The 108,654-nt window shown below is 44.6% G+C and overlaps 2 protein-coding genes across 3 annotated transcripts; one reads left to right on the top strand and one right to left on the bottom strand.

Moving 5' to 3' along the window:
• Nucleotides 1-4,599: 4,599 nt before the first annotated feature.
• On the top strand, nucleotides 4,600-49,803 carry LOC120053955 (IQ motif and SEC7 domain-containing protein 3-like). 2 transcript variants are annotated; one of them, XM_039001285.1, is made up of 15 exons: nucleotides 4,600-5,473; nucleotides 16,108-16,173; nucleotides 19,222-19,351; nucleotides 20,051-20,401; nucleotides 20,515-21,266; nucleotides 22,500-22,661; nucleotides 24,952-25,074; nucleotides 35,376-35,542; nucleotides 38,178-38,317; nucleotides 40,098-40,229; nucleotides 43,137-43,236; nucleotides 45,867-46,025; nucleotides 46,176-46,271; nucleotides 46,352-46,395; nucleotides 47,171-49,803. In XM_039001285.1, exons 1-15 carry the CDS (start codon nucleotides 4,944-4,946, stop codon nucleotides 47,627-47,629), a joined length of 3,411 nt encoding a protein of 1,136 aa, XP_038857213.1. In that variant the 5' UTR covers nucleotides 4,600-4,943; the 3' UTR covers nucleotides 47,630-49,803. The 2 variants fall into 2 exon arrangements, with proteins under 2 accessions (XP_038857213.1, XP_038857215.1); XM_039001287.1 differs by having other exon boundaries at nucleotides 47,188-47,348.
• Nucleotides 49,804-50,362: 559 nt separating this feature from the next.
• Nucleotides 50,363-70,697, bottom strand: LOC120053237 (phosphatidylinositol phosphatase PTPRQ-like). The gene is made up of 37 exons (XM_039000382.1): nucleotides 70,490-70,697; nucleotides 69,906-70,067; nucleotides 69,637-69,816; nucleotides 67,033-67,140; nucleotides 66,644-66,925; nucleotides 66,328-66,436; nucleotides 65,974-66,247; nucleotides 65,527-65,723; nucleotides 65,208-65,362; nucleotides 64,895-65,040; nucleotides 64,572-64,740; nucleotides 63,665-63,803; nucleotides 62,782-63,170; nucleotides 62,418-62,693; nucleotides 62,142-62,293; nucleotides 61,868-62,009; nucleotides 61,467-61,748; nucleotides 61,095-61,312; nucleotides 60,796-60,958; nucleotides 59,689-59,807; nucleotides 59,420-59,606; nucleotides 59,057-59,298; nucleotides 58,816-58,885; nucleotides 58,490-58,648; nucleotides 58,044-58,362; nucleotides 57,857-57,930; nucleotides 56,116-56,215; nucleotides 54,601-54,729; nucleotides 53,867-53,893; nucleotides 53,556-53,637; nucleotides 53,376-53,466; nucleotides 53,189-53,265; nucleotides 52,903-53,037; nucleotides 52,678-52,803; nucleotides 51,416-51,697; nucleotides 51,128-51,251; nucleotides 50,363-51,037 (listed from the first exon to the last, which is right to left on the bottom strand). The coding sequence occupies exons 2-37, from the start codon at nucleotides 70,036-70,038 to the stop codon at nucleotides 51,000-51,002; spliced, it is 5,895 nt and encodes a 1,964-aa protein (XP_038856310.1). The 5' UTR covers nucleotides 70,039-70,067; nucleotides 70,490-70,697; the 3' UTR covers nucleotides 50,363-50,999.
• Nucleotides 70,698-108,654: the final 37,957 nt, after the last annotated feature.

Below are 108,654 nucleotides of genomic sequence, written 5' to 3'. Positions count from 1 at the left end.
CCACTCTGCATCTGCCACCACAACCTCAATTTTCTGGGACTTCCGATCCATCCCTGCAGTACAGTTGATAACCATTGCTATAAATGCTAAAAATCCAATCTTACTGAAACATATATCACTTGTTGGCCTATCTGATAGTTGCTTGTTTATTATTCTCCGCTAAAACACAACAACGACCCTCTGTGTCTCTCAGCATGAAACTACAGCCACAATAACGATAAGCCATAATAATAGAATTTGCGGGTCGCCTTCAAAATACATGTCACCTGTTGAAACTTATTCATTCGGATACAAAGAGGATTAATGCCGTATTTAGACTAGATAATGTTAAACAAGGTTGGAATATTCTGTAGGTTAGGCTTTACAGTCCAATATTAATATTCAATACCCACAATAGACTGAGTGGGGAGGTGATTTCCCACAGTCAAGTCCTGCAATAAGAGCTATGACGTTAATATTTGTGGGTGTCACTGAGTAGGCTGATACCACATAGGTAAGGCTGTACACCGCTTATACACTGTGGACAATTAAGAACACCTGCTCTTTCCATGACATAGACAATTCAGGTGAAAGCTATGATCTCTTGTAAACTCAGCAAAAAAAGAAACATCCTCTCACTGTCAACTGCATTTATCTTCAGTAAACTTAACATGTGTAAATATTTGTATGAACATAACAAGATTCAACAACTGAGACATAAACTGAACAAGTTCCACAGACATGTGACTAACAGAAACAGAATAATGTGTCCCTGAACAAAGGGGGGGTCAAAATCAAAAGTAAGAGTCAGTATCTGGTGTGGCCACCAGCTGCATTGAGTACTGCAGTGCGTCTCCTCCTCATGGACTGCACCAGACTTGCCAGTTCTTGCTGTGAGATGTTTCGACTCTGTCAATCACCACATTCTTATCGGCAGACTCAACAGCCTTGGTTTCTCAAATGACTGCCTCACCTGGTTCACCAACTACTTCTCAGATAGAGTTCAGTGTGTCAAATCGGAGGGCCTGTTGTCCGGACCTCTGGCAGTCTCTATGGGGGTGCCACAGGGTTCAATTCTCAGGCCGACTCTCTTCTCTGTATACATCAATGATGTCGCTCTTGCTGCTGGTGATTATCTGATCCACCTCTACACAGACGACACCATTCTGTATACTTCTGGCCCCTCTTTGGACACTGTGTTAACTACCTCCAGACGAGCTTCAATGCCATACAACTCTCCTTCCGTGGCCTCCAACTGCTCTTAAATGCAAGTAAAACTAAATGCATGCTCTTCAACCGATCGCTGCCCACACCTGCCCGCCCGTCCAACATCACTACTCTGGACGGTTCTGACTTAGAATATGTGGACAACTACAAATACCTAGGGGTCTGGCTAGACTGTAAACTCTCCTTCCAGACTCACATTAAGCATCTCCAATCCAAAATTAAATCTAGAATCAGCTTCCTATTTCGCAACAAAGCATCCTTCACTCATGCTGCCAAACATACCCTCGTAAAACTGACCATCCTACCGATCCTCGACTTCGGCGATGTCATCTACAAAATAGCCTCCAACACTCTACTAAACAAATTGGATGCAGTCTATCACAGTGCCATCTGTTTTGTCACCAAAGCACCATATACTACACACCACTGCGACCTGTACGCTCTCGTTGGCTGGCCCACGCTTCATATTTGTCGCCAAACCCACTGGCTCCAGGTTATCTACAAGTCTCTGCTAGGTAAAGCCCCGCCTTATCTCAGCTCACTGGTCACCATAGCAGCACCCACTCGTAACACGCGCTCCAGCAGGTATTTCTCACTGGTCACCCCCAAAGCCAATTACTCCTTGGGTCGCCTCTCCTTCCAGTTCTCTGCTGCTAATGACTGGAACGAACTGCAAAAATCACTGAAGCTTGAGACTGGGAGCCAGTAAGTTACTGTAGATTTACAGAACAAATATAAACAAAATATGGTATGTACTGTATTCTGTGGGGTACAGCATTCTCACTAATGGGTGTAACAAATATATTTAACAAATAAACAGTATATTGTCCCGCCCTGATCTGTTTCACCTGTTGTCATGGAAATTGCAAAATTATGTTATAATGCTTGTATTGCATTATAATGGTTGTTTTATTCGACAGAATAGAGTATTCTGTTAACTATTGTGTGTGTGTTCTACTGAGGATGGGCGTCTATGAGATAACACTGACAGAGGAGATTTACGATGTCTTTGGGTGATAAAACCTAAAGAGCATTCCAGAGAACATGAGTAAATGTTTCTGCTATATACCGTACCAGGGAGAGATGGTTCTAGTTTGGAGTCTTAACCTTGTGACACATTCTATGTATCTGTTGTTCGTCATGTAGGATGAAAGGGGTGTATCTTGGCTATAAAAGACCTTTGTACTTTTGTCTTGACACTCTCAACGGATCATTAGAAATGGTGAATCGTTGACAAGTCATTGCTATTGCAAAGCTCTTATTATTATAGATTTAGTTTAAGTATGACTCTGACTTGTGATAAGTTTGTCTCTCCTCATTTGATAGTAAAGAAATGAACCACCACACTCTCCTTGTGCTTGTCTCCACCCCCCTCCAGGTATCGCCCATCTTCCCCGTGTGCTTATACCTGTGTTTTCTGTCTGTCTGGGCCAGTTCATTTTGTTCGTTCAAACCTACCAGCATTTTCCTTGCTCCTGTCTTTGCTATAGTCCCTGTTTTCTAGTTTCCCAGTTTAGACCATTCCTGCCTGCCGTCCTGTACCTTTGCCTCTTCTCTGGATTACCGACCTCTGCCTGACCTGACCCTGAGCTCGCCTGCTGTTCTGGTGCTTTACATCCTCTCTGGATTATTGACCACTGCCTGCCTCTGGGTCTGCACCTGGGTCATACCTGGAACGTGATAGTATATAGTGGTTGAGTGTTTAGCCATGTCCTTTTGATTTGTTTTGTCCTGTAGTCACTGCCAGTTTAGTAGCCTTTGTTAATGCCTCTACAAATGCAATTGATATATAATACAAAATATTAATTGGTATGCTGTAATACATAATTACTTATTCACTGTTAGCAATTGCTGTAATTTTATTACAATACAATTTAGCAGAATGCCATTGAGTTCCTGTCACACCCTGACCGTAGATTGCTTTGTATGTTTCTATTTTTAGTTTGGTCAGGGTGTGATGTGGGTGGGTATTCTATGTCTGGGTATTCTATGTTGTAGGTCTAGGTTTTCTGTTTCTGTGTGTTTGGCCTGGTGTGGTCCCCAATCAGAGGCAGCTGTCTATCGTTGTCTCTGATTGGGAGCCATATTTAGGTAGCCTGTTTTCCCACTTTTGTTTGTGGGTGGTTGTTTCCTGGGTTTGTGTCACCATTCAGGACTGTTTCAGTTTTAGTTTTCATTCACTTTGTAATTTTTGTATTTTGTAGTGTTCAGTTTATTATTAAAATATGACGAACACTTACCACGCTGCATATTGGTCCGATCCTTCATACTCCTCAGACGAAGAGGATGAGAATTGTTACAGTTCCTATAAAGTGTTGCTCTTTACAGTACTGTACTGTAATATAGAATTACAGTAGCTAACTGTTCAAGCTTTGCTGTAAATTTACAGCAATTTGTTAGTGTACTACATTGTTGCCAGAAATGGGATGTGTGTGGGTTGATAGTGACTGGGCCACAGATAATTATTGCAGGGCAGATTGGCAAGGGAATAGGCACGTGGGTATGTGTGTGTTATATCACAGAGAAGTGCTCCTTTCATCTTTCATCTTGTCTCCTGCTGCACCATGGAAACTATCAGGGATACAGGATTTTCTTTCGCTCTCCCAACTCCCCATCACACACATACCTGAAATATTATTATCATGAGCAAACGGATAGGAGACAGGTCAAACACACACATACATGACTGTAATCAAGCAGCCGCATGGCAACAGCGCAGTCAGTAGGGGGTAACCATGGCAACAGTCAGTTCTTGGCTACCATAGCAACAACATAGCATTGGATTACAAACACCAGCTTGGTTTCATTCAGCCTTTATTTTACAACTTTGTCCAGATGACCTATTTGAACCATTAGGCCTTCCAATGATGACCTAGAGACAGACACAGCTGCAAACAACCACATACAGATCTTTCTCTCTCTCTCAATTCAATTCAAAGGGCTTTATTGGCATGGGAAACATATGTTTCCATTGCCAAAGTAAGTGAAATAGATAATAAACAAAAGTGAAATAAACAATCAAGAATGAATAGTAAACATTACACTTACAAGTTTCAAAGGAATAGACACATTTGAAATGTCATATTATGGCTATGTACAGTGTTATGATGTGCAAATAGTTAAGGGAAAATAAAGGGAAAAATAAATAAACATAAATATGGGTTCTCTCTCTGTGTGTATGTGTGGGTGGGGGGGGGGGGGGGGGGGGGGGGCGTGAGTGCTTGCGTGTGTGAAGGGCTATAGTCCACAGACAGAGCATGTGTTGCATAATTCTTAAATACAGTAAATAACTCATAGATACAGAGAGTGTGCGCGCGTGCGCATTCATGTGTGATGACGCCACACGCCCCCGCACAACTCGCTTTGCGTCGCATCTGGATCTGAAAACTGTCATCAGCAGCCGCAATCAGCAGCACAGCCGTATCGGTGGCCGCAAGGGAGAAGAGGAGAATCTAATCACGGGAAGACTGGAAGGTGTACCTCTACATCTGATCATCATATCTCTTTTTTTTCCTGTCTCTCTCTTGCTTTTTTCCTTTTGAATGGAATAGTCTCTTCTCTACACCCGATCATCTCTCACAGAAACAGAAGAGGTTTAAAAACAGAAGAGTAACGTTACAAAGAAGGGAGGGACTAATGGAGGAATAAAAATCAGAAGAGAGGAGAAATTTACCTCTCCCCTAGACTACACTCGATAATCTCAATATCGCTCTCCTTTGCGCTATCTCTCTCTGGTCATGGCTGTGCAGGGGACCAGCCTGCTAGAGAACCCGGTCCAGGCAATTCTGTACCTTAGAGAACTGACCACTATAGTTCAGAACCAGCAGAGCCTCATCCAGACACAGCGCCTGCGCATTGACGAACTGGACCGGCGCGTGGACGAGCTGCTCGGGGAGAACAGGAATCTGCGCGATGCAAGAGTACAACATCATTATCATCATCCCCCGGACTCCAACCGGAACCTTCATCACCGTCATCCTCAGCACCCACATCCAGACACACAACCTCATGACACCGGGTCTCTGCCTGCCCAGCATCCGCCTGAGATCCACCCGGACCAAGAAAAGTCGCCTCCTCAACCCGCTAATCCGGAGGACATGCAGTTGGTACCGGCCCAGCAGCAGTCACCGAGCCCTCCGCCAAGCGAGGCCGGCCCGGGCATGGGGGAGGACGGCAGGACCAGCCCGGGCTGCCGCGCACTGAATCCCCTAGCTCCCCCCACTCCTACCACTCTCTGCCGCTCGCTGGCTCTCGCCAATCAATCAGAGTGAGTCCATTTACTATCTTTTATCAACGCGAATGTGATAAAGTGTGTGTGCACTGTAAAAAACAAAACAAAAACGAGTTGTTTCAACTAATTACTATTAAGTAACTGGTTCCACAGACTTTTGTTTGGTTTACGTAAAACTTCAAATAAACACTGAGTCTCAAATAGCCACCTGTCCCTTTTAATAGCCAGGCAATAGTACACATTTAAGCAAAGAAACACCCTTTCAAATAAACGCGGGGTCTAAATGAATGGTTTAGGAGGTTACCATGAATGACCATGAATTGTTTTAGGTTTAATGTTTGACTTGTTACATTAAAAAAATTCAGTAATGACTAGAATAAATGATGGCAATCCGTTTTTATCGTCAGTAAGAAACTGCTAGCCATCTGCTAACAGCTGAAAACTGCTTCTTTTTCTTCTTCTTTTTCTTTACATTGTTATGGCAGACTACACCTGTTGGTATATTGCCGCCACCTACTATACAGGGTATTGAAACAAAAAATATTCAATATGGGGAAGAAGGGGGGCATACTGTAATACAAAAATAAACCAAACAACCATCCCACTCCTTCAGTCACATCTCTACGTAGGCTCAGGTGCCTGGGAGGACGGAGCATTCATCGACATAATTCCTTGTAATGCCTCTGCAGAAAAATTCCTTAGTCCAAAAAAACGCTCAGCAGCACTCACAATGATGCCTCTTTTCTTCGATTTCCTCTGTTTGCGCTGTGCAGTTGATAACCAAAGTAATAAACGTTACAACGTCCACCTTCTTAATATGCAACATGTCAGGATCCCTCTGTTGACAAGGAACATCATCTGGTGTCTCAACTCCTACTACCATTACTTCTTCAACTTCACTCCTTTCTTCCACGTTTCTCAACGTCTATGGATAGGAGACATTCTGGACAGCCCTTATTATTGTCACTTCCTTCTGCTGAGAACTGCTAACTAACTGGCAAGCACAAGAACAATCAGCAACTTGGTGAGTACAGACCCCCAGAAATCGGCCGATCGCCCTCTAGTGGCGATAGTAAAAACTGCCACAAATGCATATTTAAAGAGGAGAATAATTATTCTGTCAAGGAAAATGTCATTTTTATTTTTTTATTTTTACAGAGGCATACTGTACATGATAACACATTAGTGCCTGAAATGAAGAAATTGATTAAAATAGTGGAAGTAAATGCTGGAATTAAACAATTAAATATGCAAATGAGCAAAAGCTGTGTGCATTAAGAAAATAGATTCCTGGCTGAAATAGAAGCCTGTCTCTAATAGGCGCCTGTTGTGTTCAGTGATTTAATCAAATAAACGTCAGGGTATTAATTTAAGTTTTAAAATAAATGAGTTAGCCCAAATGTTGCTCCAATTTGAGAAAACGTAGGCAAAAATTCAGTTAACTTAAAATTATTTTTTTGCTAAACTTTGAGGACAGAGGGCGCTATTTTCACTTTGGGGGAAAATCGTGCCCAATTTAAACGGCCTCGTACTCTATTCTTGCTCGTACAATATGCATATTATTATTACTATTGGATAGAAAACACTCTCTAGTTTCTAAAACCGTTTGAATTATATCTATGAGTAAAACAGAACTCATTTTGCAGCAAACTTCCTGATAGGAAGTGGAAAATCTGAAATCGATGCTCTGTTCTAGGGCCTGCCTATAAATGTGCTTGATATTTATTAGTATACATGCACTTCATACGCTTTCCACTAGATGTCAACAGGCAGAGAGAGAAGAAATGGAGTGTATAACATCATCTGAGGTCGAATAAAAGCTCTTGGCATGACGTGACCCCAATTTCCTGTTTTCTGGAACGTGCGAGAAGTGACCTGGTATTGCCTTCTGTAAAGCTGTCGTTATAGACGACTAATATCTCCGGCTTTGATTTTATTTGATACATGTGACAATATCATCGTAAAGTATGTTTTTTCAATATAGTTTTATTAGATGATTGAAATTTTTTCGGGACGTTAGGCGTGTTGCTTTGTCTGCGTATGTTCAGGAAGGAGAGCTTCGCGCCACTTTGCTAGCTTTCCGTGCTAATTGACTGGAGAAGAGGACATTCTAAATCCAAACAACGATTGTTCTGGACAAAGGACCCGTTGTACAACATTCTGATGGAAGATCATCAAAAGTAGGACCCATTTTATGATGCTATTTCATATATCTGTCGAACATGTGTACTAGTAGTTAGCGCCCAGATTTTGGGCACGCTCTCGCTATAACATAAGCTGGATGTCGTAATGAAGTTATTTTTAGAATTCTAACACGGCGATTGCATTAAGAACTAGTGTATCTATCATTTCCTATACAACATGTATTTTTTAGTCATGTTTATGAATAGTTATTTGGTCAGAATAGGTGAATTTTAGAAAAATATCCGCACATTCTGGGAAAAAGATGCTACGTTAGCACAATGTATAACCACTGATTTCAGCTCTAAATATGCACATTTTCGAACAAAACATAAGTGTATGTATAACCTGATGTTATAGGACTGTCATCTGATGAAGCTTATCAAGGTTAGTCAAAAATTATATATATTTTGCTGGTTTGTTACGATCGCTAACTTTTGCTGCTGGTAAATGGCTTGTGTTTCTGGCTATTGTGGTAAGCTAATATAATGTTATATTGTGTTTTCGCTGTAAAACACTTAACAAATCTGAAATATTGGCTGGATTCACAAGATGCTTGTCTTTCATTTGCTGTACACCATGCATTTTTCAGAAATGTTTTATGATGAGTATTTAGGTATTCCACGTTGGTCTCTATAATTACTCTGGCTGCTTCGGTCCTATTGTTGACGGTAGCTGTGATGGTAGCTGCAATGTAAAACTGATTTATAGCTCAAATATGCACATTTTTCGAACAAAACATAGATTTATTGTGTAACATGTTATAAGACTGTCATCTGATGAAGTTGTTTCTTGGTTAGTTTGGTTGGTTTTCTGCAAGCTACCTGTGCTGTGAAAGAAATGTCTGTGCTTTTTTGTATTTGGTGGTGAGCTAACATAAATATACGTGTGTTTTCGCTGTAAAACATTTTAAAAATCGGACATGTTGACTGGATTCACAAGATGTTTATCTTTCATTTGCTGTATTGGACTTGTTAATGTGTGAAAGTTAAATATTTCTAAAAAATATTTTTTGAATTTCGCGCTCTGCCTTTTCAGTGGAATGTGGGAGGAGTTCCGCTAGCGGAACGCTGGGGCTAGACAGGTTAACTTAAAATTATTTTTTTGCTAAACTTTTCTCATATATTTATTCAACTAGAAATTATTATTTGGCCATCTTACCTAAAAAAAAAGCTGTGGAACTAGTTACAACAGGGGAGTTGTAACTAGTTGACTGACCCCTCTCATTGAAGCCACGGCAGTTGAAGGCCAACCGCAGTTCTGCAGGAATTTCCATGGCTTCAATGAGAGTGGGCAGTTTTTCTCCCCTGATTTGAACCTCTTGTTTCATGGCATTCCAAGCTTCCTGCTACTCCACCGTGTCTGTTTCAATTATCAGTTAATCTGACTATTCTCTCATCATTGATTTGATTTACTTATTTCAGCAATTGTAGGTTTTAATGTATAGTTGTCTAATGTTTGTGGTGCATATTTAATGTTACTCCTTAATCACTATGATAAATGCAATCGTTTTTCTTGAGTGTACTTTTAACAGAGTTGAGATATACTTTGAAGTGCAAAGTGTAGCAATGCAGGTGAAATCAGTCATTGACACAGACATGGTGGCTTAGCAGGAAGACTGGAATGCTGTGAACCAAGAGGTTGTGAGTTCAAGTCCCAGGTGAAGAAATGTTGAGTATATTTGTAAGTATGGTGTCCAGTAGAGGTCAGCGGTTGAAAGTAGCTTGGAATTGAAGAAAGCACTGGAACCATGGGGAAAATCTGTGGGATCTCACATTTTGGAACACATGGTTTGAAAAAGCATGTGATCAAACGAAGCTTCGGACATCATTGATGACGTACTTCTGATAAAGTGATACACGCATCGGCATACTGCTTCAGAGCTAGCTGCTTAGTGATTTGTGACATATGGAGCTCTGGTATCAAACGTAACATCACTATTAATTACTGTATAAATTAACATGCACAATGTAATCGTGTGTCAAATATGTACGTTGAAAACATTGTATGTTAAAAGCAGTTCCACAGCCTTTTTTAAGGTAAGTAATGATTTCCAAATAATGATTTCTAGTTGAATGAACATATGAGACAATTTGAGCAACCACGTCATTTTAAGTTGACTGAATTTTTGCCTACAGTATGTCAAATCAAATAATCAAATCACATTTTTGTGTCACATGCTTTGTAAACAACATGTGTAGACTTACAGTGAAATGCTTACTTCTGGGCCCTTCCCAACAATGCAGAGAGAGAAAAAAGACAAATAATAGAAAAATAATAACACAAGGAATAAATACATAATGATTAACGATAACTTGGCTATTAAGAGCCTTCAGAAACTATTCACACCCCTTCACTTTTTCCACATTTTGTTGTGTTACAAAGTGGGATTCAAATCGACTGAACCAGGTTTTCTTCTAGGATTTTTCCAGTGCTTAGATCTATTCTGTTAATTTTTATCATAAAAAAACTCCCTAGTCCTTGCCGAAGATAAGCATACCCATAACACGATATGAAAAGTGATATGTGTTGTTGGATTTTCCCCAAAAATAACGGTTTAGGACCTAAAGTTAATTTCTTTGCCAATTTTTTACAGTTTTACTTTAGTGCCTTGTGAACAGGATGCATGTTTTGGAATATTTTTTTATTCTGTACAAGCTTTTTTCTTTTCACTCTGTCATTAGCATTGTGGAGTAACTACAATGTTGTTGATCCATCCTCAGTTTTCTCCTACCACAGCCATTAAACCCCTTTTAAAGTCACCATTGGCCTCATGGTGAAATCCCTGAGCGGTTTCCTTCCTCTCCGTCAACTGAGTTAGGAAGGACGCCTGTATCTTTGTAGTGACTGGGTGAATTTATACACCATCCAAAGTGTAATTAATAACTTCAACATGCTCAAAGGGATATGCAATGTCTGCTTTTTAATTTTTTTACCCATCTACCAATAGTTGCCCTTCTTTGCGAGGCATTGGAAAACCTCCCTGGTCTTTTTAGTTGAATCTGTGTTTGAAATTAACTGCTCGACTGAGGGACCTTACAGATAATTGTATGTTTGGGGTACAGAGATGAGGTAGTCTTTCAAAAATCTATTATTGCACACAGAGTGAGGCCATGCAACATATTATGTGACTTTAAGGAAAACTTTACTTCTAAACTTATTTAAGCTTGCCATAACAAAGGGGTTGAATACTTATTGACTCAAGACATTTCAGCTTTACATTTTTTATTAATTTGTAAAAATGTCAAAAACATAATTCCACTGACATTATGGGGTATTGTGTGTAGGCCAGTGACATAACATCTCAATTAAAGCAATTTTAAATTCAGTCTGTAACACAACAAGATGTGGAAGAAGTCAAAGGGTGTGAATACTTTTATAGGCAATGTATTATCCAACCACTGGACACAGATGTCAATTCAACATCTATTCCACATTGGTTCAATGTAATTTTATTGAAATGACGTGGAAACAACGTTGATTCAACCAGTGTGTGCCTAGTCGGCATGCCCTTGTTCAGCCACCACTTCGAGAAACATAGGACATAACAGTTCTTCAAGTCCCGTTGATAGGATAGTCTCGAACGGAGCTCGTCCAGTTTGTTCTCTAGTTATTATACGTTCGCCAATAGAACGGAGGGTAGAGGCAGTTTATTTACTCGCCGTCGTAGTCTCATCAGGGAGATCGCTCTTTTTTCTCCTTTGCGCCGTCTCTTCCTCTTTCGAGTCACAGGGATTTGTGCCTGGTCCGGAATGAGCAGTACATCCACAGCTGCTGACTCGTTGAAGTAGAAATCTTCATCCAAATCGAGGTTTGTGATTGCTGTTCTGATGTCCAGAAGCTGTTTTTGGTCAAGCGTTTAGTTTTTTTTGGCAACACTTGGACCAAAAAGTTGAGTAAACTAAAAAAAGGCAGTGGAATCAGTTACTTAATAATAATTAGTTGAAAACACCAGATAATTTTTACAGTGCGTGTGTGTGTGCCAACATCGATTTCAACTCGAGTAGACCCATGGCGGACCAGGTTGTAAGATATAGGCCTGCCTGCTTTCCTGATGATGTTGTCTGGTACAATGGCAGGATAATCATGAGTGTGACGTGGAGAATTTAAAGTAGCGGATTATTTGCAGAGAGAGACCAAAACATAGGAGATTATATAACACACAGCTGTGTGTGTGTGTGTGTGTGTGTGTGTGTGTGTCTGTTTGGGTCTGTGTATGTGTTTGTTTGGAGGGATATTGCTGAAATGCATGCTACACCCTTGGCAAAGAAACACTGCTTTGAAACCTGGTTGAGGGGTGAGGTTTAAATATCAGACTGTAGTTGGATTGAATACAACTCTACTGTTGTAGCTGTGTAGGTTACTGTTACAACTGTTGTAGACCTACTGTAGTTGGTTTAGCTGCAGCTCAGCTCTACTGTTATAACTTTAGTGGCCCTGTCCATGGTTCTGAATTCATTTGAATTAAACCCTGTGTGTGTGTGTGCGTGCGCGCGCGCGCGTGTGTGTGTGTGTGTGTGTGTGTGTGTGTGTGTGTGTGTGTGATGTTCTGATTATGAGTGAAATCCCAGCAGGACTGCTGATTATGCTCTCTGGGATTCCTCTCCCACTGAGGACAAGAACAGAGTAGAAGAGATAAAGAGGGAAGAGAGGAGGGGAGATTGATGATGCTTAACTGTGAGGAAGAACCAGGGTTCCATGAGGCTGTTGGACCTGTAGACTGTTACTGATATTTAGACTTTGGAAGCATTGAGGAAATGGCAAACGGGATATACAGGAACTACAGTAGAAAATATCCAATTAGGTTAAGTCAAACATTTTTATTCTTGCAATGCATAAACCATAGAAAATAAAGGCTTTAAAATGTTTCCACTACATTCATTACTTCTGGAAGTTTTTTGCACAAAGGCTTTTTTGTGATTGTTCATTATCCAGCATCAACTTCTTTTTGTTCTATCAACATTTGCTATACCGTGAATATTCAAGAACAAGAATATTAGCTTTTAAGTCTTAATTTGAGGTTAGGGTTAAAATCGGGGGTAGTTTTAAAATACATTTAACAATCGTTTCCCCCCAATGATGACAACCATGTCTAGGGGTTAGTGTTCAGAGCTCTCTCTACCTCCCTCTCCTTCTCTCATTTTCTCTCCCTTCAACCGCTACATCTCTCCATATGATTGACAATACTCTCACATTACACAGTGCACAAACTACAAATGTGGGGGGATGACGTGGAATCGGCACACTATATAACATACAGTACACACTAAAATAGGGTGTGTGTGTGTGTGTGGGGGGGGAGGGGTCTGCTTATTTCTCCCCCCTCATCCTTCCAGCTGGTCCACATGTATCTGGCCCGCTTAGCCCTTAGAGCAAACTGTAATCAGCTACTCTCAGGACAGTGAGATAAATAGAGATGAGAGGGGGAAAGAGAGAGTAACTGTCCGCTCTGAACCCCCGCTCCTGGATCATTTATAACATGTTAGAGTGTCTAGGCTAGGGCTAGGGGAGAGAGAGACTGAGTGAGAGAGCAGAGAGAAGGAGAGAGAGAAGAGGGAGATGTGTAGTGTTAAAATATTAACCTGCTCTCTGTGTTAGAGATGTTACAGCATTTGTGTGTGTTGTACAGACAGAGAGGTGACCTTGCTACGGCCAACACAGACAGAAACAGAACTCCACTGTTACCGGAGATAAAGCTCTGGGTTGGTCCTATGAGCTTTTTGAACCAGCTGGGTTTGAATTCTTCCTGTAACGGAGTTCCTACCTTGACGTTGTTTTGACAATATTTGGCATGACAACAAACATGATTTGCCACTGGTCTTATAAAAGCTAGAATGACTATGTATGCGGATGATTCCACACTCTACATGTCAGCACCCAAAGCCAGCGAGCTCACTGAAATTCTAAATAAGGAGTTATAGTCGGTATCACAAATGGGTGAATAATAATAAACTGGTCTTAAATACATCAAACTAAAAACATTGTATTTGTTTCAAAACATTCTCTAAGACCTAAACCTCAACTGGAGTTGTGTATAAAGGGTGTGACCAATGAGGAAGTCGAGGAAGCTAAACTCCTAGGTATAACATTGGATGATAAATTATCTTGGTCAAGTCATATTGACAGAGTTGTTGTGAAGATGGGGAGGGGGTATGTCTGTTCTAAAAAGATGATCTGTGTTTTTGACACAAAAATCATCTGTACTATTTGTTCAGGCTCTGGTCTTGTCCCATCTTGATTACTGTAATATGGTCAAGTGCAGCAAAGAAAGACCTAGCAAAGCTGCAGCTGGCTCAAAACAGAGCAGCACACATTGTCCTTAACTGCACATACAGAACTAACATCAACAACATGCAGGCCAGTCTTTCCTGGTTGAGGGTTGACGAGAGATTAACTGCTTCTTTTCTAGTTTATATAAGAAGCATTACTGTAATGACAATTCCAGATTATCTGCGTAATGAAATAACATTCAGCTCAGACACCCATATATACCCCAGAAGATATGCCACCAGGTGTCACGACTTCCTCCGAAGTCGGCCCCTCTCCTTGTTCGAAGCAGTGTTCGGCGGTCGACGTCACCGACCTTCTAGCCATCACTGATCCATTTTTCATTTTCCATTGGTTTTGTCTTGTCATATATCACACCTGGTTCCAATCCCATCAATTACATGTTGTGTATTTAACCCTTTGTTTCCCTCTCATGTCCTTGTCGGTCATGTATTGGTGCTTTGTATGTTATGGTGTGCAAAGGGTTTTGTACCCACTTTCTTTATTTTATATATGTTGGTTTTCGGAGTTTGTGAGCATTTATTAAAATACTCCGTTTATACCAAGTTCGTTCTCCTGTGCCTGACTTCCCTGCCACCAGCACGCATCACATTACACCAGGGGTCTCTTCACAGTCCCCAAGTTCAAATCAAATTCACAGCAACAAACAGTATTATACAGAGCCATGATCTCATGGAACTCCCATCTCCAATTACTCAAGCAAACAGCAAAATTACCTTTAAAAAAAGATTAAACAACATCTCATGGAACAGCGGGGACTGTGAGGGGCCACACACACAAACAAACACACACACACAGACGCACTCTAACACGTCACGACAACGCCTCTTCCCCTTCAGATCCTCAAAAAGTTATACAGCTGCACCAGCGAGAGCATCTTGACTGGCTGCATCACCACTTAGTATGGCAATTGGTTGGCCTCTAATTGCAAGGTGCTGCAAAGGGTAGTGGGTACGGTCCAGTACATCACTGGGACCGAGCTCCCTGCCATCCAGGACCTCTATACCAGGCGGTTTCAGAGGATGGCCCAACAGACTCCAGCCACCCAAACCACAGACTGTTCTCTCTGATAACACACGGCAAGCGTTACCAATGCACCAAGTCTGGAACCAACAGGACCCTGAACCCTTCTACCCCCAAGTCATAAGAATTCTTAACAACACTTCTAAATAGCTAATCAAATGGCTACCCGGACTACCTGCATTTACCCTTTTTTGCACAAACTCTCTTGCACTGACTCTTTGCACACACACTGGACTTTACCCTAACATTCACACACACACACACACACACACACACACACACACACACACACACACACACACACACACACACACACACACACACACACACACACACACACACACACACTACATATGCACACACACCCTAAACCTAACCTTAACCCTTAACCTAACCATAACCCTTACCTTAACCCTTAGCCTAAACTTAACTCCAAATCCCTAACCCTAAGCCTAAAACTGTACCTAACCTTAACTCCTAACTCTAAACCTAATCGTAACCCCTAACCCTAACCTTAATTGTAACTCTAATTGTAACCCTAAACATAAAAAATATCATTAACTCTGCATTGTTGGAAAAGGACCCTTAAGTAAGCATTTCACTGTTGTTCTACACCTGTTGTCTACGAAGCATGTGACACTTTAAAACAAAACAAAATCAGATTATTTTTAGTTGTATTGTTTGTACTGTATATCGTATATTTTTTTATTGTGTGACTGTCCTGGTCTATCAGTGTTTTGTTACTTGTATCAGATGTTAATTTCTCTTTCACTGTGACAGAGGAGGAGGCGGAAAAAACTGTGTGTGTGTGTGTGTGTGTGTGTGTGTGTGTGTGTGTGTGTGTGTGTGTGTGTGTGTGTGTGTGTGTGTGTGTGTGTGTGTGTGAGAGGGAGCGAGAGAGATAAAGAGAGAGGGTAGCCATCTGAGTAACCAGCTGTACTTGTTAAATCTTACTAAAACAACAGATATGTCTGATGTCTGAATTATTTTGATGTAGTTAATAAGGTTTGTGTGTGTTGAGAGAGTTTGGTTCTGATTCAACTCTGCGCTAATACCATAAGAGTAAAATAACTCTTACCAACTCTTTGCCCCTTCTTGTCCCACCCACCTCTCCCCTTCTCACCACACTCCTATCTCCTCTGCCCCCTCTCCTCTCCTCTCCCTCTCTTCCTCTACAGGAGTCAGACAATACTACATCAGTTCTGCTGTCCTGCCCCAGAGGCTGCTCCCACTGGCTCCTCCAGGTAAGGTTGAAATCTGAACTCTGAAATCACTCCATCGCGATCTCTTTTTCTCTGCCTCTTCCTCTGTGACTTTCTCAGTTTTTTAGCTGTCTTCTTTTCTTATTCTGCCCACCTTTTTTTCTCTCTCTCTTTCTTACTTTTTTTCTTTCTTTCTCATTTCATCTTCCCTCTCTCCAGTCTACCCTGCAGTGCCATTACTGATTCTCTGAGGGGCTATCTAATGGCTCTGTGATTGTGCCCCTGTGGAACTCCCTTTAGTTTGTCTGTATGTGTTTGTGTGTGCTGCTCAAGCCATGTCCACACACTACACAAATGCCATCAGACTCCTTCTCTGTCTGTGTGTGGTTGCGTGGTAGTGAAAGTGCTGCCAGTGACTGATTCAACCTCTAGCCCTGAAGAGGTTGGAGGGAGCAGAGCAATGTTGTCATTACATTTTATGTCTATGAACTGGGAGTAGAGAAGTCAAGACCAAAACCGGGGGGGATACCGAGTTAAGACCGAGACTGCGAGTGGGGCGTGAGGTCCAAGACTGAGTCAAGGCCGAGACCAAAGAAATGCGAGTCCAATTCAAGACCGTGATTATACTTGTGTCAAATAGCCACCATAAGAGTTCAAAATGTTCTGTGTTCATGTTTCAGAAGAACATAATGGATTCTTTAAACATTTAGAATGGTGAAAAAATGCATGCTGAGGGCAAATAGAGAGCCACTCTACAAATGATCACGAACCCAAACAGGTCGATAATAGCTCAAAATACAAAATATGTTTCAACTTCCCCCGGTCTCCCCTTACTAATAGTGAGCGCCAAATTTTCAAACAATTTCCCCCACTCCCCTATAGCCAATTTCCCCCACTCCCCTATAGCCAATTTCTCCCACTCTTCCCTGCCAAGGAAATTCTGATGAGCATGACAAAGTTTGAGGGTATTTTTCAATTAAAGAAAATGACAGTAATGTTACCAGTAAAGTAGGAAGCACAGGTTTCAATAGGCGATAATAAATGAATGTGTCATGAAATGAGTGTGGATATTTGGCCTGGCGAAGTGGTTTTATGCAGGGAGATTGTTCAAGATTGATGTCGAAATTGGACGTTTATCCATGTCCTGAGGAGGTTGGGAAATGTCTTCAAAACCAGCCACTAAGGGTAACAGTGATCGCTATTACCATCAAGTAGACTTGGGTTTTGATAGGGTGTTGATGAGTGCCTAACCTTAATGTTTTAACCCTATCCCAAACCTTAACCCTTACCTTAACCATTCGGAATGAGTGCATAAACTTAACCCTTAACTTCAAAATTTGATGTTTCGATAAATGGAACGATACAGTGCAGGAGGAGGAACGATATAGAGAAGCAGGAGGAACGATATAGAGAAGCAGGAGGAACGATATAGAGAAGCAGGAGGAACGATATAGAGAAGCAGGAGGAACGATATAGAGAAGCAGGAGGAACGATACAGAGCAGCAGGAGGAACGATACAGAGCAGCAGGAGGAATAATGCAGAGCAGCAGGAGGAACATCAAATTTGACGTTTGGGGAATGTGTATTAACGTTTATTTATGCAGTGAGACTGTGAGAGCTTGTTGGCTTTATGCTCTGACTGAATGTGAGCTGATAGTTATGGTCTCGGCTAGTCTCAGGAAGAAATTACGAGTCCTCATTGTCCAAGACTGAGTCAATGCCGAGTAAAAATATACCCGACACCGAGACGAGACCGAGACACTAAATATGTGGTCTCAAGACCGGGCTCGAGACGGCCTACTACAATACTGTTGCATATTATCTATCTAAAATAAGATGGGGGTCATCCAAGACTGAGTCAAGGCCGAGTAAAAATATACCCGACACCGAGACAAGACCGAGACACTAAATATGTGGTCTCAAGACCGGGCTCGAGACGGCCTACTACAATACTGTTGCATATTATCTATCTAAAATAAGATGGGGGTCATCCAAGACTGAGTCAAGGCCGAGTAAAAATATACCCGACACCGAGACAAGACCGAGACACTAAATATGTGGTCTCAAGACCGGGCTCGAGACGGCCTACTACAATACTGTTGCATATTATCTATCTAAAATAAGATGGGGGTCATCGCTCCATCGTATTTTAGATAGAATTGTGCGTGTCTGTTTGTGTATGTGCAGGTGTGTTTGTGTGTCCTCTGGCTGTAGGTCTCTGTGCGGCTCTTGAGTGATGTGAGATGACAGATGTTAATTTCTCTTTCACTGTGACAGAGGAGGAGGCGGAAAAAACAGTGTGTGTGTGTGTGTGTGTGTGTGTGTGTGTGTGTGTGTGTGTGTGTGCGTGAAGCAGGAGTACTATTAAAGAGCCATTACTGTCCATATCTACTTGTCTGTTAAAGCCTTAAATACATTTGAATGTACTTTGATGTATTCTGATGCAGTGCTGAGGCATGGTGGTGTTTTTAATAGAGTCTTAATAAAATGCAGCCTCCAGCATGCGCCAAACTCACACACGCACACACACACACACAGTGTGTCAGGCTGTGTTAGCTGAATAGCAGAACAAGAGAGGAACATTATTGATGTAGTCATTATTTAAGCATGAGCAGTCTTTGCTTTTATACAGTAGCTGTGGTGTTAGAGCTGGCTTATATAACAACTGAAAGACTAAGAAAGATAAGTAAAGGACATACACACATACACACACATACATACATACGCTACTGTTCAAAAGTTTGGGGTCACTTAGAAATGTCCTTGTTTTTGAAAGAAAAGCAAAAAAAAAAGTCCATTAAAATAACATCAAATTGATCAGAAATACAGTGTAGACATTGTTCATGTTGTAAATGACTATTGTAGCTGGAAACGGCAGATTTTTTTAATGGAATATCTACATAGGCGTACAGAGGCCCATTATCAGCAACCATCACTCCTCAAATCAAATCAAATTGTATTTGTCACATACACATGGTTAGCAGATGTTAATGCGAGTGTAGCGAAATGCAGTGACCCCAAACTTTTGAACGGTAGTGTACATAAACACGTTTTCCCAGGGGTTGAAGGTGAGTGTTGTTGTTTCCATAGTGATCGGCAGCTGCTGAGTCTGGAGGGCGGGAATTCCTCCAGCGGACAGGAAGGAGAGGGGTCGGGGGGTGTGGCTCGGAGAGAAGGACCCAGCGACTACGAACTTGCCCTGGAGAACAAGACCAAACAGGTGTGTGTGCAGTGGGATACAGGCCGGCAGGCCGGCAGAAATGGAGCATGCTGCTGCCTGTGTGTGTTTCTTTCTCTCTCTCTCTCTCTCTCTCTCCCCTTTTCTGCATCTCCTTCCCACTCCCCCTCTCTCTGAGTCTCAGAGGAAATTAAAGGGGATTGCTTGCTGAATAGAGATGTAGGATCTTAATTTGTGCCAGTTTGCTACAGCTGGAAAATACTCCTGCAGCCACAGGAAATGTGAAGTATTATGTGGATTGTAATTATTGGGCATTTTTGTAGGGGTGGATACATTTTTCGTACGGGAAAATCAAGTCTGAAATGTTTAAGTGGAAATGGCAAACTTCAAAAGCCTTTTTAAACCTTTTAAATCTCCTGCATTGCAGGAATGTTGTCATGCAACAGGGTGATCAAATTAAGAAGAATGTCTTAATAAATTAGCTTTCTTTTTGACTTCTGTTTCCCTGAAACACAGTGATGTAGTGATTGGTGTCTGTGATGTAGAGGGATTGGAGTCTGTTGTACTGTTTTAGGAGAGGAGAGCTTGTCCTGCTATCCTTTTATTTTTGAGAAATATCCAGTTTAACAAATGGAGGCTTGTAGCATTGCTCTGTGACTACAATATCCCTCCCCCCCAAAACCTTACAAACAATATTTTTCTCTGTTCTCCTCTTTCCTCTCTCTCCCTCTCTGTTTGTAGATAGAGGAGTTGGAACAGAGGTACGCTGGTCACCTGGTGTCGCGGCGCGCTGCGTGTTGTATTCAGATGGCATTCCGTCAGTACCAGCTCAGTAAGAACTTCCAGAAGATCCGGAACTCTCTGTCAGAGAGCAAGTTGCCACGCCGCATCTCCCTGCGGCGGCCCAACCCCAGCCGGAACCAAAAACCCACCCAGCGACACAGCTTCCTGTTAGAGACCGGGAGACCCCCCCTGCGCCCCAAAACACCCCCACCACCCCCTTCACGCTCCACCTCCCTGCCCCCCTCCCCCGCCACAGTCCCGGGCCCCGGGCCCTCGCTTACACAGCTGGAGGACTGCTTCTCAGAGCAGGTGGGCTTTATATGTAACACTTTAGCCTAGCGTAGTCTAGCATCAGTAAGCCTAGCGTAGCATCATAAAACTTACAGGTGTTCCAATGACTCGTATTATGATTCTTATTCCAGGTACGCTCACTGGCCCATTCGATAGACGAGGCCCTGCGTGGGTGGAGCCTGTCGGAGGGGGTTGAAGGGGGGACAGGGGGGCTGCTGATGGACCCCAGGGCGTTTCGGATGGCTGCACAGAGTGCCTGTATGCCTCGCAGTGCCAGCTCCCTGCTCATGGCCTTCAGAGACGTCACGGTTCACATCGACACCAACAACTACACTGTCTCCACGACTACCACCTCCACAACCACTGCTACCCACGGCAACACAGGGGCAGGAGCGGGAGGGAGCAGGCAAGTCTCAGTGGACGGGGGAGAGAGGGCAGGAGGGGTGAGGACTCAATCAACAACCTCCCAGCTGAGGGGTGAGGAGGAGTTTCCTGCCCCCCCTCCCAGTGAGGAGTTGTTGGAGGGAGGAGGGTCGAGAAGGGGGTCAACTGTGACAGGGCAGGGGGGAGAGATGGGGGGGCAGAGTGTCTCAGAGAGACTCAGTTCCACCTCCACCTCTACCTCAGCCCAGTATAACCAGTATACCACTCAGTCCTCCTATTCCCAGTACCCCCAGTACTCCACATACCCCAAGGCTCATCACCCACAGTCCCAGCCAGGGTCCCAGTCAACCAGGGACCCCACCTCTGAGGCTCTCCAGGCCCTGGTCCTCTCTCTGCCTAGAGACCGCTGCCAGGACCCTACCTCCTGCCGATCCCCCACACTCTCCACTGACACGCATCGCAAACGACTCTATCGCATTGGACTCAACCTCTTCAACGTGTGAGTGCACACACACACACACACACACACACACACACACACACACACACACACACACACACACACACACACACACACACATATGCACGCAAATACAGACTTTATATACCTCATACCAGGGTTGTGCTCTATTCCGAATTTTGGAATTGACTTCCATTCAACTCATGATTTGAAATTTTAATTGAATTGGCCACAACCCACAGGATGTAGAATTTGAGTTTGAGTGACAGGAAGTAGAATTTAATTCAGTACAATTCAAAGAAATTCCTTTCAATTTTTAATTTAATCTGAAAGGTCAAACTTCCAGATACCAAAGAATATGTCATTCTCTGGAAACAATGTACTCTTGTTCATGTACTCTTTTAACCTTAGTGCTTAGAATAGCCAATTATATTTCAACCAACCATTTCATTTGTGTGGCTTGTTTTTTTAAGGGTGAACTTGATGGTCAAACTAGTGCATTCTGGGAAAATTAGTATTTCCCCCATATTAAACCAAATGTAAGGGATTAATGAAATATGATAACCTATAATATTTACATAGAGGTTTCCCATGGGCACACAATGGTTGACTCAACGTTGTTTCCATGTCATTTAAATGAAATTACGTTGAACCAACGTGGAGTAGACGTTGAATTGACGTCTGTGCCCAGTGGGTTTGTTTTCCTTGATCAATCCTTTTAAGAGTTAGTGCTGAAAATCAATTGCTTCAACAATATTTTATATGCATGTATATAACGACATGTTTGATGTTTTATGTACAAGATGTATATTTGTATAGATTATACCTAAAATAGAAGAGGCATTTGAATTGTATTTAATTTCACTGAATTCAATTCTATTTCCTTTAATTAAAATTAAAATTGCAATTCTGCATCCTGTTTACTACTTCAATTCAAATTTAAGAATTGAATTGGAATTTGAGGCATTCTCAATTCAATTCCCGGACACACACAGGGTCGAATTGTCCTTTAGCTACTCACAGAATTATTCACAGAACAGGTATCTGGTCTAGAGAGGGGTAGAGGGAAAAGGGAGAGAGAGAGAGAGAGAGAGAGAGAGAGAGAGGTGTTCTCTATATATAGTGGTACATACTGTTGGCCAGCAGCCTGTAGTTAATGTAAATTAGCTAAAGTGTATCGCTGAGAGAGTTGCCTGTTACTTTACGGTCCTATCCACATCCACCCACACACACATGCATACACCGATATTGTGCTGTCTATCTCTGCTGTAGGAACCCAGAGCGAGGCATCCACTTCCTGATCACGCGTGGTTTTGTCCCAGACACGCCCATGGGCGTGGCCCACTTCCTGCTACAGAGGAAGGGCCTGAGCCGACAGATGATTGGAGAGTTCCTTGGGAACAGTAAGCTGCTCTTCAACAGAGACGTCCTGGAGTGAGTCCACACACAAAATATAGCACACACACACGCACAGATAACCACACATACACACTTGAATGCATGCATACGGCATATACAATATGTTTTACACATACGTTAGGGTCCGGAATGATTGGATCCCTTGATAAAGATGAGCAAAAAAGACTGTATAAAATAAATAATACAAATACTGAGCTACTGTATATTGTATGCAGTGCTGGAAAAAGTACCCAATCGTCATACTTGAGTATAAGTAAAGATACCTTAATAGAAAATGAAAAAGTAAAAATTGAAAGTCACCCAGTAAAATTCTACTTGAGTAAAAGTCTAAAAGTATTTGATTTTAAATATACTTAAGTATCAAAAGTAAAAGTATGAATCATTTAAAATGCCTTACATTAAGCAAACCAGACAGCACCATTTTCTTGTTTTATTTATTTATTTATTTATTTATGGATAGCCAGGGGCACACTCCAACACTCAGACATAATTAACAAACAAAGCATGTGTGCTATGAGTCCGCCAGATCAGAGGCACAAGGGTTGACCTGGGACGTTCTCTTGATAAGTGGGTGAATTGGACCATTTTCCTGTCCTGTTAAGCATTCAAAATGTAAAGAGTACTTTTGGGTGTCAGGGAAAATGTATGGAGTAAAAAGTACATTATTTTATTTCGGAATGTAGTGAAGTAAAAGTAAAAGTTGTCAAAATTACAGATACCCCAAAAAACAACTTAAGTAGTACTTGAAGTAATTTTACTTAATTACTTTACACCACTGATTGTATGCTCCAAAAATATTGTATGCTCAATTTAATTTTCATTTTATACTAATAAAATTGCTCAGAGAAAGTGATTTTGTTTAACAAGTAATACACATTTTTTTTAAAATAAATATTGGATAATGACACTGAGCCTTTTTCTAAAATGTTTTATGAGATTGGAGAACACATTGTGAGGGATATTAGGTCATCCCTCCATACAGAATATTTCCAGATCCTTGACATCCTTCGTCTGCGCTTATGGACTGCCCTATTCAATTCAAACCAGAGGTTTTTAACGGGGTTCATGTCTTGAGTGTGATGTTGATTTTGTGGTCAATTAACAATTTCTTTGTGGATTTTGATGTGTGCTTGGGGTTATTGTCCTGCTGGAAGACCCAGGACTAGTGGAAGCAAATTTTCCCCATAACATCACAGATCCACCATCAGATTTTACAGTAGGGATAAGGTATTTTCTGCATATGCATTGCTCTTTCGAAGGCCAAACCCACTGCTGGTGTGCACGGCCAAAGACCTCTATTTTCATGTCATATGACCGAGCACTGGTTCCAATCCAAGTGACGTTCCGTTCAGCAAACCTCCAAACTTTGGTCAGTTGACATGAAGGTAGAGCTCTTAGGCATCGCTCAACAATGGTGGGTTTGGCTTTCAAAATAACATTGCATTTGCAGAAAATGTTGACCTCTAGCTTTCTGAGAGTTTTGTATTACTTGTTAAACAAAATCTCTTTCTCTGAGCAATTGTATTAGTACAGTATATGTAGTTTGAGCATACAATATAGCATAGTATTTGTATTATTTATTTTATACAGTCTTTTTGCTGATCTTTATCAAGGGATCCAATAATTCCAGACCCCACTGTATACACACACACACACACACACACACACACACACACACACACACACACACACACACACACACACACACACACACACACACACACACACACACACACACACACACACACACACACACACACACACACACACACACACACACACACATGGATGCATGCTCTCATACTGCAGAGAGAGCCAGGAGAGAGTGTGTTTTGCTTTGAGAAAAAATAGGTCACAGCACTCAGCACAATGTTTTTCTCTACATCTCTCGCCCTTCTCTCTCTTCTTTTCTCTCTACTCCCCCTCTATCTCTCTCTCTCTGTCTCACACAGCTTTCTTTGCCCTTATCCATTGGACGGAATATGTACTGTATATTTGCATTTGTTAAGTGTGTAAGCATATTTGTGTGTGTGTGTATATGTTTTCCAGGTCAGTGGTTCTGTAATGAAACTATGACTAAAAAAGGAAGAAAAAAACCACCAAGAGCAGTTATACACTCACCCTCGTACACACACACACACACACACACACACACACACACACACACACACACACACACACACACACACACACACACACACACACACACACACACACACACACACACACACACACACCAATGACGTCAACAGTGACATGAGCGAGACATACGCAACTAACCTCTCCTCCCCCTCTGTCTCTCTAGCTGTGTGGTGGATGAGATGGACTTCTCTGGGATGGAGCTGGATGAGGCTCTGAGGAAGTTCCAGTCTCACATCAGAGTCCAGGGAGAGGCCCAGAAGGTGGAGAGACTCATTGAAGCTTTCAGGTCAGACCCATCAACCAATCACATCACACCCTTAAACTGATCAGTCAATCAGGGTTACTCCAGGGTTAGGCACTCTAGTTCTTGAGTGCCATGAACAGCAGGTTCCAACGTAGCACCACATTTGACCTAACTACTAATAACCTCAGCAGCTGAGATAATCTATCAATATCAGAGGTTAGCTCAATTCCACCTACCGAGTGTTCTCCCAGGTCTAAAACAAGAAGTGTCCTACATCCTGGATTAGGGTCTTTGGTATTGGTATTTTATTAGGATCTCCATTCAGCAGCTACTCTTCCTGGGGTCCACACAAAACATGAAACATAATACAGAATGACATAATACAGAAAATCATTAGACAAGAACAGCTCAAGGATGACATAATACAGAACTGGGAGGGGGTAGTAGGGTAGACATGCTATTACAGGTCTGTTAGGTAACAGATGTTATGTCATCTGTCATAAGGGTGACATAAGAAGTCATTTTAACGGAGGTATTCCTTTACGGATAAACACATTAATTTCTCATGTGATCATGTGAGCGAGCACGTGATCTTGTGAGATCTCATTTAATGTGATTTAATGTGAAGTTAATGTGATAACATGTGACAACCATGTGAAGCAATATGTGACAACATGTGAAGCAGTGGTACCTGTTATTTTGGCATTAATACATGTCACATATCAGTTTGCAAACAAGGTAAAAAAATTAACAAAAATGATTAATAAAGCCACATTTTGTAAGGCAGCTCCAAACTGCAGGTGTTTCAGCCTAACTCAGTGCATTCTGTGGTTGTGGGGCAGCCAGCGGAAAATACGGAACGTTGGTAATGTTTTCTAGTTGCGCCATGATTGTTTCAATGTTCTGTCACTCGTGGGGAAACTACGCCTTGAAAAATCTAAGGGTAGAGCTCGAGAATTCGAACCCTTTGGGTGCTGCCATAGAGTTACATTAGAAGTGCCCATCCAAGAAGGCTCAAGGTCATTGGCCACAGATAAAATTGAGTCAAATCACATATCTACAGTAGCTTTGATAGCAAGCTAGCATTCATCAACATGTATGAAGTCGACAATCTACTGGCAAATCCTTTTCAATCCTTGTCATATGAAGATAAATAATGAAGAAAAATTATAGATAAAACGTATCGATGCTCATCGGCCATTGGACAAAAACATTACACAACAAGTTGGAAATCGCAAATTCAACAATGAGTGGTTTGGAAGGAATCAGTGGCTAACTGCAAGCATTGCAAAGCAATCACTAGCCTGCTATTCAGTGGAGTGGGTGTGTGGTCCCAAATCTGGGTTTAAGGGTGTCTTTTCCAAGCTTAAAAGGATTAACATTCAACATTGGCAATGCTGTCAATCCAGCATGACTTCTGCCGTGCTCAAAACAACTGGAAACTCAGAACTGGGAAATCTGCCTTCAGTGCGTTCAAGACAATTGGGAACTTGGAAAAAAACAAGCTCCGACTGGGAAAATATGTTTTGAATGGTCATCCAACTTGGAATTGCAAGTCGCCTCTTTCTAGAGCTCCAACCTGAAGATCACTGATGTCATCATGATTCAACCTTGTTTTTTTACGTGTTCCCAGTTGTCTTGAAAGCACCATAAATCCAGAGAATGACAGACTTTGACGATAAAGTTTGATGACAAAATTTTCCTACGAAGGACCGCCGCGCCACCTTCCTGTTCAAGTGGGCACAGCACAAAAAGGTGAGTCCAAAAATGTCTTGTATGCTGCTGCATAAATGATGTAATATGCCAGGGATATATGTATACTGTAGCTAAGAAAGTAATACTAGCTGTATGTTGTGTAGTAAGCTGTTAGCTGTTGGTGGTGCACATGTAGCCTATAGCCTGTTTTAGAGAAATGTCATCTTCAAATATTGTAAGAGCTTTCATTGTATGCTTATATGCCCCCTTTATTTATCCACGGTTCTGACTTGGGAGAATACTGTAAGACCGGCCCATGTTCTGTAATCTGTCGCTGTACATTTCAAAAGTGCTAAACAAATAGTTATATTGACCACGTCCGTCCTAGTTCACTCATTAAAGTCTCAATCTAAATAACAGATTGCCTCTCATCCGCTCGTCATCCCCTTATGACAGTTTGTACATCTCAATTGTCAGCAGAAACCACATTTGTTTAAGCAAGTAAGCCATATTAGCTCAGTTTTTTTATGCACACTTAGAATCTAGCCCTATCAGATCTGCACTAACAAACACCTGCATAGCGGTTGTTTCGGTGGTGGATGTCACGTTGGCATGAAGGATCAGGAGACAGACGCAGGAATGCGTAATAGTTTTTTTTATTACGGCGTGCCGTGTAAAGGCATGGGGACGAAGACCAAACAAACAAGTAACAAAACACAGGGTAGAAACCCAAAACAAAAGAGCGAGGAGTACATTGAATAAATAACACACGCGCACAATGATTAACCCACAGGACGAGACCCATAATCATCTGCGCAATCCACAAGGGCACGAAAGCCAAAACACACAGCACAGGTACTCACAGGCACCAACGGACATTGTAACAATAAACGACAGCCCAATGGAAACCAAAGGGCACACTTATACAAGTACTAATCAGTGGGAACAGGGGACAGGTGTGCGTAATGAATGTTCCGGAGGGATCCGTGACAGTGGAACTGCATTAGAGCTGTCAAATCCACAAGTATCTCCTGGAAGTATACCAGGACTTACATGTTTACTAGTTGTAACACCGGAATATGATATGTAATCTATACCTCAATTAGGCTGATAGAAATCCTCACTATTTTGTTTAATGATTTTACATTTGAGTGTCATTATTTCTATATAGAGTAGCCTACACTTTCTCGTTGTCACGCTCGTCGGAAGAATACCATGGTGCAGCGTGGTACGTGTTCTTGCTTCTTAAAAAAAAAAAAAAACACCAAACAAAACAACAAAAGAACAACGAACGTAACGTCTTGAAGGATACACAGAGCTAACAAAAACAACATCCCACCACCTAAGGTGGCAAAACAGGCTGCCTAAGTATGATTCCCAATCAGAGACAACGATAGACAGATGTCCCTTGATTGAGAACCATACCCGGCCAAAACATAGAAACACAAATCATAGAAATAAAGAACATAGAATGCCCACCCAAATCACACCCTGACCAAACCAAATAGAGACATAAAAAAGGCTCTCTAAGGTCAGGGCGTGACACTCGTTCTGAAATTCGAACGTGAGTAGGACTGGTGTGGCTTCGTGACAATGATTACACAGGCAGCTGCTCACCGATTTGACAGGTCTAACGCAGTTACAACTCCAAAACCGCCAAAAAAGGTGTCGCCAATCACGTGTTTATGCTTGATCTGATTGAATCTAGGTCTTAATGTCAAGTGTCCCAGAGAGCTGCTTCATTTTCGTTGGTGTTGTTAGATAGTCACACGTATATTGACTTGATTCCGGACAACTTTTAGCAAAGTGCAGAAATGCGTTCTAGCCAATAAATCTGGGGCAGATATCTGTCATGGCCACAGACCTGGTGGTGAAGCAGGAAATTCAGGTTGCTGGCATCCAAGAAGTTGTGAGGTCAAATCCTAGGCATGGTTGCATCCCAAGTATGCTAACCAATGTTGAAGTCAGTTCCAGTCAATTCAGAAAGGGAATAAAAACATTTTTAAGTATTGAAAATAATTGGAATTAGAATTTCTGTGTACTTCCCAAATACAGTTAGTTGTTGTACAGTATACCATGCATTCAGACCCCTTGACTTTTTCCACATTTTGTTTCATTACAGCCATATTCTAAAATTGATTCAATTGTTTCTTCCCCCTCATCAATCTACACACAATACCCCATAAGGACAAAGCAAAAACAGGGTTTTAGACATTTTTACAAATGTATATAAGAAAAAAACTGAAATATCACATTTACATAAGTATTCAGACCCTTTACTCAGTACTTTGTTGAAGCACCTTTGGCATCGATTATAGCCTCTTGAGTGTGACGCTACAATCTTGGCACACCTGTATTTGGGGAGTTTTACCATTCTTCTCTGCAGATCCTCAAGCTCAGGTTGAATGGGGAGCGTCACTGCACAGCTATTTTCAGGTCTCTCCAGAGATGTTTAATCAGGTTCAAGTCCTGGCTCTGGCTGGGTCACTCAAGGACATTCAGAGACTTTTCCCGAAGCCAATCCTGCGTTGTCTTGGCTGTGTGCTTAGGGTCATTGTCCTGTTGGAAGGTAAACCTTCACCCCAGTCTGAGGTCCTGAGCGCTTTGGCGCAGGTTTTCATCAAGGATCTATCTGTACTTTTGTCTGTTGATCTTTCCCTCGTTCCTGACGAGTCTCCCAGTTCCTGACGCTAAAAAACATCCCCACAGCCTGATGCTGCCACCACCATGCTTCATCGTAGGGATGGTGCCAAGTTTCCTCCAGATGTGACACTTGGCATACAGGCCAAAGAGTTCAATCTTGTTTTCATCAGACCAGAGAATCTTGTTTCTCATTGTCTGAGAGTCTTTAGGTTCCTTTTGGCAAACTCCAAGGGGGCTGTCATGTGCCTTTTACTGATAAGTGGCTTCAGTCTGGCCACTCTACCATAAAGGTCTGATTGGTGGAGTGCTGCAGAGATGGTTGTCCTTCTGGAAGGTTCTCCCATCTCCACAGAGGAACTCTGGAGCTCTGTCAGAGTGACCATCAGGTTCTTGGTCACCTCCCTGACCAAGGCCCTTCTCCCCCAATTGCTCAGTTTGGACGGGCGGCCAGCTCTAGGAAAAGTGTTGGTGGTTCCAAACTTCTTCCATTTAAGAATGATGGAGGCCACTGTATTCTTGGGAACCTTCAATGCTGTTTTCACTTTGTCATTATGGGGTATTGTGTGTAAATTGATGAGGATAAGTATTTAATCCATTTTAGAATAAGGCTGTAACGTAACAAAATGTAGAAAAAGGGAACTGTAAGTATAAATAAGAGGCGATACTATACTGCACTGCAAATTATTGGTGGTAAAATTATATATATAATAATATATAGTAAATGTATATAATTAACACTGACAATTAACACTGAAAATATTTGAATAAGTCTTTACACTAAGCAGTGTGTTAATTGAACACTTTTCCAGTGTCTATATGGGTCCACAGACTCCACACTTTCAGTGTTGATTTACCACTCTGTGTTAATTATTATTATTAATTATATATTTTTGTACATAAAAATGTGTCTATCATATGTTCATGTCCTAGGCCATTTGTGTAGAACCATATACACTGAGTTTACCAAACATTAGGAACACCTTCCTAATATTGAGTTGCACCCGCCCCCCTTTTGCCCTCAGAGCGGCTTAAGTTTGAGACCTTGATGTTCATCAAATGCAATTTCCATCTTAAATGATTAACCAAGATCTAAAATGACCGTTAAAGAATCATAGGCTATGACAATGATGTAAAGAGTAATGTAATGCAGGATGTAAAGCAATTCTGAAAAATGTCGGTTAAACACTTATTTGGCAGTCGAATAACTTGCATATATTCAAATACCTTCAAATATTATTTGTTTTTCTGAAACCTGTATTTGAATATCAGAGAAAATAGATGCCAATAGATGCCTTTAGTTGAATCTATATATTCGACTACCTCGAGTATTTGAAAAGTTGGTATTTTCAAATAAATTACAAAATACAACTATTTTCTCTAGCTGTGAGTAGAAGATCTGTTTAGGAAGCCTTGAGTCGCTCATCCTCTTGAGATGACCTGCCCATCGGAGTTGGTCTCATTACGATGGCTTCTATATTGGAGGAGTTGGTTCACCCCAGGTCACTGATGTTGGTTTGTCTGTCTTCCCAGCTGATGTTAAGTATTTTCCTGAGGCAGCGTTGGTGGAATCTTTCAAGGGGTTTGATGTGTTTTCAAAATGCGGTCCTGGGTAGCCATTTGATTAGCTGTTCAGGAGTCTTATGGCTTGGGGTTAGAAGCTGTTAAGAAGCCTTTTGGACCTAGACTTGGCGCTCCAGTATCGCTTGCCGTGCGGTAGCAGAGACAATAGTCTATGACTAGGGTGGCTGGAGTCTTTGACAATTTTTAAGGGCTTCCTCTGACACTGCCTGGTATAGAGGTCCTGGATGGCAGGAAGCTTGGCCACAGTGATGTACTGGGCCGTACGCACTACCCTCTAGTGCCTTGTGCTCAGAGGCCGAGCAGTTGCCATACCAGGCAGTGATGCAACCAGTCAGGATGCTCTTGATGGTGCAGCTGTAGAACTTTTTGAGGATCTGAGGACCCACGCCAAATATTTTCAGTCCCCTGAGGGGGAATAGGCTTTGTCGTGTCCTCTTCATGACTGTCTTGGTGTACTTGGACCATGTTAGTTTGTTGGTGATGTGGACACCAAGGAACTTGAAGCTCTCAACCTGCTCCACTACAGCCCCGTCGATGAGAATGGGGGTGTGCTCGGTCCTCCTTTTCCTGTAGTCCACAATCATCTCTTTTGTCTTCATCACGTTGAGGGAGAGGTTGTTATCCTGGCCCCACACGGCCAGGTCTCCGACCTCCTCCCTATAAGCTGTCTCATTGTTATTGGTGATCAGGCCTACCACTGTTGTGTCGTCTGCAAACTTAATGATGGTGTTGAAGTCGTGCTTGGCCATGCAGTCATGGGTGAACAGGGAGTGCAGGAGGGGGCTGAGCACGCACCCCCTAATGGCCCCCGTGTTGAGGATCAGCGTGGCAGATGTGTTGTTACCTACCCTTCCCACCTGGGGGCGGCCCGTCAGGAAGTCCAGGATCCAGTTGCAGTGGGAGGTGCTTAGTCCCAGCGTCCTTAGCTAAGTGATGAGCTTTGAGGGCTCTATGGTGCTGAGCTGTAGTCAATAAATAGCATTCTCACGTATGTGTTTCTTTTGTCCAGGTGGGAAAGGGCAGTGTGGACTGCAATAGAGATTGCATCATCTGTGGATCTGTTTGGGCGGTATGCAAATTGGAGTGGGTCTAGGGTTTCTGGGATAATGGTGTTGATGTGAGCCATGACCAGCCTTTCAAAGCACTTCATGGCTACAGACGTGAATGCTACGGGTCTGTAGTCATTTAGGCAGGTTAACTTAGTGTTCTTGGGCACAGGGACTATGGTGGTCTGCTTGAAACATGTTGGTATTACAGACTCAGTCAGGGACATTGTAAAGTCCTGACCAGAGTTCTTATGTGTTTTGCTTGTTTAGTGTTGGTCAGGACGTGAGCTGGGTGGGAATTCCATGTTGTGTGTCTAGTTCGTCTGTTTCTGTGTTCAGCCTAATATGGTTCTCAATCAGAGACAGCTGTCAATCGTTGTCCCTGATTGAGAATCATATATAGGTGGCTTGTTTTGTGTTGGGGATTGTGGGTGGTTGTTTCCTGTCTCTGTGTTTGTGTTCTGCACCAGATAGGACTGTGACGGTTAGTTTGTTTTGTCATTTTGTATAGTGTCTTGTTTTGTGTTAATTAAATAATGGAAAATTACCACGCTGCACATTGGTCCTCAGATCCTTCTCGCCTCTCCTTGTCTGAGGAGGAGGACGACTTAGACTGCCGTTACAGAACCACCCACCAAACTCGGACCAAGCAGCGTGAGTACGAGCAGCAGCGGCCCACTACACAGGAATCCTGGACATGGGAGGAAATTCTGGAGGGTAAAGGACACTGGGCTCACATTGGAGAATATCGCCGCTCTCGGGAAGAGATGGAGGCAGCTAAAGCCCAGGAGCGGTGGTATGAGGAGGCAGCACGGAAGCGTGGCTGGAAGCCCGCGAAGAAACCCCAAAAATTTCTTGGGAGGGGGCTAAAGGGTAGTGTGGCGAAGGTAGGTAGGAAACCTGCGCCCACTTCCCATGCTTACCGTGGAGAGCGGGAGTACGGGCAGACACCGTGTTATGCGGAAGAGCGCACGGTGTTTCCGGTACGTGTGCATAGCCCGGTGCGGGTTATTCCACCTCCCCGCACTGGCCGGGCTAGATTGAGCATTGAGCCAAGTGCCATGAAGCCGGCTCTACATATCTGGCCTCCAGTACGTCTCCTCGGGCCGGTGTACATGGCACCAACCTTACGCATGGTGTCCCCGGTTCGCCAACACAGCCCAGTGCGGGTTATTCCACCTCCCCGCACTGGACGGGCTACGGGGAGCATTCAACCAGGTAAGGTTGGGCAGGCTCGGTGCTCAAGGGAGCCAGTACGCCTGCACGGTCCGGTATATCCGGCGCCACCTTCCCGCCCCAGCCCATTTCCTCCAGTTCCAGCACCCCGCACTCACCTTATGGTGCGTGGCCCCAGCCCAGTACCACCAGTGCCTACACCACGCACCAGGCTTCCAGTGCGTCTCCAGAGGCCTGTTCCTCCTCCACGCACTCTCCCTATGGTGCGTGTCTCCAGCCCAGTACCTCCAGTTCCGGCACCACGCACCAAGCCTCCTGTGCGTCTCCAGAGCCCTGTACGCACTGTTCCTTCTCCCCGCACTCGCCCTGAGGTGCGTGCCCTCAGCCCGGTACCTCCAGTTCCGGCACCACGCACCAGGCCTACTGTGCGCCTCAGCAGGTCAGAGTCGGCCGTCTGCCCAACGCCGCCTGCACTGCTCGTCTGCCCAGCACCGTCTGTACTGCCTGCCTGCCCAACGCCGCCTGCACTGCTCGTCTGCCCAGCGCCATCTGAGCCATCCGTCTGCCCAGCGCCATCTGAGCCATCCGTCTGCCCAGCGCCATCTGAGCCATCCGTCTGCCCAGCGCCATCTGAGCCGTCCGTCTGCCCAGCGCCATCTGAGCCGTCCGTCTGCCCAGCGCCATCTGAGCCGTCCGTCTGCCACGAGCCTTCAGAGCCGTCCGCCAGTCAGGAGCTGCCAGAGCCGCCCGCCAGTCAGGAGCTGCCAGAGCCGCCAGCCAGTCAGGAGCTGCCAGAGCCGCCAGCCAGTCAGGAGCTGCCAGAGCCGCCAGCCAGTCAGGAGCTGCCAGAGCCGCCAGCCAGTCAGGAGCTGCCAGCCAGTCAGGAGCTGCCAGAGCCGCCCTCCAGTCATGAGCCGCCCTCCAGTCATGAGCCGCCCTCCAGTCATGAGCCGCCCTCCAGTCATGAGCCGCCCTCCAGTCATGAGCCGCCCTCCAGTCATGAGCCGCCCTACAGTCATGAGCTGCCACTCAGTCCGGAGCTGCCATTCAGTCCGGAGCTGCCATTCAGTCCGGAGCTGCCATTCAGTCCGGAGCTGCCATTCAGTCCGGAGCTGCCATTCAGTCCGGAGTTGCCCCTCTGTCTTGAGCTACCTCTCTGTCTTGAGCTACCTCTCTGTCTTGAGCTACCTCTCTGTCCTGAGCTACCTCTCTGTCCTGAGCTACCTCTCTGTCCTGAGCTACCTCTCTGTCCTGAGCTACCTCCTAAATCATGTGGGGGCCTTGGGGAGGATTCTTAGGCCGAGGTCGTGGGCGAGGGTCGCCACTCAAAGGACGCTAAGGAGGGGGACAAAGACAGTGGTGGAGTGGTGTCCTCGTCCTGCGCCGGAGCCGCCACCGCGGACAGATGCCCACCCAGGCCCTCCTCTTGAGTTTTAGGGGTGCGTTCGGAGTCCGCACCTCAGGAGGGGGGTACTGTAACGTCCTGACCAGAGTTCTTATGTGTTTTGCTTGTTTAGTGTTGGTCAGGACGTGAGCTGGGTGGGAATTCTATGTTGTGTGTCTAGTTCGTCTGTTTCTGTGTTCAGCCTAATATGGTTCTCAATCAGAGACAGCTGTCAATCGTTGTCCCTGATTGAGAATCATATATAGGTGGCTTGTTTTGTGTTGGGGATTGTGGGTGGTTGTTTCCTGTCTCTGTGTTTGTGTTCTGCACCAGATAGGACTGTGACGGTTAGTTTGTTTTGTCATTTTGTATAGTGTCTTGTTTTGTGTTAATTAAATAATGGAAAATTACCACGCTGCACATTGGTCATCAGATCCTTCTCGCCTCTCCTCGTCTGAGGAGGAGGACGACTTAGACTGCCATTACAGACATGTTGAAAATGTCAGTGAAGACGCTTGCCAGTTGGCCAGCATGCTTCCGTGTTGCTAGCCTCGAAGCGAGCATAGAAGTAATTTAGCTTGTCTGGTAGGCTCTTGTCACTGGGCAGCTCATGGCAGTGCTTTTATGCATCCACCAAATTATTATTGTTATTATTTCACTCTCTTTGTCTTTGTGTACCTTTCACTGTCTCTCTCTTTGACTCTCTTTGACTATCTCATTCTCTGTCTCTTTTTCAATATCTCCCTCTGCCCCCCTGTTAGAGATACTGTATGTGTAATAACAACTCTCTTTACATCTCTCTCTCTCCATCTCTCCAGTCAGAGGTATTGTATGTGTAATCCCGAGGTGGTGCAGCAGTTCCATAACCCAGACACCATTTTCATCCTGGCCTTTGCTGTGGTCCTCCTCAACACTGATATGTATTCCCCTAACATCAAACCTCAACGCAAGATGGGCCTTGACGACTTCATACGCAACCTACGAGGTGACTGGCTGTCTTTGTATATGTGTGTCTGTGTTTGTCTGTCTGTGTGTTGTTTGTGTGTGAAACACAAATCTATAAACGGTACCTAGCTTGTTAAACGGTATCTATCTTATTAAAAGGTACCTAGCTTATTAAACGGTACCTAGCTTATTAAACGGTACCTAGCTTATTAAAAGGTACCTAGCTTGTTAAACGGTACCTAGCTTGTTAAACGGTATCTAGCTTGTTAAACGGTATCTAGCTTATTAAACGGTACCTAGCTTATTAAACGGTATCTAGCTTGTTAAACAGTACCTAGCTTGTTAAACGGTATCTAGCTTATTAAACGGTACCTAGCTTATTAAACGGTACCTAGCTTGTTAAACGGTACCTAGCTTGTTAAACGGTACCTAGCTTGTTAAACGGTACCTAGATTGTTAAACGGTACCTAGCTTATTAAACGGTACCTAGCTTGTTAAACGGTACCTAGCTTGTTAAACGGTACCTAGCTTGTTAAACGGTACCTAGCTTGTTAAACGGTACCTAGCTTGTTAAACGGTACCTAGCTTGTTAAACGGTACCTAGCTTGTTAAACGGTACCTAGCTTGTTAAACGGTACCTAGCTTATTAAACGGTACCTAGCTTGTTAAACGGTACCTAGCTTGTTAAACGGTACCTAGCTTGTTAAACGGTACCTAGATTGTTAAACGGTACCTAGATTGTTAAACGGTACCTAGATTGTTAAACGGTACCTAGATTGTTAAACGGTACCTAGATTGTTAAACGGTACCTAGCTTGTTAAACGGTACCTAGCTTGTTAAACGGTACCTAGATTGTTAGGGGGGTTGCGTCTTTGTTTTTGCCTTTTTTGCTTTTCTTTTGAGCCTACTGATAGAAGAAAGAATAAAAATAATCTGAAGTCCACAGTGGTAATTTATGGACAGTGTGTGCCTGTGTGTGTTTGACTCAGTATAATAAACTGCAGAAGTCTTGCAACATTTATGACAGCGTTTCTGAGCCTGGTGTTAGAGACTAGAGACACTGGAGCGGTTATTTATAGAACAGGCGCACAGACAATGCTTTGTACACTGAGTATACCAAACATTAGGAACACCTTCCCAATATTGAGTTGCACACCCTTTCGCCCTCAGAACAGCCTCTGTGTCGGGGCATGGACTCTACAAGGTGTCAAAAGCGTTCCACAGGGATGCTGGCCCATATTGACTCCCACAGTTGTGTCAAGTTACACACGGGAAACACACGGGAAACACACGGGAAACACACGGGAAACACACGGGAAACACACGGAAACACACGGGAAACACACGGAAACACACGGGAAACTGGGGGCGTGAAAAAAATAGCAGTGTTGCAGTTCTTGACACAAACCGGTGCGCCTGGCACCTACTAACATACCCTGTTCAAAGGCACTTAAATATTTTGTCTAGCCCATTTACACTCTGAATGGCACACATACACAATCCATGTCTCAATTGTCTCAAGGTTTAAAAATCCTTATCTAACCTGTCTCCTCCCCTTAATCTACACTGATTGAAGTGGATTTAACAAGTGACATCAATAAGGGATCATAGCTCTCACTTGGATTCACCTGGTCAGTCTATGTCATGTTTTGTATATTTTAATACAACACAGGACCAATTTCATATGGAATGAGTGACAGCTGGTTGAAGGAGACAGATTGAATTGTGGGGGATCAGGGATGGTGAATCTAGAGAACACACCAAATCGGGGGGTGAGAGAGGATGGACTGGGGGCTGAACATCATTAACTCCTGTCCGCTCCCGAGTGGCGCAGCGGTCAAAGGCACTGCATCTCAGTGCTAGAGGCATCACTACAGACCCTGGTTTGATTCCAGGCTGTATCACAACTGGCTGTGACTGGGAGTCCCATAGGGCGGTGCACAATTGGCCCAGCGTCGTCCGGGTTTTGCCGGTGTACGCCGTCATTGTAAATAAGAATTTGTTCTTAACTGACTTGCCTAGTTAAATAAAATAAATAAATAAATAAAATGTTCTACTGGGGATGAGGCTTCTGTTGAATCTCTCTTGACTGAAACACAACACAAGATCTCCCTCTAGTGGTGAGATACAGCCACAGCAGGGTGATAGATTTGATTTTTATTTTGTCACAAGCACAGGGTCGCAGATGTAGTTGCAGTGTACAGTGAAATACTTAAGCTCAGTGCAGGTGTGAATGAAACAATAATATTAATAATAAAATAATAATAATATGGTAGGAATAGTGGTGGCTATTCAGTATGATAAATGTCCATTGGGCTGTGGGCAGGGTAGATGTCTGTTGAGGGGGGATGTCCAATGGGGAAGCAGAAAAGGGTGGGTGGGGGGGGCTGACTAGTGGTGGCTATTCAGCAGCCTCATGATCTGGGGGTAGAAGCCAGTCTGTTCGTTTTAGCCATGCTGCTCCTGTACTGCCCGCATCTGAGTGATGGAAATGGGGAGAACAGGCCGTGGCTCGAATGGCTGAGGTCCCTGATGATCCTAACATCAGCCACTCCTGCCCTGTCCTGCAACGAGCCTGAACCAGGAATGGAGTCAATTCAGTTTGCAATTCATTTTCTGAATTCCCTCTCTAGTTCCTTGTGTGTGACTGGTAGTGTGTGTCCATGTTCCCTCAGGAGTGGACGACGGAGCAGACATCCCCAGGGAGATGGTGACAGGGATCTATGAGAGGACCCAGCAGAGGGAGCTACGCTCCAACGAAGACCACGTCACCTACGTCAGCCGTGTGGAACAGTCCATACTGGGCATGAAGACTGTGAGTGTGTTGTGTGACTGAGAGAGAGATAGAAAGAGAGATTGGTGTATGTGTGTGTGTGTGTGTGAGATAGTGAGAGAGATAGAGAGAGTGGAGTCTGTGTGTGTGTTTACCCAATGGTTTACAGTTGAAGTCGGAAATTTACATACACCTTAGCCAAATACATTTAAACTCAGTTTTTCACAATTCCTGACATTTAATCCGAGTAAAAATTCCCTGTCTTAGGTCATTTAGTATCACCACTTTATTTTAAGAATGTGAAATGTCAGAATAATAGTAGAGAGAATTATTTATTTACATTTTTATTTCTTTCATCACATTCCCAGTGGGTCAGAAGTTTACATCCACTCAATTAGTATTTGTTAGCATTGCCTTTCAATTGTTTAACTTAGGTCAAACATTTCGGGTAGCCTTCCACAAGCTTCCTGCAATAAGTTGGGTGAATTTTGTCCCATTCCTCCTGACAGAGCTGGTGTAACTGAGTCAGGTTTGTAGGCATCCTTGCTCGCACACGCTTTTTCAGTTCTGCCCACAAATTTTCTATAGGATTGAGGTCAGGGCTTTGTGATGGCCACTCCAATACCTTGACTTTGTTGTCCTTAAGCCATTTTGCCACAACTTTGGATGTATGCTTGGGGTAATTGTCCATTTGGAAGACCCATTTGCGACCAAGCTTTATCTTCCAGACGGTTGTCTTGAGATGTTGCTTCAATATATCCACATAATTTTCCTGCCTCATGATGCCATCTATTTTGTGAAGTGCACCAATCTCTCCTGCAGCAAAGCACCCCCACAACATGATGCTGCCACACCCGTGCTTTACGGTTGGGATTGTGTTCCCCCTTGTGTGCCCCCTTTTTCCATAACGATGGTCATTATGGCCAAACATTTTCTATTTTTGTTTCATCAGACCACAGGACATTTCTCCAAAAAGTACAATCTTTGTCCCCATGTGCAGTTGCAAACCGTAGTCTGGCTTTTTATGGCGGTTTTGGAGCAGTTGCTTCTTCCTTGCTGAGCGGCCTTTCAGGTTATGTCGATACAGGACTCGTTTTACTGTGGATATAGATACTTTTGTACCTGTTTCCTCCAGCATCTTCACAAGGTCCTTTGCTGTTGTTCTGGGATTGATTTGCACTTTTCGCACCAAAGTACGTTCATCTCTAGGAGACAGAACGCGTCTCCTTCCTGAGCAGTATGACGGCTGCGTGGTCCCATGGTGTTTATACTTGCGTACTATTGTTTGTACAGGTGAATGTGGTACCTTCAGGTGTTTGGAAATTGCTCCCAAGGATGAACCAGACTTGTGGAGGTCTACAATTTTTTTTCTGAGGTCTTGGCTGATTTCTTTTGATTTTCCCATGATGTCAAGCAAAGAGGCACTGAGTTTGAAGGTAGGCCTTGAAATACATCCACAGGTACACCTCCAATTGACTCAAATTATGTCAATTAGCCTATCAGAAGCTTCTAAAGCCATGACAGAATTTTCTGGAATTTCCCAAGCTGTTTAAAGGCACAGTCAACTTAGTGTTTGTAAACTTCTGACCACTGGAATTGTGATACAGTGAATTATAAATGAAATAATCTGTCTGTAAACAATTGTTGGAAAAAATACTTGTGTCATGCACAAAGTAGATGTCCTAACCGACTTGACAAAACTATAGTTTGTTAACAAGACATTTGTGGAGTGGTTGAAAAAATGAGTTTTAATGACTCCAACCTAAGTGTATGTAAACTTCCGACTTCAACTGTATGTGTGTGTGTGTGTGTTTTTCTGTAGATCCTGTCTGTCCCCCACCGTAGGCTGGTCTGCTGCTGTCGTTTGTTCGAGGTGGCAGACTTCAACAAACCTCTGAAACAGAAACTGGCCAACACCCAAAGAGAGGTGTTCCTTTTCAACGACCTCATACTGGTGAGAACACACACGCGCACACACACGCGCACACATGGACACATGCACACACACACCCACACGTTAAAGCATGACTAGTGTTTATTTATGTGATAATGCCCGAGAAGCTGGTGTTTGGAGGATATATTGGCACTGGTGTTGTTAGGCCTGGCAAACCGTGCCAATATATCCTCCAAACACCGGCTTCTCGGGCATTATCACTTTTATACAACGGTACCAACAAAATCAAATAATGATTTTCATTAAAAACGTTATTCTGATGAATTTATTCATACTTTTCTTCCTTCCACAAGATATAGTCCCAAAACAAATCTAGGGTTGCTAAACAAGCCGGCTGGTCGTTCGTTCTATTGGTTCGGTTGCCAGAGATGCGACCCAGTTGTTCAGTCTTTTTGTTCTGTTTCTATGGACACGACCCAGTCTTTCGTTCTAAATCAGGGGTCACCAACCTTTTCTGAGTCAAGATCACTTTCTGAGTCAAAATGTATGCCGAGATCTACCGCTCTGATTTTTTTATTAACATGACTTAAAAAATGTAAGCCTATGCAACATTAACCAATTAAAACAGTTCTGTAGCAATGAGGTTGGTGCAGTAAGCTGTAGGCCGGTTACGAATCCCGCCGAGGATGGTGCCTCTTCCCGTTCGGGCGGCGCTCGGCGGTCGTCGTCTCCGGCCTACTAGCTGCCACCGATCCCCTTTTCTGTTTTCATTTAGGTTTGTCTAATTGGTTACACCTGTTTTGTGTTTAGGGTTAGTGTGTTATTTAAACCCAGTTGGCCCGCCGACTTTTGTGCGGGCTTGTTATTCTGTTTTTTGTGGTGGTGATTTATATAGTGGATTCTGTCCTAATTTATGTTGGACTGTATTTTTTGACGCGCCCTTTGTTGTGTGGCGTAGCCGTCTCATAGATTATTTCTGGTTGAAATAATAAATATCCACTTGCTCGGAACTACCCTGCTCTCTGCACCTGACTCCTTCATTTCACCATAGGAATTGTGACAAGGCCCAATACATTATCACCGCATACTGGCTTTGCTTGAATTTACCTGCCAATGCATTGTCATTCAGGACATTTTTTTAAATTATATTTCAAATCTTGAGGTAGGCTATATGATCACACCGGTAATAGATACATTGTTCTATTACTTGTGAAGCACAGCTGAGTGAACATACATTTAAATAATTTGCTTTTTATTTTACTGGGCTGATGGTGGCTGCATCTGATGGTCAGTCTCAGGGAGGGAGCAGCAGACTGAGGGTCCGTCTCTCAACATCCCTCCGCTCTCCCTTTCCTCCACTGACACTGACCAAAAAGGGACACTCTTCCAGCTGATGGCGAAACTCGAGTCGCACCGCATTATTTCTGCCTCATGCAGAAATTCATGTTGTTACTCCTATGAACAGAGAAATTTAAATATTCCTTGATATTAAAAATGACCCAAGCCGCTAATAATAACAACAACGCAAGCCTATAGATACACTTTCCTACTCATTCATTACTGCTGCACTGCTTGTTGTAGCGCTGAGTGGAAATAGGAAGAACGCGCATTTTATGGGTTATAAAAGTGTTGAATACAAAGTGTTGTAAGTGCTGAGTGAGAACTTAAACATGAACTCACTCATAAAAACAGCAGCTCTTTGCTGTATTCGTTGACAGTCTCTCTAGTCATGGTTTTAAACGTTTTGAAATCTCACAGTATCAATTTTGCCGTAGCTTTCTTTTACGCCTCCTACGTTACTGCAGAGTTGGTCATCTGAGCAATCTGATTGGCCAGCGGTACGCGTAGAGCACTTGATTTCCTCTCCAGGCCCACCGGGAAGGCAGAGTTTGTACCTTCAGACACATGAAATGGTAACAGTTTTCCTACCCGGCGCCCAGGGATGCACCTACCACCAACAGCGCGAGACTAATAAAACTAATTAGGAACACAAAGGCTTTTTCGTTGGGTTTATTACAGAAATGTTTGGCGATCGACTAGAAATGCCTTGGATATCGACTAGAAATGGCTTGGAGATCGACTCGTTGGTGACCACTGTTCTAAATGTTCCATTGCCATACTGGCTGGCAACGTTCTTATGGCTTGCTTGATAGTTAGCCAACTACGGCTAATTTACAGTCACGTCAAACAGTGCAGACAGAATAACAACAGTAGCTGCATTTGTTTAAGCTGTTTTCTAGTGATATTTATTTGGATACATCCATAATAATGAGCTAATGAGGCACGATTTCGCCTGGCATAGAAAATGTACTCTCTGTTAGGACACTAACGTTATTCAGAGGAGCTAACCAACAGCACAAGTAACACAATCACTTCAAACTGAAGCTGGATAGACTGCAAACTAGCTGCACTTCGTTTCGTTTGACCTTTTTCAATTGACATTTCTTTGTATATATCCATAAAAATGATGCCAGCTGATTCATGATTTCGACTGGCTGAAACCGCTTCCTGCCTCTCGTCCCGACTCCCGACCCCAACACGTTCATTTCCATGGGACAGTTGGAGATCGAATTTGAATATTGAAACAATGTTGCAAATGTCAGAGAGACAGATAGCAAGGTTTATACAAATGTTCGCTGTTGAAAACTAAATGTTAGTCTAAAAGAAATGTGAGATAAAGTCTAGATGCTTTTTAAAGTGGAGATCAAGTTCATTTAATTGTCTGGCTGGGCTGATGAGACAGTCATAGATTTAGCCGGTGAAAATTTGTGGAATAGACACCGGCTGGAATGCGCTTTTAACCAATCAGCATTCAGGATTAGAACCACTTGTTGTATACGTGTGTGTGTGTGTGTGTGTGTGTGTGTGTGTGTGTGTGTGTGTGTGTGTGTGTGTGTGTGTGTGTGTGTGTGTGTGTGTGTGCGCTCACTGTATGGCTTATGTCCATTCTGTTGTCTCCTCACACAGATCCTGAAGCTGTGTCCAAAGAAGAAGACTTCTGCTTCCTACACCTTCTGTAAAGCCATGGGTCTACTGGGCATGCAGTTTCACCTCTTCAGCAATGATTGTAACTACTATAACTACTACAACTTGCTACTACTACTATAACTACTCTACTACTACTACTCTACTATTGCTACTACTACTACAACTACTACTACACTACTACTACTACTAGTAGCTCCCGAATGGTGCAATGGTCTAAGGCACTGCATCTCAGTGCTAGAGGTGTCACTACAGACCCTGGTTCAATGCTGGGCTGGATCACAACCGGCCGTGATCGGGAGTCTGATAGGGCGGCGCACAATTGGCTCAGCGTTGTCCGGGTTAGGGGAGGGTTTGGCCGGGATAGGCCGTCATTGTAAAATAAGAATTTGTTCTTAACTGACTTGCCTAGTTAAATAAAGGTTAATAAAAAAAATACAAATATTACTATCACTACTACTACTCTATTATTATTATTACTACTACTAATCTACTACTCTACTACTTCTACTCTACTATTATTACTACTACTACTACTTTACTACTACTACTACTCTATGATTATTATTACTACTACTAATCTACTACTCTACTACTTCTACTCTACTATTATTACTACTACTACTACTACTTTACTACTACTACTACTACTACTATTACTACTATTACTACTACTACTACTACTACTACTACTACTACTTTACTACTACTACTACTACTACTATTACTACTAATACTTATACTCTACTATTATTACTACTACTACTACTACGACTACTACTACTACTACGTTACTACTATTACTACTACTACTACTGCTACTCTACTAGTATTATCACTACGGCTACTCTACTACTACCACTACTATGCTACTACGATTACTACTACTACTACTACTACTCTACTATTATTATCACTACTACTACTCTACTACTACTACCACTACTCTGCTACTACTATTACTATTACTACTACTACTACTACTACTCTACTACTTCTACTCTACTATTATTATCACTACGGCTACTCTACTACCACCACTACTTTGCTACTACCATTACTACTACTACTACTACTACTCTACTACTACTACCACTACTCTGCTACTACTATTACTATTACTACTACTACTACTACTACTACTCTACTACTTCTACTCTACTATTATTATTACTACTGCTACTAAGACTACTTTACCGCTATTACTACTACTACTGCTACTACTATTACTATTACTACTACTCTACTATTATTATCACTACTACTACTCTACTACTACCACTACTATGCTACTACGGTTACTACTACTACTACTCTACTATTATTATCACTACTACTACTCTACTACTACTACCACTACTCTGCTACTACTATTACTATTACTATTACTACTAGTACTACTACTACTCTACTACTTCTACTCTACTATTATTATCACTACGGCTACTCTACTACCACCACTACTTTGCTACTACCATTACTACTACTACTACTACTACTCTACTACTACTACCACTACTCTGCTACTACTATTACTATTACTACTACTACTACTACTACTACTCTACTACTTCTACTCTACTATTATTATTACTACTGCTACTAAGACTACTTTACCGCTATTACTACTACTGCTACTACTATTACTATTACTACTACTCTACTATTATTATCACTACTACTACTCTACTACTACCACTACTATGCTACTACGATTACTATTACTACTACTACTAATAATCTACTACTACTACTACTACTACTACACGACATCTACTACTACTACTGCTCTACTACCACTACTACTACACCACTACTACTACTACTAATACTACTACTCTACTGTTATTACTACCACTATTACTACTACTACTACTCTACTATTAGTATTATTACTACTACTACTACTACCACTACTCTGCTACTACTACTTCTGCTACTACTACTACTACTACTACTACTACTACTACTACTACTACTACTACTACTATTACTACTACTCTACTACACCTACACCTACTACTACTCTACTATTATTATTACTACTCTACTACTGATACTACTATTGCTACTACTACTACTATTATTACTGCTACTACTATTGCTACTACTACTATTACTACTCTACTACTGCTACTACTATTGCTACTACTACTACTCTGCTACTACTATTATTACTACTCTACTATTATTATTACTACTACTACTACTACTACTACTACTACTCTACTACTGCTATTACTATTATTACTACTACTAGTACTACTAATATACTACTACTAGTACTACTACTACTCTACTATTATTACTACTACTCTACTACTACTGCTACTATTGCTACTACTACTACTACTACTACTACTATACTACTACTACTACTACTTCTGCTACTGCCACTACTACTACTCTGCTACTCCTACTACTAATCCGCTACTACCACTACTACTAGTACTACTACCACTACTCTACTATTATTACTACTACTACTACTACTACTCTAAAAGTACTGCTACTACTACTAGTACTACTACTACTCTACTACTACTACTACTACTACTACTACTACTACTATACTATGCTATTACACTGTACTGCTCCATACATAGCTAACTATGAGCAGTGACATTGTCTGTCCAGTGTCCTACTATGCCCATGACATCGCCATTCTAGTTACATAGCTAACTGTTTTTGTGTGTGTGTGTGTGTGTCCAGACTATGCTCATGGCATCACCATGTTGAGTCCGTTCTCTTCAGAGAAGAAGCAGCTGGTGAGTTTCTGCTCCCCCAGCGGAGAGGAGCTCAGGAATTTCACAGAGGAGCTACGTGAGTCCATCACTGAGGTCAACGAGATGGAGCAGATACACATCCAATGTGAGCACACACGCATACGCACGCATGCACACCACACACACACACACACACACACGCATAAGCACGCACGCCACACGCACGCACGCACACCACACGCACACACAAGCAGGCTCTTTATGTAATTATATGGTCATATCTCGCTGTCTGTAGGGGAGCTGGAGCGAGAACAGGGGGTGCAGACTCACACCCCCCACACCAATGGAGGACAGATGGACACACTCAGTCGACACACAGGATCGCCCACTGGTAACAAACACAAAGTTAGCGACTAGCATCCACACATCATGCTGTGTCTCTGAGTGTCACTTGTGTGTTTCTCCCCTCAGCTCAGCAAGATCTGTATGACAAGACTGGCAACAACACTGTGGAGGTGAGTCACATACACACTCTGCCTCAGGTAAGTGTATGTGTGTTAGCAAAGATGCACACAGGCGAGGAGTAGGGAGACCCTCCTCAGCTCCCTCCAGCTCTGTGTGCCTCATAGCAACACAGCTGTTTAGCCATCAGCCTTCTGCTAACAGAGACCAGTAATTAGCTATTAGCCACCTGCCAATGCACGGTTATCTATTAGCTATTAGCCTCCTGCTAGTAGGGAGTTAGCTATTAGCCTCCTGCTAACACAACATCTGCCTGCCAGCCATCATAAGCTTTTCTAAGCCCTGCTGGCTTGCTAGAAAACCATCTCCATAGCAAGACTCAGAGTTAATGTACGTGTGTGTCTGTGTATGCATGCACATGTATGACTCAAGCCCAGTTCCTCCGCTCTAAATACCCTCTCTACAGACCTAGCAGCCCCAACCCCTAACTCTTAGTCAGTCCTTTAGCATTGCATATCTCTGTATTGGGGAGACACCATGCCCTCTGTGTCATCTCCCCCCACACACTCATCCCTCTCCACACACACACACTCCTCCTCCTCCACACACGCACGCAAACTCACACCCACCCACTGGAGCCCAAATGTTGACCTTGAAACGTCCTTCCACACAAACACAGGTGTGTCTCTGGGCTGGTGTGTGTGTTAGCATGCGCTCGCTCCCTGCATGCCTGCATGCTGCCAGTGTATCTAACCCACCAGAGGGCTGCTGTAGGCTGCATTCAGGCTGGTAACTCCTCATGCCATTCTCTGGCTGTTTCTAAACTAGGTGTCAATTCACAATAGGCTGCTGCAGACCTACCACATGACCCAGCCCAGCCCTGATAGGCTGCTCCAGACCTACCATGTGACCAGTCCTGACTCCACCCAACTGGCTCTGGCAGCACCAGCCATGCTAAGTGCCACCCACCCCGGAGAGTTCCGCCCAGACACCCTCATCCAATGCCAGCAGATCGTCAAGGTGATCGTCATGGACCAGAGCGGCCGTGGGAGAATGGAAGCTTTCCTCAACCAAGGAAGCCCCGCCTCCCACCACCGCCTCATCCAATCAGCGATGTCCACGCCAGTACGGGTCAGAGAGGGATCTGAGCCCCCTCTGCCTCCCCCTCCTCCCCCCTACAACCACCCCCACCAGTACTGCCCCCCCGACTCCCCCTGCCCTCTCTCACACACCCTGCCTCACCCCCTCCGCAGACGCAACTCTAGTGGCTCCCGCAGCCTCGTCTGACATATCAACCCCTCACCCCTGACCCTACCACACCGTATCATGCACCCTCTGACCTTTTGTTAAATAGCCATGTACTGTATTGGTGAAACACACACAACACAAACACTCATAGACAAAGATAGAGAAAAGGTGAGACGAGGAAGGGAGGAAGAGAAAGCGGGCGGGAAGGAAGTCGGCTGAGAGAAAGGGAATAAGCCGATAAAGCGAGTGGGAGATAATGGAGAGGATTCAAATCAATATAAAATCAAAGTAATCTAATGATTTCATGTGTATTTTTGAATAGGATGTCATTTTGACAACATTTCTAAACAGAGATTTTCTAATCGTACAGCTCTTGTGACACAGTGTCATCTGTACATATCTATATCTGTTCCTGACTTTAGAAAGAACGATTTAGGATGCCCCCTCTCACCCCCTGATCCCTGACTCTAACCCTGCCCTTATGTCACACAGCTGATGGAACACACAGATCTCCTCCATGTGTGGAGCTGTCTGGACATGGAGACAGGTCACCTCAATGACATCATCAACATCATCTAGGGTTTTAGCCCTCCTCTTTAGCACACTATGTTTTGGTGATGTGTGGTAAAATATGATAATGAGATGCTTATAATACTTTTGATCGTGAAGAAGTGAGTATGTCAGAGTAGCAGGGAGGGACGAAGTGAGTATGTCAGAGTAGCAGGGAGGGAAGAAGTGAGTATGTCAGAGTAGCAGGGAGGGAAGAAGTGAGTATGTCAGAGTAGCAGGGAGGGAAGAAGTGAGTATGTCAGAGTAGCAGGGAGGGAAGAAGTGAGTATGTCAGAGTAGCAGGGAGGGAAGAAGTGAGTATGTCAGAGTAGCAGGGAGGGAAGAAGTGAGTATGTCAGAGTAGCAGGGAGGGAAGAAGTGAGTATGTCAGAGTAGCAGGGAGGGAAGAAGTGAGTATGTCAGAGTAGCAGGGAGGGAAGAAGTGAGTATGTCAGAGTAGCAGGGAGGGAAGACTGTTTCTCCTAACTCCTGGCTTATAGATGATTACAATCTGTATTTCTATTCGTAATGTCTGACTTCTACCCTGATTATCATATCTGCGTGTGCATGTGTGTTGAGAGTATGAGGGTCTGCCAGTGTATGTGCGTGTGAAAGGGTGTGTCTGTGTGTGCTTCTTTGCATGTGTGTGCGAATACCATTGATCTATTCTCTGAGGTTTTGCTACACTGGTCCAAGCCTCACACTCAGGAATATACCAGTACTGACGACAAACTGTTCAACATTCTAACTTATTGTTTGATCAGTAATAACATGAACATTGTATGTTATTAACTGGTAATGTTCTAACGTTATATCTAATTTGTCCTGTTGAATATTCAATCTCACTTTCTGAATCCCTAAAGGGTTAACTATTACCCATTCTCACCTGTTCTCCACTGGACTGCATGTCACATAGGAATGTATATACACACACAGTACACACACATGCACACACAGAGTGTTAAACCACAAAATTACTTATTAAGTATGTTTATCAGAATATTGAATATGTTTCATTATTATTATTATAGAGTGTTGTTACATCTCTTCCTTCCCTTCCCCTCTCTCTGAGGGCTGTGACATGTGGTGACCCACTGAGGCTGATCTTCTTCGTGTTGCACCATATTATTAGAGTATATCGGAATACTGGATATGTGCACAGTATATAGGTGGTATATATATATATAAAATGTAAAAGGAATGGACGGACTGCCGATGTGTGTATTTGTACAGAGAGGTGGAAATCTATTTGTTTTTCAGATTATGGGGGCAACAGCACCCCACTGTTACCACGAGAGACACACACAGAGATGATGACACATTATCATAATTAGAGCTCTGTGTAAAGGGCTATACTGTAGCTATGATCACACTAGCGTTAGCATTAGCTAGATGGTTTAGTGGAAAACAAGCAGGAGTCATAGTAGACATTTTAGCATGTTCTAAAGCCCTAACATATCACCCTAACCCTGAGTCTGGCTCGCCTGTCCTGCATCCATCTTGGAGATGTCTTACACTGTTGAAGAGAGCACCTGTGCACCGTCACATTAAGTATTTACTAAGATATCATGTTTATAACAATTACAGTGTTTACTAATGGAATATTTCTAAAGGTTTCTGTTTGAAGAGAATTACATAATAAAGTAGTTTGTACTCTGCCTTGAGCCCTGGGTCCTGTCTGTCTGTTTGTGTGTGTGAAAGGTTTGCCTGCCGACATGACTTAGCACCTCTGAACAGTGTCGGCAGTCAATCTCTTTTGTGTTCACACAGCAAAGACTTTGGAAGTCCTCAGCCTTGTTAAAATACTCCAAACCAGAAGGTGGCAGTAGCGTTGTTTGGCAATGCATATCCATGCGTATTGGTTATGGTCACAATTCTATATTTGTAGAAGGCCCCCAGATTTAGCTTTTTTTTTGTTGGCTCCAAGTCAAGTCACTCCAAGTCCAAGTAATTTTTTTTGTTGGCTCCAAGTGCTTTCTGATTGGCTCCAAGTCAAGCTGTTGGCCACTGACAAGCATTGCATAGGTTTGTCGCTACCGGGTCGGCACGCGGCAGGTACCGCTTTTGTTCTAGCAAGAGAAGGAACGGCCTCCCACTGTGATAAGTACCTACAGTATCAGCAGTCTATTGGCAGTGAGATTCTCAGTGTATTTCTTGCTTCACTCTTTTTGGGGTGTCATTTTTATAAACTAAACAGCTCACTGAGACACACAGACAGAGTAGGTGAGTAGTGGAGTTGATTTTACTTCTGGTCCAAAACACAGATGTGGAACAAAATACATCAAATACACAAGAACACCCCACAAATACATTATACCTCAAACCCCCCAATTACAATGACAAACATAGCAACACGTGATATGAACGTAGTAACACAGCGAAGCAAACATATGAACACAGTGACAACACTATTTGGCTGAAAAACTTAATATACAAAAACATGATACAAGAATCCAATGAAATACACAGTGGAATGACTATTGCAAGATACCTGTAAACTTCCATGTGTGATATATATCCCTCTCTTTTCTGCCTGTGGACTTATACAAAAGATGCAGGACTCCACGAGGACTGTAATGGTGTGATGATTCAGGCCAGGTAAACAACTAAGTTTCTGTTGTGTTGTTTTGACCCTCCTGCCAGAAAAAAGGCAACTTGTGTTCCCAAAGAAGCTGGAGGAAACATTACTCTGTTTGGACTACACAATTCAATCTCTTTCTATCATCTCTCCCTCCTCTTTCTCTATCTCTGGTGGAGCAATCCATCTGACAAACAGTCAGTGTGTCCAGGATTTGGCCCCATGACCCAGGGATAGGTGTGTGTTCATCAGGTGTGAAGTTGACTGATAAGTTCTCAGCCTTTACATCGTAGTCTCCTCCCATTCCAGCTCAACATCACCTGCAAGAGCACAAAAAAGTAGATATGTGAAATGTGCGTTTATGACGTATGTGTATGCTAGTGTGTGTTCTTGTATATGTGTGTGCTCACCCTCCATAGCTTCCAGTGAGTCCATCTTCTCCAGAGCAGAGTAGTTGATGAACCAGATGGACTGGCTGTTTCCTTTACTGTTCAGCAGATCCAGAGTACTCTGGTGTAGGAACATATACTGGGCCTGGGGACATGCATGAACAGACTCTCTAAGATTCTGTCTGGCAGGTTTGAATGCACAAGGAAAACATGGTGAAACTAGATCATACTATGAAGTATCATATCCATATCACAGTAAGAATATTTCATTATATTATGATACATGTTGTATAAATCCATATTTCTCACCAGGTTCTGCACCATACACATCCTCTCACTGCGTAGTTCAGCCACCAGACCGTAGATGTCCACAAAATCGTGATCACTGACGTGTTGGATCAGGTGATCCAGCGTTATAAACACTCCTGTCCTGCCCACGCCAGCACTGCAGTGCACCACTATAGTGGTGTTCTCATGCCTGTTGGCTCTGATGGCTCTAACAAACTGTATGAGTGTGGTGCTGGAATCTGGTACGCCATGCTCTGGCCAAGAGGTGTAGTTGAAGTGGTGAACCACCATGTAGTCCCCATGCTAGGGGGAGAAAGGAAGAGACAGAGAGAGGGGGGGAAGAAGGAGTGACAGAGGGAGAGAGAGCGAGGGAGTTAGAGAAGGAGAGAGAGAATAATGATTTTATTGTCAAGAGGATAACTCTGAACTTGTTTACTCTGAGGTACTCAAATATACACTGATTGTACAAAACATTAGGAACACCTGCTCTTTCCATGACAGACTGACCGGGTGAATCCAGGTGAAAGCTATGTTCCCTTAATGATGTAACTTGTTAAATCCATTTCAGTGTAGTTGAAGGGGAGGAGACAATTGAAAGTAGGATTTTTAAGCCTTGAGACAATTGAGACATGGATTGTGTATGTGTGCTATTCAGAGGCTGTATCGGCAAGACAAAATATTGAAGTGCCTTTGAACGAAGTATGCCTTTGAACGAAGTATGGCAGCAGGTGCCAGGTGCACCGGTTTGATTGTGTCAAGAACTGCAGTGCTGCTAGATTTTTCACGCTCAATAGTTTCCTGAGTGTATCAACCAACAATGGTCCACAACCCAAAGAACATCCAGCGAACTTGACACAACTGTGGAGGGCATTGGAGTCAACATGGGCCAGCATCCCTCTGGAACACTTTTGACACCTTGTAGAGTCCATGTCCCGATGAGTATTCAGACCCCTTGACTTTTTCCAAATTTTGTTACGTTACAGCCTTATTCTAAAATGGATAAACTAGTTTTTTTCCCCCTCATCAATCCACACACAATACCCCATAATGACAAAGCCAAAACAGTTGACATTTTTGCTAATTTATTTAAAAAATATATCTTATTTAAATTCTAAAAATCTCTCTTTGCTTTGTCATTATTGGGTATTGTGTGTAGATTGATGAGGGAAATAAACAATTTATTCCATTTTAGAAGAAGGCTGTAACTTAACAAAAGGTGAAAAAAAGTCAAGGGTGTGTGGAATACTTTCCGAATGCACTGTATGTATGTGTGTGTGTGTTACCCGCTCCACTTTGAGAGCTCTGACGGTCCAGTCAGGATAAACGTCCTCTGTCAGCTTGGTGATGATGATGTCCCCAAACACTGTCACCGGCTTATTGTCCTCTGGCCAGTACTGGTGACACCGGATCTAAACACACCCACACACAGCACACACACACAAAATTGGTGACCGGATCTAAACAGACATACGACCCTGACACTACTAAAACCTTGGTCCAGTCCTTACCCTTCCTTTCTCATAGCACTGTGTGAGCATAGCGATGGTTCGTGTGCGAGTCTCCCAGATCATCCTCCAGAAGTCAGCCACAGTGCCGGGGAGAGGACCCTGGGTCGCTATGAACTCACTAGGACACAGGTAACCCTAAGGGGGAGAGGAAGAATATTATAGTCAGAACAGAGTAGGTCACAGGTCTCCAGTTTTGTAGTAAACACAAACGTTGGGGTGTTTAGAAATGTGAGCTCTGAAAGCATGAGTATTCTCTTTTCTCTCTGTGTGTGTGTGTGTGACTCACTGAGATGAAGCTAGCGTTGATGTAGTCAGATCCAGGCATGCCAGGTTCAGACAAGAGCTTCACACGGTTGTTGTTGTCTGTAGAGGAGAGAATGTGTTAGGCTGTGTGTGTGTGTTACGCTCACTGTGTGTGTGTGTGTGTGTGTGTGTGTGTGTGTGTGTGTGTGTGTGTGTGTGTGTGTACATACAGGGTTTGATGTTAGTGAAGCGGTTCTTGGATCTGTTCCAGGGAAGGTCAGCGTCTGAAGTAGCCAGATCCTGCAGCAGTTTGGGCAACTCCTGGAGAAGACAGGGTTAACGCTGTCAATCTACATACACACACACGCACACACAGGTTTTCACAGGGGTCAGAGGTTAGAGTTACATACTGCAAACTCTTCCTGGAACTTGGTGTTCTCGTTGGCACACAGGTCTTCTACATGCTGCAGGAAAGACTTCTTATTGACCGGCCTGAGAGACAGAGATAATCAGAATCACGTTTATTGTCCTACAAGAGGAAAATCTTGGCACAGCTCACACATGAATGCATAAACCATATATGAAAAAACAGATCAAACAAACAGGAGGTGGGGGTAAGATAAATCCTTCACAGGGCAGCAATCCAAATCCAACTATTATTGCCCAACAAACTCACATAATGTACACATAGAACAACATACACACTCATTAGGTGACTTACTTGAGAGACTTTCTGTAGCTGAGAAGTCTGAAACAGAGTTGACAGAACAATATGAGTCACACCAGTACACTGTGAGTACAGCAGACTTTACTTTCCATTACTGTAGTTACAGTTACAGACAGACTGGCACACTGAACAGCACTTCAGTAGACTAAAGCCATGAGAGACAACAATACACACTGCCAACTGTAGCAATGCAACACAGCAACACACACATGGAGTGCTATATAACAAGGGCTACACACACTGAGTGCTACACACTTGAAGGGCTACACACACTGCCCATTACAACTTACTGGATGACAAATATCTCCTTCCGTCTAAAGAAGAAGGAGGAATACCTGGAGAGAGAGTTTGAGAGAGGAGTTGGAGCAAAGCTTGATGATTAGTTGATCATTTGAGTCAGCTGGGGCAAAACCCAAAACGGGCACCCCTTGGGGTCCCAGGGACCGAGTTTGGAAAACCCTGGGTTAGAGTGAGAGTGGAGAGCACAGACAGCCTGTGTGTGGTGGTGTGTGTGTTTATGTGTGTACTGTAGTGTGCGTGTATGTGTGTGTGTGTGTGTGTGCGTGTGTTAGCAGCAGCCATGCACATTCTGTAGGCATGCAGGTAGAGTAGTAGAGGCAGAGTGAGCATAATGTTAGTGGGTAAACCTTTGTGAAGTTGTGTATGAATGAGAGAGAGGGAGTGTGTATGTGTGAGAAAAAGACACACACAGGCATACACACACTGACCGGTGTAGTTTCTCTTCCTTCAGCTCCAGGTCAGCCACAGCAATCAGTTGATCCAGTTTAAACTTGGTCTCTATAATCTCCGCCTCCCGGGGAGAGTAGGTTCCGCCCTCCTTCTGACGCTGACGGATCCTGTCATTGGATGAGGAACATGTCAATCACTCTGACACAACTGACTATGGCTGGCTGGGTTTAAACTACAAAACTTGAGGTTTTAGATTTCAATACTCTAAATAATACTTTTAAAATAAATTGGATTCTGAAGTATGTTAAGAACCAGAACAGTATTTGGAATGTCTTCCCTAAGTATTTATTTGACTCTGTTGGTGGTTTAGAATGTTTGCTTCAATGTAATTTTGATGTTGATAAAATCCCAGTAAAGTTGGCCAAATTCCATAAGCAGGCAATTTTAGCTGGGATGTTAGCGTATAAACACAATTTCCCCCCTCACAGATACTTTATATGGAACAACATATAAGATATATGATTTAAAAGTAAGTCTCTTTTTTTCCGTAACTGGTTTGAGAATAAAATTATTTTGGTTGGTCAGTTACTGAATGAGGATGGATATCTACTCTCATATGGGGAATTTCTTGATACATTTAAAATTCCAATAACCCCGAAAGAATATGCAATTGTTTTTGATGCGATTCCAAGGGGGGTTGTATCTCTTTTAAATTCCTCTGTGGTTGATGTAAGTAACATAGATTTACATGAAAATATATTCTTTGGCAAATTAACATCAAAGATAAATGTAGTAATAAACAGATTAGGAATATTGTTTGTGATACTACAATTCCCTCAGCAAGATTCCTTTGGTCAAATATCTATGGTGATATACAATGGGGGAAAGCATGGAAAATTGCTAACAAATATTGTATCAGTAACAAGGTAAAGGGAGTTTCATTTAAAATGTTACATAGAATTTATCCTGTGAAACATGTTTTGAAAAGATTCAAGCTGAATTTTGACTATAAATGTGATTTCTGTGGAATGGAGAAGGAGACCATTTTGCATTTGTTTTTTGCCTGTATTTATAGTCACATTTTTGCTATTGACATACAGAATTTTGTTACAAAAAAAATAGGATCGGTTGTACTTTAACGGTTTTGATATAATGATTTATTTCAGAAATTCTGACATATAAAGATGTAAAGATGTAGTATATTTAATTCAACTGCTAATAATACTAGGTAAATTTCATATTCACAAATGCAAATGTTCTAATTCAAAACCTAACTTTTTTCACTTTATAAATTAATTTAAACAATATGGCACTACTTTAACTAAAATGAAAAACAAAAAGGCATTTAAAACTTGTATTATTAATGAATATGATTTGTTTGTTTAGGATTCCTGGCAATGTAAATCATTTGTATGTATGCTTGTTTGCATGTGACTATTCCTCTTTTGTTTGTTGATATTTGTTAATAATAATTTTAAAAAGTTAAAAAAAGAAAAGATATATAGAAAAAGAAAAAACTACATAACTAGAGGCATCAGCTGTAACCAGTTTACCTGACAGAGGCGTAGATGATGAGGATGAGCAGCAGGGCCAGGAAGAAGGAGAGGAGAACTCCCAGAATGATCTGTTCATCTCTGGTCAACAACCCATCCACTGACAGACAGGAGGGGTTGAGGGGAAGAGAAAAAAAGAAGCCTTTCGTGAACTAACACTTGCACTTACATTGACGGGCTGCAATGGAGCTGGTCGAGAGCTTCAAGTTCTTCGGTGTCCAAATCACTATGGACTTAAAATGGTCCACTCAACCACGCACAGTCGTAAAGATGATGCCTGAAGAGCTTCTATTCCCAAGCCACAAGACATAGCTAACATAATGGCTACACGGACTATGTGAGTTGACCCTTGCATTTAGTTTTTATTTTTGCACTGTGTATATGCATACTCACAGGACTCTACACACTCACGCACACTGACACTCCAACACACGCATGTCATGCACACACATTTATACTAACTCTACAGCACACACACGTCCACACACTCACATACAATCATAATTTACTCTGATTGAGCTCCTGTTCCTCTTATAGTATATTAGCTCAAAAGTATCGTGGAGATCCTGCACCTAAATATAAACAGTACCGGCACCCAAAATGAGAACAGGTGTTGTACCGAAAATCTCCCCCATGCCAGAATTCTCCCCCTCTTCGCGTTCTTCATTGCTGCGACTTGTTTGCTAGTTGAGACTTCTGCTCTTCACTCCGTTGTCAGTTTAGCCTACATTTCACTGACATAGTAGAAGAAAGCATTTTTGTCTGCAGTTTTCGGTTTGGCTATTTGTTTCAAGTGTATTTGGCGGTCTAGCTTGCATGGCGCCCGGTGCCGCCCCCGGCAAGATGCAGCCCTGGGCGGCTGGCCATGTCGCCCGTAACTAAATCCGCTACTGATTTTGTATTAGTCTATAAATAAATCTCTTTGCCAAAATTCGTCATCTCTCCCATGTCTTATTCGACTAGTATGTTTCAAAGTGTAAGGATAATAATTCAGCCATAGTTGTTCTGAAATGTTTATTGCTTCCCAACATTTGACTCCCTCCTCTATGTTTAATATAACATACATACATTTATTATTAATTTCGGTTGCCTATCCTGACGAGACGTTTGTTCTATAGAAAGTATTTGACTCTGATGTGTGTCACAGAAAGTATTTGACTCTAGCCACAAAATTAAGGAAATTAGAAGGGGAGGTGGGATTCTGGCAGGGGGGAGATTTTCTGCACGACAGGAACCTATTTCAGTCAAAGTCAAGCACTGACTATACACATCTACCTCCATTAGTCCAGTATCTCTGCACATTGAAAATAATATGATATTGAAACTGACCCTGTATATAGTTTCACATTTTCTTGTGTTCTTCTTCTTCTTTTTTCTTGTGTGTTTTTGTTCTACCTTATGATACTTTTAGTATTGCATTACTATTGATTCCTGCATTGTTGGGTTTAGAGCAAGAAATACGTTTCATGTACTTGTGCATGTGACATTAACTTGAAACTTACTAGCTCTGAGTTTGCTGCTACTTTATTGAGGAAAAATGTACTTACTGTGACTGAGATATGTGGTTGTCTCACCTAGTAATCTTAAGATGAATGCACTAACAGTAAGTTGCTCTGGATAAGAGCCTCTACTAAATGACTAAAATGTAAAAAATTCAAATGAAGGAGTGAGAGTGGTGTTGTTTAATCCGTTTTAATCATCGGAGAGGAAAGATGTTTGTGGAGAGAAGAGGAGTGCTTACCTGCTGTTCTGATATGCTCAGAGTAGTCAGAGTCTGTGTACTGGCCCCGGATGTTGGTGGCTCGGAACTTAAACCTGCCACACAGACAAAGACATGCACTGTATTAAACTTTGTACGTATGTGTGTGTATGTGTTTATATCTATGTGCACGTGTATGTGTTTACATGTTTGTGTTGTGTATACTCACACGTAGACAGTGTTTGGTTTGAGGGGTCCGTTACAGAGTGTGTTACTGTACTCTTCAGTCAGACAGTTGTCCTTCTCTCCGATGACATAATGATCATCCTGGTGGTCTATGCGCTCCCCCCCTGAGTCTCTATGTTCCAGAACCCTGTCCCTCACAATGCTGTGTCTAATGCGTGAGAAAGTGAGTCTGCTGGTTTGTGTGTCCCTGCTCATACGGTCCCTCACGCAGAGTGGGTTGGGGAAGCCATTGTCTGTTAGGTAGGGGGCGGAACGAGAGAGAAATGCTGTCTTCCAGTTGGTCAGGTTCATGCTGTCCATCACTGAGACAGAGAGACAGACAGATGTCAGACTAGACCTATAGCAGTGGCTCCTACATATTTTAGTTCAAGATATATTTTCTGTGTGATAGATGTGTGTTTATGTGTGTGTGTGTGTGTGATGTCGTACCCCCAGATTCAGACATGATGACCTGGATGCTGCTGATTGGTCCGTTGTCATTGCTGTAGAAACAGGCTGGCATGCGAACAATAATGCTTCTGGAAGTTACCATGGCAACTCCTCCTCGGTCCAGCACCACCTGGGGTCTCTGGGTGGGCTTGGCAGGAGCTACCCACACACACACACACATTTCTGTATCATGAAGTGTTCGTAGTGCATACACATATATTCACAATATGACACCCCCTATGACTAAGTTTCTAAGGCTGTTGGGGTTATAAAGGGGTTATGTAGGGATTATGAATGGGTTATGTAGTGTTTATGTAGCACTGTACCTTTGATCCCTGTAGTGATCTGAACCTCTGAGCTGGGTGGGCTTAAACCTGCTCCGTTTACCGCTGCAATCTGTGTGTGAGAGAAGAGAGAGAGTTGGTCGGAGTGTTTCAAATGGTGAGAATAATTTTTCAGAAAGCACAATTGTTCTATGACACTGTGTGTGTTCCTCACCAGTATATTATAGTTGTGAACCATGTGTTTGTGTAGTTGTGCCTGTGTGTGTGTGTGTGAGATCCTCACCCGTATACTATAGTTGTAGCCTCCCTTCAGCCCGTCGATGACTGCGGTCAGGGTGCGGTTCTCGTTTTGGACCACGATGAGGCGGTTGATGGTCATCTCTAGCTGGCCCTGGCGGTAGACCAGCACCGTATAGGAACTGATATTCCCATTAGGCTCCTCCGGGGGGGCAAAGGTCACAAACACACGGGTCACTTCCTCTGGAATTACCTGGAGGGTCACGTTCTTAGGAGGATCCCTGGGCTCTAGAGGGAGCAGGGGAGAGGGATGGAGGGAGGATGAGGAGGAGGAGAGAGAGAGTGCTTAACTACCTTCTAGCAGTTGAATAAAGTAGCTACTGTATTACTGTATGTGTGGGTTCCTCACCTTCCTCCATTGTTCTGATGACAGTGGGCTCAGTGGCCTGTCCGTCCCGCCGTGCGTTCTCCAGTCGTCCAGTGAAGGCGGTCACGGTCACAGAGTAGCGAGTGAACGCAGTCAGGTTCGACACAACTACAGTCCTCAGCTCCTCTGGGCCGCGCACTACAGACTGGTTTAACCCCTCGCTATCCAGCTGAACAACAACACAACATACAGATGTAAGAAACTCCTTTTTTCTCATTATTCTTTGAGTGTGTGTGTGCATGTGTACTCACAGAGATTACGTCTATGAGGTAGGAAGTGGGGCCGGTAATCACATCTGGGAGTTGCCATTCGATACGGAGGCCGTTGGAGGACATGGTCATTGAGAGGTTGCTGGGAGGGGCATCAGGGTCTGAGGGGAGAGACAGGTATAAATATACACATACTGCCTGGGTGTGTAGGTATTTGTATTTCCAGTCACATCCAGAATTATTGCCACCCTTGATAAAGATGATAAAATAAGACTGTATGCTAATTAAAAAAAAATATATACAGTACCAGTCAAAGGTTTGAACACAACTACTCATTCAAGGGTTTTTCTTTATTTTCACTATTTTCTACATTGTAGAATAAATGTGGGCGGCAGGTAGCCTAGTGGTTAGAGCGTTGGGCCAGTAACCAAATGGTTGCAAGATTGAATCCCTGAGCTGACAAGGAAGAAATCTGTTGTTCTGCCCCTGAACAAGGCAGTTAACCCACTATTCCTAGGCCATCATTGTAAATAAGAATTTGTTCTTAACTGACTCCTGGGGGGGAAAGGTTTTGTTGTGGCCTCTTCACGACTGTCTTGGTATGTTTGGACCATGATAGTTTGTTGGTGATGTGGACACCAAGGAACTTGAAACTCTCGACCCGCTCCCCTACTGATTATGTTTTGCTTTTCGTGTATTGTTGTGTATAATAATGTGTGTTTTAATGTGTAGTTTAATGTGTTTATTGTATTTTGATGTGTATTGTGGTGCTATACAGGGCTCAACTGGTCTCAACATTGAATATTTTTTTGTATCGTCATTAGCACAATATTCATTATCCTAATTCTAGCTCCAAGACGCCGGCAATTAGAAAAAAACAACAATGTAGATTGTGCTGATTTATTGGCTAATTGAACCATGTCGCGCACTGTAGTCTAAAACAATTATGTCATATCTGAATTATGTAATCTTTATGCACATTCACCATTGTATTAGTACATTGTATTAGTATAAAATAATCGATTTTTCTCATTTTTTTGGAGCATACAATATAGCACAGTCTTTTTTGCTCATCTTTGTCAAGGGTTCCAATCCTTTTGGATGTGACTGTATGTGTGTGTGCGTGCGTGCGTGGGTGTGTGTACTTACTCCCAGCCAGTGTGTGTGTGTATCTCCAGGGTGTGTGTTCTCCTGGCCCAGCATTAGTAAGGGCTGTGATTCTGAAGCGGTAGAGGCGGTACTTGGCCAGAGACTGGAGAGTGATGCTTCTGTTGCCCTCACCACCATCAGAACCATTCACTGACACCAACACCTGACCAGGAAGATCATGAACATGAATATGATGTTGAGTTCAATGTTAGGAAATGTATTCTGCAGATATACATGTAGACAGATGTACGACACAGTGGCTCAACAACATTTACATTCAGATATCCAGGTAAAATTACCTCCTGATCCACACAGCCTGGAGCCAGGGAAGGGCTCGGCTCTGGGAGGTGTGTGGCTTCAGAAAGGGGTGTGTTGGACAGGCAGTCAGGTGACAGCAGCTGCACGGTGATGCGGTACTCAGTGAGCATGCCCAGAGCAGAGAGGGGAGCAGCCCATTGGAGCGTCACGCTGGTGGACGTGGTCTCTGACACACTCAGGAATCGAGGGACACCAGGAACTGCAGGAGGATATAAGAGTGGGTTGAGTTGGTACAGTTCATCTGGTCTCCTGGTGTAGTGTACATGTGTGTGTGTGTGTGTGTGTGTGTGTGTGTGTGTGTGTGTGTGTGTGTGTGTGTGTGTGTGTGTGTGTGTGTGTGTGTGTGTGTGTACCTGACTCGGGGTGTGTGTGGGCAGTACAGTTGACCTGGTCTCCTGGGCCGGCAGAGTTGACAGCCGTTACGGTGAGTGTGAATTCTGCGTCCGGCGCCAGCCCACTGACCGTATACTGGTTTGTGTCAGCCTGGTGTATGTATGACTGTGAGTCTGAGTGTCTGTCCACCTGGACCTGGTAGTACAGGATGAGTCCATTGGGGTTGGCTGGAGGCTCCCAGTGTAGAAACACAGAGTCCCAGCCCAGACCAGAGCAGGATAGGTTACCCACCACTTCAGACACTGGGGCCAGGAGACACAGGGTTTATGCAAAAGGATTAATAGCCAATTCCACACGCATATGGCACTTGATTTCTAGTTCCACAACCATACATACCCACACACACATACCACATACATACCGGACTCATTGGTTGTGAAGGACACAGGAGTGCTATACTGGTCTCCATGACCCACTCTGGTGTAGCTAAGTACACTGATCTCATAGGAGCTGTGAGGCCTGAACCCACTCAGCTGTCCTTCTGTCCACGGACCTGTAGAGTTCTGAGAGTCAGAGAGAGGGAGAGAGAGAAAAATTAGGAAATCTTATAGACAGAACATAGCAAAGTTGCAGCACTCCAGTTTAAAAATGTTAATGTTTCTTTGTGAGTGTTTGTGTTTGTATGTGTGCAGTACCTGATATCTGATTGTGTTTGTGTTAATCTCCCAGATCCTGAAGCCGTAGTTTGTGACCACACCATTGGGTTCCAGAGAGGGTTCCCAGGTCAGCCACACAGAGAAGGCTGTGTGGTTATACAGAGACAGGTTCCGGGGAGGAGACATCGGACCTGGTGGAACACAATGTTAGAGTACATTACTGGCCTTCGTCTGTATGAAGCAGCAGTTGGAGGGGTTATGGTAGGGTAGAGGCTAGAGGTTAGTAGGGGTTAAAGGTGAGAGGTTAAAGATGACCTGCTTCATCTGTGTGCAGCATCAGTAGTAGCGGGGGTCCGGAGCCCTTGCGGGTGGCTGCGGTGATGGAGAGGTTGTAGGCTGTGTAGGGCAGGAGCTGTGTGAGTGTGAGGGTGGTGTTGGGGGTGTGTGTGGTGTTGGAGCCGCCAGGGCCGAACATGGTGAGGGAATACTCTGTTATCTCTCCGTTGGCCTCCAGGGGGCGCTGCCACACCACAGACACAGAGGAGGACGACAGGTTCCTACTGGACACCAGCACTGGAGCTGAACTGGGAACTGGAGGGAGAGAGTGGGTTAATAGTATGTATGTGTATGCACATGTGTGCATTTGTGTGTGTGTGTGTGTGTGTGTCTGTAGACTCACTATCATCATCAGTCCTCACATGCAGCAGGCTGGTGTGGTTGTGGGCCGGGCCGGCGCTGGTTGCCGGGGTAACGGTGAAGACATAGGGATAGTACTTCCTGAGTTTGGTAAACAGGAAGACGTTATCGTTGGTTGTCTTGGTGATGGTATTGTTGACAGTGGGGGGTCCGGGGGGGTTGGTGTTAGGGTAAGAGGGGTTCAGAGGTTTAGGAGGTTGGGGGTGTCCTGCTTCCTGCAGGGTGAGCAAGTAGAAGGGGCGTCCGTTGGGTTCCATAGGGGGATCCCAGCTTACTATGATGGCTGTAGAACTGAAGATCTGAGCACTGAGATTGTGGACCGGATCACTGGGAACTGTGGGGAGAGAGGGGGAATTAGTATCACTGACTGAACTACATCATTCTTCAGACTCAGTCCCAGCACTAGAAGAACACTACAGGTTATTTATGCTGTATATACACATAATACTACATCTACACCCAAACCAGCAACATCAACCAATCAAACACTGGCGCCACCCCAGGGAGAGAAACACACCAACAAACATAAAACAGCACTTCGTCATCATCATCATCATTAACAACATCGTCATCATTAACATCATCATCACCCCATGAGTCATATGGAGAGAATAACCTCAGTGTGGAATAAAACAAGAAAACTTTGACCAGAGAAACTTCAAATCGAGAAACAAAAAAACAGAGACATTTTGAATAGCAGATACTCATCCTGGCCACACCCACTTCCGGTGTCCATCCTCTAAGTTCCGGTCACTGAGTCTGACCATATGGAGAGAGCAAACTGAGCATGTGCACCAGGGGAAACAGGGATGGAAAGAAGGAGAGACGCAGAGATGGAAGATATAAGGAGGGAGGGGAGACCTCAGTGAAGGCAGATTGAGAGGCTGGTGAAGTGGATGGATGGGTGGAGGAGAGAGGGCGGTGTGTGGGTGTCTGAGCCCAGGGCAGTGAGCCCTGCTGGGCTTGGCAGGGCAGGAGAGGCAGGGTGAGCTGGAGGTCCCGTGGCTGGAGCACAGAGGCAGAGACACACAGTCAGTATTAGAGACATCTTCAGACCGAAACAAGAGGCAGTCACTATTACACGTCAGATGAAGGCAGCAGTCTGTCTACACAATTTTTCCCAAAATCACATAAAAACAAAGAGATCATCGTCAAATAGGAACAATAATTACATTTCTTTTGAATAACACAAAAGCTACTATTTTTATCTACATAATTTATTTGACAGGAACATTGCTACTTCTTGTGATCATCCAGATACTGCCATTTGAAAATGATTCATCTGCATCTTAAGCTACAGACTAAACTACTAACACGAATACGATAATGACCTACTCACAAAACTACATGATGAAACATCTCTACTGGATGTATGTTGATAGCATTGTGACATTGTTGATAGCCAAAGTGTTTACAAAAGAACTGGATGCCTGTATCATTGCTCTGTTTGGAATATAAGACATGATCAGATATCCAACAGGTCAAAGAGTGAACTTCCACAGGGTTCAGTAAAAGGAGATACAAACTGGTTGTCTGAGGTACGGAGGCCTCGGAGGGACAAAAAGGGCCAGTTTGTCAGACTGACAGACTTACCTCCTTTTACCAGCCAGCTGAAAGTTACACTTCAATCGCAGAATTTTTACGTGATTTTATCAAGTTCAACAAGAGGTTGGAAAAAACAGTGCAGACTCTGTGTGTGTGTGTGTGTGTGTGTGTGTATGTGTGTGTGTGTGTGTGTGTGTGTGTGTGTGTGTGTGTGTGTGTGAAACTGACCGCCATCTGGGGTGAGTAGGTCTAAAGGATCAGTACGGACCCCTCCGTCCCCCTGCATGGTGCTTGAGGTCAGCCAGAGGCTGTAGTTCTGTCCTCCTCTCAGGCCAGACAGACAGTAGGACAGGTCCTCCCCCAGAGAGACAGGGTCCAGCTCTGACACTGGGATACGCTGATGGAGAGGAGAGAGAGAAACAATGCCTTTACAGTAGAAAATAACACACTTTTACACATGAGCATACAGTGTGTGTGTGTGTGTGTTACTCACCTGCTTTATAACAGTGTTATTGTCTGTGTAGTACACAGTGTAATGCTGTATAACTCACCTGCTCCGTGACAGTGGTATTGTCTGAGTAGTACAGAGTATAGTGAAGGAGGATTCCATTTGGCTGAGTGGGGGGTTGCCAGAGGACGGTCACTGAAGAAAATGTCAGGTTCACCAACGACAGATTCTGGGGTGGGTCAAATGGCACTGGAAGAGAATTGCAGGAGTGATTTGGTGCAAGTTGCATGTCACTTGTGTTTACTAAAAATAAACTGGAGGCATGTTCAGTTGGGACTACAAGATTTTCTCAAAGGTTTGTGTGTGTGAGTGTTTGTGCATGCGTGCTTGCCATACGTATATGTGTGTGTGTGTACCTGTGTCAATAATACTGAAGCTGATGTATATGAGGACTCCCCCGTCCCCCAGGCGTGTCCAGCTGGAGACAGAGGCGTTGAAGCGACTTTCTGAGTCAACGTTGACCACTACCGCTGTACCTGTTACATTCTGCCACACCTCAGATGACTCATTCCTACAAGCGAGAGAAGGAAGGAGGAAGAAGAAGAATGTTGGAGACCATGTTGGAGGCTGTAATTCATGCTTCAATCAGAATGCCTCATCCCTCAACATCTCCTTTTTCAACATCACATCAGCAGTTGGTTTCAAACTAACGATCAATATTGAAATAAAACTCACCAGACTTTGACTATGTAGTAGAGGATCTCAGAGTTGGCCTCTTTCGGCGGTTCCCATGACAATTCTACCTCGTAGTCTGACAACTTCCTGGCTAACAGGAACTGAGGGGGAGTGTCTGGGTCTGAAACACACTTCCTATTATTTAAGACCAACCAGGTTGCTAGGGGAAATGGACTGGAAGAAGGAGAGAACGTTAGCTAAACGCTCCTTGATCATTGGAAATAGCGTCTGCTTGCTGGCTCATCTGTAAGCAAAGCTGGTTGGTTAGAAGTGATGGTTTTGATGTTGTTAAATAACACTGTGGTAGCCCCTGACCTCTGTCAGAGGATCAGGAAGACTTGAGACAGAAAGGAAGTGAGAGGAGGTGATGATGAACCTTCTGTGGTCCACCATAGTCCACTACACGGCCACCTGAAACACAATGACCCTAACCATGGTCTCCCTCTACCTCCCCCCTCTTACCCCAGATCCCTCACTCCATTGGGGTGATGTATAGTGGTTTACTGCGGTGGTTCTGGGGTGTGTTTGTGTGTTAGAGAGGCTCTCACCATCCTCCAGTGTGGTGATGTTGAGTGGGTCACTGCTGTGGTTTCCAGGGCCCATTCGTGTGTGTCCCTTCACCACCAGAGTGTATTGCGCAAACTTCCTTAGGTGAGTGATCTGGACGTGGCTAATGGGTGTGGTCAGGTTGAGGAAGTGGGAAGAGTTTCGCAGCTCAAGGCTGTAAATCAAATCAAACTTAATTTAAAGTTTATTTTCATCATGAGAAAGTACACATCCAGAATCCATGCAGAAATGTACCTGTAGTGCGTGATAACTCCATTGGGCACTAGGGGGGGTTCCCAGGTCACATTCACCTCATTGGGACTGACGGACTCATAGGACAGGCCGTAGGGAGGACTTCCCGGTACTAGAGGGTACACACACACTTCAAAATGAGGCGTAAGTGTGTGCATGTGCCTAGTTTGTGTGTGTGTGAAATAAAAGGTCAAATAGGGGGGGTGCTTATATTTGTCCTGTTTCACTGCATGTAGAAGTGGGTAACCACTCGGAGAGTGGTGTGTGTGTTTGTATGTACTGTATGTGTGTGTGTGTGTGTGTGTGTGTGTAGACTCACCGTCCTCCCCAGACAGCATAGTGAGTGTGTCTGAGGTGTGGTTCCCGTGTCCGAGGCGTGTGTATGCTCTGACAGACACGTTATAGTAGGAGAACGGCATCAGCCCTGTCAAAGTCACTCTGGGGACAGAGCTGTTCAACACTGCCACATATGATTGGTTCTCGTACAGGACCTCATACTGTTGAATCACCCCATTGGCTCTCTCCGGGGGCGACCAAGAGAGGGTGGTGGTGGAAGGAGAGGTGTCTACCACTGTTAATCCTATGGGTGGGGAGTCAGGTTCTGAGAGGGAGAGAGAGAGGGATAACATTGGACTCTCTATCATGAAACCCACATAATGAGAGAGGTGGGGGTGGGGGTGTGTGTATGTATGTGTGTGTGCCAGGTACCATCCTCGGGTGTGACAGCGAAGATATCGTCTCGGTCAGACAGAGAGCCCTCTCCTACAGCAGTAGATGCAGCCACTCGCAGCTTATAACCTGTATACTTCCCCAGCCCTGAAACACACAGCAAGCAGCTTATAACCTGTATACTACCCCAGCCCTGAAACACACAGCAAGCAGCTTATAACCTGTATACTACCCCAGCCCTGAAACACACATCAAGCAGCTTATAACCTGTATACTACCCCAGCCCTGAAACACACAGCAAGCAGCTTATAACCTGTATACTACCCCAGCCCTGAAACACACATCAAGCAGCTTATAACCTGTACACTACCCCAGCCCTGAAACACACAGCAAGCAGCTTATAACCTGTATACTACCCCAGCCCTGAAACACACAGCAAGCAGCTTATAACCTGTATACTACCCCAGCCCTGAAACACACAGCAAGCAGCTTATAACCTGTATACTACCCCAGCCCTGAAACACACAGCAAGCAGCTTATAACCTGTATACTACCCCAGCCCTGAAACACACATCAAGCAGCTTATAACCTGTATACTACCCCAGCCCTGAAACACACAGCAAGCAGCTTATAACCTGTATACTTCCCCAGCCCTGAAACACACATCAAGCAGCTTATAACCTGTATACTACCCCAGCCCTGAAACACACATCAAGCAGCTTATAACCTGTATACTACCCCAGCCCTGAAACACACAGCAAGCAGCTTATAACCTGTATACTACCCCAGCCCTGAAACACACAGCAAGCAGCTTATAACCTGTATACTACCCCAGCCCTGAAACACACAGCAAGCAGCTTATAACCTGTATACTTCTCCAGCCCTGAAACACACAGCAAGCAGCTTATAACCTGTATACTTCCCCAGCCCTGAAACACACAGCAAGCAGCTTATAACCTGTATACTACCCCAGCCCTGAAACACACAGCAAGCAGCTTATAACCTGTATACTACCCCAGCCCTGAAACACACAGCAAGCAGCTTATAACCTGTATACTACCCCAGCCCTGAAACACACAGCAAGCAGCTTATAACCTGTATACTTCTCCAGCCCTGAAACACACAGCAAGCAGCTTATAACCTGTATACTACCCCAGCCCTGAAACACACAGCAAGCAGCTTATAACCTGTATACTACCCCAGCCCTGAAACACACAGCAAGCAGCTTATAACCTGTATACTACCCCAGCCCTGAAACACACAGCAAGCAGCTTATAACCTGTATACTACCCCAGCCCTGAAACACACAGCAAGCAGCGTATAACCTGTATACTACCCCAGCCCTGAAACACACATCAAGCAGCTTATAACCTGTATACTACCCCAGCCCTGAAACACACAGCAAGCAGCTTATAACCTGTATACTACCCCAGCCCTGAAACACACATCAAGCAGCGTATAACCTGTACACTACCCCAGCCCTGAAACACACAGCAAGCAGCTTATAACCTGTATACTACCCCAGCCCTGAAACACACAGCAAGCAGCTTATAACCTGTATACTTCCCCAGCCCTGAAACACACAGCAAGCAGCTTATAACCTGTATACTACCCCAGCCCTGAAACACACAGCAAGCAGCTTATAACCTGTATACTACCCCAGCCCTGAAACACACAGCAAGCAGCTTATAACCTGTATACTACCCCAGCCCTGAAACACACAGCAAGCAGCGTATAACCTGTATACTACCCCAGCCCTGAAACACACAGCAAGCAGCTTATAACCTGTATACTACCCCAGCCCTGAAACACACAGCAAGCAGCGTATAACCTGTATACTACCCCAGCCCTGAAACACACAGCAAGCAGCTTATAACCTGTACACTACCCCAGCCCTGAAACACACAGCAAGCAGCGTATAACCTGTACACTACCCCAGCCCTGAAACACACAGCAAGCAGCTTATAACCTGTACACTACCCCAGCCCTGAAACACACAGCAAGCAGCTTATAACCTGTATACTACCCCAGCCCTGAAACACACAGCAAGCAGCTTATAACCTGTATACTACCCCAGCCCTGAAACACACAGCAAGCAGCTTATAACCTGTATACTACCCCAGCCCTGAAACACACATCAAGCAGCGTATAACCTGTACACTACCCCAGCCCTGAAACACACAGCAAGCAGCTTATAACCTGTATACTACCCCAGCCCTGAAACACACAGCAAGCAGCTTATAACCTGTATACTACCCCAGCCCTGAAACACACAGCAAGCAGCTTATAACCTGTATACTACCCCAGCCCTGAAACACACAGCAAGCAGCTTATAACCTGTATACTACCCCAGCCCTGAAACACACAGCAAGCAGCTTATAACCTGTATACTACCCCAGCCCTGAAACACACAGCAAGCAGCTTATAACCTGTATACTACCCCAGCCCTGAAACACACAGCAAGCAGCTTATAACCTGTATACTACCCCAGCCCTGAAACACACAGCAAGCAGCTTATAACCTGTATACTACCCCAGCCCTGAAACACACAGCAAGCAGATTAACACCAATACATCTTCACAGGCTTGAACCAGGCCTGTACCATGTGTGTATATGTGTACATACAGCATGTGTGTGAGTTACCTGTGAGCAGTATGCTGGTGTTGTGTGTAACTCTCTGCAGGGCTTGGTTGCTGTGCAGGTTGAGTCCGTAAAGGGTGTAATGTGTGATTCGTCCGTTGGGGTAGAGGGGCGGAGTCCAGCTGACCAGGATGGAAGTGGAGCTAACATTCTGATAGGACACAGCCACCACTGAGCTAGGAACTATGACAACAACAACACACAACAATAAAGAACAAGAATAAACAACAATGACACTATTTAAATAAGGTATTTACAGTATCTATGTGTACCCTGCTCGCGGGTCTTCTCAGAGACGTGTGAGGCAGGACCCTCTCCAATAGTGGTAGCTGCGGTAACGGTGAAGGTGTATTCAGTGAAGGGACTAAGACCAGAGACTAGGTAAGACAGCTCCTCAGACTTCATGTCTATCACCTCCTCTCTCACATACAGTCCTGGAACACACACACAGTATAGAGGACAGACTGTAGTGCATGGTAACACACCTCACTCTACTCATCAACTTCTGTAGTCTTCAATCAAGTTTCTAGTTGTAATGTCACATGCACAAGTACAGTTCTTGCTCTAAACCCAACAATGCAGGAATCAATAGTAATGCAATACTAAAAGTATCATAAGGTAGAACAAAGAAAACACGAGAAATAAAAATAAGAGAACACAAGTAAATAAGCAAGCATACAAAAAGTTACAAAAAATGGCGCCGGAAGAAATGGCATCAGTTTTACGTGCGCCCAACCAATTGTGCTATTATGTGCGGTTTTTCGCGTTATTTGTAACTTATTTTGTACATAATGTTTCTGCAACTGTATTTTACGGCAAAAAAGAGCTTCTGGATATCAGGACAGCGATCACTCACCTCGGATTAGACGCAGATTGTTTCTACAACAAGGACATTCTCCAAACACCCGGCATCCCCGTTATTTGCAAGAGGAAGCGACACAGGTACAGAGGACAAAGAACCGGATGCCTCGTCAGGACCCGGAGTAGGCGAGTGGGAAAGCTGCCGTTACCGTCAATACTACTCGCCAACGTGCAATCATTGGACATTAAATTAGACGAGGTACGATCACGAATATCCTACCAACGGGACATCAAAAACTGTAATATCCTATGTTTCACGGAATTGTGGCTGAATGACGACGTGGATATTCAGCTAGCGGGATATATGCTGCACCGGCAAGATAGAACAGCACACTCCGGTAAGACGAGGGGGGGCGGTCTGTGCATATTTGTAAACAATAGCTGGTGCACGAAATCTAAGGAAGTCTCTAGATTTTTCTCGCCTGAAGTAGAGTATATTGTGATAAATTGCAGGCCACACTACTTGCCTAGAGAGTTTTCAGCTATACTTTTCGTGGCTGTTTATTTACCACCACAGACAGATGCTGGCACTAAGACCGCACTCAGTCAGCTGTATAAGGAAATAAGCAAACAGGAAACCACTCACCCAGAGGCGGCGCTCCAAGTGGCCGGAGACTTTAATGCAGGGAAACTTAAATCAGTTCTACCAAATTTCTATCAACGTGTTAAATGTGCAACCAGAGGGAAAAAAGCTCTCCCTCGCCCTCCATTTGGTAAATCCGACCACAACTCTATCCTCCTGATTCCTGCTTACAAGCAAAAATGAAAGCAGGAAGCACCAGTGACTCGGTCTATAAAAAAGTGGTCAGATGAAGCAGATGCTAAACTACAGGACTGTTTTGCTATCACAGACTGGAACATGTTCCGGGATTCTTCCGATGGCATTGAGGAGTACACCACATCAGTCACTGGCTTTATCAATAAGTGTATCGAGGACGTCGTCCCCACAGTGACTGTACGTACATACCCCAACCAGAAGCCATGGATTACAGGCAACATTCGGACTGAACTAAAGGGTAGAGCTGCCCCTTTCAAGGTGCGGGACTCTAACCCGGAAGCTTACAAGAAATCCTGCTATGCCCTGCGACAAACCATCAAACAGGCAAAGCGTCAATACAGGGCTAAGATTGAATCATACTACACCGGCTCCGACGCTCGTCTTATGTGGCAGGGCTTGCAAACTATTACAGACTACAAAGGGAAGCACAGCCGCGAGCTGCCCAGTGACACAGGCCTACCAGACGAACTAAATCACTTCTATGCTCGCTTCGAGGCAAGCAACACTGAGGCATGCATGAGAGCGTCTTCATTGACATTTTCAACATGTCCCTGATTGAGTCTGTAATACCAACATGTTTCAAGCAGACCACCATAGTCCCTCTGCCCAAGAACACAAAGGCAACCTGCCCAAATGACTACAGACCCGTAGCACTCACGTCCGTAGCCATAAAGTGCTTTGAAAGGTTTGTAATGGCTCACATCAACACCATTATCCCAGAAACCCTAGACCCACTCCAATTTGCATACCGCCCAAACAGATCCACAGATGATGCAATCTCTATTGCACTCCACACTGCCCTTTCCCACCTGGACAAAAGGAACACTTATGTGAGAATGCTATTCATTGACTACAGCTCAGCGTTTAACACCATAGTGCCCTCAAAGCTCATCACTAAGCTAAGGATCCTGGGACTAAACACCTCCCTCTGCAACTGGATCCTGGACTTCCTGACGGGCCGCCCCACGTAGTGAGGGTAGGTAGCAACACATCTGCCACGATGATTCTCAACACTGGAGCTCCCCAGTGGTGCGTGCTCAGTCCCCTCCTGTACTCCCTGTTCACCCACGACTGCATGGCCAGGCATGACTCCAACACCATCATTAAGTTTGCAGACGACACAACAGTGGTAGGCCTGATCACTGACAACGACGAGACAGCCTATAGGGAGGAGGTCAGAGACCTGGTCGGGTGGTGCCAGAATAACAACCTATCCCTCAGCGTAACCAATACTAAAGAGCTGATCGTGGACTACAGGAAAAGGAGGACCGAGCACGCCCCCATTCTCATCAACGGGGCTGTAGTGGAGCAGGTTGAGAGCTTCAAGTTCCTAGGTGTCCACATCAACAACAAACTAGAATGGTCCAAACACACCAAGACAGTCGTGAAGAGGGCACGACAAAGCCTATTCCACCTCAGGAAACTAAAAAAAAATTGGCATGGGTCCTGAGATCCTCAAAAGGTTCTACAGCTGCAACATCGAGAGCATCCTGACTGGTTGCATCACTGCCTGGTACGGCAATTGCTCGGCTTCTGACCGCAAGGCACTACAGAGGGTAATGCATACGGCCCAGTACATCACAGGGGCTAAGCTGCCTGCCATCCAGGACCTCTACACCAGGTGGTGTCAGAGGAAGGCCCTAAAAATTGTCAAAGACCCCAGCCACCCCAGTCATAGACTGTTCTCTCTACTACCGCATGGCAAGCGGTACTGGAGTGCCAAGTCTAGGACAAAAAGGTTTCTCAAAAGATTTTACCCCAAGCCATAAGACTCCTGAACAGGTAATCAAATGGCTACCCAGACTATTTGCATTGTGTGCCCCCCCCAACCCCTCTTTTAAGCTGTTGCTACTCTCTGTTTATCATATATGTATAGTCACTTTAACTATACATTCATGTACATACTACATCAATTGGGCCGACCAACCAGTGCTCCCGCACATTGGCTAACCGGGCTATCTGCATTGGGTTCCACCACCCGCCAACCCCTCTTTTACGCTACTGCTACTCTCTGTTCATCATATATGCATAGTCACTTTAACCATATCTACATGTACATACTACCTCAATCAGCCTGACTAACCGGTGTCTGTATGTAGCCTCGCTACTTTTATAGCCTCGCTACTGTATATAGTATTTTTACTGTTGTTTTATTTCTTTACTTACCTATTGTTCCCCTAATACCTTTTTTGCACTATTGGTTAGAGCCTGTAAGTAAGCATTTCACTGTAAGGTCTACACCTGTTGTATTCTGCGCACGTGACAAATAAACTTTGATTTGATTTTATTTATATACAGGGTTAGTCAGTTCCAGTACCATATTTACAATGTGCAGGGATACTGGAGTGATGGAGGTATATGTATAGTGTTAAAGCTGAAATATGTAACTTTTTGGGCGACCCAACCAAATTCACATAGTAAGAGTTATAGATCTGTCATTGGTATTGAAAGCAAGTCTAAGACGCGTTGGATCTGTTCTATGCACGATATTTCTATGCTTCCTGTTCTTAAGTTTCGCGTTTGCGTCTTACGTTCGGTTCTGTACACCAGCTTCAAACAACTGAAAATACTATATTTTTGGTTATTTAAAATTTATTTTACAGCGGTATAGATTGTACAATGATTCTCTACACTTTGAGTGCTTGTTTGGTCATGTAAACTGAAATTAGGAGAAATATTAGAATTTTTGCAACCAGGAAAGGGCAGAGCCATTTCTGCATATTGCACCTTTAAAAGGGTTTAGAGGTTAAAAGGTGAAATGGTTATAGGTTAGAGGGGAGTGTAGTACCTCCCGGGGTGCTGGAGGCTGCAGCCCTGGTGGAGGGGAGTGTCTGGAGGTGTCCAGTGACTGCAGGTACAGAGCGGGTGGAGAGGCGTGGCTGGCCAGAGGTGAGCTGGCCGGGCTGTGAGTGGGCAGTGAGCCAGGGCAGGGGTGTGGCCGGGGTTGAAGAGGTCAGGGAGAGGACAGAAGTCCCTGAAGTTACAGCATCAAAGGTCATAGGGGAGGAGTCTGGAAAGTCAGAGGTCTGGTCAGTCCCAGTCCCAGGGCCCATACTGGTCAGACTGGGGCTCTCAGTGACTGTGGGGACAGTGTAATTGTTGTGGTCAAGGTTAGGATTAAGGTCAGAGGGGGTTGAAGCGCTGTGTGTGCGGCTGGTTGTGGTCACGGTCATGCCGGTGACGACCGTGTGGTCGGGCAGGGTGACCGTGAATGCAAGCGGAGAGGTGGTCAGGCTGAGGTCAGCTGATCTCTTACGCCGCAGAGAGTCACCAGGGATACCTGGCACTAACGTTCCATCACCATGGATATCAGTCTCATTTAGGTTCTGAAGATAAGATGAAAACATCAGGCACACACATACAATTGTTTGTTTTACTATCCTTGTGGGGACCAAAACATTTGTTTCCATTCAAACCTACCCCTAAGCATTACCTTAACCCCTAACCCTAAACCTAACCCCTAGCTCCTAACCCTAACCCTAATTCTAACCCTAACCCTAATTGTAACCCTAACCCTAAACCAGGTATGGGCAACTTTGATGGGGGTGGTGGGGGCCACAAAAAATCTGAACCCATCATGAGGGGCCGCAGTTGCTCGGGGGTCAGGGATACCCCGACTGAGTTCCTAAATTAAAAATATATATATACAGTACCAGTCAAAAGTTTGGACACACCTTCTCACTCAAGGATTTTTCTTTATTTTTTACTATTTTTTTACATTGTAGAATAATAGTAAAGACATCAAAACTATGAATTAACACATATTGAATCATGTAGTAACCAAAAAAGTGTTAAACAAATCAAAATATATTTTATATTTCAGATTCTTCAAAGTAGCCACCATTTGCCTTGATGACAGCTTTGCACACTCTTGGCATTCTCTCAACCAGCTTCACCTGGAATACTTTTCTAACAGTGTTGAAGGAGTTCCAACATATGCTGAGCACTGATTTTCCTTCACTCTGCGGTCCAACTCATCCCAAACCATCTCACTTGGGTTGAGGTTGGGTGATTGTGGAGGCCAGGTCATCTGATGGAGCACTCCATCACTCTCCTTCTTGGTCAAATAGCTCTTACACAGTCTGGAGGTGTGTAAGATGGCGCAGACAGATAGGGCAGCTCTGCTTCTAGCTCCTAAGCAACTTTGTAGTATTTTATTTTTTTGTGTGTTATTTCTTACATTCTTAGCCCAGGAAATGTTTTGTGTTATTACATACAGCCGGAAATAACTTTTGGATATCAGAGCGGCGGTAAATCACCGGCATTACGACCGGGATTACGACTTTTCCGAATTGGATCCTTTGTTCGTACCTCCCAGGGCAATTGAACTGATTCCAGAGGCTTATCCAAAACATCGCCGGCGGAGCAGAGGTATTCGGAGTGGACTTCTAGTCCGACTCAGGAGGCACGGACAACATCCACCACTTCCGAGTATATTACTCGCTAATGTTCAGACTCTGGATAATAAAATAGACGAGCTTAGGTCGAGAATCTCCTTCCGGAAAGACATAAGGGATTGTAACATACTCTGTTTCACGGAAACATGGCTCTCTCGGGATATACTGTCTTTGTCCATACAGGTCTCTGTATATCGTGCAGACATTAATAAAGAACTCTTCGGAAAGAAGAAAGGCAGAGGTGTATGTTTCATGATTAACCACTGTCATGACGTTGGCCTAGGGGTAGGTTTATGACAGTCATAAATACCTCTTTCCCCCCTTTTCCCTCTCCCTACTATAACTGATGTGACATAAGAAAACCCCCTTTTTTTTTTTTAACAGTATTTTTATTGGAATTTCACAATTTTCACCCATATTAAAGAGATACAACAACAGAGACAAGGCAAAAAAAACAACAAAGAAAAACAGCACCCGCCTACACATACCTGCGCATACATATATATATACACATATACATATACATACACATACACACACATACGCACACCATCTTCCTCCCCCCGCTTCTCCCACCCTATCCCCATCATTGCGTCTCTCAATACACACATTTTAAACAAACTTACAAACAGAAATTAAACAAAAAAGCTCGGTTTAAACTAAGAAGTTAGGTTCCACACATGGAACATACAGTGTAATTCTGAATACATAGATCACCACCATTCTAAGAGAATCCTTGCAGCATAATAGCTGATACCTCAGGTTCTAGGTAATTTAGATAGGGTTCCCACACTTTGTAGAACTGATCTGTTTTAGAATGCAATGTACATGTCAGATATTCCAGAGGCACCCATTCAAAAAGTATCTTATGCCAATCTTTAATAGAAGGAACCTTATCACTAATCCACCGTAAAAGGATGTTTTTCCTTGCAGCAAAGGTAAGGATGTTGTAAAGCCTCCTCTTACTCACAGAAGTAACATGCCTACTAGGGAGACCTAACAGTAACGAAACTGGGTCCAATTCTAGATCAACCCCTAGGATCTTTTCAATTTCTTGCAGAACACCAGACCAGTATCGTTGTATTTTGGTACATGACCATAAACAATGTGTTAGGGTGCCTGTATCAGTTTTGCATTTAAGACACTGAGGAGAAGAGGAAGAGGGGCTAAAGGCATGTCTGCGATTTGGGGATATATGCAATCTGTGTATTATTCTTAATTGGATTGCTTTAGTACGATTACATATAGATATTGTTTTTGCATATCTCCAAATGTCCTCCCACATCTCTTCGTCAATAGTCACAGACAATTCTTTCTCCCACACTTGTTTCACCCTCTGTGTGTCGACAGCAGGAAAGGACCTTAAAGCATCATAAAACAGACTTACAGACATTTTCCTTTGTGGAAAAAAAAGCATTCTCTCAATGACAGACATATCAGGGTTACCAATTAAGGTGGTGCTCTTCACAATATAATGTCTTACTTGTAGGAAGCGGAAAAAGTCCTGCTTTGGGAGTCGATATTTGAAAACCCCTTGGTTAACATAGAGATTCTGGGAACATCAGAAGTGGGGGGAAATTAACTATATTCTGGTAATCCGACCAACTGAACATATGCGGTGGTACTTAAGGTATATTATGTCAGTTCGGTTGCCCTCTGACACATTCTCATCAATGATAGAATGACATAAACTCTACTGTGGAAAGTCTAAACGTCAGAGGTATCGGATTCACATGGAATTGTTGTTTAATTCAAATGTTTGAATATGAAATTATTTGTGAAGAGATTAAATGTAATTTTAGCTTCCAAATGAGAGATTTGGATTTTCATAAATTTGGGCTTCTGCTCAACTAGGGGCCCGCCCCTGTGAAGAGACATGGGTTATAAACTTTTCAGACACACCCCTCTCCCTCCACTATAAAAGCCATTGACAAAAATATAACTTCCTGTTCCGGGTACATTTAGGATGAAGATCCGATGTCAGAATGGTTCAGATAATAACTACAGAACTAAGCCAACATCAGCATGGACTTTGGTTGCAAATGGTATGAACTTTGAACTCGTATTCACTACAGAAGTGATACCTCCTAGCCGTTGAGTTAGCAACAGCTGCTACAAACGCAGGTTAGGAAGGACAGTCAGAGTATCCCGTCTACTACACATCGACGCTACTCCAACGTATCCAGTGACCACCGGAGACATTCTTGAAAGGACAGAGGACTCGGTTTGGCAAGACGGCCTTCCATCTACCACCAACCTACTGAAGCGCAGCTCAGAGTAAATATTTATTGCATTTTCCTTTTCAAATGGGCGGTAATTTAGAATGCATAAGATACTGTATTTACGATAGCACAGCTCGCCTATGTTCCAGTCTCCCGCTCTTTCACTAAAATCCCGCCCCTTCCCTTTGTGTAACAAGCTGTCATATCTATTCCGCCCGCTAAGGACGTTTTTCTTTATGACGGCACTTTGTAATCAAGTTATGATTTAATTGTGTATGTGTGTTTCTGTGTGATTAGTTAGGTATTTAGTAAATAAATAATTAAACCCAATTTTGTATTGCTGATTCAACTTGTTAGCCAGGATTCTTGCAGATAACCAAGGATTTACCACTTTCAGATGAGACTGAATAAAATGACGATTAATGTGACTGCTATGGATGTAAAATATTACTAAATCTTTAAGAGTTTATTCGGAAGATAACAGCTCTATAAATATTCTTTCGTGGTGTCCCTCTCTAGTTAATTACATTTACCTGATTAGTTCAATCAGGTAATATTAATTACGGAGAAATTATTTTATAGAATAGCATGTCATAGCAATTAATCTGGCATAGCCAAAGACACGACCCCACTCATGGTGTGATTGTGATAACATACAGAAACTCAAGTAATTTTGTTCACCCGACCTAGAATACCTCACAATGAAATGCAGACTGTATTACCTCCCAAGAGAATTCTCTTCGGTTATAGTCACAGCCGTGTATTTTCCCCCTCAAGCCGATACCACGACGGCCCTCAAAGAACTTCACTGGATTTATGCAAACTGGAAACCACATATCCTGAGGCTGCATTTATTGTAACTGGGGATTTTAACAAAGCAAATTTGAGGAAAACGCTACAGAAGTTCTATCAACACATTGACTGTACTACTCGCGCTGTTAAAACACTCAACTACAGCTACTCCAACTTCCAGGATGCCTACAAGGCCCTCCCCCGCCCTCCCTTTGGCAAATCTATATAGGCAGAAACTCAAACAGGAAGTACCCGTGCTATGGACTATTCAACGCTGGTCTGACCAATCGGAATCCACGCTTCAAGATTGTTTTGATCATGCAGACTGGGATATGTTCCGGGTAGCCTCTGAGAATAACATTGACGAATACACGGATATGGTGACTGAGTTTATCAAGAAGTGTATAGGAGATGTTGTACCCACTGTGACTATTAAAACCTACCATAACCAGAAACCGTGGCTCGATGGCAGCATTTGCGCAAAACTGAAAGCGTGAACCACCGCATTTAACCATGGCAAGGTGACTGGGAATATGGCCGAATACAAACAGTGTAGTTATTCCCTCCGTAAGGCAATCAAACAGGCAAAACGTCAGTATAGAGACAAAATGGAGACGCAATTCAATGGCTCAGACACGAGACGTATGTCGCAAGGTCTAAGGACAATCACCGACTAGAAAGTGAAAACCAGCCACGTCGCGGACACCGACGTCTTCCGGCCCAGATGGCATCCCTAGCCGAGTCCTCAGAGCATACACAGACCATCTGGCTGGAGTGTTTAGGACATATTCAGTCTGTCCCTATCCCAGTCTGCTGTTCCCACTTGCTTCAAGATGTCTACCATTGTTCCTGTACCCAAGAAAGCAAAGGTAACTGAACTAAATGACTATAGCACTTACTTCTGTCATCATGAAACACTTTGAGACGCTAGTTAAGGACCATATCACCCGTACCTTACCCGACTCCCTAGACCCACCTCAATTTGCTTACCGCCGCAATAGCTCCACAGACGATGCAATCGTCATTGCACTGTACACTGCCCTATCCCATCTGAACAAGAGGAATACCTATATAGAATGCTGTTAATTGACTATAGTTCAGCATTCAACACCATAGTACCCTCCAAGCTCATCATTAAGCTTGGAGCCCTGGGTCTGAACCTCGCCCTGTGCAACTGGGTCCTGGACTTGTTGACGGGCCGACCCCAAGGTGGTGAAGGTAGGAAACAACAACTCCACTTCGCTGATCCTCAACACAGGGGCCCCACAAGGCTGCGTGCTCAGCCCCCTCCTGTACTCCCTGTTCACCCACGACTGCGTGGCCAAACACTACTCCAACACCATCATTAAGTTTGCTGACGACACAACAGTGGTAGGCCTGATCATTGACAACGATGAGATGGCCTATAGGGAGGAGGTTAGAGATCTGGCAGTGTGGTGCCAGGACAACAATCTCTCCCTCAATGTGAGCAAGATAAAGGAGCTGATCGTGGACTACAGGAAAAGGCGGCCCGAACAGGCCCCATTAACATTGACGGGCTGTAGTGGAGCGGGTCGAGAGTTTCAAGTTCCTTGGTGTCCACATCACCAACAAACAATCATGGTCCAAACATACCAAGACAGTCGTGAAGAGGGCACGACAAAACCTCCTCCCCCTCAGGAGACTGAAAAGATTTGGCATGGGTCCCCAGATCCTCAAAAGGTTCTACAGCTGCACCATCGAGAGCATCCTGACCGGTTGCATCACTGCCTGGTATGGCAACTGCTTGGCATCTGACCGTAAGGCGCTACAGAGGGTAGTGCGAACGGCCCAGTACATCACTGGGCCAAACGTCCTGCCATCCAGGACCTATATAATAGGTGGTGTCAGAGGGAAGCCCATAAAATTGTCAGAGACTCCAGTCACCCAGGTTATAGACTGTTTTCTCTGCTACCGCACGGCAAGCAGTACCGGAGCGCCAAGTCTAAGACCAAAAGGCTGCTCAACAGCTTCTACCCCCAAGCCATTAGATTGCTGAACAATTCATAAAAATCGCCACCGGACAATTTACTTTGACTAACCCCGCCCCCCCTTTTGTACACTGCTGCTACTCACTGTTTGTTTGTTACCTATGCATAGTCACTTCGCCCCCACCTACATGTACAGATTACCTCAACTAGCATGTACCCCTGCACTGACTCGGTACCGGTGCCCCCTGTATATAGCCTCATTATTGTTTTTCTTATTGTGTTACTTTTTCTTATTAGCCTACTTGGTAAATATTTTCTTCTTCTTGAACTGCACTGTTGGTCAAGGGCTTGTAAATAAGCATTTCACGGTAAAGTCTACACTTGTTGTATTCGGCGCATGTGGCAAATAAAGTTTGATTTGATTTGACGCACACCTCCAACTCAATCAAGTTTTCAGATGACACAACAGAAGTAGGCCTGATTTACCAACAATTACGAGACAGCCTACAGAGAGGAGGTGAAGGCCCTGGGAGTGTGGTGCCAGGAAAATAACCTCTCACTCAATGTCGACAAAACAAAGGAATTGATCGTGGACTTCAGGAAACAGCAGAGGGAGCACGCCCCTATCCACATCGACGGGATCGCAGTGGAGCAGGTGGAAAGCTTCAAGTTCCTCGGCATACACATCACTGACGATCTGAAATGGTCCACCCTCTGCAGCAGAGGTAACTCCAGGTCTTCCTTTCCTGTGGCGGTATTCATGAGAGCCAGTTTCATCATAGCGCTTGATGGTTTTTGAGATTGCTCTTGAAGAAACTTTGAAAGTTCTTGACATTTTCTGTATTGACTGACCTTCATGTCTTAAAGTAATGATGGACTGTCATTTCTCTTTGCTTATTTTAGCTGTTCTTGCCATAATATGGACTTGGTCTTTTACCAAATAGGGCTATCTACTGTATACCACCCCTACCTTGTCACAACACAACTGATTGGCTCAAATGCATTAAAAAGGAAAGAAATTGAAGAAATGAACTCTTAACAAGGCACACCTGTTAATTGAAATGCATTCCAGGTGACTACCTCATGAAGCTGGTTGAGAGAATGCCAAGAGTGTGCAAAGCTGTCATCAAGGCAAAGGGTGGCTACTTTGAAGATTCTCAAACATAGATATATTTTGATTTGTTAACACTTTTTTGGTTACTACATGATTCCATGTGTTATTTCATAGTTTTGATGTCTTCACTACTATTCTACAATGTAGAAAATAGTAAAAATAAAGAAAAACCCTGGAATGAGTAGGTGTGTCCAAACCTTTGACTGGTACTATATATATATTTTTCTCCACTTGTCTGAATTTGACTTGTTTTGGTATCCTTGTGAGGACTTCTGTTCCTCACAAGGATAGTAAAACCAGATCCACAGAGTGATACCTGTGTTCCGATGAGAGTGATGTCCTGCAGCAGTGTGTTGTCAGACAGAACCAGGAGTCTGTACTGTGTGATCAGACCATTGGGCTGGGCAGGGCTTCTCCAACTCACACCCACCGACACAGAGTCTAGTGCTACTGCCTGCAGAGCCTGTACCGCACTGGGAGCTACACACACACACACACACACACACACACACACACACACACACACACACACACACACACACACACACACACACACACACACACAGAGAGAACCAGACAGTCTTAGAGACAATGTTAGAGAACCAGGCAGAATGTTTAGATGTTCAAGGTAGGAAAATACTCCTGCACTCACCTCATTGACCAATAGGGAAAGGAAAAGTACTGCACTGGTAGAGCACATCACTCAAGACACGTGTCTATTCTTACCCTCAGCATGTGTCAGTACAGCAGAAAAGGCCTCAGGCCCCAGCAGGCCAGCAGACTTGGCCCGGACCTCTACTCTGTAGTGTGTGTAGGGAGTCAGACCAGAGTACACAAACTTCAGGTCCCCTGTGCTGTTCTCATAGATAAACCCTGACACACACACACACACACAGTGTTAGGGTTAGATCTGCCACCTTCAGTGTTTTTACTTCAGCAAGTATTTTAAATGTACTATATATGTGTGTACCTGTAGGGCCGTAGAGATGGGTGACGTAGCTGAAGCGTCCGGTAACAATGGTTGGCGGATCCCAGGAGACAGAGACTGACTTAGACGTCACATTCCATACCGACAGGTTGTAGGGAGGGTCCTCTGGGGCTGCAGCACACAAATACATATTCACATGGTGAGAGAGAGAGATGAGGAATAGATAGAGAGACACGGAGGAATTGAGATGTAGACGGTTATAGAAAAAGATATGGAGAGATGGGCAGAGATATGTAGAGATAGAGAGGTGGAGTGTGTGTCTGTGTACCTGACTCAGGCATGCGGACCATGGTGGAGGCTACCTGTCCCTCTCCGTCGGAGGTGAAAGCGGACACTTCGAAGACGTATGCTGTGTAGGGACGCAGCTGGTCCACCCCTACGGATATTGGTACAGCCCATGTGGCGGCAGGTGGGATGGCTGACAGGGTGACAGGAGGAGAGGACGCTGTCACCTCTGATGGACTTGCGGTCCCACGAGACAGGATTTCTACTGCATCCTACACACACAGACACACACTATGTATTTAAGTACACAAAGACAGAGCTTAAATTTTTTAACTGCTAATAATATAATATTTTAAAAGCTGTCTAATGTTTACTGTTAATGTCTGATTGTTTTTGTCTTCGTTTTGTTGAATTCGCTTTGTTGGTTTTTGTCGATGTTGTTTTGTTTTTTCACTTGCTTTGGCACTGTAAACACATGTTTTTTTTCCATGCCAATGAATCCACTTTGAATTTAGTTGAATAGAGAGAGAGAGAGTGAAAGAAAGAGAGGGAGAGAAAAAAAACGGAGGCCTGTAGCATTGCTCTGTTTGGACTGCAATATATTTTCTGTAAGTTGAAAAACCAGTTGAAAAAGCTAATCTCACATCCGTCACAGAGGGCCAAAGTTAAAACTAGATAGTCTTCTGTTACCGATATGGTCAGAGTATCTCTAGACAGACAGAGAAAGAATGAGAAAGACAGAGACAGACATACGTACGTTGCAGTGTGGTAGCGCTACGGTCATGATTTCCTCAGCATCCAGCTCCAGCATGCGGACGGTCTGACCGGTACGAGCGTGTTTGGCTTTGACCGCAAACTTGTTGATCAGACCGTTGATGCGGAGCGGCAGGAACCACGTGACCACTACGAACGTGTGGTTCTGAGCAAATGCTGTCAGATTAGTCACCAGGCCGGGGGCTTGAGAAAGGGATAGACAAACTGATGTCATTGCCTGTGTGTATAAGTGTGTCTGTGTTTGTATGTTATTATTGGATACCTACGGGCCTCAGCAGTTTTGATGTACATAGACTTGCTATAGGGACCAATACCAGCAGAGTTTTCTGCTGCAACCTAGATTATATATATATATATATATATATATATATATATATATATATATATATATATATATATATAGAGAGAGAGAGAGAGAGAGAGAGAGAGAGAGAGAGAGAGAGAGAGATATTACTCATTATTACTAATTCAAGATTCAGTCATCAGATCTCCCCCATGTTAATCTCTACCAGCGGTCAGGAACGTTTACTGATGCAACAGCCACACAACACCAGGCAGGCAGGTACACACACACATAGCCATAGCATCCCACTGCTAGTTTATCTTTGAAGCTAAGCAGGGTTGGGCCTGGTCAATCCCTGGATGGTCCATGCTATCCGGGATCCTTTGGAAGTCCCTACCCCCCATTGAAGTAGAAAAGTAAAATGGTAAAGGTATGGGTTAATGTTAGGATTTAGGGTAGGGACATCCCAAGGATCCCAGATAGCACTAATCATCCCTGGAAGGGAGACACATATGATGCTGGCTGTGGTGTTGGGGAGGCCAGATGGGGTCAATATTAAAGGAAATATTAGTCTTAAAGGAAATATTCACCCATTTTTAATGTATATAATTTGTTTGCATCTCTGAGCGATTCCCGGGGTCATTTCATGCGCATCTGAAGTATTCCCTGTTCAATCAGGCATACATTTAGAGGGGCTTCCTGGTGGCGCCGCAGTCTAAGACACTGCATCTCAGTGCTAGAGGTGTCACTACAGACCCTTGTTCAATTCCAGGCTATATCACAACTCATGACTGGGAGTCCCAAAGGGCGGCGCACAATTGGCCCAGCGTCGTTAAGGTTTGGCCAGGGTAGGCCGTCATTGTAAAGAATAATTTATTCTTAACTGACTTGCCTAGTTAAAAATACAGCCAGTATGACAAGTTTTGCATCATATAATGGGTAACTACCGTGTACAGCAGGGGAGGGCAAACTTTTTGTCTCAAGGGCCACATCGGGATTTCAAAATTCAACGGAGGACCACACAGATAATTTGTGTACCATTTCTTTTGTCTAAATCAATTTCGCGGGCCAGAAAAAGGGCAGGTATTTGAAAATATATGAATCCATTATAATTTCTACATCCTCTCTATCTAATTTTAGACGTTCAAGAGTGGCCTGTTTTTTAAACCCAAAATAATAATTTCCCCCTTAAAAAAAATAAAAAATAAGGGGTTTTACTCAAACCTCCTGCACGGCGGATTGAATGGGCTCGCGGGCCATAGTTTGCCCAACCCTGCTGTAGAGAGTACCCTTTAGATGAGATGTTAAAGTGAAGTTCTGACTCTAATAAGACAATGAAATGGCTACATAGTATGAAAATAGAACAGAGAATATTAATAGAAGACAGAACAGAGAATATTAATAGAAGGCAGAACAGAGAATATTAATAGAAGACAGAACAGAGAATATTAATAGAAGGCAGAACAGAGAATATTAATAGAAGACAGAACAGAGAATATTAATAGAAGACAGAACAGAGAATATTAATAGAAGACAGAACAGACAATATTAATAGAAGACAGAACAGACAATATTAATAGAAGACAGAACAGAGAATATTAATAGAAGACAGAACAGAGAATATTAATAGAAGGCATGAGATATGTAATGTATTGCCATAAAGATTTAATTAAGCAATAAGGCCAGAGGAGGTGTGGTATATGGCCAATATACCACGGCTAATGGTTGTTCTTATGCACGATGCAACACGGAGTGGTATTTTGGCCATATATCACAAACCCCCGAGGTGCCTTATTGCTATTATAAACTGGTTGCCAACGTAATTAGAGCAGTAAAAATAAATGTTTTGTCATACCCGTGGTATACGGTCTGATATACCACGGCTGTCAGCCAATCAGCATTCAGCGCTCGAACCACCCAATTTATAATTATTTTTAGCTTGACTGTTTTGCATGTTATTTTGGCATTAATACATGTCACATATCAGTTTGCAAACAATGTAAGAAAATATATATATCATTGAGTTAATAAGGTGGCATACAAACATGGTCTCTTTTTTGTTTTCTTGAGTAAGGCAGTTTCAGCCTAGCTCAGTGCTTTCTGTGGTGGTGGGGCAAGCCAGCAGAAAATACGGAGCGTTGCACCGTGATTGGCTCAGTGTTTTGTCACTCATGGGGACACTACGTCACCGCCAAGTCTAAGGGTTAGACCTAAAAAAGTGTAGCCCTTTGGGTTCTGCCATCGAGTTACATTAGAAGTGCCCATCCATGAAGGCTCAAGGTCATTGTCCACAGATAAAGTGAAGTAAAATCACGTTATATCTACAGTAACTTATCTAGCAAGCTAGCAGTCATCATCATGAATCAAGTCAACAATCTACTGGCAAATGCTTTTCAATCCTTGTCATATGAAGAGAAATAATGAAGAGAAATTCAGTGGAGTGGTTGTGTTTTCCCAATTCTGGGTTTAAGGGTCTCTTTTCCAAGCTTAAAATGATAAACATTCAACATTGGCCATGCTGTCAATCCAGTATGATTTCTGCCACGCTCAAAACAACTGTTAACTCAGAACTGGGAAATCTGACTTCAGTGAGTTCAAGACAACTGGGAACTCAGGAAAAAACGAGCTCCGACTGGGAAAATACATTTGAACGGTTATTCAACTCGGGCCTCTTTCTAGAGTTACGACCTGAAGATCACAGACGTCATCATGATTTGACTTTGTTTTTTTTCAGAGTTCCCAGTTGTCTTGAAAGCGCCATAAATCCAGAGAATGCCAGACTTTGATGACAAAGTTCAATGACAAAATTTACCCACGAAGAACCGCCGCGCCACATTCCTGTTCAAGTGAGCACAGCTCAACAAGGTGACATACTGACCAGACCGCACGTGCGCATTTGTCCGCGTGCGTCATCGCATGTAAGTTGATTTTGTCTACCCACACCAGACGCGATCAGGATACGTAGGTTGAAATATCAAAACAAAAGCTGAACCAAGTATATTAATTTGGGGATAGGTTGAAAAGCATTAAACATTTATGGCAATTTAGCTAGCTAGCTTGCTGTTGCTAGCTCATTTGTCCTGGGACATAAACATTGGGTTGTTATTTTACCTGAAATGCACAAGGTCCTCTACTCCGACAATAATCCACAGATAAAATGGTCAACTGAGTTCGTTTCTAGTAATCTCTCCTCCTTCAGGCTTCTTCTTCTTTGGACTTTATATGGCGGTTGTTAACAAACTTTAAGGTGCATTACCACAACCAACTGGACTGGAGTGGGGACCTCAGTTCATCTTTCAATCACCCAAGTGGGTATATGCTCCTAAAAAACATTGAGGAGATGGGAGAGGCAGGACTTGCAGCACGTTGAGTATCACAAATAGAACCAAGTTCTATTTTAGCGCCTGGCTACGCAGACACTCGCTGACGCGCACAAGCAGTGTTGGTGCAATGATAGAATAACATGTATGTGTAAATATACTGTATTTTGCAACGCTCCCGTACGTAATGCGTCCGGTCTGGTCAGCATGTGACTCCAAAAATGTCTTGTATGGTGCTGCATAAATTATGTAATATGCCACAGAGATATGTATACTGTAGCTAAGAAAGTAATACTAAGTGTATGTTGTGTAGTAAGCTGTTCGTAGCTCATGTGCCTCATCCTTATAATTTGGTATATTTTCCCTTCTTCATTTCATCTACTGTTCTGACTTGGTGGTGCACATGTAGCCTATAACATGTTTTAGAGAAATGTAATCATTGAATATTGTAAAAGCTTTCATCGTCTGCTTATATGCCCTCTTTATTTATCCTACGGTTCTGACTTGGTGAACAGGGAGAACAGCCCATGTTCTGAATTCTGTCGCTGTACATTTCCAAAGTGCTAATCAAATAGTTATATTGACTACGTCCGTCGTGGCTTGCTTATTGATGTCTTAATCGAAATTACGGATGGCCTCTTATCCGCTTGTCGTCGTCCCCTTATGCCATAGTTTGTACATCTCAATTGTCAGTAGAAACCACATTTGTTTAAGCAAGTCAGCTATATCACCTATGTTTATTTAAAGTCAGTAAATGAGGCTGAATTAACAGTTTCGCTGCCAGACAAGGCTCCGTTGATAACCAAGTGTCGTAGTGGTAAGGTGTTGGGACTGCTGTCCTAACAGTTTGTGGGCACCGTTTGTCACCATTACAGTGCAACTAATGTATTGTTTAGTGTTGTGTTGTGTAGTGGCTTTGCTGGCATGCATCTGCCCAAATTTTGGGGAGTTTGCCCCACCAAGAATTACATGCTAAAATCACCACTGCACCTACTGTCAACAGCGCGAAACAAGAAATAAAAATAGGAACGCAAAGCTTTATCGTTGGATTTTATACAGAAATGTTTGGTAATCGACTACGAATGGCTTGGAGATCGCGATCGACCGGTTGGTGACTACTGCCCTACAGGGTCACAGTTAATCTATTGGTTTGAGTAATGACTACAAAATCACTTAGAGTAACTGTACTCAGATATATGAAGTGCAACAGGTTTCCTCAAGAGTTTTGAGTAATGACAGCACATTGGGCTTTACAGTGTACTTATGTGTACTGATTGAGTGTTACCTTAATGTTATAGGTAGATCCTGGTAAAAAGAGGTTGAGGAGGGTCTCTGGGACATCCAGGTGCTTGGTCACCTCTTTGAAGGTGGTATCTGGATATGGACACATCTCCTTGTACCTGAAATAGAAACACATTTCTTTATTTAACTAGGCAAGTCAGTTAAGAACAAATTATTATTTACAATGACGGCCTACACTGGCCAAACCCAGACGACGCTGGGCCAATTGTGTGACACCTTATGGGACTCCCAATCATAGCCGGTTGTGATACAGCTTGGAATTGAACCAGGGTCTGTAGAGACACCTCTACCACTGAGATGCAGTGCCTTAGACCGCTGCGCCACTTGGGAGCCCTAAAATTAAACACCAGATGATATAAAAACAACTTTATTTAAATTTGATTTAGAAGTAAATAATTGTGGAATATCAACAACCTATTCCCCTTATAGTGTTATTCCCAACCCAGATTAAGCCTGCACTGTAAACTCCAATGTGCTGTCATTACTAAAAACCTTTGAGGAAACCCGTTGCACTTCATATACATTTCCCCATTAGCCGACGCCCACATGTAGTGTGAGTGTGGTCACATGTGTGTAAGTTGACTGTGCAAACTATTTCGATTTTTTTGAATTTCCAACATTAATATTTCTTATAAAAACAAGAAGTGTCCCGAGTGGCACAGTGGTCTAAGGCTATGGGAGGGTTTGGCCGGTAGGGATGTTCTTGTCGTGCATTAGCGATTCCTGTGGTGGGCCAGGTGCAATGCATGCTGACATGGTCGCCAGGTGTACGGTGTTTCCTCTGACACAATGGTGCGGCTGGCTTCCGGGTTAAGTGGGAGTTGTGTCAAGAAGCAGTGCGGCTTAGCTGGGTTGTGTTTTGGAGGACGCACGGCTCAGTCCACCTTAATCTGGGGTTACATCATACAGTATGTCTCTTTACCTGATCACATAACCGTCGATGGGAGAGTCAGAGGGCATGGTCCAAGACAGAAGGATCCCATTGGAGCCTACCCTCTCTCCCTCTAGATTGGTAGGTGGGGATGTTGGGGCTAGAGGAGGAGGAGGAAGAAGAAGAAGTAGTTCAAGCCATATTCACCAAAATCTCCTGAAATTCTATTAGATATGTCATCATAAAGCATCCAGTCCATACATAAAAGTCCTTAACAAGTAAATCCATTCAACAAATTGGGAGGATGTTGTGAAAGATGGAGGTGACCGGGGTTGGTTGTCACACTTTTTTATTCTCCTGTGTATTTCTCAGCACCAGTATATCTTACAAGACTGTCACGCCCTGACCTTAGAGATCCTTTTTATGTCTCTATTTTGGTTTGGTCAGGGCGTGAGTTGGGGTGGACATTCTATATCTGGTGTTCTATGTTTTCTTTTCTGTGTGTTTGGCCGGGTGTGGTTCTCAATCCGAGGCAGCTGTCTATCGTTGTCTCTGATTGAGAACCATACTTAGGTAGCCTTTTTCCACCTGTTTGTGGTGGGTAGTTGTTTTCTGTTTTGTGTCTGCACCAGACAGAACTGTTTCGTTTCGTTCTCTCTCTTTGTTGTTTTTGTTGTTTCAGTGTTCAGGTTATTTATTAAATTACAATGAACACTTACCACGCTGTGTTTTGGTCACCTTCTTTCCAGGACGATCGTTACAAAGACTCTTTTCAATATTAAGAGAAAGTCCAAGGTCTTGGGTTGAAATGGGGACCCTTTTAATCCTCATATCATATTCCAACATGGAATTATAAGCCATCAAACACACTCTGTCCACTTGTGACAACCAGCCCCATCGTGGGGCTGGTTGCCACTATGGGGTTGGTTGGGGGTTGGTTGCCACTATGTTTGCTAGTAGCTTATTCCATTTGTAACAAGAAATTAAGGACCATACCATACACTCTTAGAAATAGAAAAGCCTTTCTTTGATCGAACAATATTCCTAACAAAATTCAGCATTTTATGCTGTAAAATTAAATATATGACATTTTGTGTAAATGTGAGTGTATTAATGTGTGTGTTTGCACACGCATGTGTGTGTGGCAGAAAAAGGATAGGCTTTAAATATATCTCTCCTGTTTCTCTTTTCTACAAACCATAATTGTTCATAGATACTCACATAATTCAAACATTTCCCAAAGAAAATTCCAAGATTTTTTATTTTTACTTTCACCTATGAAAAACATAGATTCACTCACCTCAATTGTTTGTCATGCGTGTGAGTTGACCAGTTGGATTAGTTTTTTTTTTTTAAATCACACATTTTAACCTTAAAAATATTACACAGGTCCATTTAGATTGGGAATAATTAGAACTATGACAACTAACCTGTGAGACAACCAACCCCGGTCTCCCCTACTCTTGTTGCAGATACTGTTGTTGTTTGGTATTGGGTCAACCAACTGGGTGTGGGTGTGTGTGACCAGCTTGCTCTATTCTGGTGAGAGCTCTGGCATTTCACTGACATTCTCTACAGCATCATTCATCCTGCTTAGCACGACTACAGTTACCGCACACACACACGCGCACGCACGCACGCACGCACGCACGCACGCACGCACGCACGCACGCACGCACACACACACACACACACACACACACACACACACACACACACACACACACACACACACACACACACACACACACACACACACACACACACACACACATACAGTGTGGGAGATAATAAAGCAGAGGGCAGCAGCAGAACAGACCCAACGATTCCTCAGAGCACTATCAGTTTGGCTGTCACACATTCAAGTGTTTGTGTATGCGTGTGTGTATGTGTGTATGTGTGTTTGTGTTTGTGTCTCACCGGTTTCGTTGGTGTTGATAATGCGGCTGACCGGAGGGCTGAGGTTGGAGGAGGACGCGGCAGTCACCATGACTGTAAACGCTGTTCGAGAACTCAGACTGGATACATCAGCCTGATGAGAGACCGCATGGTCAGAACATGACCACAACACAACTATGCGGTTGCAAACGTGTGTGTGTGTGTGTGTGTGTGTGTGTGTGTGTGTGTGTGTGTGTGTGTGTGTGTGTGTTCGCCAGTCTAACCTGTGAGTCTGTGTATCCCAGGTAGGTGATGAGCAGGAGGAGAGTGAGGCCCATGATGGAGTTAGCACAGTTAGCTGGTCAGAGGCAGCAGGTTAGAGAGGAAGAGGCCGTGTTAGCGTCTAGTGCTAGCCATTATCGAAAGATTCTAGATTAGAGGGCTTAGTCCAGAGTTAGCAGTTAGCGTGAAGGTCTAGTTTGCAGTTCTTCAGTCCAGTGCTGTCAACAGTTTAGCTACAGCAGGTCAGTGTTACAGCAGGTTACAGCAGCTTAGTTCTTAGAGCAGTAGTCCAGGCCTAAAGTAGTAGCCCAGTCCAAGAACAGTTAACCACGGTTAGCCGGTTAGAGTTGAAGAGTTTCAGGGCAGTGCATACCACAGTAAAGTAGAAACAGTTAGAGCAGGTAAGTTACAGTAGTAGTACTAGTCCAGGGTAGCAACAGGTTAGCTTCAGCAGTAGTAGTTATAGTCCAGCTCTGGTAGTAACCCAGTCGTCCAGTGGTCAGCAAGTTAGGGTCAGAGAGAGTCAGGACATTGTGTCCACCATAACTCCATGCAGGCACTCTCTCTCTCTGTCTCTCTCTTTCTGGGGAGAGCAGCTTCACTGAATAAATGATTCAGGGTTTAGCTCAGGAGGTCTACCTAATAAATAATGAGCTCTATTACTCAACCTGTGTGTGTGTGTGTTAGGTTACATTGGGGGTTATCTGACACCTGGCTGCTGAGCAGGGCTGGGAATGGTTTGGGTCTGGGGGAGCTACAGTGCCTTGCAAAAGTATTCATCCCCTTGGCGTTTTTCCTATTTTGTTGCATTACAACTTGTAGATTACATTTATTTGGATTTGGATTTCATGTAATGGACATATACAAAATAGTCCAAATTGGTGAAGTGAAATGAAAAAATAACTTTTTAATTAAAAAAATAAATAATAATAAACGGAAAAGTGGTGCGTACATATGTATTCACCCCCTTTGCTACGAAGCCCCTAAATAAGATCTGGTGCAACCAATTACCTTCAGAAGTTACATAATTAGTTAAATAAAGTCCATATGTGTGCATTCTAAGTGTAACATGATCTGTCACATGATCTCAGTAGATATACACCTGTTCTGAAAGTCCACAGAGTCTGCAACACCACCAAGCAAGGGGCACCACCAAGCAAGTGGCACCACCAAGCAAGTGGCACCATGAAGACCAAAGAGCTCTCCAAACAGGTTAGGGACAAAGTTGTGGAGAAATACAGATCAGGGTTGGGTTATAAAAAAATATCAGAAACTTTGAACATCCCACGGAGCACCATTAAATCCATTATTTGAACATTTTAAGAATATGGCACCAGAACAATCCTGCCAAGAGAGGGCCGCCCACCAAAACTCACGGACCAGGCAAGGAGGGCATTAATCAGAGAGGCAACAAAGAGACCAAAGATAACCCTGAAGGAGCTTCAAAGCTCCACAGCGGAGATTGGAGAATATGTCCATAGGACCACTTTAAGCCGTACACTCCACAGAGCTGGGCTTTACAGAAGAGTGGCCATAAAAAAGCCATTGCTTACAGAAAAAAATAAGCAAACACGTTTGGTGTTCGCCAAAAGGCATTTGGGAGACTCCCCAAACATATGGAAGGAGGTACTCTGGTCAAATGAGACTAAAATTGAGCTTTTTGGCCATCAAGGAAAAAACTATATCTGGTGCAAACCCAACACCTGTCATCACCCCGAGAACACCATCCCCACAGTGAAGCATGGTGGTGGAAGCATCAAGCTGTGGGGATGCTTTTCATCGGCAGGGACTGGGAAACTGGGAAACTGGTCAGAATTGAAGGAATGATGGATGCCTCTAAATACAGGAAAACCTGTTTCAGTCTTCCAGAGATTTGAGACTGGGACGGAGGTTCACCTACCAGCAGGACAATGACCCTAAGGATACTGCTAAAGCAACACTTGAGTGGTTTAAGGGGAAACATTTAAATATATTGGAATGGCCTAGTCAAAGCCCAGACCTTAATCCAATTGAGAATATGTGGTATGACTTAAAGATTGGTGTACACCAGCAGAACCCATCCAACTTGAAGGAAATGGAGCAGTTTTGCCATGAAGAATTGGCAAAAATCCCAGTGGCTAGATGTGCCAAGCTTATACCCCAAGAGACTTGCAGCTGTAATTGCTGCAAAAGGTGGCTCTACAAAGTATTGACTTTGGGGGGGTGAATAGTTATGCACGCTCAAGTTTTCTGTTTTTTTGTCTTATTTCTTGTTTGTTTCACAATAAAAAAATATTTTGCATCTTCAAAGTGGTAGGCATGTTGTGTAAATCAAATGATACAAACCCCCCAAAAATCTATTTTAATTCCAGGTTGTAAGGCAACAAAATAGGGGAAAATGCCAAGGGGGTAAATACTTTCGCAAGCCACTGTATGTGCTAGTATGTTTCTCCATAACTCACTTGTGTTGATGTTAATAGAAGCAGGTTAACTTCTCGTCTCCACTGCTGCTGATAACATCTACTGTGTAATCGCTTCCTTGTGTGTGTGTGTGTGTGTGTGTGTGTGTGTGTGTGTGTGTGTGTGTGTGTGTGTGTGTGCGTGCGTGCGTGCGTGCGTGCGTGCGTGCGTGCGTGCGTGCGTGCGTGCGTGCGTGCGTGCGTGCGTGCGTGCGTGTGTGTCTGTGTGTACCTGTACGTGTCCATTGTGTGTGTGGTAGACAGAGACAGATCCTTGGATGGGCAGCAGGCTGACAAGGTACTGGTCCACATACCCCTCTGACTGCTCCCAACGCAGAGAGAAGTTCTTAGCAGACACACTCACCACACACACACCTCGCACACGGCCCTGTACTGAGAGAGAAAGAGAGGGATAGAGATGGAGGGAGGGACAGATAGAGATATATGTATTTTTGTGTAGAAAAACTCATTCTGACTGGCTGGGCCTGGATCCCCAGTCGGTGGACCTGGCTGCCAAGTGGGTGGGGCTATGCCTTCCAGGCCCACCCATGGCTGTGCCTCTGCCCAGTCATGTGAAATTCATAGATTAGGGCCTAATTCATTTGTTTCAATTGACTTATATGAACTGTAACTCATTAAAATCATTGAAATTGTTGCATGTTGCATTTATATTTTTGTTCAGTAATAGTTGTGTTGCACTCCTGTGGTTACGGTCAGGGAGGCTGCTGTCCCCGCCTCTCCTCGTCTGATGCTCATGTTGTAGCGTGTGGTTTCCCACAGTTACCCTGTGGAAGTCAAACTGGCCAATGGCAGTGTCCCACTTCACCAGGGCACAGGGAGACTTGGAGGAGAGACATGGAGGAAGACATGAAAGAGAGCGAGGGAACACACACCAGCAGACCTGTAGCACACACACACACACACACATTAGTATAACGTCTCATCTGGCTCATCTCACACTCAGCTTTGTCTCAGTCTCTCCACATATCTGAGGGTCAAAGGTTACAACTAGGAACTCTGATACGGCCCTGATATGGCCAGCCACATTTAGAGTTGCCACAAAGAGGTTGATTTGTGTGTGTGTGTGTGTTTGTGTCTTACGTGTGGACAACTGTGTAATGACAGGTTGGCTGGTGTATGATCCCAGCAGGCTAAGGATGGTAATGTCATAATCTGACCCTGGGGTCAAACCTCCAACTTGGAGACTGTTGCTATGGACCACCATCTCACGACATGACGACTTGTCCCCTGATGGACACAACAGTAGCTAAGAAGAACACACACAATCAGACAAAACATTAGAGGACAAAATAAAATGTTGGATGTTGTTTGGGCAAAATCAAATGTTGTTTGGGCAGTGACAAACCCCAAATCAATGACATAGAGCGAACAGCATTTCTGTTTATCTGGACAGAATAAAGCAGTAAGTCTGTCTGTGTGTGTGTATTGTGCTTGGTCATTCTCCCTGGCGGTGGCTGTGGTGGGGGGTCATACATCTTTAAAGGGCCGGTAACCAGAGCCAATCTGCGCTGACGACGATCACTAGGCAACCACCAGGTGAGTGTGTTCTCTTGAGTGTTACTTGACCCACCTGTCCTGCTTCCTCTTACGAAGAACTCATTCTATGTGTGTGTGTGTGTTAGTGTGTGAGAGAGAGAGAGTGATGACTGTGTGTTTGTACATTTGTGTGTGCATGTGTGTATGTAAAGGGCTTATTATGAATGGGTAAACTGAGACTGTTGTTGCTAATGATTTGCCATTGTTAATGATTTGTTAGGGGATGTAAATGATAAATTATGGAGAAAAGAGGAAAGGAAAGGAGAGGAGAAGAAAATAGGAGAGAGAGAGAGGAGAATGTAAGGGAGAGGATAGGACGGTGTACTACCTTGTACCCCTCCATCCCCCTGCGGCAGCTCCCCAGCTCACAAACACTGATGAGGTCACATCCTCTTCCACCAGCAGCACTTCCTGTGGGGCTCCTGGGACTAGAGAGAAACAACAATCAGAACATCTGTTGTCATATCAGTCAATCAACATTCCCCTCGTCGCTCTCAACCAATCTTAATTAATCGTACTGGGTTCGTTGTATGTGGTTAATATGTAGTGTGTGTGATGTGTTGTGGAGGTTTGTGTGTGTGTGTGTGTGTGTGTGTGTGTGTGTGTGTGTGTGTGTGTGTGTGTGTGTGTGTGTGTGTGTGTGTGTGTGTGTGTGTGTGTATGTAGAAAAAAAAGCATTTGAACTTGACCTTGACCTTGACCTTAACCTCTTAAACTCTGAATTCCTCAGTTCCTGCTGGAACCTCCCAAGATAACTCACAGTAGCTGCCAGTCAAATATCTGGTGTGTGTCTCCATTACTCACTGGTGTTGATGTCTATAGAAGCATTTGTACTCCTTCTCTCTCCATTGCTGCTGATAACATCTACTGTGCAATGGCTTTCTGGGGAGAGGCCCTCAAACATGTAGGACCTACACACACACGCTCGCACGCACGCACACGCACACACACACAAACATGAAAACACACACAAACACAACCAGTGTTACCCAGACAGCAAGGGGCAGCTAGATCAGCCAATAAGAACACAGTGTGCCAGGAGGGCAGGACTCACCATGTCTCCTGGGCAGAGTTTCAGCTGCTGATTGGAGGTTTGGTTTGTAATTGCCTTTCACCTCGCCGCTGGACTGGGAGCTAACATACACGCACATGCACACACACACACTGATTAAGCAGAGCCAGGGAGACAGGTGTGTGTGTGTGTGTGTGTGTGTGTGTGTGTGTGTGTGTGTGTGTGTGTGTGTGTGTGTGTGTGTGTGTGTGTGTGTGTGTGTGTGTGTGTGTGTGTGTGTGTGTGTGTGTGTGTGTGTGTGTGTGTGTGCGCGCGCAGGGGGGCTGTCTGTGAAGGACTCTTTCTCCGTGACGTTGAGTGTGACAGGGGGGCTGTCTCTGAAGGACTCTTTCTCCATCCTCAGAAAGAAGTGGTACAGCCTGCCTGGTAGCAACCCAGAGAACACTGCCCTCTGAACACACACCTTCTGGACCTAACACACATATATTAACATATTCTATAGATATGCGGCCGAGTATCTATATAATGTGTGTGCAACTCACATGAGATGGCGCTGCAGAGATGGATAGCTGCCGTCTTACGGGCGCCTGACCAATTCTGTTATTTTGTGTGTGTGTGTTTTTTACGCTGATTTTGACTTTTTTGGTACATAATATTTCCACCATCATTTCCTATGACCGGAAACAGCTTCTGGACATCAGAACAGCAATCACTAACCTCGATTTAGATGAAGACATATTTTTCAAAGAGGCAGCAGCTGTGGATGTACTGCTCATCCCAAACCAGGCCCTAATCTCTTTCAAGTCCCGGAGATTCTCCCTGATGAGACTACGACGGCGAGTAAATAAACCACATCTACCCTCAGGAATGTATAATAACTAGAGAAAAAACTGGACGAGCTCCGTTCGAGACTATCTGTCACGTTCCTGACCTGTTTTCTGTTGTTTTGTATGTGTTTAGTTGGTCAGGGCGTGAGTTGGGGTGGGTATTCTATGTTGTGTGTCTAGTTCGTCTGTTTCTGTGTTCAGCCTAATATGGTTCTCAATCAGAGACAGCTGTCAATCGTTGTCCCTGATTGAGAATCATATAAAGGTGGCTTGTTTTGTGTTGGGGATTGTGGGTGGTTGTTTCCTGTCTCTGTGTTTGTGTTCTGCACCAGATAGGACTGTCTCGGCTTTCACGTTTGTTATTTTGTTATTTGTTAATGTTCATTGTTTATTGTTTAATTAAACATGTTGAACACTAACTGCGCTGCATTTTGGTCCTCTCCTTCATCCCAGGAAGAAAGCCGTGACAGAACCACCCACCAAACAAGGATCAAGCAGCGTGGCAACGGGCAGCAGCGACAGCAGCAGCGGTACCAGGAGGAATGGTCATGGGAGCAAATATTTAACGGAGAAGGACCCTGGGCTAAGGTTGGAGAAGATCGCCGCTCTCGGGAAGAGATGGAGGCAGCTAAAGCCCAGGAGCGGTGGTCTGAGGAGGCAGCACGGAAGCGGGGCTGGAAGCCCGTGAAGAAACCCCAAAAATGTATTGGGGGGGGGGGGGGGGGGGGGCTAAAGGGTAGTGTTGCGAGGGCAGGTAGGAAACCTGCGCTCACTTCCCATGCTTACCGTGGAGAGCAGGAGTACGGGCAGACACCGTGTTATGCGGAAGAGCGCACGGTGTCTCCTGTACGGGTGCATAGCCCGGTGCGGGTTATTCCACCTCCCCGCACTGGGCGGGCTAGAGTGAGCATTGAGCAAAGTGCCATGAAGCCGGCTCTACATATCTGGCCTCCAGTACGTCTCCTCGGGCCGGTGTACATGGCACCAACCTTACGCATGGTGTCCCCGGTTCGCCAACACAGCCCAGTGCGGGTTATTCCACCTCCCCGCACTGGACGGGCTACGGGGAGCATGCAACCAGGTAAAGTTGGGCAGGCTCAGTGCTCAAGGGAGCCAGTACGCCTGCACGGTCCGGTATATCCGGCGCTACCTTCCCGCCCCAGCCCAGTACCACCAGTGCCTACACCACGCACCAGGCTTCCAGTGCGTCTCCAGAGCCCTGTTCCTCCTCCACGCACTCTCCCTGTGGTGCGTGTCTCCAGCCCAGTACCTCCAGTTCCGGCACCACGCACCAAGCCTCCTGTGCGTCTCCAGAGCCCTGTACGCACTGTTCCTTCTCCCAGCACTCGCCCTGAGGTGCGTGCCCTCAGCCCGGTACCACCAGTGCCGGTACCACGCACCAGGCCTTTAGTGCGCATCGAGAGTCCAGTGTGCCCTGTTCCTGCTCCCCGCACTAGCTTTGAGGTGCGTGTCTCCAGTCCGGTACCACCAGTTCCGGCACCACGCACCAGGCCTACTGTGCGCCTCAGCAGGTCAGAGTCGGCCGTCTGCCCAACGCCGCCTGCACTGCTCGTCTGTCCAGCGCCGTCTGAGCTGCCTGCCTGCCCAGCGCCGTCTGAACTGCCTGCACTGCTCGTCTGCTCAACGCCGCCTGCACTGCTCGTCTGCTCAACGCCGCCTGCCCTGCTCGTCTGTCCAGCGCCGTCTGAGCTGCCTGCCTGCCCAGCGCCGTCTGAGCTACCTGCACTGCTCGTCTGCTCAACGCCGCCTGCACTGCTCGTCTGTCCAGCGCCGTCTGAGCTGCCTGCCTGCCCAGCGCCGTCTGAACTGCCTGCACTGCTCGTCTGCTCAACGCCGCCTGCACTGCTCGTCTGCCCAGCGCCGTCTGAGCTGCCTGCACTGCCTGCCTGCCCAGCGCCGTCTGAACTGCCTGCCTGCCCAGCACCATCTGAGCCATCCGTCTGCCCAGCGCCGTCTGAGCCATCCGTCTGCCCAGCGCCGTCTGAGCCATCCGTCTGCCCAGCGCCGTCTGAGCCATCCGTCTGCCCAGCGCCGTCTGAGCCATCCGTCTGCCCAGCGCCGTCTGAGCCATCCGTCTGCCCAGCGCCATCTGAGCCATCCGTCTGCCCAGCGCCATCTGAGCCATCCGTCTGCCACGAGCCTTCAGAGCCGCCCGTCTGTCCCGAGCCATTAGAGCCGTCCGCCAGTCAGGAGCCGCTAGAGCCGTCCGTCAGTCAGGAGCTGCCAGAGCCGCCAGCCAGTCAGGAGCTGCCAGAGCCGCCAGCCAGTCAGGAGCTGCCAGAGCCGCCAGCCAGTCAGGAGCTGCCAGAGCCGCCAGCCAGTCAGGAGCTGTCAGAGCCGCCAGCCAGTCATGAGCTGCCTTCCAGTCATGAGCTGCCTTCCAGTCATGAGCTGCCTTCCAGTCATGAGCTGCCCTTCAGTCATGAGCTGCCCTTCAGTCATGAGCTGCCCTACAGTCTAGAGCTGCCCTACAGTCATGAGCTGCCCTCCAGTCATGAGCTGCCCTCCAGTCATGAGCTGCCCTTCAGTCATGAGCTGCCCTTCAGTCATGAGCTGCCCTCCAGTCATGAGCTGCCCTCCAGTCATGAGCTGCCCTCCAGTCATGAGCTGCCCTCCAGTCATGAGCTGCCACCCAGTCCGGAGCTGCCACCCAGTCCGGAGCTGCCACTCAGTCCGGAGCTGCCACTCAGTCCGGAGCTGCCACTCAGTCCGGAGCTGCCATTAGTCCAGAGTTGTCCCTCTGTCCTAAGCTACCTCTCTGTCCGGAGCGATTTCTCTGTCCTGAGCTACCTCTCTGTCCTGAGCTACCTCTCTGTCCTGAGCTACCTCTCTGTCCTGAGCTACCTCTCTGTCCTGAGCTACCTCTCGGTCCTGAGTTGTCTCCTCTATTTAGGAGGGGCCTTGGTGAAGGTTCCTGGACCATGGTCGGGGGCGAGGGTCGCCACTCAAAGGACGCTAAGGAGGGGGACAAAGACAGTGGTGGAGTGGTGTCCTCGTCCACCGCCGGAGCCGCCACCGCGGACAGATGCCCACCCAGACCCTCCCCTTGAGTTTTAGGGGTGCGCCCGGAGTTCGCACCTTGAGGGGGGGGTTCTGTCACGTTCCTGACCTGTTTTCTGTTGTTTTGTATGTGTTTAGTTGGTCAGGGCGTGAGTTGGGGTGGGTATTCTATGTTGTGTGTCTAGTTCGTCTGTTTCTGTGTTCAGCCTAATATGGTTCTCAATCAGAGACAGCTGTCAATCGTTGTCCCTGATTGAGAATCATATAAAGGTGGCTTGTTTTGTGTTGGGGATTGTGGGTGGTTGTTTCCTGTCTCTGTGTTTGTGTTCTGCACCAGATAGGACTGTCTCGGCTTTCACGTTTGTTATTTTGTTATTTGTTAATGTTCATTGTTTATTGTTTAATTAAACATGTTGAACACTAACTGCGCTGCATTTTGGTCCTCTCCTTCATCCCAGGAAGAAAGCCGTGACACTATCCTATCAACGGGACCTGAAGAACTGTTATATCCTATGTTTCCCGGAGTCGTGGCTGAACAAGGACATGGACTGAACAAAATAGAAACGCAAAATGTAACAATTTCAAAGATTTTACTGAGTTACAGTTCATAGAAGGAAATCAGTCAATTTAAATAAATTCATTAGGCCCTAATCTATGGATTTCACATGACTGGGAATACAGATATGCATATGTTGGTCACAGATACCTTAAAAAAAATTATAGGGGCATGAAAAACACCAGAAAACCAGTCAGTATCTGGTGTGACCACCATTTGACTCATGCAGCGCAACACATCTCCTTCGCATAGAGTTGATCAGGCTGTTGATTGTGGCCTGTGGAATCTTGTCCCACTCCTCTTCAATGGTTGTGCGAATATGCTGTATATTGGCGGGACCTGGAACACGTCGATCCAGAGCATCCCAAACATGCTCAATGAGTGACATGGCTTGTGAGTATGCAGGCCGCCAATAACTGCATCAACGACATCGTTCCCCCAGTAACCGTACTTATATATTCTAACCAGAAGCCATGGATTACAGGCAACATCCACACTGAGCTAAAGGCTAGAGCTGCCACTATCAAGGAGCAGGACACTAATCTAGACACTTATAAGAAATCCCGCTATGAACTCTGATTAGCCATCAAACAGTCAAAACGTCAATACAGGACGTAGATTGAATCCTCTGACGCTCGTTGGATGTGGCAGGGCTTGAAAACAATCGTAGATTACAAAGGGAAACCTAGCCACGAGCTGCCCAGTGACGCAAGCCTACCAGACAAGCTAAATTCATTCTATGCTTGCTTGGAGGCAAGCAACACTGAACCATGCACGAGAGCACCAGCTGTTCCGGATGACTGTGTGATCTCACTCTCCGTACCAAATGTGAGTAAGACTTTTAAACAGGTTAGCATTCACAAGGCTGCAGGGCCAGACGAATTACCAGGACACGTATTCAGAGCATGCGCTCACCAGCTGGCAAGTGTCTTCACTGACATTTTTAAACTCTCCCTGACACAGTCTGTAATACCTACATGTTTCAAGAAGACCACCATAGTCCCTGTGCCCAGGAACGCCAAGGTAACATGTCTAAATGACTATCACCCCGTAGTACTCACATCTGTAGCCATGAAATACTTTGAAAGACTGATCCTGGCTCACACCATCATCCCAGACACCCTGGACCCACTCCGATTTGCATACCGCACAAACGGATCCATAGATGATGCAATCTCTATTGCACTCCACACCACCCTCTCCCACCTGGACAAGAGGAACACCTATGTGAGAATGTTGTTCATTGACTATAGCTCAGCGCTCAACACCATAATGGATTTCAACTGCATCACTAAGCTCAGGACGCTGAGACTGAACACCCCCCTGCGCAACTGGATCCTGGACTTCCTGACGGGACGCCCCCAGGTGGTGAGGGTCGGTAACAACACATCCGCTACGCTGACCTTCAAAACGGGGGTGTGTGCTTATGTCCCTCCGGTACTCTCTGGTCACCCACGACGGTGCCTGATCACCGACGACGATGAGACAGCTTATAGGGACGAGGTCAGTGACCTGGCAATTATCATGGCCCACTCCACACACACCAACACAGTCATGAAGAAGGCACGGCAACGTTTCTTCCCCCTCAGGAGGCTGAAAAGATTGGACATGGGCACTCAGATCCTCAAAAAGTTATACAGCTGCACCATTGAGAGCATCTTGACTAGCTGTATCACCACTTGATATGGCAACTGCTTGGCATCCCACCTAAGGGCGCTACAGAGGGTAGTACATACGGCCCAGTACATCACTGGGGCCGAGCTCCCTTGCTATCCTGGACCTCTATACTAGGCGGTACCGATACAGCAAGTCTGGAACCAACAGGACCCTGAACAGCTTCTACACCAAGCCATAAGACTGCTAAATAGTTAGTCCGGGTAGCTATTGGGTAACTATTTAACTATCTGCATTGACCCTTTTTGCACTAACTCTTTTGACTCATCACATACACTGCTGCTACTGCTACTGTTTCTTATCTATCCTGTTGACTATTTACTTTATCCCTACCTACAGATGAAGTCGGAAGTTTACATACACCTTAGCCAAATATATTTAAACTCAGTTTTTCACAATTCCTGACATTAATCCTAGTAAAATTCCCTGTCTTAGGTCAGGTAGGATCACCACTTTATTTTAAGAATGTGAAATGTCAGAATAATAGTAGAGAGAATGATTTGTCTGAGCTGCCTGCACTGCCTGCCTGCCCAGCGCCGTCTGAACTGCCTGCCTGCCTAGCACCATCTGAGCCATCCGTCTGCCCAGCGCCGTCTGAGCCATCCGTCTGCCCAGCGCCGTCTGAGCCATCCGTCTGCCCAGCGCCGTCTGAGCCATCCGTCTGCCCAGCGCCATCTGAGCCATCCGTCTGCCCAGCGCCATCTGAGCCATCCGTCTGCCACGAGCCTTCAGAGCCGCCCGTCTGTCCCGAGCCATTAGAGCCGTCCGCCAGTCAGGAGCCGCTAGAGCCGTCCGTCAGTCAGGAGCTGCCAGAGCCGCCAGCCAGTCAGGAGCTGCCAGAGCCGCCAGCCAGTCAGGAGCTGCCAGAGCCGCCAGCCAGTCAGGAGCTGCCAGAGCCGCCAGCCAGTCAGGAGCTGCCAGAGCCGCCAGCCAGTCAGGAGCTGTCAGAGCCGCCAGCCAGTCATGAGCTGCCTTCCAGTCATGAGCTGCCTTCCAGTCATGAGCTGCCTTCCAGTCATGAGCTGCCCTTCAGTCATGAGCTGCCCTTCAGTCATGAGCTGCCCTACAGTCTAGAGCTGCCCTACAGTCATGAGCTGCCCTCCAGTCATGAGCTGCCCTCCAGTCATGAGCTGCCCTCCAGTCATGAGCTGCCCTCCAGTCATGAGCTGCCCTTCAGTCATGAGCTGCCCTTCAGTCATGAGCTGCCCTCCAGTCATGAGCTGCCCTCCAGTCATGAGCTGCCCTCCAGTCATGAGCTGCCCTCCAGTCATGAGCTGCCCTCCAGTCATGAGCTGCCACCCAGTCCGGAGCTGCCACCCAGTCCGGAGCTGCCACCCAGTCCGGAGCTGCCACTCAGTCCGGAGCTGCCACTCAGTCCGGAGCTGCCACTCAGTCCGGAGCTGCCATTAGTCCAGAGTTGTCCCTCTGTCCTAAGCTACCTCTCTGTCCGGAGCGATTTCTCTGTCCTGAGCTACCTCTCTGTCCTGAGCTACCTCTCTGTCCTGAGCTACCTCTCTGTCCTGAGCTACCTCTCGGTCCTGAGTTGTCTCCTCTATTTAGGAGGGGCCTTGGGGAAGGTTCCTGGACCATGGTCGGGGGCGAGGGTCGCCACTCAAAGGACGCTAAGGAGGGGGACAAAGACAGTGGTGGAGTGGTGTCCTCGTCCACCGCCGGAGCCGCCACCGCGGACAGATGCCCACCCAGACCCTCCCCTTGAGTTTTAGGGGTGCGCCCGGAGTTCGCACCTTGAGGGGGGGGTTCTGTCACGTTCCTGACCTGTTTTCTGTTGTTTTGTATGTGTTTAGTTGGTCAGGGCGTGAGTTGGGGTGGGTATTCTATGTTGTGTGTCTAGTTCGTCTGTTTCTGTGTTCAGCCTAATATGGTTCTCAATCAGAGACAGCTGTCAATCGTTGTCCCTGATTGAGAATCATATAAAGGTGGCTTGTTTTGTGTTGGGGATTGTGGGTGGTTGTTTCCTGTCTCTGTGTTTGTGTTCTGCACCAGATAGGACTGTCTCGGCTTTCACGTTTGTTATTTTGTTATTTGTTAATGTTCATTGTTTATTGTTTAATTAAACATGTTGAACACTAACTGCGCTGCATTTTGGTCCTCTCCTTCATCCCAGGAAGAAAGCCGTGACACTATCCTATCAACGGGACCTGAAGAACTGTTATATCCTATGTTTCCCGGAGTCGTGGCTGAACAAGGACATGGACTGAACAAAATAGAAACGCAAAATGTAACAATTTCAAAGATTTTACTGAGTTACAGTTCATAGAAGGAAATCAGTCAATTTAAATAAATTCATTAGGCCCTAATCTATGGATTTCACATGACTGGGAATACAGATATGCATATGTTGGTCACAGATACCTTAAAAAAAATTATAGGGGCATGAAAAACACCAGAAAACCAGTCAGTATCTGGTGTGACCACCATTTGACTCATGCAGCGCAACACATCTCCTTCGCATAGAGTTGATCAGGCTGTTGATTGTGGCCTGTGGAATCTTGTCCCACTCCTCTTCAATGGTTGTGCGAATATGCTGTATATTGGCGGGACCTGGAACACGTCGATCCAGAGCATCCCAAACATGCTCAATGAGTGACATGGCTTGTGAGTATGCAGGCCGCCAATAACTGCATCAACGACATCGTTCCCCCAGTAACCGTACTTATATATTCTAACCAGAAGCCATGGATTACAGGCAACATCCACACTGAGCTAAAGGCTAGAGCTGCCACTATCAAGGAGCAGGACACTAATCTAGACACTTATAAGAAATCCCGCTATGAACTCTGATTAGCCATCAAACAGTCAAAACGTCAATACAGGACGTAGATTGAATCCTCTGACGCTCGTTGGATGTGGCAGGGCTTGAAAACAATCGTAGATTACAAAGGGAAACCTAGCCACGAGCTGCCCAGTGACGCAAGCCTACCAGACAAGCTAAATTCATTCTATGCTTGCTTGGAGGCAAGCAACACTGAACCATGCACGAGAGCACCAGCTGTTCCGGATGACTGTGTGATCTCACTCTCCGTACCAAATGTGAGTAAGACTTTTAAACAGGTTAGCATTCACAAGGCTGCAGGGCCAGACGAATTACCAGGACACGTATTCAGAGCATGCGCTCACCAGCTGGCAAGTGTCTTCACTGACATTTTTAAACTCTCCCTGACACAGTCTGTAATACCTACATGTTTCAAGAAGACCACCATAGTCCCTGTGCCCAGGAACGCCAAGGTAACATGTCTAAATGACTATCACCCCGTAGTACTCACATCTGTAGCCATAAAATACTTTGAAAGACTGATCCTGGCTCACACCATCATCCCAGACACCCTGGACCCACTCCGATTTGCATACCGCACAAACGGATCCATAGATGATGCAATCTCTATTGCACTCCACACCACCCTCTCCCACCTGGACAAGAGGAACACCTATGTGAGAATGTTGTTCATTGACTATAGCTCAGCGCTCAACACCATAATGGATTTCAAGCGCATCACTAAGCTCAGGACGCTGAGACTGAACACCCCCCTGCGCAACTGGATCCTGGACTTCCTGACGGGACGCCCCCAGGTGGTGAGGGTCGGTAACAACACATCCGCTACGCTGACCTTCAAAACGGGGGTGTGTGCTTATGTCCCTCCGGTACTCTCTGGTCACCCACGACGGTGCCTGATCACCGACGACGCTGAGACAGCTTATAGGGACGAGGTCAGTGACCTGGCAATTATCATGGCCCACTCCACACACACCAACACAGTCATGAAGAAGGCACGGCAACGTTTCTTCCCCCTCAGGAGGCTGAAAAGATTGGACATGGGCACTCAGATCCTCAAAAAGTTATACAGCTGCACCATTGAGAGCATCTTGACTAGCTGTATCACCACTTGATATGGCAACTGCTTGGCATCCCACCTAAGGGCGCTACAGAGGGTAGTACATATGGCCCAGTACATCACTGGGGCCGAGCTCCCTTGCTATCCTGGACCTCTATACTAGGCGGTACCGATACAGCAAGTCTGGAACCAACAGGACCCTGAACAGCTTCTACACCAAGCCATAAGACTGCTAAATAGTTAGTCCGGGTAGCTATTGGGTAACTATTTAACTATCTGCATTGACCCTTTTTGCACTAACTCTTTTGACTCATCACATACACTGCTGCTACTGCTACTGTTTCTTATCTATCCTGTTGACTATTTACTTTATCCCTACCTACAGATGAAGTCGGAAGTTTACATACACCTTAGCCAAATATATTTAAACTCAGTTTTTCACAATTCCTGACATTAATCCTAGTAAAATTCCCTGTCTTAGGTCAGGTAGGATCACCACTTTATTTTAAGAATGTGAAATGTCAGAATAATAGTAGAGAGAATGATTTATTTCAGCTTTTATTTCTTTCATCACATTCCCAGTGGGTCAGAAGTTTACATACACTCAATTAGTATTTGGTAGCACTGCCTTTAAATTGTTTAACTTGGGTCCAACTTTTCGGGTAGCCTTCCACAAGATTCCCACAATAAGTTGGGTGAATTTTGTCCCATTCCTCCTGACAGAGCTGGTGTAACTGAGTCAGGTTTGTAGGCCTCCTGGCTCTCACACGCTTTTTCAGTTCTGCCCACAAATGTTCTATAGGATTGAGGTCAGGGCTTTGTGGCCAATCCAATACCTTGACTTTGTTGTCCTTAAGCCATTTTGCCACAACTTTGGAAGTATGCTTGGGGTCATTGTTCATTTGGAAGACCCATTTGCGACCAAGCTTATCCACATAATTTTCCTGGCTCATGATGCAATCTATTTTGTTCTTCGGCTTGCAAGCCTCCCCCTTCTTCCTCCAAACATATCGATGGTCATTATGGCCAAACAGTTCTATTTTTGTTTCATCAGACCAGAGGACATTTCTCCAAAAAGTACAATCGTTGCCCCCATGTGCAGTTGCAAACCGTAGTCTGGCTTTTTATGGCGGTTTTGGAGCAGTGGCTTCTTCCTTGCTGAGCGGCCTTTCAGGTTATGTCGATATAGGACTCGTTTAACTGTGGAAATAGATCCATTTGTACCTGTTTCCTCCAGCATCTTCACAAGTTTTTTTGCTGTTGTTCTGGGATTGATTTGCACTTTTTGCACCAAAGTACGTTCATCTCTAGGAGACAGAATGCGTCTCCTTCCTGATCGGTATGCGTGGTCCCATGGTGTTTATACTTGCGCACTATTGTTTGTACAGATGAACGTGGTACCTTCAGGCGTTTGGAAATTGCTCCCAAGGATGAACCAGACTTGTGGAGGTCTACAAATTTTTTTCTGAGATCTTGGCTGATTTCTTTTGATTTTTCCATGATGTCAAGCAGAGGCACTGAGTTTGAAGGTAGGCCTTGAAATACATCCACAGGTACACCTCCAATTGACTCAATTGATGTCAATTAGCCTATCAGAAGCTTCTAAAGCCATAACATAATTTCTGGAATTTTCCAAGCTGTTGAAAGGCACAGTCAACTAAGTGTATGTAATCTTCTGACCCACTGGAATTGTGATAAAGTGAATTATAAGTGAAATAATCTGTCTGTAAACAATTGTTGGAAAAATGACTTGTGTCATGCACAAAGTAGATGTCCTAACCGATTTGCCAAAACTATAGTTCATTAACAAGAAATTTGTGGAGTGGTTGAAAAATTTGTTTTAATGACTCCAACCTAAGTGTATGTAAACTTCCGACTTCAACTGTATCTACCTCATTTACCTCGTACCCCTGCACATTGACTCGGTCCTCGTACCCCGTGTATATAGTGAAGTTATCGTTACCCATTGGATATTTATTCCTGGTGTTATTTTTTTCTATAATTTCTCGTTTTCTCTTTGCATTGTAAGGAAGGGCCCAAAAAATGCTG

The sequence above is a fragment of the Salvelinus namaycush genome, chromosome 9 (genome assembly GCF_016432855.1).
Source record: "Salvelinus namaycush isolate Seneca chromosome 9, SaNama_1.0, whole genome shotgun sequence".
NCBI lineage: Eukaryota > Metazoa > Chordata > Actinopteri > Salmoniformes > Salmonidae > Salvelinus > Salvelinus namaycush.
The sequence above is the reverse complement of the archived record's forward strand: the minus strand, read 5'-3'. Positions and strand labels throughout refer to the sequence as shown.

Coding starts and splice junctions, on each gene's coding strand:
- LOC120053955 (XM_039001285.1), top strand. CDS start 4,944: ATGGCTGTGCAGGGGACCAGCCTGCTAGAGAACCCGGTCCAGGCAATT. Junction 20,402..20,514: donor AGGACTGCTTCTCAGAGCAG/GTGGGCTTTATA, acceptor TTCTTATTCCAG/GTACGCTCACTGGCCCATTC. Junction 40,230..43,136: donor TTTTCAACGACCTCATACTG/GTGAGAACACAC, acceptor CTCCTCACACAG/ATCCTGAAGCTGTGTCCAAA.
- LOC120053237 (XM_039000382.1), bottom strand. CDS start 70,038: ATGAAGTCTGAGGAGCTGTCTTACCTAGTCTCTGGTCTTAGTCCCTTC. Junction 58,886..59,056: donor GCTACAACTATAGTATACGG/GTGAGGATCTCA, acceptor TCTCACACACAG/ATTGCAGCGGTAAACGGAGC. Junction 58,649..58,815: donor GATCACTACAGGGATCAAAG/GTACAGTGCTAC, acceptor GTGTGTGGGTAG/CTCCTGCCAAGCCCACCCAG.